The 117642-nt window shown below is 45.3% G+C and overlaps 1 protein-coding gene across 1 annotated transcript; it reads left to right on the top strand.

The window, feature by feature from the left end:
• Nucleotides 1–38847: 38847 nt before the first annotated feature.
• LOC120935749 (sulfotransferase 6B1-like) lies at nt 38848–77768 on the top strand (the record flags this gene model as incomplete). Its single annotated transcript, XM_040347808.1, has 7 exons — nt 38848–38887; nt 48872–48981; nt 55042–55131; nt 62968–63094; nt 66909–67003; nt 76140–76296; nt 77069–77768. Coding segments are annotated over 7 exons (750 nt in total), but the record flags the coding sequence as incomplete, so codon positions are not given.
• Between the last annotated feature and the right edge of the window lie 39874 nt (nt 77769–117642).

Consider the following 117642-nt stretch of genomic DNA (forward strand, 5'->3'; position numbering starts at 1 on the left):
GATTCCCGAACATACGCGAGGTCGACGCAGCGAATTAACGTCGTTTGCGTAGCGTACCCGACGCGTAAGGTTGCCCCTGCTAATTAGCAGGCGCAACCAATGTTAACTATGGCCGTCGTTCCCGCGTCGAATTGAATAAAAATTACGTCGTTTGCGTAAGACGTCCGTGAATGGCGCTGGACGCCATTTACGTATACATCTAGGCAAATGACGTCGGGGTGACGTCATTTAGCGCAATGCACGTCGGGTAATTTACCCGACGGAGCATGCGCAGTACGCTCGGCGCGGGAGCGCGCCTAATTTAAATGGTGCCCGCCCCATTTGAATGGGGCGGGCTTGCGCCGAGCAATCTAACGCTACACCGCCGCAAGTTTATAGGTAAGTGTTCTGAGAATCAGGATTTAAACCTGTAGACCTGCGGCGGTGAAACGTAGAGCTCATACATTACGCTGCCCAGGAGCAACGCTAATGTATGAGAATCTGGGCCTTAGTGTCTACTTTGACACATTTTTTTATCTATATATACTACACTATAGAATAAGAATTCAAATCATCACAGAGTGAAGCTGTGGATATGAAAAAAAAAAAAAAAAACAGTGCCATTTTCCGATAGATCAGATTGAAAAGAAAAAAACATATAGCAGATGATGGACTTTTTATAGGCGTATTATAGTAAAAAATATAAATTTATTGAAAAAGAGACATATAGCTAGATTCAGGATGGCGAGCGCATAGTTGCAGCGGCGTATTGTATGGCATTTACACTACGCCGCCGTAAGTTAGCGAGGCAAGTACATGATTCACAAAGTACTTGCCTGCTAACTTACGGTGGCGTAGTCTAAAGCGGGCGGGCGTAAGGGCGCCTAATTCAAAATAGGCTGAGGGGGCGTGTTTTATGTTAATTTGGGGTGACCTTACGTGATTGACGTTTTTTTGGAACGGCGCATGCGCCATCCGCCTACATATCCCAGTGTGCATTGCAGGAAAGTACGCCGCACGGGCCTATTGGTTTCGACGTGGACGTAAATGACGTAAATCCCCATTCACGGACGACTTACGCAAACGACGTAAAATTTTCGAATTTCGACGCGGGAACGGCGGCCATACTTAACATTACTATTCCAGCTATTTGATGGAATAACTTTAGGCCTGATAATGCGTTAAGTAAACGGCGTATCTGTACTGCGTCGGCCGGGCGAACGTTCGTGAATAGGCGTATCTAGTGATTTACATATTCTACGCCGACTGCAATGGAAGCGCCACCTAGTGGTCAGCCTAAAAATTACACTTTAGGATACGAGGGTGTAAGACACTTCGTATCTGAGTCTAATTTAGGCGTATCTGGTTACCAGAATACGCTTAAATTAGCGCCAATGCAAATTCTGACTAAGTCTCTCTGAATCTAGCTAATAGAAATTAAGAGGGCCTGAGAACACAGAAATTCATAATACAGCTACAACCTAAGGGTACAGTGAATTGGGGAGGAGGACTGCAATTTCTATGTCTCTTTTTCAATAAATTTATATTTTTTACTATATAATACGCCTATAAAGTCCATCATCTGCTATATATTTATTTATTTTCAATGTATATTACACTGACTGCACTATATACTCTGCAATATATTATATATACTACACTGACTGCACTATATATTCTTCACTGTATTATATTTACTACACAGATTGCACTAAATACTCTAAACTGTATTATATATACACTGACTGACTGCACACTACACTACACTACCTTCCAAATCTCCATTAATTCACTATATACGGCCACCGTGTAAGCAACCTTATATAGTGTGGGACGTGGACTTAGCCCCTGAGCCATGACTGGCTCTCACAGCACATCGCGCTGTGATTGGCCAAAGCACGCAGGTCAGTGCATTATGGGGCATTCCTTGGCGGACGAACTTGCCGCGAGTGTCCCATATATTCGTTAGTTCTTCGGACTGTTCTACTCGACTTGAACTCGAACATTAAGCCCATCCCTGCTTCTTAATGTGTACTTCTTAAGAACCTTCTATCCAGAGGCCTTTTGAACTCTTTGTCATAAGGGATCGATCTCGAGTGAAAAGCTATTGTGTATATGAGTCAGGTAGATCCTCTCTCTCCATGTTTAAAACTTATTGAAAGAAGATATCTACATATTTACCCTGCCAAATGTTCTCATTAACACCAAATGATAAATGAAAACCCAAAAGAGAAATGACAAGATAATGCTTCTCTGTAACATTCTGCCACCCCTGATAACAGGTGGTGCAGGAGCAGCACATAAGCAGGAAGGGGTTAAATAGTTAAATAGTTACATAATAGGTACGGTTGAATAAAGACAACAGTCCATCCAGTTCAACCTGTGTAGGTGTGTGTGTGTGTGTGTGTGTGTAAAAAAAAAAATCCCATATCACTGTATATTGTTATCGCTACGATACATGTCCAAGAGTCTTTTAAAATGATCCATAATTCCTGTCGACACCACCGATTGTGGAAGAGAGTGCAAAACCCCTACGCAGCTTAAGGTTAAACTGCTTCTCTTCTAGTCTCATTGTATGGCCCGTGTCCTCTTAAACTCCCTGGGTTAACTCTGGCTGAACCTGTGAAGTCATAACTAGCTGACAAGATGGATCTAGAGCAATGGTTCTCAACCTTCCTAGTGCTATGACCCCTTGATAACATTTGCCAAGTTTTGGGGACCCCTAACAGTAAAATTATTTTCGTAGCGTGGGTTGTCAGCACCCAATGCAAGACAAGCAATTTGCGCCCCTAACCCACGGACATTTAGCGCTACCTGAGTCCCTTTGACTGGTACAGTAGTAAAACCCCTTTTTGTACATTTTAGGACATACCACTCTCTTTGTATTCCTTATTTCCCTTTTATTTCTCTCTATCCTAATTTCTTTTCTTTTTTTTTTTCCCCCACCCCTCTTTCTAGCCATGTTTATTGTTCTTTCTCTTATGCTTTCTCTCCCTTTTCTTTGTTGCTTTTCCTCTTCCTTCCATGTATTCTCTATTTTTATTCCTTCTGCTACTCTTTGGTTGGGGTGGGGGGGAGGGGGGGTGAGTGGCATTGCTGGGGGTAGTTCTGATCAGCCAACTTAGGTGCTCTTGATCAAGGTTATCTGCTGATCTGAGAATTGTAGTGAGGACTTTTAATGGCAAATATACCGTATTTATCGGCGTATATCGCGCACTATTTTCCCCTTAAAATAAGGGGGAAATCGTGGGTGCACGATATACGCTGATAGCCGCCTCCCGCGCTCAGTTTGAAATCCTGCGCCGACATATACCGAGTGCAGTACACTCGGGTACATTCGGCTAGGCTCGGCTTCGCTCATGCTCACGCATAAACGTCACAGAGCGTGAGCGCGAGCGAAGCCGAGCCTTGCCGAATGTACCCGAGTGTACTGCACTCGGTATATGTCGGCGGAGGCGTTCGAACTGAGCGCGGGAAGCGGGGACTCGACTTGAGGCGCGCGCTGGAGAAGCCGGGAGGACACCATCGAGGCCGCAGACGGACCCCGGACCGGACGATGGACGCTGGGAAGACACCAAAACTGTAAGTAATAAAATCATATAACATTTTTTTTTACAGGAATTTCGGGGGCAACTTTAGGGGTGCGCGGTATACGCGGGAGCGCATTATACCGCGATAAATACGGTAATCACAGGCAGTGTTACTCACTGTGTCTCTGGCTTTGTGATGTCTCGCAGAAGTGACCCCTATGCTGAAATCAGGAGATAGGGTCTCCTCCAGCCCCTCCCACTTCACATTCCTCACCAGTCAGCTGACCTTTAGTGTCTGCCCCCAGCCCATGCTGTCAACCAAATGCGAAGAGGTTCAGAGCTCTAGGGACAGCCCTGCTGGGCTGCTGCGAAAAAGGCTGAGAGAGTGGTGCGGGATTCAGGAACAGCCCAGGATTCCGTGACCCCTGGCAAATTGTCATTCGACCCCTGAGGGGGTCCCGACCCCAGGTTGAGAACCACTGATCTAGAGAAACATCAATGACTGGCATAGCATAAGAGCTAGCATAAACAGGAGAGACACTAATGCATGGCTCAAGTCCTGTGGGAATGCGTGGGAACGGAGTACCTGCACTTTTTTCACAGCAGGAACTCAGTTCCCTTTGCAGGACTAGAGCAGCTGAGCCAATCCTTCACTAAGCGGCGATGCCCAGGTTGAGTCACTGTCAGGGGCAGAGTAATCCTTTATGTTACTGGCCGCTTCCTGTCTATGGATTCATCGGGTAGTGTGCGGGTATTCCGTCACTTCCTCGATGCCGCAATGTCTCCTGGGAGCTTTTGTCATTGTTCCCAGGAGACATTGCGGAAGTCTGCCGCGAGTTATTGCGGGATTTAGAAAGAACTTGCGGGTAACTTGCGAATACCCGCACACTACCCGATGAATCCATGTACAGTAACATAAAGGATTACTAAGGTACAGTGGAACGAAAAAAAAAAAACACGCGGTTTAGTAATTATGGTGGAGGGGATCTTGGGTGAGAGTTCCCACACTTTTTTCCCCAGGACTTGACCCCTGCACTAATGTTACCATGATCAGATTGTATAGCTACCCAAACAGCAGCAGAGGAGGGAGGTGTGGGTAAGGACGGAGGAGAATCCACAGAACTAAGTTGTTGGGACAGTGAAAAGATAAATATCACAAAGTTGACTTCCCAACCCCCCTGTATTGCACTTACCAAGCCCAGAAGAAGGTAGCGATTCTTGTAAAAGAAGGGAGGAGGCACAGGACCTGAAAAATAAACAGAGAAAGCTTCTGTACTTTTTATCATACTAAATACATAAAGCAATCAACCATAAAGACAACACAAGAAAGAAAAATGAGAGGTTGGTTGTAGGGGGTGACATGCTGGCTGGTGTTAATGTCTCTTAATTGTTGCCCTTTCTGTAGTAATGTAATGGGTGGAAATAGGCCCAGCTGTAGGTGGGTCTCAGTGCATTTGAAGTAAGAGAGTAGGTCATCCCTGACCAGCAAGGATGTAGTGCTGGAGCTGTGACACTGTGCCCTCTGCAGGGCTGAAGTGCCACGGTGATGATAGAGGACAATTCGGAAGCCCCTATTGGCCTGAGAGTCTTAGGACACACTTCCTGTTTCTGTTTGGCTGGAAGGAGAATGTCTATCTGTGTGCTCGCCGGAGTGGCCCCTGGCCCTTCCTTCTTCCTGTCTCCCTGCCTCAATGGCTCCATAAGGTAAGGCAGCCAGTACTCCTCTCGGGTGACCCTCGCTGCCCATCTCCCATGGAGGTAATCGCCGCCCATCTCCCCCGCGAGGGGGTGGAGGGGTTCTGGTTGACCGCCACCATTCTTCTCCCACTTGGGGGTTTTGGTATTCGTTTGCGCCACCCCCCCCCCCAAAAAAATAGTGAGCACCAGCAGCCAGTGGCGGGGTGCATATGCGCGCCACCTGAAAACCAAGAAGAAGGCAGCAACATCTCTTTGCCTACAGTGAACACTCACTTGTTAATTAATATTGTCAGTACCCCCTCCATCTATAAGCACCATTATAACTGCTAAGCACTGGAAACCTCCTTTGATTAAACCACAACTCCACTTAATTTTTTTGTTGTAACCTCAACGTTTCTCCATCACATTTAGTTTATACTTCCCACAATATACAACTTGTGCTGGATCAGGGAGTGATACGTCTGTGGAGAGAAGGTGAATACTGTTGCTAGAACAGTATTTTCAGCTCTGGATTCAGAATATTTCCATTGCCCATTCATATCACACCTTGTACACCTCTGCTAAGAAAACTTACCTGCTACCAATGAAGTGTAAGAACTAAAGAGACAGATGTTTCTCACACAGGCACCTGCCGGGCTGCATGCTCAGGTAAGGGTCTGGTATGGATTTTGGGGGGGCTCTACACCATTTTTTTGACATGGGGTTCCCCTTAAAATCCATACCAGACAGAAGGGTCTTGGAGTGGGAACCCTAAGTGAGTGGAGTTCCCCTTCAAGATCCTCAGAGCACAAGTCACATGCCAAAGTCAGATCAGTTAAGACGATGATCCGACTTCAATGACATTCAATGGGTTGAAGTAGAATCAAAGTCGAACTAAAGAAGTGCAGGAACCTTTTTGAATGTCGGACTGACTTGTGTCGGTCCAGTTAAAGGGGTTGTAAAGGTAAATGTTTTTTCACCTGAATGCATCCTACGCATTCAGGTGAAAAAACATCCGACAGCACCGTCCCCCCTCCCCCACGAGCCCCCGTTTTACTTACCTCACCCCTCGAAAGTCCCGCGCTTGTCCCCGTCATCCTGTTCAGTTCCCAGCCTGGCCGTTGATTGGCTATGTTTGACGGATTGATAGCAGCGCAGCCATTGGCTGGCGCTGCTGTCAATCACATCCAATGATGCGGCGCGCCGGGGGGCAAGACACTTCCTAGTGAATAACTGCTGGCCCTCACTGGACTTGCTAAGGGAAGAGGGGGGTGCCTTTCAACTGACGTTTTGGACAGCGATCCAACTGAGACACTTCTTTGAGTCATTGCCCAACCCACAGGAGTTTACCAGACCACTCACCCCCTTTGAGATCTTCTTTTTGGGGGAGGGTGTGCTGCCGAGGACACTGTCCACATGTATGCTCTTCTGATTTCCCAGACGGAACCTGCACGACCGGCCTATCTAATTAGGAAAGGGACCTAAATTGTACATTCACCCCCCCCCCCCCAGATTCAGTGTATTGTAATGTTTGCCCTGTTATCTTCCATATGTACGAGAGTACAGGAAACTAACTGCAAGCTTCTGACGAGGTGGTACCTAACTCCACATGCCCTACACACCTTTTACCCAGACTCCTCGGCATTGTGTTGGAGGTGCCAGGGAGACAGGGGTACGCTGCTACATATATTTTGGTCGTGCCCGCAGCTGTCCCATTTTTGGTCAACAGTGAGGCTTACAACTCAGAAATTTACCGAATACAATATACCGGATGACCCGGCGTCCTTTCTCTTACATGTTAACACTATGTCAATTAAGCGATACAAAAAGTCTCTAGTATGCCATTTACTGAATGCTGCAAAGGCTTGCATCCCACTCCAATAGAAAAGTCCAACACCACCTACAGTGGCTACCTGGATCCGCCGGGTGGAGGATATTAAGGCAATGGAAGACCTGGTGCTGTCTGCAAGACAACAGCAGGAAAAATGTAAAGATACGTGGGAGCTGTGGAACCATTTTATCTTCTCCTCAGACGGTATTGCCCTTAGGGCTACCTGAGGAAGCAAAGGCCCCATATATTGATCAATCCGGGTGTCGTCCTGACTCAACCAGAGCTTTCCTATGACTTCCCTGTGCCCGGCTCTCCCCACCCCAGCCTGCCCCGCCCTTCCTTCCCCCCTCCTTTTCCTCGTTTCTCCCCTTTCAGTCTCTATTTTCTTCCTTTTGCTTTTTTCTCTGTTTAGAGCCCCCCTCTCCTTTTGCCCCCGTCTCCGCCCTTGGGGCGGGCCCGGTTCGGGTGGGGGGGTAGAGGGGGAGTGGGGCCTAGGGGTCTTTATCCAGATTGTTTGGAGGCTTCAATGTTGGAGGAGGCCTACGGCCCTGGAGATGTTACTTAAGGGGGTCTAGCAGATGGATATATTACAAGCTTGTTGTTTTAGCAGCTGGGCTGGACCCCAACCCCGCCTCTACCTTCTGATGATAAGTTTGATGATGTCCCCCCCCCCCCCCTTTCTTCTGTTTTTTCTTCTTTCTCACCCATTTTCAAGATATGTTGTTGTTATTCCTTGAATGTCCTCCTGTATTTGTTTGTAACCTTTGGCCCAAGTTGGGCATTAATAAAAATAAAATTATATATTTGAAAAAAAAGCAAAAAAAACACAGTGCTGTGTTCCCACCAGTAATGAAATAACAAAAAAAGTGTTGCGCAAACCAGAAAAAATAAACCAATACTGTACAACAAATAACCTCAAATGATCTGTGATGGAAAATATATCAAATCATCAAATTAAATCAATCCGTATCAAATGATTAATAAGGTGTCTAGTTTTCTTCCTTCACTGCAGGCAGCTTCAGTGTGAACACATATTAACAAGTGGTGTACTTCCACCCAATTGTGACACCTCAGATCTCCCAGTATTCTCACCTTAATAAATAATCAAACACACATTTGATTACATACAGAAATCCCCCTCCATCAATGTTCACCCACTTGTAGTCCTTTTCGGTTGATTTAGAAATCCTCTGGTGTTGGTCCCTTTAAAACTCCCTCACATGCGCTCATCCATATGTATTACGTCATGCCCACGTGATTTCATCAGGGGAGTCACCTGATGAAGTCATGTGGGCGTGACACACTCCTAAACCTTGTGGACGGCCTTCCCAGAAGAGTTAAAGCTGTTATAGCGGTGGGTCAACTCAATATTGAACCCTACGGACTAAGACTGGGATGTCATTCACCACTTCAGCCCCGGAAGAATTTACCCCCTTCCTGACCAAAGCACTTTTTGCGATTCAGCACTGCGTCGATTTAACTGACAATTGCGCCACGGCTCCCAAAAAAAATTGGCGTCCTTTTTTCCCCACAAATAGAGCTTTCTTTTGGTGGTATTTGATCACCTCTGCGGTTTTTATTTTTTGTGCTATAAACAAAAATAGAGCGACAATAAAAAAAAATTCTATATTTTTTACTTTTTGCCATAATAAATATCCCCCAAAAAATATATAAAAAAACAAATTTTTTCCTCAGTTTTGGTTGATACGTATTCTTCTACATATTGTTGGTAAAAAAAACATGCAATAAGCGTCTATTGATTGGTTTGCGTGTCTACAAAATAGGGGATAGTTTTATGGCATTTTTATTATTATTTTTTTTATCAGTAATGGCGGCGATCATTGATTTTTATCGTGACTGCGACATAATGGCGGACACATCGGACACTTTTGATGCTATTTTGGGACCATTGTCATTTTTACAGCATTCAGTGCTATAAAAATGCTCTGATTACTGTGTAACACGCTCGCATGGCCGAATTTTCAAAGCATCGTACAGGTACATTGCTTTGCCCAGCCGTGCCATTCTGCCAACGTAAATGTTCGTTAGGCGATCGGCAAGCAGTTAAAGTTCATGTGCGTGTAAAGGCAGGCGTCCCAATACTTTTGGTAATATAGTGGTATATTTATATTGCATATATGTCAAATATTGGGGATGTGATCTCCATATATTGCAATGGTTTTTTTACTTCAAAATTTCCATCTTCATACAAAGTTAAAAACAAATAAGTGACTGCACAGTTTCAAGCATAGCAGTGCTCTTATCAAGCTGCAAGTAAGACACATGCTATGCTTGAAACTGTGCAGTCTTTTATTTGTCTGTAGCGCACAGACCAGATTGGTCTGGCAATTCGATCCCAGGTTCTGATCCCTTAATGGAGAAAGCAGCAAGTCATAGGATATTTTCAGCCAGATACATCCAACCTCACTCCATCTTCAGACAGTAATCAGGCAGATAGCGTAGTTTTTTTTGTTGTTGTTGTTGCTTTTTAGTTGTTTTGTAGAACTTGGGTAGGGATTGGGAAAATCTTTGGGAAGCCCAGAACTAAACAACTTGACTGAGGACACTATCATGAAGCAATTAATCGAAGTAACACAGAATTTTCTGTACAAAAATGTAGCACACAGCGTTTAGCACAGGGATCTTCTCTAGGGCACAACCCCGACCACAAGTCCAGAACAATCTTTCTATCAAGAAAGGGGTGTACAGGCAACAGTCTCTCCTGATAATTCTCTAAAGCCTACTCACTGTGATCCAGGCAATCTGATGGCCTCCTCTCATCTTCAGATTGACTTGGGCATGACGTTTCCCAGGAAGATCCCCTCTGGGTGTTGCCTTGGGTGTTCCTCTGACTTTAGGGGTGATCCTTGGTGAGCGAGAATTATCCATAACTTCTTAAGGCTTTTCCAAAGCCTTGGAAAGTTTGACAGTATTTCCAGGCTAGGTCACTCTACTGCTAACAAAGAACCCTGCTACTCTCTACTCTCAGCCTTACATACACCTCTCAGCCCCCTGCTGGCCACTCTTCTCAACCAAGGATTGACTGAGGCTGTATCCAGGGCCAGCCTGCAGCTGCAGAACGCAGAGTAGGCAAAACACAATTAAAGTGATACTAAAGGTTCGCAGTTTATTTTTTTAAATAACAAACATGTCATACCTACCTCCACTGTGCAGCTTGTTTTGCACAGAGTGGCCCCGAACAATGTTTTCTGGGGTCCCACTGTGGCTCTCTTGGCTCCTCCCCACCTCAGATAACCCCCTCTGAGAAGCTCTCTCCCAAGGGAGTTGCCTTGCCGGCGCGCTCCCGAGTCCTGTATTCGCTGTCCATAGCTGCCGAGTCCTGCAGGACTCGGCCCCGCCCCCGGCGCATCATTGGATTTGATTGACAGCAGTGCGAGGATGCATTAAGGTGAAAAAACATGAACCTTTACAACCCTTTTAAGTCCCTGCTTTTAACAGCAGAACCAAAAACAAAATTTGCCTCACCTATAGCACATAAAATAGGAGGGAGCTACATATCTTTAACTTTATATTAAGATGAAGATTATGAAGTAGACATGGGCCAAACAACACCCCCTGGTTCAGTTTGTGGCAGAACTTTTAAACATCACAAACATTTGGAACCCCATTGTAGTCTATAGGACCTGAACTGGAAACTCAAAAGTGCACATATTGAAGGCTTTTATGCAGGTAATTGGGCATACAATGGTTATGGGGGGTCTTAGTACTGCCCTGGGGAAATGTATTAAGGAAAAAAGTTTGTAAAATGTTTTATTCTATAATGAGCAGTGATTTATTGATGCTTAAAGTGAAATAATAAAAATAAAATATTCCTTAACCAGTTCCAGACCCCCGCATGTACATATACGTCCACAATATGGCACGTACAGGCACATGGGCGTACAGGTACGTCCCCGCCTTACCTGGGTTCGGGGGTCCGATCGGGACCCCCTCCGGTACATGCGAGGGCCGGGAACGGTGTACGGGAGGTCCGGGAGGAGGGGGCGGCTATTGGTTTCCAGCCGTCCCCTCTCGATCTCCGTCAGCGAATGAGCTTCCAGCTGAGCCCTCCCTGCCTGTGTAACTGTAAACACAGGCAGGGAGGAAGTGACGTTTTCTCCCCTCTGGCGGTCTTTTCGTCCAGTTCCAGAGGAGAGAAGACGTCAGTACTGTGAGTTGCACCAACAGCACACTGACACAGCACACATAGGTACATAACCCCCCCCGATCACCCCCCCAGCACCCCCAGATCACCCCCTGTCACAGTGTCACTGATTGCAGTGATCATTTATTTTCTGATCACTGCTTTTAGTGTCAGTGTGACAGAAAAAAGTGTCAGGGCAGTTAGGTTTAGGCCCCTTTAGGTCCAGGGTAGCCCCCTACCCCCCCCCCCAATAAAGGTTTAACCCCTGATTGCCCCTAGAGTTAACCCTTTCACCCCTATTGCCAGTGTCACTAAGCGATCGGTTTCTGATCGCTGTATTAGTGTCACTGTTGCCGCTAGGCAGTTAGTTTTTTTTAGGTTCGCCGCCAGGTTTATATAGCGTTAGGTACCCCCATAAATAAAGGTTTTAACCCCTGATTGCCCCTAGAGTTAACCCTTTCACCCCTATTGCCAGTGTCACTAAGCGATCGGTTTCTGATCGCTGTATTAGTGTCACTGTTGCCGCTAGGCAGTAAGTTTTTTTTGAGGTTCGCCGCCAGGTTTATATAGCGTTAGGTACCCCCATAAATAAAGGTTTTAACCCCTGATTGCCCCTAGAGTTAACCCTTTCACCCCTATTGCCAGTGTCACTAAGCGATCGGTTTCTGATCGCTGTATTAGTGTCACTGTTGCCGCTAGGCAGTTAGTTTTTTTTGAGGTTCGCCGCCAGGTTTATATAGCGTTAGGTACCCCCATAAATAAAGGTTTTAACCCCTGATTGCCCCTAGAGTTAACCCTTTCACCACTGATCACTGTATAAGTGTCACTGGTGACGTGGTTAGCCAGTTAGTTATTTAGTTATTTTAGGTTCGCCACCAGGTTTTTAGAAAGCGTCAGGTACCCCCATATATTACCGAATAAAGGTTTTAACCCCCTGATTGCCCCCTAGTTAACCCTTTCACCAGTGATCACCGTATAAGTGTTACGGTTGACGCTGGTTGGTTAGTTTGCTGTTTATAGCATCAGAGCACCCGCCGTATATAACCCAATAGGTTTAACCCCCTGATCACCCGGCGGGTGATATAAATTTAATTTTAGCGCCAGTCAGGGTCTGCGTCGCCCCAGGCAGCGTTAGGTTAGAGCCAGTACCGCTTACACCCACTCGCTAAGCATACACCCCCCTTAGTGGTATAGGATCTGAACGGATCGATACCTGATCTGATCAGATCTATACTAGCGTACCCAGCAGTTTAGGGTACCCAAAAACGCATTGTTAGCGGAATCAGCCCAGATACCCGCTAGCACCTGCGTTTTCCCCCTCTGCCCAGCCCAACCCACCCAAGTGCAGTATCGATCGATCACTGTCACTTACAAAACACAAGACACATAACTGCAGCGTTCGCAGAGACAGGCCTGATCCCTGCGATCGCTTACAGTTTTTTTTGAAGCGTTTTCTACGTTTGCTTTTCTACAGATCAGGTGCTTTTTTTACCTGTGAATCCTTACCATTGTACCACTAAATTTAGAGTCCAAAATGGCAAACCGAAGGTACAATGATAAGCAGGCCTTGGAGTTCATGTGCATGTCAGATAGTGAAGAGGAGGAGGTCACGCATCTGACAGATTCTGGCTCAGAATACGAACCCGTTTACGACAGCGGCTCCATGTCAGATAGTTCGGACGACGGAGTAGTGGTCCCTGCTAAGGCCAGGCGTACCCGATCCCATTCTGATGTTGTTGAGCAGCAAGAACCGCAGGACCCTTGTATGGAGCAGAGATCCAGTACTAGCGCCGCTATTCCTTCTGGTGGATTGGCAAGCACCAGCGGCCTAGTACACCCTGGTCGTTTATCCAGCACTGCAGTAACACTTGGTGACGTGGCGAGTCCCATAAGTGCAGTTCAAGCTGGCGATGTGGCAAGCACAAGTAGTGTCCCGCTGCCACCAAGAAGAAGACAGAGACAGGCCCGTCGTGCCCATAGTGCCCTTCCTGTAGAATTTGCCTATCCTGATTGGGTCCCCACCACTTCTACAGCACCTGTACTTCCCCCATTCACTGGCCAACCCGGTATTCAGGTGGATACAGCGAACTTTACGTCACTTGATTTTTATTCGCTGTATTTCACGGAAGATCTCTATAGATCTATTGTGGACCAGACTAATTTATATGCTGGTACCTACATCGCCGCTAACCCCCAGTCTCGCCTTGCCAAACAATGGAAACCTCTCGAGGTTTCCGAATTTAAGACCTTTCTGGGCCTTACCCTCAACATGGGCATACACAAATTTCCGACATTGCGGATGTATTGGTCCACACATCCCATCGACCATATGCCCGTTTTCTCTGCTCACATGGCCAGGAAACGATACGAGGCGATCCTGCGGTTCCTGCATTTCAGTGACAATGCACTTTGTCGTCCACGTGGAGACCCTGAATTTGACCGGCTCTACAAAATTCGGCCCCTCGTAAACCATTTCAACGAACGTTTTGCAGCCTTGTTTAATCCCCAGCAGGTTGTATGCGTTGATGAGTCCCTGATTAAATTTGCTGGCCGCTTGTCTTTCAAACAGTACCTTCCCAGCAAGCGTGCCAGATACGGGGTCAAGCTCTATAAGCTCTGTGACAGGGCCACAGGCTACACATGGAGCTTTAGGGTTTACGAGGGAAAAGATAGTGAGGTAGAGCCGGAAGGATGCCCAGATTACATGGGGAGCGCTGGCAAGATTGTTTGGGACTTGGTGTCACCCTTATTCGGAAAGGGGTACCATTTGTATGTGGACAATTTTTACAGCAGCGTGCCACTTTTTAGCCACTTATTTGATCAACAGATTGGAGCATGTGGCACCGTGCGACCTAATAGCCGGGGCTTCCCCCAGCGGCTTGTAGATGCCCGTATTAGGCCGGGGGCGAGAGCCTGCTGCAGATGTAAAAATTTGCTCGCTGTGAAGTGGCGGGACAATAGGAATGTTTTCGTTCTTACCACCCTTCACGCAGACACGACAGTCCAAATTCATACGGCGACTGGTGTTGTGGAGAAACCCCTCTGTGTCCACGAATATAACCTTAATATGGGAGGGGTGGACCTCAACGACCAGTTAATGGCGCCGTATCATATTGCCCGTAAGACGAGACGCTGGTACAAAAAAGTGTCTCTACATTTATTTCAATTGGCTCTACTGAATGCTCATGTCGTATACAGAGCTTCAGGACGGAATGAATCCTTCCTTCAATTCCAGAGGGATATCATCACAGAACTCCTGTATCCAGGCGGTACTGTACCTCACCAGCCCCTACCAAATGCAGTAAGCCGACTGCATGAGAGGCATTTTTCTTATGTCCTCGAGAGTACCCCTACCCAACGAGCCCCCCAAAGAAAATGTCGTGTCTGTACCAAGCGCGGATTTAGGCGTGACACCCGTTATTTTTGTCCCAAATGTCCTGCCAATCCTGGTCTTTGTGTTGGTGAATGTTTTGAACGCTTCCACACACACGTTAATTATTAGTGTAGGGTGAAACATTTCACAGGCTAGGCTCACTTACACAGGGTCTCCCAAGATGCCATCGCATTTTGAAAGACCCAAACCTGGAACCGAAAAGTTGAAGTTACAGTTCACAGTTACAAAAAAAAGTGTTAAAAAAAAAAAAAAAAAAGTAAAAAATAAAAACACACAAAAAAATATAAAATAAAAAAAACAAAAATAGTTGTCGTTTTATTGTTCTCTCCCTCTCTATTCTCTCTCTATTGTTCTGCTCTTTTTTACTGTATTCTATTCTGCAAAGTTTTATTGTTGTTATGTTTTTTCATGCTTGCTTTTCAGGTATGTAATTTATTTTACTGTTTTCAGGTACGCCATTCAGCTGTTGCGCGGACTTATTTATCTTGACAGCAACAGCGTTTGCTCCCATGATATATAAAGCCGCGACTCCAGTGCTGTAGGAGGTGATTTCACCACCACAGTTAAAAAAAAGAGCATATATGCCGAAGCATGGGGGCAGCAGGGGCGGAGGAGCGATTTTGCTCCTAATGCCGCGTACATACGGTTGACATTCCTACGGAGGCTTTCCCGTGGAAAAGTCTGACCATGTGTACACGGCATAGAAAAGTCCGACCGTGTGTACGCGGCATAGAAAAGTCCGACCGTACGCGGCATAACTTTTTTGCGGGAGGATGCCCCCATGCTTCGGCATATATATATTTTAGGCACAGGTTGCGTTAAAAAATGTTTTATTTTTTACAGGTATTTGCTTTGCAGGTATGGTATGATCTTACTGTTATACTGGAATGTTACTTTGTTTTAATGTTAACCATCATTTGCTTAGCAGGTACGCCATTCAGTTGCAGTGCAGATTTATTTAGCGTGACAGCAACAGCGTTTGCTCCCACGATATATAAAGCCGCGACTCCAATGCTGTAGGAGGTGATTTCACCACTACAGTTCAAAAAAGAGCATATATGCCGGAGCATGGGGGCATTAGGGGCGGAGGAGCGATTTTGCTCCTAATGCCGCGTACATACGGTTGACATTCCTACGGAGGCTTTCCTGTGGAAAAGTCTGACCATGTGTACACGGCATAGAAAAGTCCGACCGTGTGTACGCGGCATAGAAAAGTCCGACCGTACGCGGCATAACTTTTTTGCGGGAGGATGCCCCCATGCTTCGGCATATATAAATGGTGCATGTATGCCCATCATTAGAAGTGGGTGGATGAAGGGAGGTATTCTAATGGTGGGCATACCCACCGATCAATCTTTTTTTTGTTCAGCCAACAGGCTGCATGAAAAAAAAAAAATTACAATACTTGTCCAACAAGAACCATCAACGTACTGGTATGTTGCTGGACTTTGAATGGTTATACCAGAATGATGCCTGCGGGTTTAGGCATCATCTTGGTATCATTCTTTTCAGCCAGCGGTCGGCTTTCATGTAAAAGCAGTCCTAGCGGCTAATTAGCCTCTAGACTGCTTTTACATTCAGTGGGAGGGAATGTCCCCCCCCACAGATATAAACGGCGCCATTGAGAATATGGGAAAGCATTTTATCACACCGATCTTGGTGTGGTCAGATGCTTTGAGGGCAGAGGAAAGATCTAGGGTCTAATAGACCCCATTTAAAAAAAAAAAAGAGTACCTGTCACTAACTATTGCTATCACAAGGGATATTTACATTCCCTGAGATAACAATAAAAATGGTAAAAAAATAAATAAATGGAAGGAACAGTTAACAAATAAAATAAAAAAAGCAAAATAAATATATAAAAAAATAAAAAAATAAAAAAAAGCATCCCTGTCCCCCCCTGCTCTTGCGCAAAGGCGAACGCAAGCGTCGGTCTGGAGTCATATGTAAACAGCAATTGCACCATGCATGTGAGGTATCACCGCGAAGGGCAGATCGAGGGCAGTCATTTTAGCAGTAGACCTACTCTGTAAATCTAATGTGGTAACCTGTAAAGGCTTTTAAAGGCTTTTAAAAATGTATGTAGTTTGTCGCCACTGCGCGTTTGTGCGCAATTTTAAAGTATGTCGTGTTTGGTATCCATGTACTCAGCCTAAGATCATAATTTTTATTTCATCAATAATTTGGGCAATATAGTGTGTTTTAGTGCTTTAAAATAAAAAAAAGTGTATTTTTTCCCCAAAAAATGCGTTTGAAAAAACGCTGCGCAAATACTGTGTGGAAATTTTTTTTGCAACACCCACCATTTTAATCTGTAGGGCCTTTGCTTTAAAAAAATATATAATGTTTGGGGGTTCAACTTTACTTTCTTGCAAAAAAATAATATGTTTTTATGTAAACAAACAGTGTCAGAAAGGGCTTTTTCTTCAAGTGGTTAGAAGAGTGGGTGATGTGTGACATAAGCTTCTAATTGTTGTGCATAAAATGCCAGGACAATTGAAAACCCCCCCAAATGACCCCATTTTGGAAAGTAGACACCCCAAGCTATTTGCTGAGAGGCATCTTAAGTCCATGGAATATTTTAGATTTTGACCCAAGTTGCGGGAAATATAAATATATATATATATATATTTTTTTTTTTGCGCAAAGTTGTCACTAAATGATATATTGCTCAAACATGCCATGGGCATATGTGGAATTACACCCCAAAATGCATTCTGCTGCTTCTCCTGAGTACGGGGATACCACATGTGTGAGACTTTTTGGGAGCCTAGCCGCGTACGGGACCCCAAAAACCAATCACCGCCTTCAGGCTTTCTAAGGGTGTAAATTTTTGATTTCACTCCTCACTACCTATCACAGTTTCGAAGGCCATAAAATGCCAAAATAGCACAAAAAAACCCCAAATGACCCCATTTTGGAAAGAAGACACCCCAAGGAAACTGCTGAGAGGCATGTTGAGTCCATTGATTTTTTTTTTTTGTCCAAAGTGATTGAATAATGAGAAAAAAAAAAATTGTCACTAAATGATATATTGCTCACACATGCCATGGTTATATGTGGAGTTGCACCCTAAAATACATTCTGCTGCTTCTCCTGAGTACGGGGATACCACATGTTTGGGACTTTTTGGGAGCCTAGCCGCGTACGGGACCCCGAAAACCAAGCACCGCCTTCAGCATTTCTAAGGGCGCAAATTTTTGATTTCACTCCTCACTACCTATCACAGTTTCGAAGGCCATAAAATGCCAAAATAGCACAAAAACCCCCCAAATGACCCCATTTTGGAAAGTAGACACCCCAAGCTATTTGCTGAGAGGCATGTTGAGTCCATGGAATATTTAATTTTTTTGCCCCAAGTGATTGAATCATGACCAAAAAAAATTTAAATAAAAAAATGTACAAAACATTATCACTAAATGATATATTTCTCACACATGCCATGGTTATATGTGGAATTGCACCCCAAAATACATTCTGCTGCTTCTCCTGAGTACGGGGATACCACATGTGTGGGACTTTTTGGGAGCCTAGCCGCGTATGAGACCCCGAAAACCAAGCACCGCCTTCAAGATTTCTAAGGACATAAATTTTTGATTTCACTCACACAAATCTTGAAGGCAGTGCTTGGTTTTCGGGGCCCCGTACGCGGCTAGGCTCCCAAAAAGTCCCACACATGTGGTATCCCCGTACTCAGGAGAAGCAGCAGAATGTATTTTGGGGTGCAATTCCACATATAACCGTGGCATGTGTGAGAAATATATCATTTAGTGACAACGTTTTGTAATTTTTTTTTTTTGGTCATTATTCAGTGACTTGGGGCAAAAAAATTAAATATTCCATGGACTCAACATCCCTCTCAGCAAATAGCTTGGGGTGTCTACTTTCCAAAATGGGGTCATTTGGGGGGTTTTTGTGCTGTTTTGGCATTTTATTGCCTTCGAAACTGTGATAGGTAGTGAGGAGTGAAATCAAAAATTTATGCCCTTAGAAATCCTGAAGGCGGTGATTGGTTTTCGGGGTCCCGTACGCGGCTAGGCTCCCAAAAAGTCCCACACATGTGGTATCCCCGTACTCAGGAGAAGCAGCAGAATGTATTTTGGGGTGCAATTCCACATATAACCGTGGCATGTGTGAGAAATATATCATTTAGTGACAACGTTTTGTAATTTTTTTTTTTTGGTCATTATTCAGTGACTTGGGGCAAAAAAATTAAATATTCCATGGACTCAACATCCCTCTCAGCAAATAGCTTGGGGTGTCTACTTTCCAAAATGGGGTCATTTGGGGGGGTTTTGTGCTGTTTTGGCATTTTATTGCCTTCGAAACTTTGATAGGTAGTGAGGAGTGAAATCAAAAATTTATGCCCTTAGAAATCCTGAAGGCGGTGATTGGTTTTCGGGGTCCCGTACGCGGCTAGGCTCCCAAAAAGTCCCACACATGTGGTATCCCCATACTCAGGAGAAGCAGCAGAATGTATTTTTGGGTGCAATTCCACATATGCCCATGGCATATGTCAGAAATATATCATTTAGTGACAATGTTTTGTACAATTTTTTTTTTTGGTCATTATTCAATCACTTGGGGCCATAAAATTAAATATTCCATGGACTCAACATGCCTCTCAGCAAATAGCTTGGGGTGTCTTCTTTCCAAAATGGGGTCATTTGGGGGGGTTGTGTGACATCTTGGCATTTTATGGCCTTCAAAACTGTGATAGGTAGTGATAGGTAGTGAGGAGTGAAATCAAAAATGTATGCCCTTAGAAATCTTGAAGGCGGTGCTTTGTTTTCGGGGCCCCGTATGCGGCTAGGCTCACAAAAAGTCCCACATATGTGGTATCCCCGTACTCGGGAGAAGCAGCAGAATGCCACATATAACTATGGCATGTGTGAGCAATATATCATTTAGTGACAACTTTGTGCAAAAAAAAATCAGTTTGTCATATTCCCGCAACTTGTGTCAAAATATAAAATATTCCATGGACTCGACATGCCTCTCAGCAAATAGCTTAGGGTGTCTACTTTCCAAAATGGGGTCATTTGGTTTTTTTTTTTGCTATTTTGGCATTTTATGGCCTTCGAAACCTTGATAGGTAGTGAGGAGTGAAATCAAAAATTTGTGCCCTTAGAAATGCTGAAGGCGGTGCTTGGGTTTTGGGGCCCCGTATGCGGCTAGGCTCCCAAAAAGTCCCACACATGTGGTATCCCCGTACTCAGGAGAAGCAGCAGAATGTATTTTGGGGTGCAATTCCACATATAACCATGGCATGTGTGAGAAATATATCATTTAGTGACAACTTTTTGTAAACATTTTTTTTTTTTTTTTTTTTCGTCATTATTCAATCACTTGGGACAAAAAAATTAAATATTCAATGGACTCAACATGCCTCTCAGCAGTTTCCTTGGGGTGTCTACTTTCCAAAATGGGGTCATTTGGGGGGGTTTTGTACTGCCCTGCCATTTTAGCACCTCAAGAAATGAGATAGGCAGTCATAAAATAAAAGCTGTGTAAATTCCAGAAAATGTACCCTAGTTTGTAGACGCTATAACTTTTGCGAAAACCAATAAATATACGCTTATTGCGTTTTTTTTTACTAAAGACATGTGGCTGAATACATTTTGGCCTAAATGTTTGACTAAAATTTAGTTTATTCGATTTTTTTTACTTTTTGTTATAAGAAAAATCATTTTTTTTCAAAATTTACGGTCTTTTTGCGTTTATATCGCAAAAAATAAAAATCGCAGAGGCGATCAAATACCATCAAAATAAAGCTCTATTTGTGGGAAGAAAAGGACGCAAGTTTCGTTTCGGTACAACATTGCATGACCGCGCAATTACCAGTTAAAGCAGCGCATTGCCAAATTGTAAAAACACCTTGGGTCTTTAGACAGCGTATTGGTCCGGTCCTTAAGTGGTTAAATACCTTTGTCTGCCTGTAAAGTGGTGCATCTGTACTGTGTATAGAAGCTGCTGCAGCAATAATGACATTAAGTCCCCATTCACATCTAGGCGTTTTGTCACCTGTAGTGCGACGCCGCTGCCGCCAGAGGGATGAAAAGACATTGCCCTCTATGGAGATGGTTCACATCTCCACGCCGAACGCCTGCCGCCTGCCGCCTGTCGCCTGCTTTCAGCGTTCGGGAACCATTTCCATAGAGGGGCACATCTAGGGGCACATCTAGGCGGACAATCGCGGCGTTTTGTCGCCGCAAATCGCGGTACAAAACGCCGCTATTTGCCGCCGCAATTTGCGGGACAAAATGCCACGAATTTGTCTGCCTAGATGTGAATGGAGCCTAATAAAGCCAAAAAAATTACATTTTCCCTGCCAGCTCTCTTTTTTTTGTAAGCAACGGGCTGGGGAGCCAGTCTGTATAATGAGGACACAATGTAGTGCACTGGAGACAAGATTAGAGATTTTTTGGATCAATTCTGGTGTCCCTTTCGCAGACTTTGGATAGAAGTAAGGTGTGCGGAGAAATGGGTCTTTGGGTGTCGGTGGCGCCCTCACATCGTAACCCTATAGAGGTACTCTTTATAAAAACGCAAGAATTGGCCTTGCTGTCAAAAATTTTAATGATGTGCACTTGTCAATCAGGTGCGGAAAAATTGCACCGCAATATACTGTGGTAAAGAGAAAGAGAGAGAAAACAAAAAAGGGGGAAAGGGGGTGGGAGTGCCAAGAGAGGCTGGTGTTCCAATAGGGGTCTGACCATCCATCGGGGACCAGGGGAACTGGACACTGAGAGGCTGGATGTTGGTCGCCTGTCAGTCGGTTCCCTAATTTAAAATTACCTAAAGGAGATCCAGGTGTTGAGTCTAGTCAAGAGGACTCTGGACTACTATTTTCTGCAACCATTGGGAGGGTCTGTGGCAGAGACTTAACCCCAAGTTTGTGAGAGAGGCCTGTCCAGGTTCGCTATACTCATTCCGGCTGGAGTGGCGAAGTGAAAGTTTGTCGTTGGAAGCAGGACTGCTTCCCTATACATACACCTGAGGACGCACATTGGTGGGAAATGCGTAGGGTGGAGCTGTCAAAGTGACATCATGCCGCGATTTGACGTGACAAAACTTGTCGTTTTTTCAGCCTACAATACGCCGGAGGGGTGATTAACCTTGTCGGCTATGACAAGCCCGCGCAAGCTTGTGAATCAGTGGTAGTATGCAATTTGCATACTACACGTTGATACACAATGGGAGATCCCCCTAGCGGCCCCCGCAAGAATGCAGCCTAAAATCTGCGAGGCATAAGAGCCTTATGCCGCGCAGATTTTAGCCTGCAGTCGGTGTAACGAGGTTCCTGAATCAGGAGCACACGTTACACCGGAGCAAGTAAGCACTTGCGCTGCGTAACCTATGGTTTGCGCGGGTGCAAGTGCTTCTTGAATCTGGGCCAGTGTCTCTATCTCAGTGCTGGTGTCAGTGTCTATCTCTGTGCTGGTGTCAGTACCTTGGTGCTGGTGTCAGTCACTCTATCTCTGTGCTGGTGTCAGTTTCTCTATCTCTTTGCTGGTGTCAGTTTCTCTATCTCTGTGCTGGTGTCAGTGTCCCTATCTAGTGCTGGTGTCAGTGTCCCTATCTAGTGCTGGTGTCAGTGTCCCTATCTAGTGCTGGTGCCAGTGTCCCTATCTAGTGCTGGTGTCAGTGTCCCTATCTAGTGCTGGTGTCAGTGTCCCTATCTAGTGCTGGTGTCAGTGTCCCTATCTAGTGCTGGTGTCAGTGTCCCTATCTAGTGCTGGTGTCAGTGTCCCTATCTAGTGCTGGTGTCAGTGTCTCGAACTCAGTGCTGGTGTCAGTGTCTCGAACTCAGTGCTGGTGTCAGTGTCTCTATCTCGATGCTGGTGTCAGTGCTCTCTATCTCAGTGCTGGTGTCAGTCCCTCTATCTTGGTACTGGTGTCTGAGCTCTCTATCTTGGTACTGGTGTCTGAGCTCTCTATCTTGGTGCTGGTGTCAGTGTCTCTAACTCAGTGCTGGTGTCAGTGTCTCTATCTAGGTGCTGGTGTCAGTGTCTCTATCTCGGTGCTGGTGTCAGCGCTCTCTATCTCGATGGTGGTGTCAGTGTCTCGAACTCAGTGCTGGTGTCAGTATCTCTATCTCGATGCTGGTGTCAGAGCTCTCTATCTTGGTACTGGTGTCAGAGCTCTCTATCTTGGTGCTGGTGTCAGTGTCTCTATCTAGGTGCTGGTGTCAGTGTCTCTATCTAGGTGTTGGTGTCAGTGTCTCTATCTAGGTGCTGGTGTCAGTGTCTCTATCTAGGTGCTGGTGTCAGTGTCTCTATCTCGGTGCTGGTGTCAGCGCTCTCTATCTCGATGGTGGTGTCAGTGTCTCGAACTCAGTGCTGGTGTCAGTATCTCTATCTCGGTGCTGGTGTCAGAGCTCTCTATCTTGGTACTGGTGTCAGAGCTCTCTATCTTGGTGCTGGTGTCAGTGTCTCTATCTAGGTGCTGGTGTCAGTGTCTCTATCTAGGTGTTGGTGTCAGTGTCTCTATCTAGGTGCTGGTGTCAGTGTCTCTGTCTAGGTGCTGGTGTCAGCGCTCTCTATCTCGATGCTGGTGTCAGTGTCTCTAAGGCCCCATACACACGGGAGGATTTATCCGCGGATACGGTCCAGCGGACCGTTTCCGTGGATAAATCCTCTCGAGGATTTCGGCGGATTTTCATGCGATGGAGTGTACACACCATCGCATTGAAATCCGCGCCGAAATCCTCTGGCGATGACGTGTCGCGCCGTCGCCGCGATTATGACGCGGCGACGTGTGCGAAGGCTGTCATATAAGGAATTCCACGCATGCGTCAAATCATTACGACGCATGCGGGGGATCCCTTTGGACGGATGGATCCGGTGAGTCTGTACAGACCAGCGGATCCATCCGTTGGGATGGACTCCAGCAGATGGATATGTTCTGCATGTCAGCAAATATTCGATCTGCTGGAATCCATCCCAGGGGAGATATATCCGCGGAAAAAGATCCGCTGGCGTGTACACACCATAGGATCTATCCGCTGAAACCCATTTGCTGGGATTTATCTGCGGATGGATTCTATGGTGTGTACGGGGCCTAACTCAGTGCTGCAGTGCTGGTGTCAGGGGGCCAGATCCTCAAAAGAGATACGCAGGCGGATCTGCTGTTCCGCCTGCGTATCCCTGTTTCTATCTTTGGAACTGATCCACAGAATCAGTTTCCAAGAGATGGACAGAAGATCCGACATGTGTAAGGGACTTACACTGCCGGATCTTAGGATGCAGTACCGCATCCGCCGCTGGGGGCATTTCGAGTCGAAATGCCGCCTCGGGTATGCAAATTAGCACTTACAGAGATCCACGAAGCTTTTCAGCTTCGTTTTTTCTCCGTAAGTATTAGTTTGCAGTCGTAAAATTAGGGCTGCTTTTACAAAGTGTAAAGTTAGTACACCTTGTAAAAGCAGACCCTTCTTTCCAGCGACACTGTCTTTTTTTTTTTTTTTTTCGCCGCAACTCGTTTTTTTTCCAGACGCAACTTTTTTTGACCCGCCGCGATTCACAAAGCTTGGCGTAACGTAATTTCGCGCTATGCACGTTGGGAAAATGACGTCACGAGCATGCGCAGTACGTCCGGCGCGGGAGCGCGCCTAATTTAAATGGGACTCGCCCCATTTGAATTGGGAACGCCTTACGCCGGCCGGATTTAAGTTACACAGCCGAAAATTTCTAGGTAAGTGCTTTGTGGATCGGGCACTTAGGTAGAAATTTTTAGCCAGTGTAACTTAAATGGGAATATTTAAGTTACGGCGGCTGGCTGTGGATCTGGCCCTATGTCTCTAAGCCGATGTTTGAGTCGAACGTAAGCCTGTTCGTCGAATATCGAACAATTTGGGGTGTTCGCGGCAAATTCGCAATATCCTTTAAAATCTATAGGAGAAATCAAAAGTGCTAATTTTAAAGGTTAATATGCAAGTTATTGTAATAAAAAGTGTTTGGGGACCTGGGTCCTGCCCCAGGGGACATGTATCAATGCACATTTTTTAAAACGCAGTTTTTTTGGGAGCAGCGATTTTAATAATGCTTAAAGTGAAACAATAAAAGTTAAATATTCCTTAAAATTTCGTACCTGGGGGGTGTCTATAGTATGCCTGTAAACAGTCCCTGCACAAAATGTCATTTCTAAAGGAAAAAAGTCATTTAAAACTACTGACGGCTATAATGAATTGTCAGGTCCTGGCAATACAGATAAAAGTCATTGAAAAAAATGGCGTGGGGTTCCCCCCAAAAATCCATACCAGACCCTTATCCGAGCACGCAACCTGGCAGGCTGCAGGAAAAGAGGGGGGACGATAGAGCCCCCGCCCTCCTGAACCATACCAGGCCACATGCCCTCAACATGGGGAGGATGTCCCCATGTCGGTGGGGACAAGGGCCTCATCCCTACAACCCTTGTCCGGTGGTTGTGGGGGTCTGCGGGCGGGGGGCTTATCGGAATCAACGGGGACCCCCAGATCGCGGCCCCCCTATGTGAATTGGTAGCGGGGTACATTGTACCCCTACTATTTCACCCAAAGAAGTGACAAAAATGGTAAAAAAACACACACACACACACACACACAGCTTAGGAGTCCTTTATCAAAAAATAATAAAAAATCCAGCGATGTAATCCTTCCACGACCTGACATACACTCCGCCACGATCGATTCCGCCTTCATGGGAGACGCCCGCCGAATGACGCGAGACCCGCCGTGACAGCTCCTAAACAGCCAAAGGCGGGGCCGCCCATGACATTCACGGGTGACCTCGCCTGTTAATTGACATCTGCGTATAAATAAAAAAAAGTGTCATTATGTGCACGAAGATCATTATAGAGGACCCAAAATTTACCCCTATCTTCACGATTGGCAATGATGGGATGTACCCAATATCGACGTCTTCTCTGCCTCCGCTTCTCCTCCTCTTCTTCCTCATGCACTGCTACTGCTGCAGCAGCAATGACCACTGCGGTGGCAATATATTGAGTAGCAAACATTTTCTGTCACAACACACCACACAACAACAAGGAAGCAAACAGGAACTGGAAACAACTAGGGCAATAAAAGAAATTGCCTCACACCATGTATGTTTTCATTGGTTAATGCCAAAGTTGTGGCAAAGTCGAAGTTGTACTGATCCCAAATCGTGGTAAAATCGCAGCCACAAAATCACTGCAAAATCGCTGTAAAGTCGGATGGTAAGGACAAGGGGCCAAATCCACAGCCAGCGGCGCAAATTAAGTTACTCAAAACTTATGTCCTTTAAGTTACGGCGCCCTAAGTTGGTGTCGTAAGTGCCGTATCCACAGCGCATTTGCGCACAAAATTGCGCCAGCGTAACTTAAATTCCGAGGCGTAAGGCGGGGTTATTGCAAGTGGGAAGGAAGTGGGCGTGCTTCATTGTAATGAGCCATGACCCCATGCAAATGAAGGGCCGGCCGTACTGCGCATGCGCGCACGAATCTGCTGCTCACTGCGCATGTGCAGAACTTTGCTCGGCGCAATCAGTGAGATAGGTAAAAGGCCAAGCGTACTTAGTTTGAGGATCGCCCTGTGTATAAAAAGCCCCAGTCAAACACACTTCCCTTGCAAAAGTATATCCCAGTGTTTCCCTTCCATGAGCAATTTGCTTCTGCTCTTAACGTTTGTTGGTGTGTTGTTAAGTTGTGTTTGTGAGAAAAGTGTTTGAGGAGTTGGAGAGTCTAGTTGGTGTTTGTTTTTGATAAGTGTATTTTTTTAATTTGTTTGTTATTGTTTTTGCTGATTTTTTTTTGTGCTTGTATTTTGTTTGTTTTTTGTTTGTGTTTTATTTAGAATTTATAGTAGCTGTCTGCTTGTGTGTTTAGATTTTTGTCTGTTTTTTGGGTGTATATTTATGTCTGTTTGTTGGGTGTATATTTTTGTCTGTTTGTTGGGTGTATATTTTTGTCTGTTTTTTGGGTGTATATTTTTGTCTGTTTTTTGGGTGTGTATTGGTGATTGTTTTTTGGGTGAGTTTCTTGGTGCTGAGTGGTGTCTGTGATGGCCCCCAAGCGCAGGAAGCTTAATTTCACCCTGGGAGAGAAGCGAATTCTTGCTCGGGGCATCGTGCGATATGGGCGATATCTGCATGGCCCTGAGAGCCAGAACACCACCCCGGCCAGGAGGAAGGAGCTCCTTAAACGGATAACGGATCAGGTCAATGCGGCGGGGGGGGGGGGGGAGACCAGGACCCCCGCTGGCATACAGAAAAAGATTAAAGACCTTAGGAGCGTCGTCCGCAATAAGATGGCAAAGATGGACGCCCATACCAGGGGGACTGGAGGAGGGGGACCCTGCCCAGTCAGGCTGACGGAGGAGGAATGGGCAGTGGCCCAGTGTTTCCACCCACAGCAGGTGGTGGGCCTGCCTGGCTATCAGTCAGATGTTCCTGTGAGGACAGGTAAGTTTTTGTTTTTTCTCTCTGGTGATTAGCATGTGTGGGTGGGGGAAGGGAAGATGTGCCAAGTGTGTGGATCCTCAAACCTGTGATTGTTTTGTGTCCTCCACAGATGGCCAGGAGGTTGCAGGCCCATCAGGCCAGGAGGTTGTTGGCCCATCAGGCCAGGCTGCTGCACCACCCCCAAGATAGGCTGCTGATGACTCCCAAGAAGGGCAGGATTCCCCAGGGGAGGGGAGTGGCCAAACCTCCCCTCATGAGGAGGTTGAGGGGGAGGAGGAAGAAAATATTCAGATTGGCCGGGAAGTCCTGTTGGCCTCTGAATTGATGACCTTTGAGTCTTCCCCTGAGGCTACCCCAGAGGCTGGCACCAGTCAGGCCACCATCAGGGGTAGCCCCTCCCACTTCTCCCCCAACAGGCCTCCACCCACAAGGGTCACTCTATCCCCTCCTCCCAGGCCACAAGCCTCAGGGGCAGGCAGGATGGCGACCCAGGACACCATGGAGGTGGCCGAGCGTCTGCCGGTCAGTCTGCTGAGGGACAATGCCCGGCAGACCCGCACTCTGGCTAAAATGCTCCAAAAAATGACCCAGATGGAGCACAGCCTGGGTGTAATGATGGAGGCAGTCTGTGATGTGGCCACCAACTCAGTGGCGGTCATTACATGCATGAACGACCTACAGACCGCCACAACAGGCGTGGCCCGGGAGGTGACTGCCCTGACCCAGGCTGTGCAGGACAATACTAGGTCTGGCCAGGCCAATGCGGCTGCCCTCACTGCCTGTCTCAGTAAAATTGCAGTGGCCTTGGAGGGCAGGCCAGCAGGGGAGGCTCCTCCTTCCCCTGCTCACCCCTCCAGGAGGCTCCTCCTTCCCCTCCCCCCCAGGAGGCTCCTCCTTCCCCAGCTCACACCCCCCCAATGGACATCCTCCGCGAGGGCGTGGCCGTGCCCGTGCCCGTGCCCGTGCCCGTGGCCGTGCCCATGGCCAGCCAAGGCGTAGCAATCGCCGCCGATAATTAATTAGCAGGGATACTTTTTTTTTTTTTATGTTATTTTTTTTTTATTATTATTTCATTTGGTATTCTGTACTTATGATTTGATTTATGTGTGTGAATGATGTGTGAATGTGGGGGGTGGCATTCCTGATAAAATAAGGGTGTCACCCTCAGTTTTGGTGGAGTAGGGATCCCCAGGACCAGGGAGAAGTGATCCCAGGTTCCTGAATGGTGTATGAATGCACAGTGACATAATTGGAGCTGTGGCGTGGCGTTGCTGCTCCCAAGTACCAAAGGGGGGGGGACTTGGATCTAATCCAATTCGATGTGCATGTGATGTGTCTGTGCTAGGGACCACAGTGGTGTGCATTCATGCATTCTCATTGTGACATCATTAATGTGCGTTTACTCTGCAAATTTGCATTCTGCGAGGCGTCTCCTGACTGCTGTTCCCTCAGAAGAGGGGGTACCCTGGGTTACTAAAGTCACTATTATAGATAGGGGCATGGATGCCCCTGGCATGGTGGCATACAGATTGTAGTCCAGCAAGTGTGTGTGGTCAGCTCTTCCTTCATGGTATTGCTTTAGCTGACCTTTACATGGCATGTGTAAAATTAGGGCTGCTTTTATAAAGTGTAAAATTGCTCCGGGAAACTAACAGAAGCGCACAGGTCGTAATCTACGCCGCACACACTTAATTTTGTGGATCGCCCTATCTCCCTCATTTGCATCTTTGCCTATCAAATACAGCGGCGTGTCTAGCGTAATTTGCGCACAAAGAAGCGCCGGTGTAATTATTTTAGGTAGGACGGAAATACCGGAATTTCATGCGTATCTCGTTTTGAGGATCAGGCGCAAAGATACGCGCCGTGTAAAATTAGAAATCTCGAGTTAAGTCGGCGCATCTGCTTTGTGGATTTGGCCCAAGGATCCTACTTTAGTCCAAATTCAATGATATTCAATGGGCTGAAGTAGGATCAAAGTCGGACCAAAGTAATACAGGGAGCATTTTCAAAGTCGAACCGACTTGTGTCGGACCAGTTAAGACGGCTCTCATAGGGAAACATTGATTTTCACACGTCATGCTAAGCTCCCAATGTCGGAGCATTTGTCGGACCAGTGTGAACCCAGCCTAATCTGACTTTCATCCTACTTTGCTCTGTGACATTAGTCCTACATCTGTCCTACATCGGTCCTACATCCATCCGACTTTCATGAACAGGATACTACTTTGATCTGACTTTGTGATAGTCTGACTTGTTCTTTGACCAATCAAAATAATCCCAGTGTGAGATAAATTCATTTTACTGCTTCTGTAATCACATGTCGGATGTCAAAAGTCAGATGGTTAGGACAAGGCTCCTACTTTGGTCCAACTTCAATGATATTCAATGGGCTGAAGTAGGATCAAAGTCGGACCAAAGTAGTACAGGGAGCATTTTCAAAGTCGGTCCGACTTTTGTGTCGGACCAGTTAAGACGGCTCCCATAGGGAAACATTGATTTTAACACGTCATGCGACATGAGCTCCCAATGTCGGAGCGTTTGTCGGACCAGTGTGAACCCGGCCTCAAGGAGTGCTGAAAATAATTATTCCACTAAACAATCATTCTTTATGTAAAAATTGTTTCTTGAATAGCTACAAACTACATTAATTGTTTGCAACATTTGTTCTGCTAGGTATATGTGTGTACTTTGTTCATTACTTTGTATATTTAACAGATATTGTGTGTTCTTGTGAATCGGTTGTTGGAACGGAACAAACAGTACTCAAGTTCATCAACTGGTTGTTGATGATGGGTTCTCTGCTCTGCCACAAAGTTGCTTTGTCCCCACTGACACACCTGGTTATAAAGAGAAAGCCCCTCACACCTGTGTAACTTAAAGTGGTTGTAAAGGCAGAATTTTTTTTATCTTAATAAATTCTATGCATTAAGATAAAACGCCTTCTGTATGCAGCAGCCCCCTTCAGTCCTCCAGTACTTACCTGAGCCCCATCTCGATCCAGCGATGTTGAATGAGAGACTCGGCTGTCTGGGTCTCCCCTCTTTATTGGCTGAGACAGCAGCAGGGCCAAGGCTCCATGTCATAATGGACACAGGGAGCTGTGGCTCGGCTCAGGTGCCCCCATAGTAAGCTGCTTGCTGTGGGGACACTGAACAGGAGGGAGGGGTCGGGAGCACTGAAGAGGGACCCAAGAAGAGGATCTGGGTTGCTTTGTGCAAAACCATTACACAGGGCAGGAAAGTATATCATGTTTGTTATTTTTTAAGAATAAAAAAAAAAATTGAGATTTTAGTATCACTTTAAGTGTTAGTATGCTACCAGTACCACTGTATAATACTGCGCTGGAAATAGGCCAAACAGTTGATGGTGAGTTAAATGTGGATGTATTAAAGCAATGCAGTAAACAATGCATAAATTATTGAACAGGCAATTAAAAACAGATTTCAAAAAGCTGTACTACATAAATGGGCACTGATCCATAAGCTGGCAGTCCAATTGAACAGTAAATGAAAATGTAAACCCGCATTTTTTTATTTATTTTTTGCTGTCACAATGTAGAATATAAGATTTCCTATCATCTGTGCCCAGTCTTGTCACAAAGAGTTAATCCAGCTCTGAGCAATCCTCTTTTCTTTTTTCAGTGAGATAAACGGACAAACAGGAGAAAACGTTTGTCCATTCTTCCCCCTTGCTGTGAATGACAAGTTCTTTACATATCTCATGCACTAGCTTGAGATAGGCATTCTTTTTTTAAATTCCCACCCTCATTCGTTTTCTGAAGTCATGTGGTTGCTTTTCTAGATTTTGACTGGATGTTAGTGATGGTGGGTGGGGAGTCTACTGACATCACAACTCCACACACCGAGCTCCAGACAACAGATCCACCCACAGAATCTGCAGTTTTTCAGTTCTTATAACAGACAGAGGGGAGACATTTGACAGGTAAGGATACATGCAGAAGGCATGTATATCCTTATAGATCAGCACTATGGCAGTAGTTTAGAAAGGATGAGAGTGGGTTTACATCCACTTTAAACCAAACTATAACTGGTGCAAAACAAGTTAAAATATAGGCATGAACTAACCTCAGTAAAGTAAAGGTACTCCTGTGCACTTGCAGCCCCAAAGGCAGATGGACGTTTGCGTTCCTGCTAAAGGGGTACCATTGGATGTGGTTGCAAAGTATCTGGCACTTAATCATCAGTGTTGATTGGCTTTCGATGGGGCATTTCTGTGGGTGAAGCACAAGTAGCTGTCCCTTTATAATTGTACAGATAGCCAGTGGACTGCTAAACGAGGGAGCAGTCTCTATTGGGTAAACTGTGTTATTTGTTGAGATAAGCACAGATGGTTTAGTTCAAACCCTCCTGGTACACAGGGATCTGGCCCAGATCACTTGGTAGTCTGCTGTCCTCTGAAGTCAGGTCCTGACAGCTCAGTCTCTTAGCAGATCCGGTCCTCAATGACTTGCCTTTGGTCACTCAGTACACAGGACTTGGGTCCCTCTGGCCCCTGTGCGGATGGGTTACACTTGCTCAGTCCTCAGGCCATGTCTCCCTGGTGCAGCTGTGGCAGGTTCAGCACAGGTCTGCTCACCTTCCCTTCTTATCGCAAAAGACCCCACTGTACTTCGATTTGCCCTGGAAAACTTTTTCCTCTACTCCTCTGAAGTGCAGAGGATCCTGTGTAGAGAAGTCCACAGTCAATTAGCTTCCCTTGACTTGTATTGTGTGGTGCTTCTTTAAGCTCAACAGTTCCTATGATCCCTGGTGTCTGCAAGGAAATTCCTCCTTCCCCTAATTGGCTCTCCAAAGCTGCAAGATGGGGGGGGGGGGGGTGTTGAAGAAGCGAGCGGGTTAATTTCACACAGAGCCCACTTTAGCATCAGCTATCAGGGAAGCAAGGGGTGAGAGGAAAAGCCTGCATCTTGTAGACACACATCCTCTCTCATCCTTTGCCAGTGGTATGTGTTAGTGCTCTTGTAGTAGTTGCCCCTCCTTTGGTGATGAAGTTGGTGGGGTCAATGCCCCTTTAAATGCCAGTTGTGGGTGGGGTACAGTGGAGTTGGGGTACAGGAGCAGCATACCCCTGACCAGTAAAGATGTAGTGCTTAACTACCAGGGTGAACACATTGGGGAAACCTTGCCACCCCTGACCTTCATCTAACAGGTCCTGTGGCTAGATTTGGAATGGCCTCTGGGCCCAGGTGAGGATTACCCCATGTGTGTGTGGAGGGAACACCCAACTGTGAACTATCTGCAAAAGGGAATACAAAATCTGGGAACGTGGCTGAATTGGTACACTATGATAGTATTAAGTGTTGTAGCACTACCCCGTAGGAGCTGCTGGATACAGTATCTTGATTCCCCTTATTCCTGCACAGCCAGGCAATATGAATTTCCAACTTACTCCTGGACACAAGTAATCAGTCCATTTGCTTGTTTTTGTTGTTTTATTGGGGAAAACAACTTGGATAGGGATTATGGGATGCCTAATTTGACGAACAGCAGATGAGAACAAAGGGGGTAATCCACAAAGATCCGGCGTAGCGTAAATTTTACCATTTAAGTTACACTGCCTTAAAATTTCTACCTAAGTGCCCGATCCACAAAGCACTTACCTAGAAATTTTTGGCTGTGTAACTTAAATTCCGCCGGCGCAAGGCGTTCCTCTTTTCATGGGGGCGATTCCCATTTAAATTAGGCGCGCTCCCACGCCCGCCGTACTGCGCATGCTCGTGACGTCATTTTCCCGACGTGCATAGCGCGAAATTACGTTACGCCGAGCTTTGTGGATTGCGACGGGTCAATAAAGTTGCGTCGGGGAAAAAAAAAGATACGGCGAAAAAAAAAAATTCAAAACAAAAAAAAAAAACGCGTCGCTGGACAGAAAGGTCTGTTTTTACAAGGTGTAAACAGTTTACACTTTGTAAAAGCAGCCCTAATTTTGCGTTTGCACACTAAAACTTACGGAGAAAAAACGAAGCGTAAAAGCTTTGTGGATCTCCGTAAGTGATAATTTGCATACCCGAGGCGGCATTTCGACACGAAATGCCCCCAGCGGCGGATGCGGTACTGCATCCTAAGATCCGGCAGTGTAAGTCCCTTACACATGTCGGATCTTCTGCCTAACTATGGAAAACTGATTCTGTGGATCAGTTCCATAGTTAGAAACAGGGATACGACGGCGTAACAGCAGTTTCGCCGGCGTATCCCTTTTGAGGATCTGGCCCAAACTTCCTTCTCTATGTCCAAAAATGAAGAGCTCTCAATGTACAAAAATTAAGATCCTGGACTGTACTCCCTCTGGTATAAATGCAGTCTGTATGGATCAGTGACAAGATCCTTTACGGACCAGGCTCTCTCAGTCCCCTTTGGTAAAATAGCACAAAGTTGCAAACTGTATGTAGAGGTATCCTGTCTCCTCTGTAGAACTTCACCCACTCTGAGGCTTGCAGATACTACCAGCCCACCTGGCTGCTCAGAAGAAATCCCAGGGACAAGGGATCAGGATTTAACACAATGCTTTCCTTGGAAAGTATGCTACATCTGGCAGTCTTTACCCTTGGTGTGCTGAGATACTCACACTGTCCTTTGCTCCCCGCTGCACTGGGCAAGACTCCTGTTCAGGCCTCTAACTGATCAGATCTTTTAATGCCAGCCCAGATGTTTAAAAGGTAATGGAGACTCCTTTCACACTGGGTTGCTTTGCAGGCACTATAATGCTAAAAATAGCGCCTGCAAACCGACCTGAAACAGCCGCTGCTGTCTCTCCGGCATGAAAGCCCTGAGGGCTTTCACACTGGAGTGGTGTGCTAGCAGGGCGGTAAACAAGTCCTGCTAGCACCATCTTTGGAGCGGCGAAGGAGTGGTGTGTATACACACCGCTCCTCCACCGCTCCTGCCTATTGAAATCAATGGGGCACCGCGGCTATACCGCCTCTGCAGAGGAGCTTTGCGGTAGTTTTTAACCCTTTCTCGGCAGCTAGCTGAGGGTAAAGGTGATGGACTGGCCAAGCATGACTCCAGACCTAAACCCTATTGAGCATCTGTTGGGCATCCTTAAACGGAAGGTGAAAGAGTGCAAGGTCTCTAACATCCATCAGCTCTGTGATATCATCATGGAGGAGTGGAAGAGGACTCCAGTGGCAACCTGTGAAGCTCTGGTGAACTCCGTGCCCCAGAGTTTTAAGACAGTGCTTGAAAATAATGGTGGCCAAACACATCTTTTACAATTTAGGCCCAATTTGGACATTTTCACCTAGGGGTGTACTCACTTTTGTTGCCAGTTGTTTAGACATTAATGGCTGTGTGTTGAGTTTTTTTGAGGGGACAGAAAATTTACACTGTTATACAAGCTGTACACTCAGTACTTTTGTAGCAAAGTGTCATTTCATCAGTGTGACAAACTTTTACCCTTAATCTCCATAGGCACCGTTTAAAAAATTATACAGGTTGCATGATTTGACTTGCAGAGGATGTCTAGGGCTAGAATTATTGCTCTCGCTCTAACGATCGGTGAAACCTCACATGTGTGGTTTGACAACGTTTGTCATATGCAGGCGCTACTCACGTATGCGTTCGCTTCTGCACGCAAGCTTGTTGGGACGGGGCGCATTAACATTTAAAAAAAATATATTATTTATTTTACTTTTTTATTTTAAATTTGTACACGGTTCTTTTAAAAAAAAGGTGTCACTTTTATTCCTATTGCAAGGAATGTAAACATCCCTTGTAATAGAAAAAAAAAGCATGACAAGACCTCTTAAATATGAGATCTTGGGTCAAAAAGACCTCAGATCTCATATTTACACTAAAATGCAATATAAAAAAAAATATTGTTTGAAATAATAAAAAAAATACATTGAATACAAACTAAAACTCGCACTTAGTGGAATAAATGTGAACTAAAATAAACAAACAAATAGAAGACCGCAGCAGCTGTTGGAAAGGTGTAAAAACCTTAATGAATGAAATATATAAATGATAACAACGCTAGCGGAAAAGGATGCTAACATATAACAGAATAAACACAATGTGAGAAAAAATATTCATAAAGTGCTAGGTGCTTCCAACAGTAGGAGATATTGGTGAATATAGGTTTCCAGTTTTATGGTCTCCCCACTCATGACCCCACCCACCAGAGTTAATGGACCCTCAGTTTTGCAGTCCAGGGGTCAAACAGGCTTAGGATTTTGGGAGGTCTAGTATGAATATCCAAATTTCCAAAGATAATTTCACAAATCTCAGAAGAATCGAGGGAGGTAGAACATACCAAGGCAAAGACAAAGGAAGGTACAAATGTGAAGTACTGTCTGTTTTAAAAACACTGCGCTGCTAACATATGTCACTCACGAGACAGCTTAGGCAAGACAGGAATCAGCGTGTTCCGGGTTCGCATCAACGGCGTGCGTTCCACGGACAACGGAAGTAGCGACACTGGTTCACAAAACCGGAAGTACATTGACGCGTTTCGCCCCTCCTCCAGGGCGTCATCAAGGACATCACTTCTGGTTTCGTAAGAAAGAATTTATATACATAGGGGCCGTCACCTGCCAGCTAAATAGCCAATGGTGTAAACGAGAACCTTCTGGTGTAATTAAACACCTACTTCTCTTCAAATACATCCCTTCCTGTTTTTGCCAAAAAAAATATAACAATTTAAAACATTAAAATTACATAGAATTAAAAATATGTTAAAAAACAAGAATTCATTGATCAGAATTATTCATAAGACTAAACAAAATCATTTCATGGAAAATGGCAGTCTCAAAATAAGAATAAAACAAAACAAAAATAAAAGAAATAAAATAAAATTAAAATTAAATTAAATTGAAATGAAATAAAATGTAAATAAAAATAAAAGTAAAATTAAAATAAAATTAAAATGAATAAAAATAAAAAATGACTACCAATTTGACAAAAACAATTTAGGTCAAGTTTAATGTTAAGGCCATGTGGACTTAAAGGGCCAGATCCTCAAAAGAGATACTCCGACTTAAGTGCTGTTCAGTCTGTGTGTAACTTTGGAAACGATCCTCAAAAGGCTTTTTCCAAAGTTACACAGAAGATCCGGCATGTGTAATTGAATTACACTGCCTAATTTTAGGATGCAGTACCGCATCCGCCGCTGGGGGCATTTCGAGTCGAAATGCCGTTGCTAGTATGCAAATTAGCACTTAAGGCGATCCACAAAGCTTTCTAGCTTCCTTTTTGCGCCGTAAGTGTTATTTTGCAAGTGTAAAATTAGGGCTCGTTCTACAAAGTGTAAACTAGTTACACCTTGTAAAAGCCCATTCCAGCGACGGCATTTGGTATGCTTTCCCGAGGGAGAACTCCATGCCAATTTGTAAAAAACAAAACCGGCATGGGTTCCCCCCCAGGAGCATACCAGGCCCTTAGGTCTGGCATGGGTTGTAAGGAGACCCCCCCACGCCGAAAAATTTACGTAGGGGGTCCCCCTACAATCCATACCAGACCCGTATCCAAAGCACGCTACCCGGCCGGCCAGGAAGGGAGTGGGGACGAGCGAGCGCCCCCCCCCCTCCTGAGCCGTGCCAGGCCGCGTGCCCTCAACATGGGGGGGTTGGGTGCTCTGGGGCAGGGGGGCGCACTGCGGGCCCCCCCACCCCAGAGCACCCTGTCCCCATGTTGATGAGGACAGGACCTCTTCCCGACAACCCTTGCCATTGGTTGTCGGGGTCTGCGGGCGGAGGCTTATCGGAATCTGGGAGTCCCCTTTAATAAGGGGGCCCCCAGATACCGGCCCCCCACCCTAAGTGAATGGATATGGGGTACATCATACCCCTATCCATTCACCTGGAGGCAAAAAGTAAAAGTTAATAAACACACAACACAAGGCTTTTTAAAATATTTTATTATTCTGCTCCGGAGGCCCCCCCTGTCTTCGTTATTAGCTCAATTAGCAGGGGGGGCTTCTTCTTCCGCTCTCCGGGGGTCTTCCACTCTCCGGGGGTCTTCCGCTCTCCAGGGGGGCTTCTCCGGACTCCGGGGGGGCTTCTCCGGACTCCGGGGGGCTTCTTCCATCTTCTCCCCTCTTCCGCTCTTGACTCGGCGAACCCCGGTTCTTCTGCAGCTCTCCGGTGCCTTCTTCTTCAGCGCTGGCTGCCTGCTATGTTTGTGTGTTAGCTCGATTTCAAACAGGCAGCCGGCGCGGTCTTCTGTGACGTCAGGGTCTTCTGGTCTTCTGTTCTTCCGGTGTTGCCTCGTCGCCTGTTGTCGCTGTAATGATGGAAGCGCGCCTTGCATCCCATTTATATAGGCATCACCGTCCCATCATGCTCCGGCAGGTACCCACGTGGTGGGTGCCTACCCACGTGCACCCACCACGTGGGTACCTACCGGAGCATGATGGGACGGTGATGCCTATATAAATGGGATGCAAGGCGCGCTTCCATCATTACAGCGACAACAGGCGACGAGGCAACATCGGAAGAAGGGAAGAGAAGAACAGAAGACCCTGACGCCACAGAAGACCGCGCTGGCTGCCTGTTACTAATCGAGCTAACACACAAACATAGCAGGCAGCCAGCGCTGAAGAAGAAGGCACCGGAGAGCTGCAGAAGAACCGGGGTTCGCCGAGTCAAGAGCGGAAGAGGGGAGAAGATGGAAGAAGCCCCCCGGAGTCCGGAGAAGCCCCCCCGGAGTCCGGAGAAGCCCCCCCGGAGAGCGGAAGACCCCCGGAGAGTGGAAGACCCCCGGAGAGTGGAAGAAGAAGCCCCCCCTGGTAAAAGAGCTAATAACGAAGACAGGGGGGGGCGTCCGGAGCAGAATAATAAAATATTTTAAAAAGCCTTGTGTTGTGTGTTTATTAACTTTTACTTTTTGCCTCCAGGTGAATGGATAGGGGTACGATGTACCCCATATCCATTCACTTAGGGTGGGGGGCTGGTATCTGGGGGCCCCCTTATTAAAGGGGACTCCCAGATTCCGATAAGCCTCCGCCCGCAGACCCCGACAACCAATGGCAAGGGTTGTCGGGAAGAGGTCCTGTCCTCATCAACATGGGGACAGGGTGCTCTGGGGTGGGGGGGCCCGCAGTGCGCCCCCCTGCCCCAGAGCACCCAACCCCCCCATGTTGAGGGCACGCGGCCTGGCACGGCTCAGGAGGGGGGGGGGGCGCTCGCTCGTCCCCACTCCCTTCCTGGCCGGCCGGGTAGCGTGCTTTGGATACGGGTCTAGTATGGATTGTAGGGGGACCCCCTACGTCAATTTTTCGGCGTGGGGGGGTCTCCTTACAACCCATGCCAGACCTAAGGGCCTGGTATGCTCCTGGGGGGGGAACCCATGCCGGTTTTTTCTTTGAAAATTGGCATGGAGTTCTCCCTCAGGAATGCATGCCGCTGTCATTTTTTTTTTCCCCGACGCAACTTTAAGCCGTCGCAATCCTCAAAACTCGGCGTAACGTAACTTCGCGCATGCGCAGTACGGCCGGCGTGGGAGCACGCCTCATTTAAATGGGACTCGCCCCATTTGAATAGGAACGCCTTGCGCCGGCGGAATTTTAGTTACACAGCCTGAAATTTCTAGATAAGTGCTTTGTGGATCAGGCACTTAGGTAGAAACTTTAAGGCAGTGTAACTTAAATTGGATTTTTTAAGTTACGTCAGGTTTTTGTGGATCTGGCCCAAAGTACCCACCCTATGTATCCACTGGGTTTCATTCTGTAAAATAGCTTTCTTAAGGTTGGAGCTCCTCCAGTGTGCCTCAACCCTATCGATTCCACAAAACTTTAAACCCCTTGGGTCACTATTATGGAATTATTTGAAATGATTGGACAAACTGTGGTGTTTAAAACCTTTTTTATCCTGTTCACATGTTCTCTTAACCTATTGTCTAATTTTCTAGTGATTCTACCCACGTATTGAAGCCCTTAAGGGCAGGACAGAAGGTAAGTCACATGGTATCACAAGTAATACATTTTTTTAATCTCATAGGTTCTGCCCTGATAAAAAGAAGTGAAATGTGTGGTCTTTCTGATCCTATGTCTAGAGGTTCGACAAACCACACATTTACCACAACTAAAACGTGTCTGGTCCAAAAAGTGCAAGATTTCTTGGGGGGGTTAACAACATAGTGTGTCAATTTTTTGTAAATAAACTCCGGCTGGTAAAACACTACTGAATTCTCTATCTTTAAGCAACAATGGCCAATGTTCTTTGATTATTTTCTCAAATTGTTTATTCTGTCTGGTGAACCCTGTTAAAAAAAACACCATAATCTTTTTTCTTATGAGATTTCATTTTAAAAAGAGATTCCCTGTCAGTATTTCTTATATTTTCTTTTCTTAAGATCCCTGGTATCGTACCCTTTTTCTTGGAACCTATCTAGTATAGTTTGGGACTGCATGTCATAATCTTCAATTTTATTGCAGTTTTTTCTCACCCTAAGCATCTGGCTTTTGGGTATGCCAAATAACCATCTTGGGTGATGGCAACTGCCAAGTGGTATATAGCCATTCCGATCTACTTCCTTAAAGAATGTGCGAGTAAACAACTTCCCGCTCTCTTTAAATATGACCAAATTTGGAAAATCTACTGAATTATGATTAAACGCCTCTGAAAAGGAAATACCATATGGATTGCTGCTAATTTCATTAAAAAACTCAAAAATGGAACCCCTTGATCCCCAAATAATAAAAATATCATCGATATACCGTTTATAAAAACGCAATTGTGGTATATTTTTTCCATAGATTGCTTGAGATTCCCGCCAATTTCTTTGGAAATTTGGATATTCATACTAGACCTCCCTAAATCGTATGCCTGTTTGACCCTTGGACTGCAAAGCTGAGGGTGAGTGGGGTCATGATAGGGGAGACCATATAACTGGAAACCTATATTCACCAATATCTACTACTGTTGGAAGCACCTAGCACTTTATGAATATTTTTTCTCACATTGTGTTTATTGTGATATGTTAGCACCTTATGTTAGCACCTTATTCCGCTAACGCTGTTATCATTCATATATTTCAATAAAAAAAATATTCCTTTAAGAGCTCCATAGTTACATAGTTAGTCAGGCTGAAAAAAGACACAAGTCTATCTAGTTCAACCATAAAGAATGCTAAGTGATGTTTTAAGCCATCTTCCCCTCACTCAGCTCCATGCCAAGCAAGAAAATGGCTCTCTCCAGCCACATATAAAAGTGATTTTGTGGCGAATCCGCCGATTAGACCACTTTTATCTGAAAACGGACTGCCCGCTGAAGTGGATACCGGGGTCATGGCAGCTAGCTGCTGCCATAACAATAAACAACTTCAAAGAGATAAAATGATGGCGGGCGGTCCATAAGTGGTTAAAGTGTGACATGTTCGGTATCTATTTACTCTGCGTAGCATCATATTTCACATTATACAAAAGATTTGGGCTATTGTTAGTGTTTTTTTTAATCATGAAACTGTTTTTTTCCCCCCCAAAAAAGGCATTTAAAAAATTGCTGCGCAAATACAGTGTGACATAAAAAGTTGCAACGACCACCATTTTATTATATAGGGTGTCTGCTAAAACAATATATATAATTTTTGGGGTTCTGAGTAATTTTCTAGCAAAAAACTTTTACATGTAGGAGAGAAGTGTCAGAATTGGCCTGGATGGCAAGGGGTTAATTACCATAAGTAATATACAAATATTTATTATATATTGTTTTTAAGGTAATTTACTATATTTTCAAAATCTGTACTCAAGCAGGTGGCTTAACGGACAAATTACTTTGGTTTGAAGTTATAACTTCCAGCCAGTTATTCCACAGTAAATAGATAAATAATAAATTATTATGTTATAACATATAGCATAATAATATATGATTTAGCTTGAATATAACAGTAGCTTTTCAGCAGGCAGCAGATTCTCATTCTCCCTCTTAACTGTGTGAGAAAAACATGGGATTGTGGGTAAATCTTAGACACATAAACACATGTTTTTTCCTTGTAGTTAAGAGGGCTGGAAGGGAGCATTTGTCTTTTAGACACACGCCCCTTCTATGACACTACAGTGAGAGGCGTGCCTCCACTGCAGCAATTTTACTGGACAGCTGGGACCAATGGTACTTTACCATTGGTCCAAGACTCCAAGCTGTTTATTGAGCTCAGTGCCTCTGACAAGTAGTGAGAGGCACTGTGAGCTCAACCTCTCAGTGTTCAGCTTGTTTTTAAAGTGGCCGCTCTGTATTTAGTTTCTGTCAGGCTACACAAGGAGCCCCATATTTATGGAGCCATAGGTTGTGTGAGCCCTAGTGGTGGGGTAGCACTTAGACTACATACCCCTCAAATTTGGGGTCTCTACGACCCCAGGTCGCGAGCTATGCCTGTTGGAAGGCAACATAAGTTAATATGATATTTCTGAAGTTTCTACACATCTGTTTTTACAACAAGTTGACACTTGCAGTCCTATGGTTTTAAAAAGGTACAGAGGAATTTGGCACCAGGCAGAATCTGCATAGCAGGGGGCCTGGCTCATGTGCGTGTAAGGCCCCGTACACACGACAGAGGAACTCGACGTGCTTGGCACGTCGAGTTCCTCATCGAGTTTTGGGATGAAGCCGCCGAGGAGCTCGGCGGGCCGCCTTCTCCCATAGAACAACGAGAAAATAGAGAACATGTTCTCTATTTTCTCGTCGAGTTCCTCGGCGGCTCCATCGAGCCAAAACTGTACAGACGACAGAGTTTCTCGGCAGAATCCGGGTTTTGACCGAGTTTCTCGGTGAATTCTGCCGAGAAACTCTGTCGTGTGTACGAGGCCTAAGACAATACTCTGGAAGCAAGCTTACGATACTGCCCCTTGTGACCAATACAAGGGCTATCTCTTGGCAATACCTTATTGGATAAGATGCAAGGGGGGAGTGGTTATGAGTTGGAGTGTGTGTTCAAGTAAAAAGCTCAGAAAGATTGAATCCAATCTCTCTCTTTGCTGAAAAGCCTGCCATGAGGCTGTGTCTCTGCCATCCTCATGGAATCTTGGATTGGGCCTAGCCATGTGGCCCAGACCTTTCTGTTAACATCTGAGTTCAGCCAGTAAGGGTTTACCCAGAGGAGGCGATAAGTATCTTTGATGTTCTTTGTTATAGACTTTATAGATATCTGTTGTTAGTATATGACATTCCTGTTTTTAAAGTAAATAAATGTAACTTGTAAATTTGTTTACTAAGCAAATGCGTCTGTCTTCATAGCTAACATTTTATCATTAGGCCTAGCATACTCTGGTAGATTAGATTAGTTAATAAAGGGACAAACAAATTAATACATATATGCAATAGCTATGTACTGTAAGTTCAGCAGAGTGTAAAGTATTGCTGGATTTTACCTCATTTGGCACCCCAGATGGGACACAAACTCACAATCCCTATTGCATATATGTATTAATGTGTATGTCCCTTTATTGCTAGAATAATCTACCAGAGTATGCTAGGCCTAATGATATAATGTTAGCTATGAAGACAGATGCATTTGCTTAGTAAACAAATGATATTTATTTCCTTTAAAACCAGGAATGTCAGCCCTGGGCTGGGGAGTGCAGAGGAGGCCCTGAACTGGGGGGGGGGGGGGGGTACAGAAGAGGCCCTGGACTAGGGGGGTGCAGAGGAGGCCCTGGACTGGGAGGTGCAGAGGAGGCCCTGGACTGGGTGGGGGGGTACAGAAGAGGCCCTGGACATGCAGGGGGGTTAGAGAATTCCCTGGACTGGAGGGTAGGGTTGCCACCTCATCCCTTTAAAACAGAACACATATTAATTACACAGGTTCTCTGGCTGATTAAGGTGCTGCTAATTAAACTCACTTGGTGCCTTATCGACATTATCGACATTAAATTGGCCCCAGAACCTGTGTAATTACTATGTGTTCTGTTTTAAAGGGATGAGGTGGCAACTCTACTGGAGGGTGCAATGGAGGCCCTGGGCAGATGGGGGGTGTGGAGGATGCTTTGGGATGGGGGGGTGCGGAGGATGCCCTGGGCTGGGGGGTGCAGAGGAGGCCCTGGACTGGGGAGGTGCAGAGGAGACCCTGCACTGGGAGGGGTGCACACAAGAGACCCTGGACTGGGGGATGCAGAGGAAGCCATGGACTAGGCGGGGTGCAAAAGAAAGCCCTGGACTAGGAGGGGAGTACATCGGAGGCCCTGGACTGGGGGGTGTAGAGGAGGTGCTGGACTTGAAAAGTAGGATTGATAAAGGACCTGCATTCGGAGAGCAGGGTGCAGAGGAGGCTCTGCACTTGGGATGGGCTGTAAAGGAAGCCTTGGACAGGGAGAGTAGTGCAGAGGAGGCCCTGGACTAGGGGATGGGTGCAGAGGAGGCCATTGACTAGGAACTGGTCTAAGTGAGGGGGTGCCTTGAAGTCCCAGATTGGGAGAGGGGTGTCTGGAGGTCCTGAACTAGGCCAGCAGGTGTCTGGTCCCTGGAGAGTGAATTCACAACATAAATGGGGACATTTTTTAATTGTTGCAAGTAATGCCAAACACGAGCAGAGAGACAGGTCATGTGATAGATTTATTAAAAGGAGAAGTACAGCCAAAGCCTGTTTGGTTGTGCTTCTCTTGTTGATCACATCAGTGAAGATTGTTTTTTACTCCTGTGACCCATTTTTAGATTACAGCAGGCTTAAGCCCGCTCTCGGTTGATGTGACAGAGTCAGTCCAGGCTGGGGAAAGATCGCAACCATATGGTTGGGATCCGCTCACATACCTGGACAGGCACCCAGCTCAGCCTCTGCTGAGAGCCTGAACCGGCCACTTCACAGCCCAGTGATTCCGGTAAGCACCTGGGGGGGGGGTCAGAGCAGAGCCAGAGGCTCACAGCCATAAGCTCTCTGCTCAGGGAGCTCTGAGAACCAAGCTATCGGTGCCGTTTGATTACTCGGTTCTCAACCATAGAGCCGGTGGGAGACAGATGCAGCATCTACCTAGGTAAGTATGAATAATAAATATAATTCCCATACTTCTCTTTTAATTACCCAACATCTCCTCTTTCCTGCTATCTGGCCCACATGACAATTAGGCCTCATTTACATGGAGCATATGCATCCATGCCCAGTGTGATGGCCATGTACCGCGTGGGGATGCATGGTATTGTGTGCATCCAGTCCAGTCAAAGTCAATTGGAATGCAACAGCTGCATGGACATAGTCAAATGTCAAAATTTTACATGCAGACAGGAAGGGATGCATGTATCCAAACACACATTGTCTGCATTCGGATCTGTGCATCCACTTCTATAGGTGAAGCTCTCTGGTGGATGCAAATGCAGCAAGAAGTCAGAGCATAAAGGACCTGCCTCAGCGCCTGTCTGAATGAGCCCTTAGGGAAATGTATTAAAACTAGGGCAGACAGAATTTAGAGCTGCTATGCATAGCAGCCAATCAGCTCATAGCTTTCATTTTTAAAGCTAAACAAGCTGAAGATAGAAGCTGATTGGTTGCCATGCGCAGCTGTTCCAGATTCCCTACTGCACCAGGTTTGATAAATTCCCCTCACTGTGTTTTACATTTCTTACTCCTGACTATTGCATTCTAAGTACAGCACATTCTTTGTTAAAGTGGTTGTAAAGGCACAAGATTTTTAATCTTGATGCACTCTATGCATGAAGGTAAAAGATCTTCTGTGTGTAGCAGCCCCCCAGCTTCACCTAATACTTACCTGAGCTCTTCTCTTGATCCAGCGATATCCCCAAGAGCCTTAGCTGTCTGGGGACTCACACTACTGATTGGCTTTTGGCAGCAGCAGGAGCCATGCATGTTGTTCATCCCTTGTGATAGCAATAAATATGATAAAAAATGTAAAGAGACAGTGTAATTTTTTTTTTTAATAAAATTATTATTATTAATAATAATAATAATAATAATAATAATAATAATAATAATAAAAAAAAAATAGTAAAGCATTCCCATACCCCATGCTCACGTGCAAATGGAAACACATACCGTATTTGCCAGCGTATAAGACGACTGGGCGTATAAGACGACCCCCTAATTTTCCAGGAAAAATGTTGGTTTTGGGATATACTCGCCATATAAGACTACCCCCTTCTAGTCTTTCTGGAAGCTGAGGGGTAGCCGGAACAACCCCTGACAGGAACAACCGCTGACAGAAACAGGCTTTTTTAAAATCTCACTGTGCCATTACATGCCTCACTGTGCCATTACATGCCTCACTGTGCCATTACATTAATTGACATGCCTCCACTGTGCCATCACTCGCCCCCACTGTGCCATCACTCGCCCCCACTGTGCCATCACTTGCCCCAACTGTGCTGGCCAAGACGATCTCCCTACCTTATTTTTTTTGTAGATTCTGTCTTCCAGGCTGCGGGCATCCATGATTCAAAAGCCGCGCCTTCTCCTCAGACTGTTCCGTGATAGGCGGAACACAAATTTTCCCAGCAGGGCCTCTGTTCAGTGTTCCACGCATCACGGATGTCCTCTCGTCCGAGGATGAGAAGGCATCCGTGATAGGCGGAACACTAAACAGAGGCCCCGCTGGGAAAATTTGTGTTCCGCCTATCACGGCACAGTCTGAGGAGGAGGCGCGGCTTTCAAAGCATGGATGCCCGCAGCCTGACGGAGTCACGAAGACTGTCTTCGGCGTATAAGACGACCCCCGACTTTGGATGCATTTTTTTGAATCCAAAAAGTTGTCTTATACGCCGGAAAATACGGTATGTAGGTCACACACACATATGTAAACCGTGATCTCAGCACACATGTGAGGTATTGCAGTGAGTGTCAGAGCGAGACTAGCACCAGACCTTCTGTTTAACTCTAAACTTGTAACCTGTAAAAACTTTTTAAGCATCACCTATGGAAATTTTTAGGTACTGTAGCTAGTCGCCATTCAATGCATGTGAGCAATTTTAAAGCGTGACATGTTTAGTTTCTATTTACTTTGTGTAACATTATCTTTTATATTTTACTAAACACTTGGGTATTGTGTTGTGTTTTTGTGCACTGAAATTCATCAAAGTATATTTTTTGATAAACTGCTGCCCAAATATTGTGCAATATAAAAAAATTGCAAAAACCATAATTTTTTTTTCTCCAGGGCCATTTCAGAAAATATATCATGTTTGGGGTTCCAGATAATTATCTACTTAAAAAATACAAAATTCTATGGCCCAGATTCACAAAGTAGATACGACGGCGTATCTCCAGATACGCCGTCGTATCTCTGAGTTGTGCCGTCGTATCTATGCGCCTGATTCTTAAAATCAGTTACGCATAGATTTCTATTAGATCCGACCGGCGTAAGTCTCTTACGCCGTCGGATCGTAACTGCATATTTACGCTGGCCACTAGGGGCGTGCACGCTGATTTACACCTAGAAATATGTAAATCAGCTAGATGCGCAAATTCACGAACGTACGCCTGGCCGACGCAGTACAGATACGCCGTTTACGTTAGGCTTTTCCCGGCGTAAAGTTACCCCTGCTATATGGTGGTGTACATGCGGCGTACCGATGTTAAGTATGGACGTCGTTCCCCCGTCAAATTTTGAATATTTTACGTCGTTTGCGTAAGTCGTCCGTGAATGGGGCTGGACATAATTTACGTTCACGTCAAAACCAATACGTCCTTGCGGCGTATTTGGAGCAATGCACACTGGGATATGTCCACGGACGGCGCATGCGCCGTTCGTGAAAAACGTCAATCACGTTGGGTCATGGTTATTTTACATAACACACGCCCCCCTGTTCCAAATTTGAATTAGGTGGGCTTACGCCGGCCTATTTACGCTACGCCGCTGCAACTTACGGAGCAAGTGCTTTGAGAATACAGCACTTGCCCGTCTAAGTTGCGGAGGCGTAACGTAAATCGGATACGTTACGCCCACGCAAAGATACGCGGATCTATGAGAATCTGGCCCTTAGTGTGGTCAGCAAGAGTCTGAACATTCAACTGAGGAAAAAAACACAGAAAATACATTTTGGTATTTGTACAATTCTACATAACATTTTAGAGAGCTTCGAAGGGGATGAAAATGTGATATGCCTGTGAACAGTTCAGTGTTAGAAGATGATCTTGATAATTATAGATGTCAAAAACAGGATTAAGTTTCTGCTTGGTAATGGAATAAGGTACAGGTGCGCTTGTAAAGCATGTAACGGTTATGCAATATTATTCCTTTTGTTATGTATTTTTTATTCAATTTAGAGAGTACTGTCTCTAGTCAAAACATATGTTTTTAGCTTTGGTTAGATTTTAGAAAAGGTTGTACGTTTTTACCACCCTTTGTATCCTTCTTCTTGGGAACATTTCACATCCATTTTCCAGTCCTGCTCATCAAAAAGAAAAAACTCCAATATAGCTGCGCCCACTAATATCGCAAAGTAGATAATTAGGGGGATATGTGTCCAAAAATCTGAATGTCCATAAACCCTAAAGCTAACACACTTATCAAATGGGCTGTTCACTCATATTTACTACAACCTACTATCCCCATAGTAGGAATAAAAGTTAGGCATACACTGGTTAGGACTATTAATTATCATTAAAATTGCCCTGATATTGTCCAATGTTACACTACTATATCCTCTACAGCATCTTAATTCTTGGAGTAAACAACCTGCATGTACTCCTTGGCCCGGATTCACAAAGCACTTGCGCCGACGTATCTTGAGATACGCCGCGTAAGTGCAAATATGCGCCGTCGTATCTGTGCGCCGTGCCCACAAAACTAAGATACGCCAGAAAATAGGCTTCATCCGACCGACGTAACTTGCCTACGCCGGCGTAGAGTGGGCGCATATTTACGCTGGACGTATTTGGCGCTCCCATTGATTTTCTATTCACATATGCAAATGAGGGAGATACGCCGATTCACGAACGTACGTCTGTCTGACGCAGTGCGCGTAAAGTCATACGACCAGTGTAAAGTTATGCCCCATAAAGGAGGTGTAACTCAGCAGCATCCATGCAAAGGGCTGCACCAGGGAACTCAAGCCGACGTATTTTACGTAGTTTACGTAGGACGTGAATATGACTAGGCGTAGGTTACGTTCACGCCATAGGCAGTGAACCGACGTATCTTAGGCAGTTGTTCGGACGTGATTGTGAGCATGCGCACTGAGATGCGCCCACGGGACGGTGCATGCGCAGTTGTCGATACGTATCTGTCTGGCGCTCGGCCCATCATTTGCATGGGGTCACGCCTCATTAGCATGGCTCAAGCCCACTTCCACTTACGCCGACTTACGCCTTGAATTCAGTGCTTGCCTCTCTGCGATGCGTCGGCGTAGCGTAAAAGAGATGCGCTACGGCGGCATTAAATATGCGCCAGTGTCTGTGATACGGGCTTTTGTTTCTAGTATATTCCAACAGATACTCCTTAATTAAAAATACTGTGATACAGGTGGGCCACTATTAGACTGCTGTATCATCTGCAATCTTGGAATTCTTATAGAGAGTTTGTTAGAAATTGGCCAGAAGCAAGAACAGAGAAAACCTTAGCAAACTACTGGCCCAATGTCTATCTGCTGGTAAAAGCAGATCTATTACCATTTGATGACAAGGTATGTGTTTTTTTTTCATTTTTTTTGCATTGGTACATGTTCCCCATAGCAGTGCTCAGTTCCTTATGATTGTTTTTTTTTTACAATAGTTTGCCTGTCTGCCTTAAAAATGTCCAGAACTTACAAACAAGATTCACCTCTAGTAGACTTCGTTGGGATTCACTGCTAGACCAGATGACTACAGAGGAAATAAGGAAAATCTTACCAACAGAGACACCAACAACAAAAAAAAAAGCTTTTAACTGTTCTCTATTCTACTTAAAACAATTTTTATTTTATTTTTTACTGAGACCACATACTATCTCCCCAATGGTTCCTCCACAAAGGGTAATAAAAATATATAATTTAGTATTTTGATGTTGTTATTCCATTGACTTTAGGAACTAACTGGGCTGTCCAAATATTACATGAAGTTGTGAGCGTGATTAAAAATCAAGAAGTAGCCCTAGACCAACCAATGATTGAATTTGGAAATCCACAGACGATAGAGGTTGGTATAAACTAGTGATACATTTAAGTATTTATGTAGTTAGATAGATGTACTGTAGAAAATAGTTGGATGATGTGTACCTAAAATATATATTTTTCCTATTAATTGTTTCATGCTTTCATTTCTTCAGTTGCTATTTTTGCTTTTTCAGTTTAAGAATTTAAAGGGTATCTATCTTTTTTTCATTTTGGATAGAGTGGGAAAAGTTAAAATCCCTGTCAGGATTGTATTACTGTCTCATTTCCACTGAGGAGATTTACCCTTTTTATTTGTCCTGGTTCCAAAATAAAGAATCAAGGTGAGGGAGAATTTTTTTAATTTTGAATTGTCACTTGACCAGGAATAGAAAACGAAAATCTTCCAATAAGGACACTTATTCTTGTGACACATGTCTAAAAGAGGATTTCCCTTCCTTCAGGGAGATCTTTCGGGGGAGAATGTAAAGAAAATCCTCCCCTGTAGGACACAGACAGAAAAATGTATCACAGGTAACAAGGGTTTTAATTTGAACCTTTACCAAAAAAAAAAAAGTTTTGACATTAGATGTGTTCCTTTCACACTGCTGGACCGTTCAGGTCCGCCTGTTAGTTTTTTCTGCAGACCTAAACGTCCACTCCATGCCTCTCTATGGAGTGTCGGATGTCAGCGGTGACATGTCCGCTGACATCCGATCCGCTAAAATCAGACAGATGGCAATACGTCGCCATCTGTCCATGGCGGATGAGATCGGGTGAGATCTGATGAAAACGGACATGCTGTCTGTTTTAGTCCGATCTCTCCATAGGAGACAGAGGCGCTCGACAAGCCCCTCCCCGCTCAGTGAGCAGAGAGGGACCGGTCATTCGCTGGCTCAGCGAGGATCAGCGGATCCGCCCCGTGTGGAACGGGCCTTACTTTGAGGCATACAGAAACACATTTTTGATGAAGACATAATGAGAAATAATGAACCCTTATTTTATTCTATTATTATCCATACTATAATGCCGCGTACACACCATCACTTTATGTGATGAAAAAAAACGACATTTTCTATGAAGTAAAAAATGACGTTTTTGAAACTTCAATTTTCAAAGACGAAGTTGCCTACACACCATCGTTTTTCTCACAATGTTCTAGCAAAGCGAGGTTACGTTCACCACGTTTTTCCATTGAAGCTCGCTTCATAAGTAGCTTCTGGGCATGCGCGGGTGAAAAAACGTAGTTTTAAACGACGTTTTTTGCTACACATGGTCAATTTCTGTGAAGTAAAAAATGACGTTTTGAAAAACGACACATAAAATTGAAGCATGCTTCAATTTTTTTTTGTCATTTTTTACAAGACATAAAACAACGTTTTCCCCCCACACACGGTCACTTAAAGTGACGTTTTTAAAAAAAAAAATTCATCACATAAAGTGATGGTGTGTACGCGGCATTAGGATGAATAGCTTCTAACTAATTTAATTGTATTAATACTAAAATGATTTTATTTATTTATTTATTTATTAATTATTATTAATAATATAAAAAAGTGTCCACAAAAATCTACAGTAAAGAGTGGGTACTTTGCAATGGGTTAAAAATGCAACAATCCTGCAAGCCACCACCACTCAGCTAAGGTATAGAAATAAAGCTGCTAGCGTGAAACACGTCTCATAAATCATGCCAAAGACTAAATAAAATGAACAAAACGCAGCGCTAATGAAATGATAGTGCACACACCACTATACAAAGTTAGGGGGCTATGTGTCCAGTAAGTGATGTAGATATGTGCAAACAAATAGTACAAGTAAATACTGTATATATAAATAATGAAAAAAAAATATATAAATTTAATCAAAAAAATCGTAAGATTAAATAAATCGCATCACACTAAGGTGCATAAGTGCATAATAAATAATAGTGGTAAACAGTCCAATTCTTAAAAATTACACACAAGTCCATATACAAGTATTCTAAGGTGCTTCAGTGTGGATAAAAAAATAAAAGAAAAATTCCACAGCGCTTTAGTGCATGTAATCAGTAGCAGCAATCCAAGGGTGATGTATAATACAGTTCATACAACAACACACAGCCCAGTGAGTGATCTAAAAGTCATGCCAAGGTGTAGTCACACAGGTGCTTCCCTATGGTAATGGACGCTCACCTTAGAGTGTGCGACCTTGCAACTAAGCTTGGTCTGTGCACTATTATGAACCACATCTGGGTTCTAATGGATAATCCTGGGTTCCTGGGGCCAGATACAGGTAGAAGTGCGGCGGCGTAACGTATCGTAGATACGTTATACCGCCGCAAGTTTTCATCGCAAGTGCCTGATTCACAGAGCACTTGCAATGAAAACCTAAGCCCGCGTAATTCAAAGGGGCGTGTGCCATTTAAATTAGGCGCGCTCCCGCGCCGGACCTACTGCACATGCTCCCTTTTGAATTACCCGCCGTGCTTTGCGCGAAGTGACGTCATTTTTTCAAACGGCGACGCGTAATTCCGTATTCCCGGACGGCTTACGCAAACGACGTCATTTTTTAAATTTCGACGCGGGAACGACAGCCATACTTTATACAGCACATACGTGTGCTGTGTAAAGTTAAGGCATCCAAAACGACGACTAACTTTGCGACGGGAAACTAGACTAGCGGCGTAGCGAACGCGAAAAACCGCCGTGGATCGCCGAAACTCCTAATTTGCATACCCGACGCTGGCTTACGACGAGAACTCCCCCCAGCGGCAGCCGCGGTACTGCATCCTAAGATCCGACAGTGTAAAACAATTACACCTGTCGGATCTTAGGGATATCTATGCGTAACTGGTTCTATGAATCAGTCGCATAGATACTCTGAGAGATACGACGGAGTATCTGAGATACTCCGTTGTATCTGAGATACTCCGTCGTATCTCCTTTGTGAATCTGGGCCTATGTTCCTTGGCAGGCAGCTCCAGATCATAGAATATATAAGAAAAAAACCCGGATGGTGCAAGTAACGTTTTAACAATATTTATTTAAATAAAAAGACAGATCCCTTGCCGGGGTGCTCACATACTGCAGGTGCAACAGTGCACCACTCTATAACAGGCTCGTAGCGAGATGTACAGATCGGGATATGGTAAAAAGTCCTCTCAGCCTCAGACAGACTCTCCTGCCGTCCTGTCCTCTCCCCTACGCGTGATGATACAGGGGGTGTCGTACCTTCTTCAGAGGGTAAATGGGTTGCCATCTCCTAAATTAAATGTAAAGCCCAATCTGGGAAAAGAAAGGCTCCTTTTACACACATACAGTGCTATTTGACCACACAGCGGGTGAAGTGCAGGAGTTTGCATGCAGGAGGTTTTGTGTGCTTTCGGAAAGTAAACCGAAACCATGGGATATAATAGAACTCTATAGGAAAACTTCAGTAAAACATATCTCAAATCTTTGAGTGAGGAGTAGCACACAAGGGGTGGGGGAAGAGATAGGGTAGGAGGGTGAGAATGGGGACCATAGAGGGGGGGAGAAAGCAAAGTAGGATAAGGGATGGGGGAGGGAAGGGGGGGGTAGGGCACCCAGACCACTGGTATTAAGAGTAGGATAATAGTGGGGTTCGGTCTAAGGGAGAGAGAGGGTATGTAGTAGAAAGGAGAAGATTGGACTCCACTCCGCTAAAAATTTGTGAACACCACTTATGCATCAAAGGTAAGACTTCTATCATCTACCCATGTTGACCAGATCTTGTCAAACTTATTTGGGCAGTTGTGCCCCATGTAAGTGAGTCTGTAAAGAGGAAGCACTGCATTAAGCATGAATCCCCACGCTGCCACTGTCAGGATCTACTCATTTTGATTTGGAGAGAATTGTTTTACTGGCATAATAAACCGTCTAGAATATAAACAATTTTTAGTGCACGGAAGCCTGCAGATTATCAGTTATACCCAACAAGAGAATTAAAGGGTCCATTTTAACCGCACCTAGGGTGTTTATGTCAGCGACCACCGCCTTCCAGAAATGTACTGTATGAACAAGACCAAACCAGAATAAAACTTCCCACTTCAGTTTGACATTTGGGACAATGTACTTGTGAGGTATGATAAATAGCTGACAGGCTCTGGGAGGTATAGTAGACAATATGAAGAAATTTTAGCTTCACCAGCCTATCGCGGGCTGAGACTATCAGGGGTACGCACTGTTGGATACCTGTAGCTCAGTCCTATATGATTAGAGTGGGTAAATCGCGATACCACTTCTGAAATAATTGGTCAGTCTTAAAGTCATCATAAACAATACGTTTAAGGCATATAGAGGACAATGGCTTATCAATATTACAAGCTGTTAACAGTTTTTCCACCTAGTGATAATTCAGGGAAATAAAATTTGGAAACTACGCCTGTACTGCATGCCTTAGTTGTAAGAACCTAAAGAGCATCCAGGAGGGTAATTGAAATTAATGCCTTATCTCATCAAAAGTTAAGAGATGAGGCTCAGGCATATTATGACGCAGGGTCCTGATGTCGTGCCTCTGCAGAACTGCAGATCTGGGATTGATCTGAAATGGGGTAGAGTTTGATTACCCCATAGTGGGGTATGAAGAGACATAGTATGGGCCTCGCTCAATGCCTTAGTCACTTGGTGGTCTTCATAGGGGGAGTAATATTAGGGTTAGATCGGGTTCCCCTATAGACAAGATTACTGAGCTCCGAATAGGGACCCAACAAAGCCACCTTCAGGTTAACCACCGGGTTGGATTTGACTTTCTCAAACCACCACCGAACAGTTAATAAAACTGCCACCCAGTAATATCTCTTAAAACAAGGCTGAGCCAAACCTCACTCAGTCAAAGGTAACTGTAAAGTAATTTTGGCTATCCTAGGGACATTACCTGCTTAGAGAAAAGACAGGATGGCTTGGTTCAGTTTCCGGGAAAAAAGCACCAGGCACAGGTATATGTCAAAAGATATATAGGAATTAAGGAAGATAGGACCTTGACCAGATTCATCTTACCCACCAATGTAAAAGGCAAAGGGGCAGATTCACATAGAATTACGCCGGCGTATCAGCAGATACTCCGACGTAACTCCGAATCTAGCGCCGTCGTATCTTAGGGTGCAATATCTACGCTGACCGCTAGGTGGCGCTTCCATTGCGGTCAGCGTAGAATATGCAAATGACTAGTTACGCCGATTCACGAACGTACGATTGCCCGTCGTAGTGAATTTACGTTGTTTCCGTAAGAGATACGCGGCGTAAAGATAAACATGCCTCCTAGGTGGCGTATCCAATGTTAAGTATGGCCGTCGTTCTCGTGTCGCAATTTGAAAATTTTACGTTGTTTGCGTAAGTCGTCCGTGAATGGCGCTGGACGCCATTTACGTTAACGTCAAAACCAATGACGTACTTGCGACGTAATTTCGCGCAATGCACGGCGGGAAATTTCGAGACGGAGCATGCGCAGTACGATCGGTGCGGGAACACGCCTAATTTAAATGATCCACGCCCCCTACCTGGATCATTTGAATTAGGCGGGCTTGCGCCCTTGGACTTTACGCTACGCCGCCGCAACTTTACAGGCAAGTGCTTTGTGAATCAAGCACTTGCCCGTAAAACTTGCGGCGGTGTAACGTAAAGGAGATACGTTACGCTGCCGCAGTTCTACGAGAATCTGGCCCTCAGACTTCTAGATCACGCATTTCTGTATAAATCGATTTAAAATAAGGTATATATTGTCAGAGTTCACAGAGTTTAGCTTTATCGAGGCCATTCATTTATAGGCGATCATGCTCTAAGTAAATAATTATTCGGGCTATACAATCCACAATACAGAATATAATGAATGTGCATGTACAACAGTACAGTCAATAGCAATCAATTGCTACATGCAAACTGTACTAATCCATGGTAACAGATTATTAATTTACTGTAGTCATAGTAGTTAAGAAGAATGTTGATGAGTTACAGAAGTTAAGATGAATACTTATGTACTGTATTTCCATGTAGTATGGCAGTTTGGACAAGGTCGGGGGACTTTGTGCTGCTTTAATGAACAATCCTTTACATTTGTAAACCAGAATATTTCAGATTACACCTAAAATATTAACTTTTTATTATTTTGGTAGAGACTTAAAGAACAATCTTCACCAAGGATCATGACGTCACATTTGGGGTTTCATGTGATACCGAAGTCTTTCATTGAAAAGAAAACTAAAGTACGTGTTATTTTTTGTAATTAGCTGCTTCCTGAATTCATGAAGTGATGCACAGTTCATTAATTTATCTTTAATGAAACTCTACTGGACTGCTTGACTGATACTGCCACCACATCTATATACAGTGCCTTGAAAAAGTATTCATATATCGTTTACATTTTTCACATTTTGTCATGTTGCAACCAAAAACGTAAATGTAATTTATTGGAATTTTATGTGATAGATCAAGACAAAGTGGTACATAATTGTGAAGTGGAAGGAAAATGATAAATGGAAAAAATATTTTTTTACAAATAAATATCTGAAAAGTGTGGCATGCATTTGTATTCAGTCAATACTTTGTAGAACCACCTTTCGCTGCAATTACCGCTGCAAGTCTTTTTGGGTATGTCTCTACCAGCTTTGCACATCTAGAGAGTGACATTTTGGCCCATTCTTCTTTGCAAAATAGTTCAAGCTCTGTTAGATTGGATGGAGAGAGTCTGTGAACAGCAATTTTTAAGTCTTGCCACAGAATATCAATTGGATTTAGGTCTGGACCTCAAATGGGCCATTCTGACAAATGAATAAGCTTTGACCTAAACCATTCTATTGTAGCTCTGACTGTATTTTTAGGGTCGTTGTTCTGATGGGAGGTGAGCCAACGACCCAGTCATAGGTTCGGCTCACATATGAGCATCATGTGTCTCACAGCAGGGGGCTGAATTCGGACCTGAAATGGACCAAAATACGCACAGCATTTTTCTGCAAAACACACCAGACCTGCTGTGGAGATATGTAAACCAGCTCCATAGAGAGCCGATCCAAATCTCCCACATCCAATTCCCAATGGTGTGAACTCAGCCTTAAGTCTTTTGCAGACTCTAAGAGGTTTTCTTCTAAGATTACCCTGTATTTGGCTCTATCCATCTTCCCATCAACTCTGACTATCATCCCTGTCCCTGCTAAAGAAAAGCATTCCCACAACATGATGATGCCACCACCATGTTTCACAGTGGGGATGGTGTGTTCAGGGTGTTGTGCAGTGTTATTTTTCCGCCACACATTGGGCCAGATCCACAAAAGAGATACGCCGACTTAACTCGATTTTTCTAAATTTACACGGCGTGTATCTTTGCGCCCGATCCTCAAAACGAGAAGCGCCTGAAATTCGGGCTTTTCCGTCCTACCTAAAAATATTACGCCGGCGCATTCTCGTGCGCAAATTACGCTAGGCACACCGCTTTATTTGATAGGCAAAGATGCAAATGAGGGAGATAGGGCGATCCACAGAATTAAGTGTGTGCGCCGTAGATTACGCCCTGTGCGCACCTGTTAGTTTTTTGGTGGGATTTTACACATTATAAAAGCAGCCCTAATTTTACACATGCCGTCTGAATGTCTGCTGAAGCAACACCATTCAGGAAGAGCTCAGCACACACACGTTCAGGACTGAAATCTCTCTGCCAAAATGCCAGGACCAGCAATGATACTAGCTGCATTAGTTGATATAGAGACACAAAGAAGGAGGAGGGCACAGAGGAGGAGGATGAGGGCACAGGAGAGGGTCTACCGCCCACGGCAAGATTTGTTTGGCATGCCTGCTTGTGAAGTTTACCGCAACTACAGATTTACCCGTGAGGCCATCCTGGAATTAACAACAATACTTCAGGATGATCTTACCAGCCCAACCCAACGCTCCCATGCCCTGCAGCCACTCACCAAAGTACTGGCCACTTTGCATTTTCTGGCCACTGGCTCATTCCAACGCACAAGTGGAGGCGTGGCTGGGATGGCACAATCCTCCATCAGCAGGTGTGTGCACCAAGTGGTCCCTGCAATCCTGCTGCGCATGGGAAATCAGTTTCAGAAACCCACCCAGGAGGATCAGCGTTTAAAGTCAATGACCGACTTTTACAACATTGCCAGATTTCCACGCACCATCGGGGCCATTGATTGTACCCATGTGGCACTACAACCACCCCATGATACTGAGCACATGTTCCGGAATCGTAAAGGCTGGCATTCCATTAATGTGCAAGTCATCGTCGATGCCCATGGCCTCATCTGGCACGTCTGTGCTAAATTTCCTGGATCCTGCCATGATAGTTACATTTACCGGCAGACACAGATCTCAAGAGATTTTGACCAGAACATGTATGGAGACAGCTGGCTGATTGGTGAGTGACATGTGTGTCAGGTATGTCCCCCCCATGATGCTGACATCACAAGGGGCACATGCATGACTAATATCCTCCTGTCTTTTCCCTTACAGGTGACTCAGGATATGCCTTGGGACCTCATCTAATGACCCCATTCAGGAACCCCCAAACCCCAGGAGAGCAACGCTACAACCAGGCGCACATACGAACCCGGGGAGTGGTTGAACGGACCTTTGGGCTTCTGAAGTCCCGCTTCAGATGCCTGGATAAGTCTGGGGGTACCCTGCTGTATTCCCCTGACTTTGTGTGTCAAATAATTGGGGCATGTTGCATACTCCATAACTTTGCCCTCAGAAGGGGACTGCATATTGACTTATGTAATGACCTGACCCCTGACCCAGGCAATACTATCCCAACCAACTCTACCCGGTCTGCTGAGGGCACAACAGCTAGGAGACGCCTTGCAGAAGGCATTTTTTCCCAGTAAATGTACATGATTAATGTCACAATAAGTATGTATTTTTTCACTGTAAATGCACATCAATAAAGTCACAATGATAATGCATGAATGCACACCACTGTGGTTCCTTGCACAGACACATCACATGCACATCGAATTGGATTAGATCCAAGTCCCCCCCCCCCCCTTGGGACTTGGGAGCAGTAACGCCACGCCACGGCTCCAATTATGTCACTGTGCATTCATACACCATTCAGGAACCTGGGATTGCACTTCTCCCTGGTCCTGGGGATCCCTTCTCCACCAAAACTGAGGGTGACAACCTTAATTTCTTAGGAATGCCACCCCCCCACATTCACACATCATTCACACACATAAACCAAATCATAAGTACAGAAGACCAAATTTAAAAAAAAAAAAAATGCATAAACAAAAAAAAACAAGTATCCCAGCAAATTTATTAGCGGCGGCGATTGCTACGCCTTGGCTGGGCAGGGGCACGGGCAGGGGCACGGGCAGGGGCACGGGCACGGGCAGGGGCACGGCCACGGCCACGGCCACGCCGTCGCGGAGGATGTCCATTGGGGGGGTGTTGAGCTGGGGAAGGAGGAGCCTCCTGGGGGGGTTGAGCTGGGGAAGGAGGAGCCTCCTGGGGGGGTTGAGCTGGGGAAGGAGGAGCCTCCTGGGGGGGTTGAGCTGGGGAAGGAGGAGCCGCCCCTGCTGGCCTGCCCTCCATGGCCCCTGCAATGCGAGTGAGACAGGCAGTGAGGGCAGCCGCATTGGCCTGGCCAGACCTTGTATTGTCCTGCACAGCCTGGGTCAGGGCACTCAGCTCATGGGCCACGCGCGTTGTGGCGGTCTGTATGTCATTCAAACATGTAATGACCGCCGTTGAGTTGGTGGCCACATCACCGAGTGCCTCCATCATTTCACCCTGGCTGTGCTCCATCTGCGTCAGTTTTTCCAGAATTTTTCCAAGAATGCGGGTCTGCCGGGCATTGTCCTTCACCACACTGGCCGACAGACGCTCGCCCACAGCCACGGTCTCCTGGGTTGTCCCCCTGGCTGCCGCTGAGTCTTGCGGGCCTGGAGGAGGGGAGAGAGTGACCCTGGTGACTGGAGGCCTGTTGGGGGAGAAGTGGGAGGGGCTACCCCTGATGGTGGCCTGACTGGTGCCAGCCTCAGGGGTAGTCTCAGGGGAAGACTCAAAGGTCATCATATCAGTGGCCAGGAGGACTTCCCGGCCAATCTGCATATTTTCCTCCTCCTCCCCCTCATCATCCTCCTCCCACTCAACCTCAACCTCCTCCCCCTCAACCTCCTCATGAGTGGAGGTTTGGCCAATCCCCTCCCCTGGGGAATCCTGCCCTTCTTGGGACTCATCATCTGCCTGTCTTGGGGGTGGTGCTGCAGCCTGGCCCGATGGGCCTGCAACCTCCTGGCCTCCAACCTCCTGGCCTCCAACCTCCTGGCGTGGAACCTCCTGGCCTCCAACCTCCTGGCGTGTAACCTCCTGGCCATCTGTGGAGGACACAAAACAATCACATGTTTGAGGAACCACACACTTGGCACATCTTCCCTTCCCCCACCCACACATGCTAATCAACAGAGAATAAACCAAAAAACCTACCTGTCCTCCTAGGAACATCTGACGTATAGCCAGGCAGGCCCACCACCTGCTGTGGGTGGAAACACTGGGCCACTGCCCATTCCTCCTCCGTCAGTCTGACTGGGCAGGGTCCCCCTCCTCCAGTGCCCCTGGTATGGGCGTCGATCCTTGCCATCTTAGTCCGGACGACGCTTCTCAGATCGTTTATTTTTTTCTGTATGCCAGCGGGGGTCCTAGTCTCCCCCCCCCCCCGCCGCATTGATCTGGTCCGTGATCTTTTTAAGAAGCTGCCTCCTCCTGGCCGGGGTGGTGTTCTGGCTCTCAGGGCCATGCAGAAATCGCCCATATTTCACAATGCCCCGAGCAAGAATTTGCTTCTCTCCCAGGGTGAAATTAAGCTTCCTGCGTTTAGGGGGCATCTCATACACCACCCAGCAACAACAAACACACTCGACAAACAATCGACAATACACACCCAAAAACCTGACAAAAATCTATACCACAAAAAAATAAAGAAAATCTAAACACACAAGGACACAGCTAATAGTAATTCAAAAAGAAACACGCACCAACAAACAAACAAAAAACAAACCCCAAAAAACAAACACCAAAAAACAAACACCAAAAAACAAACACCAAAAAACAATCAGCAAAAACAATAACAAACAAATTAAATAAATACACTTCTCAAACACAAACAACAACTAGACTCTCCAACTCCTCAAACACTTTTCTCACAAACACAACTTACCAACACACAAACAAACAGAGCAGAAGCAAATTGCTCATGGAAGGGGAACAATGGGATATACTTTAGCAAGGGAAGTGTGTGTGTGTGGTGCTTTTTAGACACAGGGCGATCCTCAAACTAAGTACACTTGGCCTTTTACCTATCTCACTGATTGCGCCGAGATCAGTTCTGCACATGCCCAGTGAGGTCCCGATTCGTGCGCGCATGCGCAGTACGGCCGGCGCCTCATTTGCATGGGGTCACGGCTCATTACAATGAAGCACGCCCACTTCCTTCCCACTTGCAAAAACCCCGCCTTACGCCTCTGAATTTAAGTTACGCTGGCGCACATTTAGACGCAAATGCGCTGTGGATACGGCACTTACGACACCAACTTAGGGCAACGTAACTTAAATCACATAAGTTAGGACAAACTAAATTTGCACCGCTGGCTGAGGATCTGGCCCATTGTGTTTTGCTTTTAGGCCAAAAAGTTACATTTTGGTCTCATCTGACCAGAGCACCTTCTTCCACATGTTTTCTGTGTCCCCCACATGGCTTCTCACAAACTGCAAACAGGACTATTTATGGCTTTCTTTCAAAAAAGGCTTTCTTCCTGCCACTCTTCCATAAAGGTCAGATTTGTGGAATGCACGACTAATAAATGTCCTGTGGACAGATTCTCCCACCTGAGCTGTGGCTCTCTGCAGCTCCTCCAGAATTACCATGGGCCTCTTGTCTGCTTCTTTGATTTATTACGTTCTATGCCCGGCCCTTTCAGTTTAGGTGGATGGCCATGTCTTGGTAGGTTTCCAGTTGTGCCATGCTCTTTGCAATTTTTCAGATGATGGATTGAACAGAGCTCCATGAGATGTTCAAAGCTTGGGATTTTTTTTATAACCTAACCCTGCTTTAAACTTCTCCACAACTTTATCCCTGACCTGTCTGGTGTTTTCCTTGACCTTCATGATGCTGTTTGTTCACTAAGGTTCTCTAACAAACCTCCTGATGGCTTCACAGAACACCTGTAAATATTCTGAGATAAAATTACACACAGGTGGACTCTATTTACTAATTAGGTGATGTCTGAAGGCAATTGGTTCCACTAGATTTTAGTTAGGGGTATTACAGTAAAGGGGCTGAATACAAATGCACGCCACACTCTTCGGATATTTATTTGTAAAACATTTTGAAACCCATTTATCATATTCTTTCCACTGCACAATTATGTGCTACTTTGTGTTGGTATATCACATAAAATCCCACTAAAATACATTTACAAAATGTGGAAAATGTCAAGGGGTATGAATACTTTTTTCAAGGCACTGTACAGGATACCTAATTTTTAGTAGTACAGAAGTGACATGTATGTACAAAGTACAGTGTTCCATAAAAAAAGATATGTCATTTTACTATATTCATCAAAATTGTTTTGGATTTTCTGCTCTGGGCTATAATTAGATCATTGTTGTCGGTGTGTTTCTTTTGTTCATACTAGCCCCTGTGCTCTTAAAAGTAGAAGGCAAGTCAAAACCCAACTAAACTTAAGGCCAGGTTCACATATCTCCAGCTGTCCCTGTTTCCGGGTTCAGGTGCGATTCAAGTCTGAATTTTTGCCTGAATTCGCACCTGAACTGGAACCAAAAGACATACAATACCCTTCTGCAATCTGGGCTGCGGCCACCGGGACCTGAGTGAACTGGCTCCATTGAGAGCCGGTCACACACACACGTGTCTTGTGAATTGGATGCGGACAAATTCCACATCCAATTCACATATATGTGAACTCAGCCGGAATCTACTCCCACCTCCATTCTAAGCCTAGTCTATCCTGTAAATGGAAAAATGCCTATGCTTACTTATTCTGAAGTCGCTCTGGTCCTATCACATGATCTCTTCAGCACCAGCTTCAGTGAAGAGGACAGATCACTGACAATGACTGCTGAGCCTGGTTGATGACATCACCCAAAAGCTTACTTTGTGGCTGTCTCTCCTCTACACTGAAGCCAGTGCTGGAAGTAAGTATAGACATCTTTCCTTTTACAGGGTTTACAGAATAGGCTTAAAATGTGAGTGGAAGTGGATTTAAGCTTAGTTAGGTTTTTGTCGTGCCTTCCATTTTAAGGCAAGCAAGCCTTAAAGTACTTGGTTGCTGTCAGGTACACACTGTTATGGTTCCTGGGCACATGACACTGAACCTGGCCAAAGTTAATAGAAAAGGGTACCTGTTGTCAGGAGGCAGGTTGGGCCTGGGCATGTGGCAGTACTGGAAAGTCAAAACTCAGGTCTGACTGCGGGCAAGCATATACTAGCACACATTACTAAGGTCAGGGCTGGCAGTGGGTAGGCATAATCCAGAAGATTCTTCCAAGGTCAGGGCAGGTGGCATATAAGCATAGACCAGTATACAGTCCAGGGTCAAGGCAAGTGGCTATCTGAAAGTACAGATAATAATGCAAGCATTACAGTCATCACAGTGTAGGTGCTGTCCTCATTGCCTAGCAATAAGGGAGGGAGTACTGCCAAGAGTGGCCAAGCTATGGTGACCTAAGAACACTCATAATATGGGCTTTATAAGAATTCAGAACCATTGCAAACTATAAGCTGCTAGAAGTCATCATCTATCATCTAAATCCCATTGACACTAATAAATCAAAAGCAGGTGAGTTTAACAATATACCAGTTAAAGTGGATCCATAGTGGGTAAGTTTAATGTGATTTCTGAACAGCAGACAACATATAATACATAATTGACAAATGTTTATTTATTTACTGTTTGGCCTGTAAAAGCTGAATATGTTAAAGTTAAAGATTTTTTGCCCTTACTGACCGAAAAAAGGTTTATGGTAATGATAAAATACAAGTTAATTTACGTTATTTTATATTTTTTCTACAGATATTGATGATTATTCGCAACCCAAAAGATACAGCCATCTCCTTTTTCAACTTTTATAAAAGCATGCCTGTACTTCCCACTTATGAATCTTGGAACTTATTTTTTAAGGATTTCATCCATGGGAATGGTAATGTATTAGTCTTAACATATTTAAAGTTTCCTTTTTAATAATAAAAAAAAAGTAAAGGCTAATCACCTTTTCCTTTTAAAATCAGTGGAAATTTTAACTGAATTTAGTCATCATAAATGTGTAACAACTAACAGGGAGATGCTAGTCATACTCGGGGGGGGGGGGGGGGGGGGGAATGGTGAAAACGTAGGTCCTCTTTTAAGTTTAGTTTTTACAATGGGAACTCTTTTATTTCTCGGTAAGGTAGATATGAGAAATATAATAATGTCTAGCTTCAGTACAATACATTTACTTAAAATGGAACTTTAGTTATAAAATTAAAGTGGTTGTAAACCCCTCCTTACAACGTGCACCTACAGGTAAGCCTAGATTAAGGCTTACCTGTAGGTGCAAGAAATATCTCCTTAAAGCGGGAGTTCCGTGGGAAAAAGTTTTTTTTTAAAGACGTTTTTGTAAAGCTGATGGTACAACGAAAATTGTACTCACCAGTCTCCTAGTCGCAGCCGCTACCAGGACGATTTCCCCCAAAAGTAGATTTTATAAAATCTGATGATGGACATTGCCATCTTAACTGCTGGCACCGTGATTCCCTCCTGTATTATCTTCCGGGATGCAGTGTCTCCTGAGAATCCCAGGAGACGCGCCGTGTTTGAAATCTCGCGATATCTCGCGGGTCACGTGACTAGTCACAGCGGGGAGTGTCCTTTTCAGGACGCTGCCGGCCAATGTCCTAGCAACTATGCAGTGTGATGGCGAGCCGCGCAGTCAACACTGCATAGTTGCTAGGACAACGGTCGGCAGCGTCCTGAAAAGGACACTCCCCGCTGTGACTAGCCAGACTAGTCACGTGACCCGCGGGATTTCAAACACAGCGCGTCTCCTGGGATTCTCAGGACTCGCTCCCAGGAGACATAGCGCTGATCGGGGATTTTTCGAAACCACGCCCACTCCCGCGGGGAAATGTGAGTGACAGCTCACAAAAGGCCCTCATTCCAAGGTAAGGAGGCCTGTTTAAAAAAAAAAAAAAAAACGGATAGATACAGTACAATGGCTGCTGGTTTTAACAAGCAAAACTTTACAATTAGGGTGAACCACCGCTTTAACCTACACGGTTAAGGAGATATTTGCAGTAAGGACTGCACCGATGTCTAATGCCGCATACACACCATCACTTTATGTGATGAAAAAAAACGACATTTTCTGTGAAGTAAAAAATGACGTTTTTGAAACTTCAATTTTCAAAGACGAAGTTGCATACACACCATCGTTTTTCTCACAATGTTCTAGCAAAGCGAGGTTACGTTCACCACGTTTTTCCATTGAAGCTCGCTTCATAAGTAGCTTCTGGGCATGCGCGGGTGAAAAAACGTCGTTTTAAACGACGTTTTTGCTACACACGGTCAATTTCTATGAAGTAAAAGTTGACGTTTTGAAAAACGACACATAAAATTGAAGCATGCTTCAATTTGTTTTGGTCGTTTTTTAGAAGACATAAAACGACGTTTTCCCCCACACACGGTCAATTAAAGTGACGTTTTTAAAAACGTCATTTTTTTTCATCACATAAAGTGATGGTGTGTACGGGGCATTAGGCCCCGTACACACGGTCGGACAAAACCGATCAGAATGGACCGAGGTTCAGTTTCATCGGTCCAAACCGACCGTGTGTTGTATAGGCCATCGGTTTGTTTTCCTTCGGTCCAAAATTTTAAAACATGCTTCAAAACCGAACCGATGGACCGCTGCCCGATCAGTCCAAACTGATGGTTAGTACAGAAAAGCATCGGTTCAAAAACCGACGCATCGGTTCAAAACCCGCGCATGCTCAGACTAAATGAGGGGATGGGAGCGCTCGTTCTTGTAAACCTTGCATTCGTTTTTGAGATGGCACATTCTACATTTTTAAAATTAGTGTTCCGTTTCTTGCTGAGCATTTGTTTCTTCGCTCTATTGATAGAATAAACACGTTGTTTAGCTGATGCTATTTAGCCAGTGTTCTCCCATACAGAATTCTTTTCTTTTTTGCTTGTGATCTCCTTTTTTTTTAATCATTTTTCCCTAGCCAGATTTCCAAAATATTTCTTTGTAATCCACAATTTATTTTAGTTTTTTTTGTCAAGTTATCACACCAATGTTTTATATATTTTATTTTTTGGGTGAGATATTTTTTGGAGTTTTAGCCTTTTTTTTTTTTTTTTTTTTTTTTGGGTGAGATACATTTTTTTTTTTGGACTTTAGGCTTTTTTTTTATTTTTTGTCAAGTTATTACACCAATGTCCCCCCCCCCCCCCCTCAAGGAGGTTGTGTCCTTTGTTAATTACACATTGTATTTTGGAAATGTTTGATGGCTATTCACCAGAAAAACACAATAGACAAGGTTGTAACGTGAAATAAATTTCCATTTATTCTGGAAAAATCAAATAATAAAAGCAACACTCAAACAATTTACAACATACATGCAGACTTTATGGATACCAAAGGCACAGTCCACCATGATCAAGGACAAAATAAACAACATCAGGAGTCACAATGTGCTACACAAATCACAGAACTCAAAAGCACCAGCAAATGCCATAAATGACCCCAAGCTGTGGTACTACCACCAAGCTCAGTTTTTAGAAAAGTCACGCTGCTCCATCATGGCTTCAAACCGGTCGGCTGGTCAGAACGCACTGCACACAGATACGAGCGGACAGGACGGCACTGCAAAGCAGAAACGACCCGAAAGCCAGCACTGAATGACAAATACGAACCCACACACTGAACCCGAGAATACAATCTGAAAAAGCACGGAGACTGAAAAGCGTGAATCGGCTCTCACCAATCTTTCACTAACATGCGGTTACACGGAATTAGCAAAAGCGGACTCAAGGGCGGCGACGAAGGCTTTGGCCTACCCCTTTATAGTGACGTCGTACGTGGTTTACGTGTCCGCGTTCTGACCCGATCGGATTTTGGACTGACGGTGTGTACGCATATCAGGCCGCCAGGCCACTTCTGTGGTGAACCGATGAAAACGGTCCGTCGGACCATTCTCATCGGATGGATCGACCGTGTGTACGGCGCATGCACTCTGAATACAACGGTGCATGTGCACTGAGCGTGCCGTTTTTGTGAATGGGGCAATGGGGGGGTTAATGCCGTAATCACGCGCATGCACAGGGATCTGTCGGTCCCACTCGCATGAGCGGGAGTGTCGTCATCGCCGCTCCGGACAATCGCAGTGCCGGAGCGGCGATACAAGGAAAAAGATCGTTGGAGACATGGCGGCTGAGGAGACCGAGGAGAACTTCGGGGGCTTCGATCTCAGGTAAGTCAATCATAATGAGCTAGTATGCTATGCATATTAGCTCATTATGACTTTCTCTAGCAGGGTTTAAAAAAAAAAAAGTTGAGGGTTTACTTCCTCTTTAAGTCCTGCTAGATCTCTTCAGGCTGGCCCCTTCTGTAGGTATAGCTATGCAAAACATTACAAATAAGTGCCTATACTGTTTAAAATCCAGTAATACGCCATCTTAACCTGCTCTGCACATGCTCAGCTGCCCTCTATTTTCAGGCACTGTGCCGCATTTGTAGAGGACAATCTTCTGATTTACTGCTGTTCAGGGACTCTGGGCTTTAGCAAAATGGCAGCATCTAGCAAGTATAAATAGTAACAATGCTGGGGCACACACTAATTATGGTAGCATAAATATTAAGGTAAAATGTATGTTCCTTGCTAAACAGCATTATTTTTATTAAGTTGTTATGGTTAAAGTTCCACTTTATGATTTTATTTTGTGTGTCTCACAAGTTTTTCTATGCGTTTTAGTGTGTTTTGGATCATATTTTGATTATATAGTTGAATGGAACAAACACGTTGATGACAAAAAAATGATGGCAGTTACATTTGAAGATATGAAAATTGTAAGTTCAATTTTTACACATTTGTTTTTTTTTGTTCTGGAGCAAATTGGATCATTCTTGTTTTTGTTTTTTGGGCTTCTATTGGATTGACTGTGGATATAGGATTGTGCATATGGAGGTTTTTGATTGTGTATTTTATTTCTTAGTTGGTTTATTCAACAAATTCACTTCCTTGTTGTGTAAATGTAATCATTGTTTGGGATGAAGGAATTGAATGTACTAAAGGCATATAGGCCAACCACGAAGGAATTTTCGCTTAGCTTAGTGAAAAAGACAAAGCTCTACTGGTTTTCTTGATGCAATCAAAAATATATTTTCTAACATATATATCATATTTCCTGAACTAACCCAAAAAACAATGGCCCGGATTCACAAAGCACTTACGCCGATGTATCTCGAGATACGCCGCGTAAGTGTAAATATGCGCCGTCGTATCTATGCGCCATGCCCATAAACTGAGATATGCCTGAAAATAGGCTTCATCCGACCGACGTAACTTTCCTACGCCGGCGTATCGTTGGCGCATATTTACACTGGTCGCAAGTGGCGCTCCCATTGTTTTCCTATGCACATATGCAAATGAGTGATATACGCAGATTTACGAACGTAGTTGTGCCCGGCGCATAATATACGCGGTTTGCGTAAGTCGTACGTCCGACGTAAAGTTATTCCCCATATAGAAGGCGCAACTCATGCAAAGGTATGGACCAGGGAACACAGCCGTCGTATTTTACGTCGTTTACGTAGTACGTGAATATGGCTAGGCGCAGGTTACGTTCACGTCGTAGGCAGTGATTCGACGTATCTTAGGCAGTTGTTTCTACGTGATTCTGAGCATGCGCACTGGTATGCGGCCACGGGACGGCGCATGCGCCATTCGTTTTAAGTACTTCTAAGGCGCTTGGCCCATCATTAGCATGGGGTCACGCCTCATTAGCATGACTCACACCCACTTCCACCTACGCTGGCTTACGCCGAGGAAACCCAGCGTAGATTTGAGAGCGAGTGGGAGCAAGTGCATTGTGAATGAATACTGCACTTGCCTCTCTGCGCTGCGTCGGCGTAGCGTAGATTCGATACGCTACGCCGGCATAAATATGCGCCGATGTATGTGAATCCGGGCCAATGTGTGCTTGCATGTTTGCTCAAATAAAAATATTGGCTTGAATCTGTCAAGTGAAAACTGTCCTTTCTAGACCACAATATTGCTTCATGCAGTAGTGAACAACATGTTATAGACACTTCCTAATACAATTATAACTATTCCGGCACCATTACTGCTTTTGCCTAATTTCAAAAATGATCTACCGGTATCTTATCTTTTTATAAGGTTAAAAAGTCCTGTCATATGACCATATGTCTCCTTTTCTTGATAGTGGAGGGTGGGGTACAGGACACTTAGGGGAATTTACTAAAACTGGAGAGTGCAAAATCTGGTGCAGCTCTGCATAGAAACCAATCAGCTTCCATGGTTTATTGTCAAAGCTTAACTGCTTGCCGGCCAGCCACCGCAGTTATACGGCGGCAGGTCGGCTCTGCTGGGCGAGATCACGTAGGTATACATCATCTCGCCGTTCAGCCAATAGGGGCGCGCACGCCCCCCGCTGATGCCAACACGTGTGCTCGGCGGGCGCGATCACCGCCGGGCACCCGTGAGAACTGGGAGCTGGTCCTGTCAGGGGGAGAAATGACTTATGGTCTGTTCATACAATGTATGAACAGCGATCTGTCGTTTCCCCATGTCAGTCCCACCCCCCCTTCAGTTAGAACACACCCAGGGAACATACTTAACCCCTTCCTCGCCCCCTAGTGTTAACCCCTTCCCTGCCAGTGGCATTTTTATAGTAATCAATGCATTTGTATAGCACTCATCGCTATAAAAATGCCAATGGTCCCAAAAATGTGTCAAAAGTGTCCGCCATAATGTCGCAGTACCGATAAAAATCGCTGATCACCGCCATTACTAGTAAAAAAAAAATATTAATAAAAATGCCATAAAACTATCCCCTATTTTGTAAACGCTATAACTTTTGCGCAAACCAATCAATAAACGCTTTTTTTTTTTTTTTTTTTTTTTTTTTACGAAAAATATGTAGAAGAATACGTATCGGCCTAAAATGAGGAAAAAAAATGTTTTTTATATATTTTTGGGCGATATTTATTATAGCAAAAAGTAAAAAATATTCATATTTTTTTTTCAAAATTGTCGCTCTATTTCTGTTTATAGCGCAAAAACTAAAAACCGCAGAGGTGATAAAATACCACCAAAAGAAAGCTCTATTTGTGGGAAAAAAACTGACACCAATTTTGTTTGGGAGCAATGTCGCACGACCGTGCAATTGTCAGTTAAAGCGACGCAGTGGCGAATCCCAAAAAGTGGCCCGGTCATTGACCAGCAATATGGTCCGGGGCTTAAGTGGTTAATTGAAAAATTTGAAGTTAGAAGCTGATCGCCTACAATGCACACCTGCCCCAGATTCGGAGTGCGCCAGTTTTAGAGAATCACCCCTAATGTGCCTGTATTCAATAGACTGTTTAGCCTAAGGCAAGATACAGGCTGTGCTTGAGCAGGGGGCATGTTCAAAAGAAAGGCTGGGATTTGGAGGGAGTGTGTGACAGAGGCAGGCTGTGATTGGTTGAGGGGTGAACAAACCACTCAATGCAGGCATGCTGTGTGTCTGCACATTGTACTGTACCTCTGAATGGCCAGCCAAATTACTAAAACTGACTACGCTAACACAGATCAGCTCCTGCGCATTGTGTGCTCAGCTTAGAACAAGGGAAAAAGGTGACCGGCAGGATTAAACAGGTACTTAAACAGGTACTTCAGGCAGAAGAAGTACATAAAAATAATAGAGACTATTAAATCTAAAATTTGCATATGTGAACAGACAAAAAAAAAAAAATATTTAAGGTTAAAATAATCTCCAATAATCAAACATAAACATTAAAGGGTTAAACTCCACTTTTGTGCAGAAAAAAATAGCAAATAAAGGAAAAATAATATAGCATGTATGTTATACAAGTCATATTGTAATTAAATGTTATTAAAAATTACCTTTCCTTTTTAATCTGCAGCTGCTGTAATTTTCTGAAAATGCAATATGACTGCCTGGAGATGTTCTGGGCACATAATGTGTACTGACAAACCCCCAAAAACATAATTTCCTACTTGGGTAATTGGCTCACCAATTTTTGCAGAAGTCTGCCTAAGGTACAAGTCAGATTTGAGGCATCCCCTGCACCAAAAAAGTTCATTTTTGGTAAGATTCTCCCAGTAGGAGCACATCTAAAGAGATACAGGCCCTGCAGATTTCCTCATTAGTGCCCAGAAGTAGAGTTGAGCGGACAAGTAAATGGGGACCCAAACTTTTCAGTACTAAAATGTCTCTAAAAAACGAATGTGGATAGGGAAATAACTTAAAATAACATAAAATACATAAAAAAAATAAATAAATAATCTTGACCTAGGAGGACGAGGTCTATATGGAGTAGGAGTTTGAGGTGGCGGTGGATGTGGCGGTGTAGGTGGAAGCGGCGGTGGAGGACGAGGTAGCCAACACAGGTTTTTGTTTTTAATTTATTTATTTTTTAAATTAGGGTACACCCCAAAAGAGTGAGAAAGATCAGAAATACAAGAATGGCTGGGTAAGGCCAGTATACATGTTTATTCTGCACAAGGTACGGACAAGTCCTGTGGGGTCCATGCCTGGTTCATTTTAATGAACGTGAGCTTGTCTAAATTGGCTCTGGACAGGCGGCTGCGCTTGTCTGTGATAATGCCCCCTGCCGTGCTAAATACACGTTCAGATAATACACTGGCTGCAGGGCAGGCCAGCACCTCCAAGGCGTAAAGGGCAAGCTCAGGCCATGTGCCCAATTTGGAGACCCAGAAGTTTAAGGGGGCATAGCCGTCATTCAGTACGTGTAGGCGTGTGCACACATACTGCTCCACCATGTTGCTGAAATGCTGCCTCCTGCTAAAACGTTCCATATCAACTGGTGGTGCTGTTTGTTGTGGCGTGCTGACAAAGCTTTTCCACATTTCATGCTAACCCTGCCTTCTGAGGTGCTGGCGGTGCCCCGGCTGCATTGGCGACCTCTTCCTCCTCCTCTGACTTGTGCTTCCACTGTGCCCCCGCTGTCAGGTGGGAATTCCACCAGCAGCGCGTCTACCAGCGTGCGCTTGTACTCGCGCATCTTGCGATCATGCTCCAGTGAGGGAATTAAGGACGATACATTGTCCTTGTAACGGGGGTCCAGCAGCGTGGCCACCCAGTACTCAGCACCTGTTAAAATGTGGGCAACACGGCGGTCGTTGCGGAAACACTGCAGCATGCAATCGCTCATGTGTGCCAGGCTGCCCAGAGGCAACGAAAAGCTGTCCTCTGTGGGAGGTGTATCGTCTGTGTCCTCTGTATCCCCCCCAGCCACGCACCAGTGATGGCCATGAGCTGGTCTGGGTGCCACCCTGCTGTGAACATGGTTCCTCCTCCTCCATCTCCTCATCCTCCACCTCAACATCCTCCAGAACTGTGCCCTTGCTGGACAATTGTGTACCTGGCGTTTGTTGGTGCAGGAACCCACCCTCGGAGCCAGTTGTGAATGACTGCCCTGAAAGCCTTGGAAATGATCCTGATTCCTCCTCCTCCTGTGCCACATCCTCTTCATCATCGCCCAAAGCCTTTTTTCAAGGAGGCATAGAACTGGGATAGTAACGCTGAGAACAACGTCATCGGCACTGGCCATGTTGGTGGAGTACTCAAAACAGCGCAACAAGGCACACAGGTCTCGCATGGAGGCCCAGTTATTGGTGGTGAAGTGGTTCTGTTCCGCAGAGCGACTCACGCGTGCGTGCTGCAGCTGAAACTCCACTTTAGCCTGCTGCTGCTCGCACAATCTGGGCAGCATGTGCAAGGTGGAGTTCCACCTTGTGGGCACGTCACATATGAGGCGGTAAGCGAGAAGGCCGAAGTTACGCTGCAGCGCTGACAGGCGAGCAGCAGCAGGATGAGAACGCCGAAAGTGAGCACAGACGGCCCGCACTTTCTGCAGCAGCTGTGGCATATCGGTGTAAGTTTTCAGGAACCTCTGCACCACCAAATTTAGCACATGCGCCAGGCAAGGGATGTGCGTCAAACCGGCTAGGCCCAGAGCTGCTACGAGATTTCGCCCATTATCGCACACCACTAGGCCCGGCTTGAGGCTCACTGCCGACAACCACTCATCGGTCTGTTGTTCCATGTCCCTCCACAACTCCTGCGCGGTGTTGGGTTTTTCCCCCAAACAGGAAAGTTTTAAAACTGCCTGCTGTCGTGAATTTGGTGGTGAATGTGTTACGCTGACCGGATGAGGAGGCGGTAGAGGATGAGGAAGCGGAGTAGGAGGAGTTAGCAACAGGAGGCAGACTGAAGCGCCCTTCAATCCTCGGTGGTGGAAGGACATGCACCAAACTGCTATCCGCCTCAGGCCCAGCCGCCATTGCATTTACCCAGTGTGCTGTTAGGGAGATATAACGTCCCTGACCATGCTTACTGGTCCACGTATCCGTAGTTAGGTGGACCTTGCCACAGATGGCGTTGCGCAGTGCACACCTGATTTTGTCCCCCACTTGGTTGTGCAGGGAAGGGATGGCTCACCTGGAAAAGTAGTGGCGGCTGGGCACGACGTACTGTGGGACAGCCAATGCCATCAGGCTTTTAAAACTCTGCGTCTCCACCAGACGGAATGACAGCATTTCAGAGGCCAGGAATTTTGAAATGCTGGCATTCAGGGCCAGGGATCGCGGGTGGGTAGGGGGGGTACTTCCTCTTCCGCTCCAGTGTTTGGGAGATAGAGAGCTGAATGCTTCCATGGGACATTGTGGAGATGTTTGAAGCAGAAGAGGAAGCAGGAGGAGCCAGAGACCTTTCTTGGTTTTTGAGGTGTCTACTCCACTGCAGCTCGTGCTTTGCACTTAGATGCCTGGTCATGCAGGTTGTGCTCAGGTTGAGAACGTTTATGCCTCGCTTCAGGCTCTGATTGCACAGCGTGCAAACCACGCGTGTCTTGTCATCAGCACATTGTGTGAAGAACTGCCATGCTAGGGAACTCCTTGGACCTGGCTTTGGTGTGCTCAGTCCCTTGCTGTGTTGGGCAGTAGCAGGCATACTGTCTAGGGGACGGACGCTCCGCTTTTGCACCCTGCTCCCTCTTCTGCTGTGCTGGTGGTTCTGTGCGACCACCGCCTCTTCCTCCGAACAACACAGGTCACCTGCATAACGTTGATTCTAATTTGGGTTCGAGGACCTCATCGTCCTCCACATCATCTTCCACCCAGTCTTCACCACTGCCCTCCTTGTCGGTCTGCACAATTGCGAAAGCAGCAGCAGTTGGCAACTGTGTTTCTTCATAATCCGAGACGTGCTGTGATGGTCCCCCCATGTACTCATCTTGAAACATAAGTGGTTGGGCACCGGTGCACTCAATCTCTTCCACTTCTGGGGCAGGGCTAGGTGGATGGCCCTGGGAAACCATGCTAACAGAGTCATCAAAAAGAAGAAGAGACTGCTGCATGATTTTGGGCTCAGACTGCTTGGCTGATTTGCAAGGGGGTGAGGTGAAAGACTGATGGACATCGGCTGCAGGTGACAACTCTGATCTTTCAGCACAAGACTGGTTAGGAGACAATGTGAAGGAACTGGAGGCACTGTCAGCAACCCAATCTACTATCGCCTGTTCTGCTCCTGGCCTCAACATTCGTAGAGCCGGATTAGGCCCAACCAAATACCGCTGCAGGCTCTGTCGCCTACTCGCACCTGAGGAAGGTGTTTCACTTGTGCGTGTAGCTGGCACAGATCGACCACATCCTCTCCCTGCAACAGGAGCTCCACCAGCAGCACCACGACCGGGGCCACGTCCCTTATTTGACGTTCTCCTCATATTTCTCAAATGTAGGATCTTGCCCTAAATGGGTGTTTTGAATAGCACAATAGAAGAACAGTATCTAAAGTGTGTATCTCACACGTACAGATATGCAGGAAACGCACCAAAAAAAATTATTTGCCCTAAATGGGTGTTTTTTGAATAGCAAAATAGAAGAACAGTAGCTAAAGTGTTTATCTCACACGTACAGATATGGAGGAAACACTGCAAACACTGGAGGAAACACTGCAAAATAGATGGTTTTTGCCCTAAATGGGTGTTTTTTGAATAGCAAAATAGAAGAAAAGTAGCTAAGGTGTTTATCTCGCACGTACAGATATGGAGGAAACACTGCAAACACTGGAGGAAACACTGCAAAATAGATGTTTTTGCCCTAAATGGGTGTTTTTTGAATAGCAAAATAGAACAAAAGAAGCTAAAGGCCTAGATACACGTAGAGCGGCGTATGTTTGAGCCGGCGTAGCGTATCATATTTACGCTACGCCGCCGCAAGTTAGAGAGGCAAGTGCTGTATTCACAAAGCACTTGCGTCCTAAGTTACGGCGCCGTAGCGTAAATGTGCCGGCGTAAGCGCGCCTAATTCAAATTGGGAAGAGGTGGGCGTGTTTTATGTTAATAAAGCATGACCCCACGTAATTGACGTTTTGAACGTACGGCGCATGCGCCGTCCATGGACGTATCCCAGTGCGCATGCGTCGGATAGAATGCCTAAGATACGTCGAACACTGCCTACGACATGAACGTAACTTACGCACAGCCCTATTCGCGTACGACTTACGCAAAGGACGTAAAAAGATACGTTTGTTTCGACGTCCATACTTTGCATGGGCTGCGCCACCTAGAGACATGCTTTATCTTTACGCCGGCGTATGTCTTACGTAAACGGCGTAACTAATTGCGACGGGCGTACGTACGTTCGTGAATCGGCGTATCTTGCTCATTTACATATTCAACGCAGAAAACAACAGAAGCACCACCTAGCGGCCAGCGTAAATATGCACCCTAAGATACGACGGCGTAGGAGACTTACGCCGCTCGTATCTTAGCCTAATTTAAGCGTATCTGGTTTCCAGAATACCTTTAAATATACGACGGCGCAGATTCTGACTTACGACGGCGTATCTACTGATCCGCCAACGTAACTCTTTGTGAATCTGGCACAAAGTGTTTATCTCACACGTACAGATATGGAGGAAACCCTGCAAAATGTGTGTTTTTGCCCTAAATGGGTGTTTTTTGAATAGCAAATTAGAAGAAAGTAGCTAAAGTGTTTATCTCACACGTACAGATATGGAGGAAACACTGCAAATTTTTTTTTTCCCTAAATGGATATTTTTTGAATAGCACAATAGAAGAAAAGTATCCAAAGGGTGTATCTCACACGTACAGATATGGTGGAAACACTGCAATTTTATTTTTTATTTTTCCCTAAATGGATGTTTTTTGAATAGCACAATAGAAGAAACGTATCTAAAGGGTGTATCTCACAGAAACATATGCAGTGCTGGTGTAATTTGATTTCTGAAGCAGGACTGACTCCTATTTCTCTCCCTAAAAGCAAAAGCAGGCAGGAACCTTTCCCTAAAGTAACTATCTAAAGCAGAGTGACTTGCTGTGCTATGTAGATCGCTGAGTAATTTGATTTCTGAAGCAGGACAGTCTGACTCCTATCTAATTCTCTCCCTCAGAGCAGCAGCAGCGCCATCCTTTCCCTACCCTATCTAAAGCAGAGTGACGTGCTGTGCTATGTGCCTCTAGCTTATATAGATGCTGGGTCACATGCTGCACTGGCCAATCGCAGCCATGACATTAGTAGGCATGGCTGTGATGGCTTCTAGGTCACACAAGTAAAACAAATGGTGATTGGCTGCCCTGCAGCGCGCCATTACATTGCCGAACACCGAACCCGAACCCGAACTTACAGTAAACTTTACAGTTCGGGTTTGCTCAACCCTACCCAGAAGTTGCACAGCTGATTGATAATCATAAAACCACTCCCATTAGACCCACAGAGACACAGAGAAATAAACAGGGATTTCTTCAGAATAAAAAAGGTAGGAATCTGCAACAAAAGGTTGTTAAAATCCTTGCAATGTACATAGATCACCCAGAGGGGGATGTTTTTTTTTTTCAACAAAAGTGGAATTACACTTTAAGAATGTTCATCATTCTACCACAAAAAAATATATAATTTGTTTCTTTTCACTTTAAGGATTTTCCAACACAACTGAAAAAAATATCAGAATTTTTTGAACTTCCTTTGACAGAGGAGCAAATTTGCACAGTACAAAGTCGAACTTCTTTTAAGTCTATGAAAGAGAAATCTGAAGACACACATGGGAAGCTTGGTGATGCTTTCTTCAGAAAAGGTAGAAACAATTCTAAAATTTGCAGAGAATAGAATAATACACAGGCTGAGTTCCTAGGTTTCAGTCTTTGCATCAGAGGAGCTTTAACTGAATATAAATGAGATAACTTTTACTGCTATTTTATTGTTATTAAATATACTCATGAAGGTGATAATGTTACAGCTGAACGTCAAGCAGATATAAGCAACACAAATTAAAGCAGTTCTGTAGCATGGCTGGATCTAGGGGGGTGCTCGGGTGGGCTACACCTTCCCCTAGATTTCAGTTGTGCCCTCCCAACAGCGAACTGCACCCCCCTTTCCTGCCTCCACCCCAGCCGCTGTGCCCATCTGCCAAACTCCTCCCAGGGCTAGGACACAACAGGTGTAATGTGGAGGGGATGGGGCATTAGTATCATTGCTAGTAGTGGGCATCCAGGTACTGACTGGCTACAATCTCCGGCTCCTGCCTCATCCCTTCCTACCTACATTACCATATAGTAGAGCTGCACGACTGATCGCTAAAAAATCTTGATCTCGATTCAACCCTCCTCACGATCTCTATGCAGAATTTCCCGATTCATTTAATGTAACAAGTGCAGAGAGTTTCACAACTTTGTCCGTGCTCGTAGATAAACTCAAAAGGTTTTACCTTGCCCCAATATTATTGGTACTATCACTGAAAATGACCTAGGTAACAAAGACAGTCCTGTTCCTACATAGAAATCGCCGGTCTCTTTTTGTGATGTTTCATGATAAGAAATCTAGGAAATCGTTTTTGTTTTTCTGAATAGGACAAATTGGAGACTGGAAGAACCTCTTCACTGAAGAACAGAGTAAAGAAGTGGATACAAAATTCCAACAATATCTTGCAGGGACAAAGTTGGGAGAATTGCTGAACTATGCAAAATACTGCAAAATGTAGATATTCCAGAAAATTAATAAAGTGTAAAGCTGAACTATGGAAATTAATAATAATAATAATAAAAAAAAAACACCAATTAATGTAGTTCTACTTGCTATCAGTCTCTTTTAACCACCTGAACAGCACCACTAAGATTGAAAGGGGGTGGTTGGGACTAGGAGCCAATCAAGCCATTTGAGCTGGCATCCTTACATATTTTTAATCTTGATTGGTCACGTGAGGGGGAGAGAGAACGTTTTTAAGAATAATTAGAGTTAGCCTTATCTTCCACTTCCTCTCCAGTAGAGAAAATCTAGTCCCAAACCTGGCTGTGCTGTCTGGTAGCACTCTCTATATCTTAGGACTAGCTGGGCAAATATACAAATCCTTATGCAGGTAAAAAATATTCATAACACTATTTAATTGTGTATTTATCATTTTGCCTGGAGTTCAATGTGTAACTACAATGATACTTGATTTAGCAGGTTGCATATCTAATTTGAAGTACCGGTATTCATTGATGAGCTATAGTAAATGTATTTTACCATATCTGGATTGTGAACTAAAATAAAACAAATTAGAGCTGTAAAGTTAGTTGTGTTTTGCTTCAGCTTGGAAAATCTATTTTAAAATCTGGTTAACAGTTTTACATAGAAATGTCTTGGCAATGTATTATATCTGTATTCTGCCTGAGGATTGTTATACCCAATAAGTGGTTTACTATAAACCACTGAATATTTTAAAGACCAAGTTCACCTTCTGGGAAAAAATGATAAATGTACATATTTTTGCTGAATAAAAATGTTAATTTATTATATTTTTCCTGAACTATCATGCAAAACATTGCACCAGTGATCAATGGATAGTGGGTGCAATATCAGATTCCTGCAGACAAGCCCTGCAGCTGTCAATGCCCTCCCAGTTCATTAAAAGAGAAGTACAGCAGAGAGCTGGCTGAAGTCTCTGCTGATGTAACAAAAGTCGGTCCAGGCTCCACGTCATCAAAACCACAGAGACGGCTATCTGGTCCTGGCTAACGAGCTGGTTCCTGTAAGGACTGCACAGGCGCAATCCTTGCCGACGGAAATCTCCGAACCTCGGCAGGCATCCAGGGCGACGTGGAATTTGAGGAAAGTGGCCAGTCGGCCTCACGTCCTCGCTTCGCTCGGACGGCTCGCTCCGCTAGCTTGGCCTCCTGGCTCTTTTTTTTACATCCTCCAATCCACGGGGATGTTAAAGAATGAGCCTGGATGCCGGCCGAGGTTCGGAGATTTCCGTCGGCAAGGATTGCGCCTGTGCAGTCCTTACAGGAACCAGCTCGTTAGGGGAACCTTAACAACAAGTCACCAGGAACCGCCATTTTCCTGGACCGACACCCTGATCAGCCTCTCAGCGAGCCGCTGAGAGCCTGAGCCGCCCGCCTCTGCCCTTGTCCCCTTCACAGCTCAGCTCTCCAAAGAGCGAGGAGGGAGCAGAGCAGAGAATTGTGACAGTCTCCAGCTCTCTGGTCGCTTCCACTGTAAGGCCCCATACACACAATAGAATTTATCCGCGAATACGGTCCAGCGGACCGTATCCGCGGATAAATCCTCTCGTGGATTTCGGCGGATTTTCATGCGATGGTGTGTACACACCATCGCATTGAAATCCGCGCCGAAATCCTCTTGCGATGACGTGTCGCGCCGTCGCCGCGATTATGACGCGGCGACGTGCGTGACGCTGTCATATAAGGAATTCCACGCATGCGTCAAATCATTACGACGCATGCGGGGGATCCCTTCGGACGGATGGATTCGGTGAGTCTGTACAGAACAGCGGATCCATCCGTGGGATCCGATTCCAGCGGATAGATATTCTGTGCATGTCGACAAATATTTATCTGCTGGAATTCGGAAATATCCGCGGATAAATATCCGCCGGAGTGTACACACCATAGAATCTATCCGCTGAAACCCATTCGATGGGATTTATCTGCGGATAGATTCTATGGTGTGTGGCAGGGGACGGGTAAAGCATTCGCACCAATGCTGCATCCACCTAGGTAAGTATAATTCAAGAAAATAAAATAGAAAAACACTTATCTTTTAAGAACTACAAGCCACAGTGGAAGATGGGACTTGTCGTTTTTCATTTACATGTTCATGTGAATAGATGACACGGCTGTGATGGTCGAGCTGTTTTCATCCACTGTCACATAACAGAGAGAGGATCCCTTTCAAGGAAAGGAGGGGGGATTGTGTGTGTGTGTGTGTGTGTGTGGGGGGGGGGGGGTGTTAAGGGTGACATGTGTTAGAGAATGTGTCCTTCACTCTAGGAACAAAACATTTTAAGTCAGCAGCTACACACACTGTAGCTGCTGACTTTTATTAAAAAGGCACTTACCTGTTCCACCTGGGCCAGTTCCTCACCAGTCTGGTATCTTAGTGTGGGAGGTGAGCTGTGACCCCTTTGCAGCTTCCCACTGCACGTGTGCAAGCCACTCTTTGTGAAAGGTCCTACAGCCTTCTGAGACCTGTGACATGTCCCAAGAGGCTGCGACCGAGATAAAAATATGTATACTTATCTATTCTGAGGATGCTCCGGTCCAGTCACAAGATCGGCTCCCAGCGCTGGCTTCAGCATAGATTAAGGAGAGCCGACGACAGACGCCCCATAGCCTATGATGGGTATTACCATCCAGGCTCTGTAATTACTGGCAGAGATCTCTCTTCTTCACTGAAGCCGAAGGTGGGACTAGATCATGTGACCAGACCGGAGCACCCTCAACGTAGGTAAGAATACAGGGCCAAATCTTCAAAGGAGATACGCAGGCGGAACTGCTGTTCAGCCTGCGTATCCCTGTGCCTAACTTTGGAAACGATCCTCAAAAGGATTTTTCCAAAGTTAGGCAGAAGATCTGACATCTGTAAGACACTTACACTGTCAGATCTTAAGATGCAGTACCGCATCCGCCGCTGGGGGCATTTCGAGTCGAAATGCCGCCTAGCGTATGCAAATGAATACTTAAGCAGATCCACAAAGCTTTTAAGCTTTGTGTTTTCTGCGTAAGTTACGATTTGCTTGCGCAAAATTAGGGCTGGTTTTACAATGTGTAAAGTTAGTACACCATGTAAAACCATACCTTTTTTTAGATCGCCGCGTTTTTTTTTTAATTTTGATTTTTTTTTTTCGGCGCATATTTTTTTTTAACCCGTCGCAACTTTATTGTCCCGTCGCAATCCACAAAGCCCGGCGTAAATTACGTTTGCGCGCTGCCCGTCGGGAAAAATGACGTCACACGCATGCGCAGTACGTCCGGCGCGGGAGCGCGCCTAATTTAAATGGCAATCGCCCATTTTAATTAGGAACGCCTTAGGATGCACAGAGTTAAGTTGCACTGCCGCAATTTTCCGTGTAAGTGCTTTGAGGATCGCTACCTAAATTCGGAGAATTGCGGCCGTGTAACTTAACTCTGAAAAGTTAAGTTAGGCAGCTTTTCTGTGGATTTGGCCCACAGATCTTACCTTTACAAGGTAGATAGGCTTATAACTGGGGTGGATTTAAATATAGTTAGTGTTTGACTGAACTTCCACTTTACCAAATGAGGATAAAATGAAATCTTTAGCTGATGGCACACAATTGGATTGTCCAAGGTACTCAGTAATTTAACATATTGCAATATGAATCCCTTCATGGCAAATGCAAAAGAAATATTAAAGGGGTTGTAAAGGTACAATTTTTTCCTAAATAGCTTCCTTTACCTTAGTGCAATCCTCCTTCACTTACCTCATCCTTCAATTTTGCTTTTAAATGTCCTTATTTCTTCTGAGAAATCCTCACTTCCTGTTCTTCTGTCTATGACTCCACACAGTAATGTGAGACTTTCTCCCTGGTGTGGAGTGTCATGCTCGCCCCCTCCCTTGGACAACAGGAGAGACAGGACGCCCACTAACACACAGCTCCTTTCTCTATCTGCAACGTAGAGAGCATCCTGACTCTCCTGTTGTCCAAGGGAGGGGGCGAACACGACACTCCACACCAGGGAGAAAGCCCTGCATTACTGTGTGTAGTTACAGACAGAAGAACAGGAAGTGAGGATTTCTCAGAAGAAATAAGGACATTTAAAAGCAAAATTGAAGGATGAGGTAAGTGAAGGAGGACTGCACTAAGGTAAAGGAAGCTATTTAGGGAAAAAAAATGTAACTCCTGAAACCAGTTTTGAAACTTGGACATGGGTCAGTAAAACTATACAGTAGATATCATTGCAACTATGTAATATATCCAGGTGAATTATACCTGTTTTTTTTCCAACGACATACTGAGCTTTCATTTGGGGGTAGATGTTAATATAAATTTAAATGTACAGTGCCTTGAAAAAGTATTCATTCCCCTTAAAATTTTCCAAATGTTGTCATGTTACACACTAAGCACTGTTATGCCGCGTACACACGACCGTTTTTCGAGTTCTAAAAAATGACGTTTTTTTTAATGTCATTAAAACAACCGTGTGTGGGCTTCAAAGCATTTTTCACGATCTAAAAAATGGCCATTAAATTTCCGAACATGCTCTATTTTTTTCACGAAAACTTAAACCAAAAACGTAAATGGATTTTTATGTGATAGACAAACACAAAGTGGCACATAATTGTGAAGTGAAAGGAAAAAGATAAAGTATTAGCCACTTGACCTCCAGAATTTTTCCCCCCACAAATGGAGCTTTCTTTTGGTGGTATTTGATCATGTCTGTGTTTTTTATATTTTGCACTATGAATGAAACAATACAAAACATTTTGAAAACATTTTTTTTACTTCCTGCTATAAAACATATCCAATAAAAAATGAATTTCTTCATAGATTTAGGTCAATATGTATTTTGCTACATATTTTTGGTAAAAGAAATCCCAACAAGCGTATATTGATTAGATTGCATAAAGGTTATAGCGTCTACAAACTATGATGTATAACTACTGGGGTTATATTTATTTATTTTTTAGTACTAGTACTAGCAGTGATCAGCAACATTTAGCAGGACTGTGATAGTAATGCAGCCAGTCTGACACTAACTGACACTACCAGTGACACTAAGGCCCCGTACACACGACCAAACATGTATGCTGAAACTGGTCCGCGGACCAGTTTCAGCATACATGTTCGGTCGTGTGTAGGCGCGAACGGGCTGAATTCCAGCAAACATTTGCCCACCGGGCCTTTTCCCAGCAGACAAATATTCCTGGACGTGTTTTAAAACCGTCCGCTGGAATCCTGCCCGCTCGGACATGTACGGTCGTCAGTACAGACCTACCGTACATGTCCGAGCGCCCGCCGTCCCTCGCATGCGTCGAATGACTTTGACGCATGCGTGGAAGCCTTTAAATGGCAGGCCCGCCCACGTTGCCGCGTCATCGCCGCGGCGACGACGCGGACACGCCCCGCGTATTGTTTACGCGCGGACTTCTGTACGATGGTTAGTACAGCCATCGTACAGAAGCCCTCTGGCAGACATGTACGGTGAAAACGGTCCGACGGACCGGTTTCATCGTACATGTTTGCTCGTTAGTACCCGGCCTTATACAGTGATCAGTGCTAAAAATATGTCACCGTACTAATGACACTGGCCAGGAAGCGGTTAACATCAAAGGGTTAAAAGTGTGCCTAATGCCGCGTACACACAACCGTTTTTCGGGTTCTAAAAAATTAAGTTTTTAAGGGTCTAGAAAAAACAGATCATTAAAACGGCCTTGCCTACACACGATCGTGGAAAAAAAATGCTCTAGCAAAGCGCTGTGACGTACAACACGTACGACGGACTTAAAAAGGGGAAGTTCCATTCGAATGGCACCACCCTTTGGGCTGCTTTAGCTGATTTCGTGTTAGTAAAAGACGATTCACGCTTTTCTGTCTGTTACAGCGTGATGAATGTGCTTACTCCATTACGAACGGTAGTTTTACCAGAACGAGCGCTCCCATCTCATAACTTGCTTCTGAGCATGTGCGTTTTTTTCACGTCGTTAAAGCCCACACACGACCGTTTTTTACAACCTTAAAAACGACAATGTTAAAAACGTTGTGAGAAAATAGAGCATGTTCGAAATTTTTAATGCTCATTTTTTTAGATCATGAAAAATGCTCTGAAGCCCACACACGATCATTTTTAATGACATTAAAAAAAATTCATTTTTTAGAACCCGGAAAACGGTCGTGTGTACGCGGCATAACAGTGCTTAGTGTGTTTACTGTGAGGGAGGTGCTTTTACTAAGGAATGTGTTGGTTTTTATTCTCTGCTTTGCAGGGAAACAAAAACCTGCACACCTCAGCTGACAAGACAGAGCTTTGTATTGTTTATAATGACAGTGCTCTGTCCTGTCTTCCTCCTCGTCGATCAGCCAGTGCCAACAGTCATTCATTGGCTGTCACCCGCTGATCACTTGTGCTGTCTCTAATCACAACACAGAGAGTGCACACCCTACCAGGGCTGGACTGGGACAGAAATTTGGCCCTGGACTTCATCGAGACTGGCCCACTTTGACAGGTCTCTCCCATGGTGGCCAGACAACTCCTGCCCCCCCCGGCCACCCAAGCCCCCTCTCCCCCTTCACTAACCACTAGCCGTTCTACTTTATTAGAGTAGAACGGCTGGTACTGGTACTCTTATAGGCAGTACCAGTGGGGAAGCTAGACATTTCACCCGGGGCATAGAATCAGTTCGGTCCCCCCCTTATGGGACAAGATTAGGCAGAAGTGAGAAACTCCCAGGCCATAGCTGTTGAGTCAGCTGTCTGTCCCCTCCCCCCATGCTCCTCTGTCGTCCCCCATGCTCCTCTGTCGTTCCCCATGCTCCTCTGGTCCTCCCCCTGCTTCTTTGTTCCCCCCAGGTGAGCGCTGCGGGGAGGGAGAGACAGAGGAGTAGAGGGGGGCGGCAGTCCGCTGTCACTGAAGCCAGCCCACTGAGCCATCGGCCCACCGGGAAACTCCCTGTAGTCCCAATGGCCAGTCCACACCCTGCACCCTACCCAGAAGTGTTGGTACAGGAAAGGCACTCTGCCACTGTACTCATATGTGAGGCAGTCCATAAGTCGATTCTAAAGTCTCAACTTTTTTTTCTTCTAAAATAACAAACATTTTATACTTACCTGCTCTGTGTAGTGGTTTTGCACAGAGCAGCCCAGATCCTCCACTTCTTGGTCCTCCCTCTTTTCGAGCGCCTCCACAGCAAGCTGCTTGCAATGGGGGACCAGGGCAGAAACACAAATTCCTGTGTCCATTCAGACGGTTAGGCCCCATCGCTCTCTCTCTTCGTTGGCTAACTTACTTTGGTTGACAGCAGTGGGAGCCAATGGCGCTCTTGCTGTGTCTCAGCCTATCAGGAGGGAGAGTGCCGGGTGGCTGAAGCACTCGTGGACATCACTTGACAGAGATGGGGCTCAGGTAAGTATTAGGGGGCCTGAGGGGGGCTGCTACACACAGAAGTTTTTTTTTTTATCTTAATGCATAGAATGCATAGAAAAACCTTCTGCCTTTACCACCACTTTAACATTTTAGAAAATAACAATGAGGGAAACTCTGCACAGGCCAGTAATATAAAAGTAAAATGTATGCATATTTTTTAGTGATTTATTTTTATGCATTGATTCATGCAGTATTTATCGCTTAGTGAAGAGACTACACTGACACACATTGGTTGTTAAGCCACTATAATCTATTCATCTCATATAATGTGTGTCCCAGTCTCTGATCGATATAAAAAAAATTACAATTTGCACCTTATATCAGGGCATCTCCTGGTACTAACTTGTCTCCTCGGCTGTCTCCTCTCTCAGGCTGACATCTAAAGCGGGATGGGGCAGAGCACTCTGGCTGATGTCAGCCGGGGAGGAAGGGAGGAGAGAGGAGAGAGCTGAGCAGTCATGCGAGTGCCCGAAGACACTCTGATATAAGGTACATATGAGCCTCTTTTTTTATATAGATCAGACACTGAGGTACATATTGTTACATAACAGAGGGGATGGGATGAATATATTATAGTTTTTATAGCAGCAGGATGGGCGGGCAATGTCTTGAGCTTGCAGGCAGGGAGGGAGAGCAGAAAGGAGAGCTGTGGATGACAGAGGCACGTAAACCAACCACGGTGTCAGGGCTCAGCAGCCATGATAAACCATGGTCACTTTAAAACACTAAATTTTAAGAGAGCAAATTTTCCAAGGATGAGGGCTGCTCTCCAGGACTTGGACTGGGAGGGACTATTGGCACAGATGAACACAGAACAGAAATGGGAATTCTTCAAAAAGACTGTGTGGAACCTCACTGCAAAGTATGTTCCCATGGGCAATAAGTTTAAAAGGCTAAAAATAAAACCTATGTGGCTCACGGTCAAAGTTAAAAAAGCTATAAACAATAAGAAAGTAGCTTTTAAAAAATATAAAAATGAAGGAACACTAGTGTTGTTTAAATGTTACAAAGAATATAACAGGATATGCAAAAAGGAAATCAAGGATGCAAAAATTCAAAACGAACGACAGATTGCAAAAGATAGTAGGACAAACCCCAAAAAATTCTTTAAATATATTAATAGTAAAAAGGTGAAGTCTGAGCATGTAGGCCCCTTACAAAATAATCTAGAGTGGGTGACTGGGGACAAAGAGAAGGCAAATTTATTAAATGTTTTCTTCAGCTCTGTGTATACAATGGAGCATGGGGGAGCTCATGTCCAAAATGGGGGTGGGAGTGACACAACCCCAAATCCACAATGGCTCAAAAGTGATATGGTCCAGAAATATTTAGACAGAATAAAGGTGGATAAAGCACCTGGACCTGATGGCATCCATCCACGGATCCTAGGTGAGTTGAGCTCTGTCATTTCAAAGCCACTGTATCTAATATTTAGGGACTCATTAAAGACAGGAATAGTACCACTGGATTGGCGCAGGGCCAATGTGGTGCCCATATTTAAAAAGGGAACAAAGTCTTTACCAAGTAACTATAGACCTGTTAGTTTAACTTCTATAGTTGGGAAGATACTGGAACGTTTAATAAAAGACCACATGGATGAGTTCTTGCTGGAAAAAAACTATTTAAGCAGCAGACAACATGGATTCATGAAAGACAGAAGTTGTCAGACAAACTTCTTTTTATGAAGAGGTAAGTAAAACCCTGGACAGAGGCGTGGCTGTGGACGTGATATATTTGGATTTTGCAAAAGCGTTCGATACAGTTCCGCACACACGGCTCATGTGTAAGGCAAGGTCTACAGGATTGGATATATCAGTTTGTAAATGGATAGAAAACTGGCTGAAAGACAGAATTCAGAGAGTCGTGGTTAATGATTCTTACTCTGAATGGTCCAATGTTATCAGTGGTGTACCCCAAGGTTCAGTGCTGGGACCCTTACTTTTCAATATATTTATAAATGATATTGGGTCTGAGATCAAAAGTAACATTTCTGTCTTTGCAGATGACACCAAGCTATGCAGTGGAATAACGTCCTTACAGGATGTCTCCAATTTACAAGCCGACCTCAATGCTCTGTCTGATTGGGCGACTAAGTGGCAGATGAGGTTTAATGTAGATAAATGTAAAGTTATGCACTTGGGGGCTAAGAATATGCATGCATCATACATACTAGGGGGTGTACAACTGGGGGGATCTGTAGTGGAGAAGGATCTGGGGGTTTTAGTTGATCATAAGCTCAATAATGGCATGCAATGCCAAGCTGCGGTTTCCAAAGCGAGCAAAGTCCTTTCTTGTATTAAGAGAGGTATGGACTCCAGAGACAGAGATTTTTTATTAGATTAGATTATTAGATTAATTTTGCCCCTGTACAAATCATTAGTAAGACCTCATCTGGAATATGCAGTTCAGTTTTGGGCACCAGTTCTCAAAAAGGATATAGGAGAACTGGAGAAAGTGCAGAGAAGAGCAACCAAACTGATAAGAGGCATGGAGGAGCTCAGCTATGAGGAAAGATTAGAGGAACTAAATTTATTCACTCTTGAGAAGAGGAGAATAAGGGGGGATATGATCAACATGTACAAATATATAAGAGGTCCATACAGTGAACTTGGTGTTGAGTTATTCACTTTACGGTCATCACTGAGGACAAGGGGGCACTCTTTACGTCTAGAGGAAAAGAGATTTCACCTCCAAATACGGAAAGGTTTTTTCACAGTAAGAGCTGTGAAAATGTGGAACAGACTCCCTCCAGAGGTGGTTCTGGCCAGCTCAGTAGATTTAAAAAAGGTCTGGATTCTTTCCTAAATGTGCAGAATATAACTGAGTACTAAGATTTGTAGGTATAGTTGATCCAGGGTAAATCCGATTGCCTCTCGGGGGATCAGGAAGGAATTTTTTCCCCTGCTGTAGCAAATTGGATCATGCTCCGCTGGGGTTTTTTGCCTTCCTCTGGATCAACTGTGGGTATGGAGTTGGGTGTATAGGATTTTACTGTGTATTTTGTTTTGTTTTTTTGTGGTTGAACTGGATGGACTTGTGTCTTTTTTCAACCTGACTAACTATGTAACTATGTAACTATGTAACTATGTACAGGGGGAGGACAGAACCAGGCAGGATCATCCACGCATCACCTGGCACAGCCCAAAGAACCCACCCCGGGGGGTTTAGTTCTCTCATGTAACTCAAATTTGGTGCCCAATGAGGAGCATAGAGGAAGAGTCACCTGCTAACCACCACCACCACCCCCTTCCTACAGGCATCTTCAGTTTTATCAAATATGACATGCAGTTGCTGTTTACCTTCCCCCAGTCTGGAGTCATTTAAACTGAAGAATGAAATAAATCTAACATGAGAAAAAATATGTTTGCAAGCTTTTTATAGGGTACATGTTACTAAAAAAAAACATGCATTTATTTTATTAGCGGGAGGAATGGTTGCTGATCAAACATTTCCATGGACTCTGATGATAAGCTTTTGGCCCACTGAGATGTTGCTTTTGAATTTAATGATAGGTAATAAAAATAAAAGCTTACTGTGATCAAATTTATTGCATTTATTTCAGAATCAGTATGATCATAGATATGCCATGCCCAACTCTCTGACCTGATGTTTAAAAGTCACTCTGTCTTGGGTTCACTGGTGGAGGTGCCAACAAGGGCCAAAGTGTTCACAAACACTATAAATCAGAAATGCATTGGGAATCTATGCTAAAGACTTGCTGGGACTATTGCCACGTACACACAATAATTTTTCGAAGTTTTTCGGCTTTTCGAAAAAACATATTTTTTCCCCACACATATTTTTTGCCCACACACGATCGTTTTTAAAAAATGCTCTAGCGAAGCGTGGTGACGTACACCACGTACGACGGCACTATAACGGGTAAGTTCCATGCGGATGACGCCACCCTTGGGGCTGCTTTAGCTGATTTCCTGTAAAAAACGATTCACGCTTTTCTGTCTGATACAGCGTGATGAATGTGCTTACTCCATTACGAACAGTAGTTTTACCAGAACGAGCGCTCCCATCTCATAACTTGCTTCTGAGCATGCACAGGTTTTTAACGTCGTTTTAGCCCACACACGATAATTTTTTACAACACAAAAAACTACATAGTTTAAAACGTCGTTAAAAAATGCAGCATGTCCAAAAAAAAAATTGTTGTTTTTTTAATGCCGAAAAATTATCGTGTGTACGCGGCCTTAGGCCTGCATGGAACGCGAATCGCTGGAAGAACCCTGCAACATGGACTTCTCTACTAGAGCACCACCAAGTTTGGACTTTACCTTTAAAGACTTTCTTCTGTGCAGGTAACCTGGGACAGCCATAGTTAGGTTTAGTTAGGGAAACAACGTTACCACATGTTACACATGTTCTGCCAAAAGTTCAGTAAAGTTGTTTCAACTGCTCAAAGCCTGATCTGAAGTTACTGAAAGGGTGCATGTAGGGTCCTGGTGTCTGTCTAAGGCCACCTTTTTCAACCAGGGTGACTTGAGGTTTCTTCAGAAGTACCTTGGCAAAATGCCTAAATATTGCCCAAAAAATTGTATACAAGCCGGCGTGTGGATGAAGCCTGCCTTTTAGTTACACAAAGCCACAGGTTGACATTGTGCACCATTACAGCCAGGCCCGGATTGGCCATAGGGCAAACCGGGCATTTGCCCGGTGGGCCGCGGCCGCCGGGCCACTGTTCTGACTTGCGGGGCCAAGGCAGGCTGCTCTTTAAGCCCGCGCCGGTCCTCCGACCTTTCTGCGGCCGCCCGGCTGCCAGTTCAGCCTCGGCATCAGCAGCTCCTGAAGGGGGAGGGACTAGAGGAGACACCGCTCCACGGCCGCCAATGAAGTTCAGCCGTTGGTGCTGGGGGGCGTGACCAGGAAGGGAGAGGAGCCTGCTACAGCCTGTGTTCTGCCTATGGGATCTCTCAGCAAAAACATAAGTGCGGCCCCTGTAACCTGAATAGGAGGAGCGGTGGCTGCATATAGAAGAATAATTCTCTCCATCGTCCCCCCGCGGTTTCTGAATGCTTGCTTCTGCTCCTCTCCCTCTTGCAGGCATTCAGGTACTGCGGGAAGAAGATGGAGAGAATGATTCTTCTATATGCAGCCACCCCACCGCTCCACCTATCCTGCTTATCTCTGCTGCCCCCCCAGTGCTCTCTAGTCTCTACCCCCCCCCAGTGCTCTCTAGTCTCTACCCCCACAGTGCTCTCTAGCCCCCCCAGTGCTCTCCACCTCCCTCCTGTGTTCTTCACCTCCCCCTGTGCCCTCTGCCTCTCCTCCTCTCCCTATGCTCTACACTTCCCCCTGTGCTCTTCACCTCCCCCCAATGCTCTCCAACACCTCCAGTGCTCTCTAGCCCCCCCCCCAGTGCTCTTCAGCCTCACATTCTCTCCACCTCCGTCCTGTGTTCTCCACCTCCCCCCATGCTCTATGCTGCCCCCCTGTGCCCTCCATCTCTCTCCCTGTGCCCTTTATCTCTCCCCCTGTGCTCTCCACCTCCCCCATGCCCTACGCTCCCCCCTGTGCCCTCCGTCTCTCCCCATGTGCTCTCCACCTCCCCCCATGCTCTACGCTGCCCCCTGTGCCCTCCGCCTCTCCCCATGTGCTCTCCACCTCCCCCCATGCTCTACGCTGCCCCCTGTGCCCTCCCCCTCTCCCCCTGTGCTCTCCACCTCCCCCTGTGCTCTTTTCAATTCCCCCTAATTCTCTACAGAATCCCCCCTCCTCCATTTTTCTTCCTGTGCTCTCCACCTTCCCAATGCTCTACGCTGCCCCCCCTGTGCCCTCCGCCTCTCGCCCTGTGCTTTTCACTGCCCCCTGTGCTCTCTACCTCCCCCATGCTCTACACTGCCCCCTGTACCCTCTGCCTCTCCCCCTGTGCTCTCCACCTCCCCCTGTGCTCTTTTCAATTCCCCCTAATTCTCTCCAGCCCCCCCAGTGCTCTCCAGCCCCCCAGTGCTCTCTATCCCCCCCAGTGCTCTCCAGCCCCCTTCTTCTCTCCACCTCCCTCCTGTGCTCTCCACCTCCCCCCATGCTCTACGCTGCCCCCTGTGGCCTCCGCCTCTCCCCCTGTGCTCTCCACCTCCCCCTGTGCTCTTTTCAATTCCCCCTAATTCTCTACAGCCCCCCAGTGCTCTCTATCCCCCCCCAGTGCTCTCCAGCCCCCCTCTTCTCTCCACCTACCTCCTGTGCTCTCCACCTCCCCCCATGCTCTAGGCTGCCCCTTATGACCTCCATCTTTCCCCCTGTGCTCTCCACCTTCCCAATGCTCTACGCTGCCCCCCCCCCCTGTGCCCTCTGCCTCTCCCCCAGTGCTTTCTAGCCCCCCAGTGCCCTCTAGCCTCCCCTGTGCTCTCTGCCTCCCCTGTGCTCTCCAGCCCCCCAGTGCTCTTTAACACCCCAGCCCAGTGCTTTCCACCTCCCACATGCTCTACGCTGCCCCCCTGTGCCCTCTGTCTCTCCCCCTGTGCTCTCCACCTTCCCAATGCTCTACGCTGCCCCCCTGTGCCCTCTGCCTCTCCCCCTGTGCTTTTCACTGCCCCCTGTGCTCTCCACCTCCCCCATGCTCTACACTGCCCCCTGTGCCCTCTGCCTCTCCCCCTGTGCTCTCCACCTCCCCCTGTGCTCTTTTCAATTCCCCTAATTCTCTCCAGCCCCCCCCAGTGCTTTCCAGCCCCCCCAGTGCTCTCCACCTCCCCCCATGCTCTACGCTGCCCCCTGTTCCCTCCACCTCTCCCCCTGTGCTCTCCACCTCCCCCCATGCTCTATGCTGCCCCCTGTGCCGTCCACCTCTCCCCCTGTGCTCTCCACCTCCCCCTGTGCTCTTTTCAATTCCCCCTAATTCTCTACAGAATCCCCCCTCCTCCATCTCTCTCCCTGTGCTCTCCACCTTCCCAATGCTCTACGCTGCCCCCCCTGTGCCCTCCGCCTCTCGCCCTGTGCTTTTCACTGCCCCCTGTGCTCTCTACCTCCCCTATGCTCTACACTGCCCCCTGTACCCTCTGCCTCTCCCCCTGTGCTCTCCACCTCCCCTTGTGCTCTTTTTAATTCCCCCTAATTCTCTCCAGCCCCCCCCAGTGCTCTCCAGCCCCCCCAGTGCTCTCTATCCCCACCAGTGCTCTCCAGCCCCCCTCTTCTCTCCACCTCCCTCCTGTGCTCTCCACCTCCCCCCATGCTCTACGCTGCCCCCTGTGCCCTCCGCCTCTCCTCCTGTGCTCTCCACCTCCCCCTGTGCTCTTTTCAATTCCCCCTAATTCTCTACAGCCCCCCCAGTGCTCTCTATCCCCCCCAGTGCTCTCCAGCCCCCCTCTTCTCTCCACCTCCCTCCTGTGCTCTCCACCTCCCCCCATGCTCTAGGCTGCGCCCTATGACCTCCATCTTTCCCCCTGTGCTCTCCACCTTCCCAATGCTCTACGCTGCCCCCCCTGTGCCCTCTGCCTCTCCCCCAGTGCTTTCTAGCCCCCCAGTGCCCTCTAGCCTCCCCTGTGCTCTCTAGCCTCCCCTGTGCTCTCTAGCCTCCCCTGTGCTCTCTAGCCTCCCCTGTGCTCTCCAGCCCCCCAGTGCTCTTTAACACCCCAGCCCAGTGCTTTCCACCTCCCACATGCTCTACGCTGCCCCCCTGTGCCCTCCATCTCTCCCCCTGTGCTCTCCACCTTCCCAATGCTCTACGCTGCCCCCCCCCCTGTGCCCTCCGCCTCTCCCCTTGTGCTTTTCACTGCCCCCTGTGCTCTCCACCTCCCCCATGCTCTACACTGCCCCCTGTGCCCTCTGCCTCTCCCCCTGTGCTCTCCACCTCCCCCTGTGCTCTTTTCAATTCCCCCTAATTCTCTCCAGCCCCCCCCAGTGCTTTCCAGCCCCCCCAGTGCTCTCCACCTCCCCCATGCTCTACGCTGCCCCCTGTGCCCTCTGCCTCTCCCCCAGTGCTTTTTAGCCCCCCCTGTGCTCTCAAGCCCCCCCTGTGCTCTCCACCTCCCCCATGCTCTATGCTGCCCCCTGTACCCTCTGCCTCTCCCCCAGTGCTCTCTAGCCCCCCAGTGCTCTCCACCTCCTCCCATGCTCTACGTTGCCCCCCTGTGCCCTACGCCTCTCCCCCAGTACTCTCCAGCCCCCCATTGATCTTCACCTACCCCCTGTGCTCTCCACCTCCTCCCGTGCTCTCTGCTGCCCCCCACTCCCTGTGCTCTCCAGGCCCCCATGCTCTCCAGCCCCCTTGTGCTCTCCTCTTCCTCCCTGTGTTCTCTGCCTCTCCCCCGTGCTCTCACCCCACCCCATGTTCTCAAGGTTCTTCCCGGTGCTCTCTGCCCCCCCTGCTTTCCCTGTCCCCTTGCCCCCTGCACCTTTGCAGGGTTTCCCCCTCCCCTCTCCCGGGGGATCCCTCAGGATGAAAAGTGGAGAAGGAGCCGGTTAAGATGTCATGGGCTGCTCATTCCAAAATGCCCGGGCCTATTTTTTGTGCCAGCCCAGGCCTGATTACAGCCTTCTAGCTGATGGCATCCTAACGACCAATGGCATCATGAGTTGAGTTGAGTTGAGAGGTATCTTAATATAGCGCGGTCTTACTCCGAAGGGGCCCCATTAGTTGATATGGAGGAACAATAAATATTGTAATGTAATAACTAAGATTTACTGTAGAAAAAGGTTTCAGAAAGTATTTATTGTTTACTGATTGCTCTTTAAAAAGCACTTTGACTTTTCTTTTAACCTTTATATTTACTCTTTACTTGTAGCACCATCTAGTGTGCTAGAATAGGGGTTTGTTAGTGTAGAAAAATTGTTTAGGCTTCTCTGGCAGCCAGGCCTGTGTTTTTTTTCTGGGTCAGGGTGAGTGACTCAGGGAGGGCTGGATGACTCACAGGCAGCACTTCCGAGACCTCTCCAACTTCTGGAACTTGCTGGAAACTTCCAGAAGAATAGGAGTGGAGGTTAAGAGGAGCTGCCTGGAACATTCATGAGGGCCCTGACCAAACAAATGGGTTGGCAGGGGGCAGGTCTCCTCATATACTCTGGATCAACCCAGCTGGGGCAATATAGTTTGGGTGCAAGATGGAGATGGAGTGTTAGGAGGCTGTAGGGGGACCCTTTAGGGTAACCCCCTAGTCTGGGGGGTTAACTTGGGTCTGGGAGCTCGGGTGTAGAAGGACCCTCTTCACGACACACAGAGGTGTCCTGACCAGTGGCACAGGAGCTGCTGAAGAAAAGCATTCCGAACATAAGATGCTGCCACCATCATGTTTCACAGTGGGGATGGTGTGTTCAGGCTGATGTGCAGTGATACTTCTTCGTCACACATAGCATTTTACTGTTAGACCAAAAAGTTTACCAGAGCATGTTTGCTGTGTCTCCCACATGGCTTCTCGTGAACTGAAAATGGAACTTCATATAGCGTTCTTTCAATAATTGTTTTGTTCTTGCCACTTTTCCATAAAGGCCAGATTTGTGGTGCACACGACTAAAAGTTGTCCTGTGGACAGATTCTCCCACCTGAGATGTGGATCTCTGCAGCTCCTCCAGAGTTACCATGGGCCCCTTGGCTGCTTTTCTGATTTAATGCTCTCCTTTAGGTGGACAGCCATATCTTTGTAGGCTTGCAGTACTGCCATACTCTTTCCGTTTTTTGGATGGTGGATTGAACAGTGCTCAATGAGATGTTCAAAACTTGGGATGTTTTTTATAACCTAACCCTGCTTTAAACTTCTCCACAACTTTATCCCTGACCTGTCTGGTGTGTTCCTTGGCCTTCATGATGCTGTTTGTTTTTAAAGGTTCTCTAACAAACCTCTGAGGGCTTCACAGAACAGCTGTAAATATACTGAGCTTAAATTACACACAGGTGGACTCTATTTACTAATTAGTTCTGACTTCTGAAGACAATTGGCTCCACTAGATTTTAGTTAGAGGCATCAGAGTAAAGGGGGCTGAAAACAAATGCACGCCACACTTTTCAGATATTTATTTGTAAAAGATTTTGAAAACCGTTTATCATCTGCTATCTCCATTTTCGCTAAACCTCTATTCTTCACCAAGTTTTATTGTTTTTACCTGGCTGGGTAATAAAGAGCACAGAAAAAGACATTCTGTTACTACAACTTTCACCAAATACCCCTAGACGGCGGAGGAACATGAGGTAACACCCCCCGCTCGTCTCTGATCCTGACGCGCGTGCCCGGCGATCGCCCGCGATCACTCGTTACAGAGCGAGGACCGGGAGCTGTGTGTGTAAACACACAGCTCCCGGTCATGTCAGGGGGAGAAATGCCTTACCGTCTGTTCATACAATGTATGAACAGCGATCAGTCATTTCCCCTAGTGAGTCCACCCCCCCTACAGTTAGAACACACTTAACCCCTTTCCCGCCCCCTGGTGTTAACCCCTTCCCTGCCAGTGGCATTTTTTTAGTAATCCAATGCATTTTTATAGCACTGATTGCTATAAAAATGCCAATGGTCCCAAAAAATTTTTAAAAGTGTCCGAAGTGTCCGCCATAATGTCGCAGTACCGAAAACAAAATCGCTGATCGCCGCCATTACTAGTAAAAAAAATATATTAATAAAAATGCCATAAACTACCCCCTATTTTGCAAACGCTATAACTTTTGCGCAAACGTTTATACGTCAATAAACGTTTATTGCGATTTTATGTAGAAGAATACGTATCGGCCTAAACTGAGGAAAAAAATGTTTTTTTATATATTTTTGGGGGATATTTATTGTAGCAAAAAGTAAATTGTCAGTTAAAGCGACGCAGTGCCGAATCGCAAAAGTGCTCTGGTCTTTGACCAGCAATATGGTCCGGGGGTTAAGTGGTTAATGATTAAAATCTCGGACACTTCCTGCTGAACCAGATGAGATTCAAACCGTGTATGGCTGACCTTAAAGAAATTGAGCTGTACTTCCACCTAGTGTCCTTATTGAGTGGAAGGGATATTGATCTTATCAGCTCCTATTTGTACAGCTTTCCAATCTGTTCAATATTGTACTGAACTGTATGCTCACCCTTTTGACTTTTATACCCTATTGCCATTGTTACTCTGAACCTGTTTGGTAATGTTAAAGTAAAAGCTATCTATCTGATCATTTGGTTGATTCCTTGTATCACGTACAGGTGTATTTAAAAAATAATTTTTTAATTGAATGCATACCTTCAGTAATTGCTCTTGTATGACTTATCAATTTTAGCTTTAAATCATAAATGTTTATCTTTTTATACAATGGGGAAGTGACAAAACCCCTACCTAAGTTTTATTGACTGTGTATCCAATTGAGGAAATGCACCCTCTCTTCTTGTCTTGTTGATCATTGCCACCAGGAGAGTGTGATGTATAAGTGCCACTTAAACAGTAAAGACAGAAAATGTTCCATTCTGGTTACAAATGTCTAAGACAGTGAAAGAATATTAATGTATGTACATCGTGCAGTGAACTACAAAAATAATCAAAAATATCATTAGGCTGACTATAGTAAAAACTGTCCCTTAAAGGGGTTGTAAAGGTTTGTTTTGTATTTTCTAAATAGGTTCCTTTAAGCCAGGGGTGTCCAAACTTTTTTCAAAGAGGGCCAGATTTGATGAAGTGAATATGCATGAGGGCCGACCATTTTGCCTGACATTCTTTGAACCATTAAAATGGACGTGCCTACAAACGATCATTTTTTTTCTATCGGTTAGGTATCCATCGGTTAAATTTAAAAAATAAAATAGAAAAAGTGCAGCGCAAAACTCAAATATATAAATGATACTGGTATACTCAAACACCAATACCATAAGTGTGAATATGAATATGCAGAAAAAAAAAAAAAAATATATAATATATATATATATATATATATATATATATATATATATATATATATATATATATATATATATATATATATATATATATATAAAAAATTAAATACAATTCAAACAAACAGTCCAAAAGTCCATAAGTGTCAGAAGATGAGTGAATTAAACGAAAATAAATCTCCACCACGTGACAATCCACCAAAATTTTGAAGTGATCCCTCCACCGTTGTAGATGGCTACTCTCACCTTCATATATGGACCACTGAGTTAACAGATGGTCAATAAAGCAAATCAAATAGGCAGGTCATGAACAGGAACCAGGCTGATGTATTAGATCCTCATAAGACAACCAAACCGCAAAGGACAGGTGCATGTAAAGAGATAATCACATACTAAGTGCTCACTGTTGCAATGTGTGGATTTATTCTTTAAAAGAAGCAAAAGTCAGGCTACTCACATTTGGCCAGACAAAAAACGGCATGAAGTAACAATCTTTAGGAATGAACAGCAGATGAGCGACGTGATGTTTCAGGCTCCTAAACCACCGGACGCGTTACGTTATATCAACTTCCTCAGCGGGGCGGGGCCTGTTGCGTCGCTTTCCTGTCTTTAAATAGCTGCTCATTGTCATAGGGACAAACATCAGAATGGTGTGTGGGGCCTGACGACGAATCCTGAACAGCTGATTGTTCAGGAAATGATGCAAACAACGTCAGACCATCCAGCATACTGTTCAAATGTGTGCAACTTTATTGTTCACACACACATGGTATAGAACTAGAATATCGCCATCTTGTGGACAATTTAGAAAATTGCATCCGAATGTTAATTTTAAAATAATAATAAAATTAATCAAATCGCTCAAAGCTGTCCATGTACAAACATTGCTGTAAAATCTATATTTTTCTATAGTAACATAATAAATCTTTACATGATACTGCATAATAATCTAAAAACTTTTCAATTAAAAACATATAAACCATTTTATTATTACATTATCAATATAAAATCCCCAGTTAAAATTAATATTAATATTTAAAAACAAAGTTGCTATTTATTTGATATGAAACAATTCAAATCGAAGTCCACATTTAACCCTTCAGGGGTGAGAACCTTTGCCTCAAATATCCAAAAGGATTCTCTCTGGCTGATGTGGCGTGTGTAATTACCTCCCCTCCAGTGTCTATTTACCTTCTCCAGACCCCAAAATTTTAAACATTTGGGATTCTTGTTATGGTATTGCTTAAAATGTCTTGAGACACTGTGATAACGAAAGACATTTTTTATATTGTTCACATGCTCGCCTACTCTCACCGCCAATGACCTTGAGGTGCGGCCTATGTATTGTAGGCCGCAGTCGCATTCTAACATATAAACGACACCCTCAGTGTTGCATGTGATCAAATTTTTTATAGTATAGGACTTCTTAGTGGAAAAAGAAGTAAATTCTTTGCGTTTTTTTATATTGAATTTACATTGTTTGCATGATTGGTTAAATTTAAAACACGATCGGTTTGGTCCGATGAAAACGGTCCATCAGACCGTTCTCATCGGTTTGACCGATCGTGTGTACGCGGCATTAGTGTGTTCCTCCAAACACTAATACACTGCCCAACAAGAATTATCTTGCCTTTGTGGCTGTGTGTGAGTAAAGAGATGAGCTTGGGCGTATTATTTGGATATACCGTATTTATTGGCAAATAACACAGGCCTTCTCTTTAAGAGCGAAGTTTCAGGAATTTAAAAAAAAAATGTATTAAAGAACTGTGAAACAAAATAAGGGTCAGTGCCCATCTGCAGACCCACCATTGCCATGAATGTAGCCCCACCATTGCCAGAAATGCACCCACCATTGCCAGGAATGCACCCACCATTGCCAGGAATGCACTCACCATTGCCAGAAATGCACCCACCATTGCCAGGAATGCACCCACCATTGCCAGGAATTCTCTCACCATTGCTAGAATTGCACTTACCATTGCCAGGAATGCAGCACGATTTGCCAGGAATGCACACGCTATTTGCCAGGAATGCACTTACAAGTGCCAAAAATCTATTTACAGGAGAATCTCCTGTTTACACAGCGGCCTCTTTAATAGAAAGTCCCGCCTCCTTTGATGGACAGAACAGTCGTCCAAAGGCAGGGTGGGACTTCCTATTACAGAGGCCGCCCGTAAACAGGAAATTCTCTTGTGTGTGTACAGCCGCGGCGCTCATCCGCCTCCTCCCTGTCTCGTTCCAAGGCATATACATCTTTTGTGGCGCTGGGAGCTCATCTGGGGCCACAAAAGATATACATGTCTAAATAACCAGACGGGCCGTTCAAAACCGGAACGCGTTTGTTGGGAAACATTACATTTTATTACATTTCTGGTAAATTACAGCTGCTTGTCAACAAAGTGGCTGAGAATTACCTTCATTATTACCTAGATGAGGGTCTTCTATAGATGTTAAGGGGGAACCACACTCACAAAAAAACACCCAAAAATCCCCCAACTTGAGTCTGTATAATCCCATGCAAAAATAAACTAAAAAAAAAACATGGGTTTCCCCAAAGATCTATATCCTTTACCCAAGTATGCAGCCTGGCAGGACAGGACTTGTTAAAATCTAAAAAAAAACATTTTAACCTTTTAAATAAGATCTTCTTCCCCCTATGTAAAATGAATAAGGAGTACATAGTTACCCCTGGTTACTGATTCTAAAAAAAAGACAGTAAATAAACACTTATTATTTACACTGGACAGAGAGAGACTGGACGGAGCTCTGCATATGTAAACAATGCAGACCTCCATACTGACAGTTGGGATGTGATGGATTTTCTTTCCCTGTAAAGCAGGGAAAGAAAATCCATCACATCCCTTAGTGAAAACAGCACACGGTATATCTAAACACTGGTTAGACACAAATATAACCCTTTGATCGCCCTTGATGTTTAACCCCCTCCCAGCCAGCATCATTAGTACCGTGACAATGCATGTTATTACCATATCTTGTGTTTCAGATTGTCCGTCGCAATATCGTAGTCCCGCTATAAGTCGCTGATGGCCGACCATTGCTAGTATATAAAAAAATTCCAGTATATATACCATAGTTTGTAGGCGCTATAACTTTTGCACAAACCAATCCATATACACTTATTGGGATATAAGTAAAAAATATTTTATTTTTCAAAATTGTTGGTCTTTTTTAAAATGTAAATTGCAAAAAATTAAAAACCCAAACAAAAACTCTATTTTTGGGAAGAAATTACATACATTGAATTTGGTGTCAACAAACCGATCGCTAATGAGCTCCCATTTTTTCTATGGTTTGGCGTGTCTTGTCTTTTTATTTATTTTGATTCTGTTCTAGAGCATACACATTCATTGTTTTTAACTATACCCACTAGGCTGACACACGCAGGTGCACTCACATTTTTTTTTTCTCTTACATTTTTTGCATCCATTTCTATCACATGACAGCCAACAATGCTTTTATAAACACCCCCTTATGCTCAGAGCTCCCATGAGTGGAGCAAAATGCATTGGGGGCGTGGCCTGGCTGGAGACTGGGCTGGGGCTGCTTTTCATCTTACTTCATGCACATGGGTCTGCTTCATGATGTACAGCTTATGGAACGTTTCCTTTGACATTGCTGCAACTTGGAGCTAGGATGAGCTCCCTGTACCTGTACCTGCCTGCACTTAAAGCGGTCTAGTTGGACTTTTTCCTCTCTACCTAAGCAACACCTACATTTTGTCTTTTTGGATTACAGTGTTGCATGACCGCGCAATTGTCAGTTAAAGTAATGCAGTGCCATATCGCAAATAATGGCCTGGTCATGAAGGGGTGTAAAGCCTACTACACAATAGTAGTTTTTTCTCATTTAGCCTAGGAGGGCTGAATGAAAAAAACTGACGGCTCAGAAGGAGCAGCTCTACTAACTATCCGACATTAGTAAGGCGATCTCCCCTGCTGTTGTATTGTGTTCTCACAGAGGAACGGCCCCCCTGCCAGAACACTCCGGTCAGTGTGATCAGCCATTGGCTGATAGTGCTGACCCGGATCCGATTGGCAGACCTTTTTGGATCATGTTCCTTTGATAGATGCTGGCTTCTGTCAGACTGACTGCAGTACACACGGGCCGAATGTTTTAAGGGTGGAATATGTAACATGTTCCTAATGCTGCAGCTGCTGCCCAATTTCCCCCACCCTGTGACTGCAGTAGTGGGAGAAGTTCCCCGTACTAGCTGTCAGTGAATTAAAGTTGTTAACCCACTTTGACAACTTAATATCCTCCTTGTTTCCTAATGACAGGTGCTCCTGTCTGTGTTTTATAAAAAAAAATGTATTACCAGAATTCAAAGCGTCTCCTGGCGCTCACGTGACTGGCCGGCTCTCTCCTCTCCCCATCTGACAGCTGCAGCAGGCAGGGATAAGATTCCCCTGCTAACGTCAGTCGGGATGAGAGGAGGAGAGAGAAAGAGTCGGCAGGTCATGTGAGTGCCAGGAGATGCTGTGAAATCAGGTAAAGAAGATTTTTTTTAATAAAACACAGAGACAGGAGCACTTGTCATTAGGACACACGGAGGATTATATAGGGCAATAAAAGTAAATTTAGCAGCAGGAGGGGAGGGGGCGGAAACTGACACAGGAGCAGAAAGGCAGGGAGGGAGGGGAGAGGAAGGAGGAGAGACAGGAGAGCTGCAACTGACAGAGGCATGTAAACTGACCACAGTGTCAGGGCTCAGAAGCCTTGATATACTGTGGTCAGTTTACAGGGGAAGGGCATAGCCAGGCAGGATCAGCCAGGTTTTTTACGTGATACGGTGGGCCAAATGACACAGCACAAACACTGTGCTGTGTAACATACGTTGAGGCTGGGTTCACACCTATGTGAATTGGATGCCCTGCATCCAATTTGCAACGCAGGAGATTGTGACCAGCTCTCTATGGAGCTGGTTCACACATCTCTGCAGCGGCTCCGGTGTGAATTGCACAGGAGCCCTGTGTGTCTTTAGGTCTGTTTCAGGCCTGAATTCAGCCCAAAATTTGGGCTGAAATCGGGCCTGAAATGGTGAATGGAGACGCACCGGACTCCTGCTGTGAGCCACTGAGTTCTTCGATATAAACCCAGCCAAAAGGAACAGGATCCCTTTTTGGGGGGAGGGGGTTAACAAACACTTTTAGTCAGCGCGGCTGTGTGGGTCTCCGCCCTCACGGGCACGTCATTCATTCACAGAATTCTGTGTATGAATTACAAGTAACAACATGCTTTGCGGATGTTGACTATGGAGCGCAGTGGAAGATTCTTCCTGTCAGTGTATCTGCTTGTCTGTACGGGATGTATTGGCACACAGGTACACTGACAGGTCTGCAGGAAACCTGCATGGCACCAGTGATCAGCAGATCAGCTGTGCTTTACAGGCTCCAAAAAAAAAAAATATGAAAAAAAAAATGCACAATTTATGTTTACTTGCAAAAAAAATTTGCCTTTATTTTTATTATTATTATTTATTTATTTTAACGTGAACTTATCCTTTAAGCTCAGTGCCTTTCCCTATATGTAGTGGCTTGCAGCATGTAAAGGGTTTTCAGGAGGATCAAGTTCTTCAGGTTTTTCATGGTGCCTTTCCCCAAAGAGGAGTGGGATTACATGTAGAACACCACAAATTACAAGACTGTTAGCGTACAATTTGCAGAGTCATACCTCTCTGTTCTAAAGTGATATGTTCTTGCCTCATTATGTCCTATCTCATACTGATTTCTTAATGGGAGGGGCCCCTTCACAATCAGCAGCTAATCTGTTTAAGTGTTATACTGAGAAAAACAACAGTGTTTGCCTTGAAGGAAATCATCTAAGCAATTTTTTCTTTTTCTTTTCTTTGCAGGGGTTTAAAATTTATTGTTGTAGCTCAGTGAAGACTTCTGGGAAAAGCAGTTAGCCAGTCAATCAAGCAGGGAATTTAAACCCTCCTATCGTTTTCAGCTGAAGAAGCTGCCATCTTGGCCTCCGTTTAATCTACAACTGCCATGATGCTGCACATGTGATCAGTTATGACACCAGCCATCGAATGGTTTACAGTCTGGTTGAGAGCACAACCAATGGAATTGTTACATTCCCAACAAGTGCCGGAAATGTAACAGTTTTTTGAGACGGTTAAATGGATTTACTGGGTTTACTTCCGCTTTAAGGCTGCATTCACACCTGAACGCGTCGTTTTGTCCCGCGATTTGCCGCGACAAAACGCGTTGTTTTTTAGTCTAAAATACGCCGGAGGGGTGATTGCACATTGTCGGCTATGCCGAACGCCGAAGCCACCTGAAAAAAAGGGTCTGGGACTTGTTTTGAGCTTCAGGCGTATGGCGTTTCGGCGTTCGGCGTGGAGATGTGAACTATCTCCATAGCCGACAATGTTAAATCACCCCTCCAGCGTATTTCAGGCTGCAATAGCGTTGGGCGTCGGGCGTGAAAACGCCTAGGTGTGAATGCAGCCTAAGAGTGTTTGTTTGTATACAATGTACAGAATGGCTCGAGAGTGACACATTGCAAGGAAGCAACATTACATTTTTTGTACATATTTAGTATCACAGCAGTTGCAGATTAAAATGAAAAAGGAATTCAGCTAGGGTTGCCACCTGTTCGGGTTTCACCCAGACAGTCTGGGTTTTAAATCATCTGTCCGGGTTTCAGGCAGACTGAAACCCGGACACATTATTCAGACCAGATTGTAAACAAAATAGTCACACTGCGAGTGGCTGTCTGGGGCCAGGTTCGGCATCACTGGGGGGCAGGGCAATGATGTCAGCAAAAGCAATTTAGCCACACCAACTGTTCGCTATTGCACGCTATGCGCACCACATTATTACTCTACTTGGGGCTAGGGATGAGCCGAACACCCCCCTGGTTCGGTTCGCAGCAGAACATGCGAACAGGCAAAAAATGTGTTCGAACACGGGAACACTATTAAAGTCTATGGGACACAAACATGAAAAATCAAAAGTGCGAATTTTAAAATCTAATATGCAAGTTATTGTTATAAAAAGTGTTTGGGGACCTGGGTCCTGCCCCAGGGGACATGTATCAATGCACTTTTTTTTTTTTTAAACTGATGTTTTTTTGGGAGCAGTGATTTTAATAATGCTTAAAGTGAAACAATAAAAGTGAAATATTCCTTTAAATTTCGTACCTGTGGGGTGTCTATAGTATGCCTGTAAAGTAGCGCATGTTTCCCGTTCTTAGAAAAGTCCCTGCACAAAATGAAATTTCTAAAGGAAAAAAAGTAATTTAAAACTACTCGCGGCTATAATAAATTGTTGGGTCCTGGCAATACAGATAAAAGTAATTGCAAAAAACTACATGGGTCCCCCCCCCCCCTCCAGTCCATTACTAGGGTTTTTGGGTCTGGTATGAATATTTAGGGGAACCCCAAACCAAAAAAAAAAAAAATGCATGGGGGTCCCCCCAAATTCCATTACCAGGCCCTTCAGGTCTGGTATGGATATTAAGGAACCAGATTTAAAAAAAAATGGCCTGGGGTTCCCATTAAAAATACATACCAGACATTTATCCGAGCACGCGACCTGGCAGGCCACAGGAAAAGAGGGGGGACAAGAGAGCTGTGGATGCTGCAGGACCCAGGTCCCCAAACAGTTTTTATGACAATAACTTGCATATTAAAGTGGAGCTCCACCCCTTTTGACTACTTCATCCCCTGTAGTTCTGTCTCCTTAAATAGATTTGGCATATAAAATATTTTTTTGTAAAAAACTCACTGTTAATTTATAATCTATTAGTTGTTCCGGCCTTGGCCGCAGTGGCTCCAGTGGCCTCAGTGCGTCATCTACTGACTGCTATGCCTCCTGGGAGATGTTTGTCATCAATCCCAGGAGGCCGTAGCATCGCGGAGACGCACGGCACCATTTTAAATAGGGGAAAACTGGCATTCTTTGCCAGTGTTTACCTAGCGTCCAACGGAGTAACATCCCTGGGGGGGGGTCAAAAGCAGCAGTGTGATGGGCGCAGTGACAGCGGCAGCGTGATGATGGCAATGTGCGGTGGGACATTTGCTGTGATGAGGGACAATGTGTGGTGGGACATTTTCTGTGATGGGGGACAATGTGCGGTGGGACATTTGCTGTGATGAGGGACAATGTGTGGTGGGACATTTTCTGTGATGGGGGACAATGTGCGGTGGGACATTTGCTGTGATGGGGGACAATGTGCGGTGGGACATTTGCTGTAACGGTGGACAATGTGCGGTGGGACATTTGCTGTAATGGGGGACAATGTGTGGTGGGACATTTGCTGTAATGGGGGGACAATGTGCAGTGGGACATTTGCTGTAACGGTGGACAATGTGAGGTGGGACATTTGCTGTAATGGGGGACAATGTGCGGTGGGACATTTGCTGTGATGGGGGACAATGTGCGGTGGGACATTTGCTGTGATGGGGGACAATGTGCGGTGGGACATTTGCTGTGATGGGGGACAATGTGCGGTGGGACATTTGCTGTGATGGGGGACAATGTGCAGTGGGACATTTGCTGTGATGGGGGACAATGTGCAGTGGGACATTTGATGTAACGGTGGACAATGTGCGGTGGGACATTTGCTGTGATGGAGGACAATGTGCTGTGGGACATTTGCTGTAATGGGGGAAAATGTGCGGTGGGACATTTGCTGTAATGGGGGGCAATGTGCGGTGGGACATTTGCTGTGATGGGGGACAATGTGCGGTGGGACATTTTCTGTAATGGGGGAAAATGTGCGGTGGGACATTTGCTGTAATGGGGGACAATGTGCGGTGGGACATTTGCTGTAATGGGGGACAATGTGCTGTGGGACATTTGCTGTAATGGGGGACAATGTGCGGTGGGACATTTGCTGTGACGGGGGACAATGTGCGGTTTGCTGTGTAGGTGGACAATGTGCGGTGGGACATTTACATAGCTCTGACACTGGAGAGAAAAAAAAACATGAAACTGAAACTTATTACACTGCTTGTGCAGCACTGAGCAGGTGCGAGATTTGAAAGTCTGAAATCCAGGAAAACATACCGTCTGGCTTCATGATGCCCACACTTAAGATGGCCACAGTCTATTTCTAGTTTATAAAACTTTGTAAATGCTGTAACAACCTAACAAAACGGACCTTAGTTTACAGACTAACTTTACTAGAATACATTAAGCTTGTGTATTACACGGGTATTTATATTTAAAAAGTGTAATTGTGGCCGGAGCTCCACTTTAACTGGTTGCCGACCAGCCACCGTGGTTTTACGGCGGAAGGTTGGCTCCCCTGCGCGAGTGACCGTAGCTATATGTCTGCTCTCGCGCAGGCCACTAGGGGCGCGATCACCGCCGGGCACACGCGATCGCTCATTACAGAGCGAGGACCAGGAGCTGTGTGTGTAAACACACAGCTCCCGGTCCTGTCAGGGAGAGAAATGCTGATCTTCTGTTCATACAATGTATGAACAGAAGATCAGTCATTTCCCCATGTCAGTCCACCCCCCCCTAAAGTTAGAACACACCCAGGGAACATACTTAACCCCTTCCCCGCCCCCTAGTGTTAACCCCTTCACTGCAAGTGGCATTTTTATAGTAATCCAATGCATTTTTATAGCACTGATCGCTATAAAAATGCCAATGGTCACAAAAATGTGTCAAAAGTGTCCAAAGTTTCCGCTATAATGTCGCAGTACCGAAAAAAAAATCGATGATCGCCGCCATTACTAGTAAAAAATATTTTTTTATAAAAATGCCATAAAAATAGCCCCTATTTTGTGAACGCTAAAACTTTTGCGCAAACCAATCAATAAACGCTTATTGCGATTTTTTTGCCGAAATATATGTAGAAGAATACGTATCTGCCTAAACTGAGGAAAAAAAATGTTTTAGATATATTTTTTGGGGGTATTTATTATAGCAAAAAGTAAAAAATATTCATTTTTTTCAAAATTGTCGCTCTATTTATGTTTATAGCGCAAAAATTAAAAACCGCAGAGGTGATCAAATACCACCAAAAGAAAGCTCTATTTGTGGGGGAAAAAGGACGCCAATTTTGTTTGGGAGCCACGTCACACGACCGCGCAATTGTCAGTTAAAGCGACACAGTGCCGAGGCGCAAAAAGTGCTCTGGTCTTTGACCAGCAATATGGTCCGGGGGTTAAGTGGTTAACCTTTAAAATTAGCACTTTTCATTTCTCTCATAGACTTTTAAAGGGTGTTCCGCGGCTTTCGAATTTGCCACAAACACCACAAATTGTTCGCTATTCGGCGAACAGGCGAACAGCCAATGTTCGAGTCGAAATTCATGAACGACTCGAACATAAAGCTCATCCCTACTTTTTTTTTTTTGTGTAGCGCTCCCCCTCAGGAGCCGCTGTTTAGATTGGGGCGGCATGATTAAGTTACCTCTGTGATGTGTCTAGGGATGATGATGATGATGAGATGCAATAACGGAATGTCAAAACAGCAGAGTGACGTTTTCTGTGCTTTTATTTCTTGCCCAACATGGCAAACAGTTAACTTGAGATGGATAGAAATAGGTTGGTGAAAGGAGAATTTGCAGATTCGGGCCTATAGATAAACGGAAGCAGTCCTGCCTCCAATGGGACTTTAACTCACGTCGCCACTCCAGCCAGAGTGGGTAAAGTGTACCAAGACAGGCCTCTCACACCGACCTGGCAGCCAGGGTATCACTTAGAACTTCTGAGAAGGATCAAGTCTCTGCCACCGACTTGGCTCTAGTAGAATTAGTAGGATTAGTAGTTAGACCTCTGCCACAGGCCCAGTACTCAGGAACATGAATAGTAGAGCGAATCCTCCTAGTAAATATAATTTGCATGAATCTCCCTCAGGTAGACTTCTTAGTTTGGGGCCACCGACTGATAAGTTACAGCATATAACTTCTCAGTGTCTGGCCACCCAGATCCCTGATGGATCGTCTAAACCCTGTTGGATCACCTGCATCTGGGCTCACCTCAGACCGACTCCCCACCGAACAGCATAACTCGCTTGGGATCTTCTTCATGGAATGTGGGAACCCAGTAAGTCACTGGGGCCCCTTTGCAGGTTTAGTTGCTCCGGGCCATGAGGGCCCAGAGTCAGGAACTCCATGTAGCACGTGCGCCCCGGCCTGGTAGGCCATATCACCGGGGCCTGTGATGTGCGCACATCCTAAAGGTGGGTGCTGCACCTGGAACCAGGAACGGGCGAAGAACCCCAGAAAATGGCGTCTGCCACAGAAATACCCTCCCCCAGCATGCCCCGCGAGGGAAAACGCTCCTCTGATTGGCTGCTGGGGAAAAGCGCCTCCGTCTGGTACCTCTCTGGCGCTACCTGCTATCCAAAGATGGAACAGCATCTTTGGAACACAGAATGGAACCACAGGAAGCCCAGCACGGCAGAAGCCCAATTTAAATGAATCAACATGGATGAGAGCAAAATAATTCTCTCATCCCCCTCTAAATTTCACATAGCACCTGTACTAAAAGTACACATGTGCTACATAAGCAACAAAAGAGATTTTATTTTCTACCTACTGTAAAATCCTTTTCCTGAGAATTTATTTGAGGACACTAGTTGGTTCAACTAGATGGACTTGTGTCTTTTTTCAACCTGACTCAATGAGGGTGAATACTAAAGCTGTATACAAATTTTGGCCTGTTACCGAGGAACCGGACAAAATTCTCTACATGGGTCACCTACTGCCCAACATCCATTTGGATTGGAAAATTGTTGGCTATACAGGGTATGTTGAAATTGGCTCTGGCTGTCAGAATTCAATAGTTAATCAGTTTTTTTTTAACTTAAAGTGGAAGTCCACCCTAAAAAATAAAAATACACCAAAATCCTACAAAAAAAAAAAAGAAAAAAAAAATGTACTTACCAGAAATAGCGGTTTCTATGCGGATCTTCCTAATCTGCCTCTTCCTAGTCCACGGCAAGTCTTCTTCCTCCTCGCATTGTCTTCTGAGGAATGGTGCGCGCTGCCTTCTGGGAACTGTGTGTATCACCATTCACAAAGGGCCGCGAGACTCGCGCATGCGCAGTAGGAAACGGGCAGTGAAGCCACAAGGCTCCACTGCCGGTTTCCCTTAGTGAGGATGGCGGCGCCGGGAGCTGCCAGGTTCGAGGGATCGGCCTCCTGCTTCTGTCAGCCAAACTCCTGTGAGGAGGGAGCAGGGGCATGTCTTTACAGCGACTGTGTCTATAGAGGCACACAGTCTGGCTTGGGAGCACACCTGCATGGGTGCCACCATAGCACAGGGCTTGCTAGGGAGGCACACACAACAGAGAGAAGTGGACAGTTCCAGTGGAGGACTTCCAGAAGAAAAGGTAAGAGACCGATCTGTGAAATATCATTGCGCAAAACAGGTACCGTATATACTTGAGTATAAGTCGACCCGAGTATAAGCCGAGGCACCTAATTTTACCACAAAAAAACTGTGAAAACGTATTGACTCAAGTATAAGCCTAGGGTGAGAATGCAGCAGCTACTGTAAGCGGAAAAGCGGGTCAACAATGCCCAATTGCAGCTTCACTGTGCCCATTTACAGCCTGACCTCACTGTGCCAATTTGCAGCCTGACCTCACTGTGCCCATTTGCAACCTAGCCTCACTGTGCCCATTTGCAACCTAACCTCACTGTGCCCATTTGCAACCTAACCTCACTGTGCCCATTTGCAGACTGACCTCACTGTGCCCATTTGCAGACTGACCTCACTGTACCCATTGCAGCCTGACCTCACTGTGCCCATTGCAGCTCTTCAACTCGACCATGGCAGGATCCAGTTGGTTCCCCCGGCAGGTCCCGTTACCTTTGCAGCCTGACCTTACCGTGCCCATTGCAGAATCTGATCTGTGTACCCGAGTTCGTGACATATTGAGACAGCGGTCGTGCAGTTTTAAAAACTTGCGCTCCTCCTTGTGCTGTTTCGTGATAGGTGGAACACTCGGTTTCCCAGCAAACACTGTGTTCAGTGTTCCGCATATCACGATCGCCCTCTCGTCTATCGCGAACGAGAGGGTGATCGTGATAGTCGGAACACTGAACACGGTGTTTGCTGGGAAACCGAGTGTTCTGCCTATGTTCAGTGTTCTGCCTATCATGATCGCCCTCTCGTTCGTGATAGACGAGAGGACGAGAGGGTGATCGTGATAGGCAGAACACTGAACACAGTATTTGCTGGGAAACTGAGTGTTCCGCCTATCACGGAACAGCACAAGGAGGAACGCGAGTTTTTAAAACTGCACGGCCGCCGTCTGAATATGTCATGGACTCGGGTTAACAGATTGGATTCTGCAATGGGCACGGTGAGGTCAGGCGGCAATGGACTCGAGTATAAGCAGAGGGGGTCATTTTAGGCCCAAAAAAAAGGGCTGAAAAACTCTGTTTATACTCGAGTATATACGGTAAGTTAAGTCTAACCTCTTTTTTATTTTTATTGAAAAAAATATAGGGCCAGATTCACGTAGACTAGCGGCGGCGTAACGTATCGTAGATATGTTACACCGCCGCAAGTTTTCATCGCAAGTGCCTGATTCACAAAGCACTTGCGATGAAAACTACGCTGGCGGCCTCCGGCGTAAGCCCGCGTAATTTAAATGGGCATGTGCCATTTAAATTAGGCGCGCTCCCGCGCCGGACCTACTGCACATGCTCCGTTTCGGAATTCCCGTCGTGCTTTGCATGCAGTGACGTCATTTTTTCGAACGGCGACACGCGTAGCGTAATTCTGTATTCCCGGACGGCTTACGGAAACGACGTTAATTTTAAAATTTCGACGCGGGAACGACGGCCATACTTTATACAGCAATACGATTGCTGTGTAAAGTTAGGGCAGGTCAAACGACGACTAAAATTGCGACGGGAAACTAGAGTAGCGGCGACGTAGCGAACACGAAAAACCGTTGTGGATCGCCGTAACTGCTAATCTGCATACCCGACGCTGGTTTACGACGCGAACTCCCCCCAGCGGCGGCCGCGGTATTGCATCCTAAGATCCGACAGTGTAAAACAATTACACCTGTCGGATCTTATGGATATCTATGCGTAACTGAATCTATGAATCAGTCGCATAGATACTCTGAGAGATACCACGGAGTATCTGAGATACTCCGTCGTATCTCGACTGTGAATCTGGCCCATAGCCTTTAATATCACTTAAAGCAATTTAAAAGTACATGCTCTTTTCTTTGGGCTATTCCTCTCATTGCAGAAAGCAAAAAAGCTGCACAGGAAGAGTAGCTAGCTGTTCAAAGAGAAGTAGAAGCAACAAAACTAATTTTTCACAAAGCACAGTCCGTGGCAATGGCAATTAAAACAATTAAACAGACGAGGGCCAGCAGGGGATCTGTAACCCTTGTTTTTTATTTTTTTCTTGTTTTTTTTATTTTTTATGATTTTACAGTGAATATAAAAAAAAAAAAAATTTGTCTCTGAATGTTCACTAGAGGGCGCACCAAACCTAAGGGAGTATTCAAAAACAGTCCCAAGAAAAGACAGAATTTTGCCAGGCTGGATCACACGACAGACGGTCTGGCAAATTCAACAACTCATGATTAGGAAAAAGGTTATTTTAACTATGAAAATGAGTTGTAAAATCAATGTAAACATTGAAGGCCTGCACCACATTATGGTTATGGAGATCAACTTACCACGGTTGAGGGAGTGAAGGGAAAAAGAAAGGAAAGACAATGTTGTGTTGGAGGGTCAGGATAAGGGAAACACATGTAGACCTTTTTCGTATGAAAAAGTAGGAAAGAGAACTGACAGGAAAGGGCCACCAGGTCAGAAAACCACTTGGCTTAGGTAATAGTATTCTAGAACAGTGTTTCTCAACCTTTTTCCAGTCGGGGCACCCTTAAAAAGTATTTTCAGTCTTGAGGCACCCCAGTCCAAGGCTTGGTTCACATTATGGTGTGTCGCAGAACACGCGCAAAATCGCGCTCATTCCTGACACACAGAATAATGCTCTGCTCGTTAGAGGTACCATTAATTCTTAATGGTACACCCACACATTGGAAAATGTGGGGTGCTTTAGCTGCAGTGCAATAAAAAAAAAAAGAAGAAGGTTGGGGACTTGTTTCCCTGCATTTTTGTGGGTACAGAAGCCCATTGAAATGAATGGTCTGCCCTACATGCAGCTGCACAGATGTGAACCAAGGGCTTGTTAACATGTCAAAGGGGCGGTAAAACCACATGGTTGAGACGTTTTTACCACCCCCAACTTCTCTACCTTTAGCTGCAGAGGCAGCAGCTGGGGTGTTCACATGCTGTGGCTGCAACTGGAGGTATACCGAGGGTGAATGGGGGTGCACTGCAACTACCCCGCAACTGTGTGCATTGCACGGTTGCGGTGTAGTGATGCTGCATTTACGGGCTTAAAACAGGTAGTAAAGAGGCAACATAATGCCTCTTTACGGCCTGTCAAATGCCTCTGAAAAGCGATCTGTGCATGGATTGCTTTTCAGAGAAGCAGCAGTCCTTGCTATCAAACAAGCCCTACAAAATCCATTGTCATGGTACAGGAATGGGGGGGGCAGGATTAAAAGTAACATACATACAGACTACAGACACAGGCTTACACATGCATACACATACATACCAGGGTTGCCAACTTTCAGTAAATTTACGAAGTTTGTAAAATCCGTACTTTTTTCATCTGTCCTTGAATGTCCATTGCGGACATGTAGGCTGAATGTCTGTAACCGACATTCATGGACAAATGCAAAAAGTATGGATTTTACAAACTCTTTGTAAATTTACTGAAAGTTGGCAAACCTGATACACACACGCACACAGACAGACAGTCACATGTGCACACACACACACATACAGACAGACAGTCACATGTGCACACACACACACATACAGACAGACAGTCACATGTGCACACACACACACATACAGACAGACAGTCACATGTGCACACACACACATACACAGTCACATGTGCACACACACACACATACAGACAGACAGTCACATGTGCACGCACACATACATACAGACAGTCACATGTGCACACACACACGCACATACAGACAGTCACATGTGCACACACACACACATACAGACAGTCACATGTGCACACACACACGCACACACACATACAGACAGTCACATGTGCACACACACACGCACACACACATACAGACAGTCACATGTGCACACACACACATACAGACAGACAGTCACATGTGCACGCACACATACATACAGACAGTCACATGTGCACACACACACGCACACACACATACAGACAGTCACATGCACACACACACATACAGACAGACAGTCACATGTGCACGCACACATACATACAGACAGTCACATGTGCACACACACATGCACACACACATACAGACAGTCACATGTGCACACACACACGCACACACACATACAGACAGTCACATGTGCACACACACACGCACACACACATACAGACAGTCACATGTGCACACACACACGCACACACACATACAGACAGTCACATGTGCACACACACACATACAGACAGTCACATGTGCACACACACACACACAGACAGTCACATGTGCACACACATACAGACAGTCACATGTGCACACACACACAGACAAATGTATAAAGCCATTTTAAAAAAAAATAATGTAGCTTCTAGCTCAGTACCTTTTCAGATTTCTCTTTAGCCGGGTACTGCACTCTAGGGGGAAGCAGAGAGCACAGCACACTCCTCTGCACTTCACTTTCATTTTTGAAGCCGACAGAGCTTCTCACAGTTCGGCAGGAGAGCTCATCTGACAGCCTTCTCTCCACTGACCCCCGCGGCACACCTGAGAACCTCTGACGGCACACCAGTGTGCCGCGGCACACTGGTTGAGAAAGGCTGTTCTAGAAGATCACTTTTTGTCAAAGCAAAAAAGGGGAGGGAAGGCAGCTTCCTGGACCCAGCTATTGGGCATCAGTTGGGCAGCAGGGTACTAAGCATTAGAGTTACAGACTGTACTGTGAAGCAAAGTTATCTCCACCCACAAGACAAGTAAAGTTAAGTCCTCAGAGAGAGAGAGAGAGAGAAGGGCATCAAAACGTGTGACTAGGTGGTGACCACCAGTAGGATTAACTTTCAATGACAATGATTACAAATGTGGGGGGAATGGGGGTATTACCTCTGACCTCCAATGCAGGTGATGGGAGGGGGTGGTAACTTTCACTGACCACTAATGCGGTGTGGAATGTCTGATTACCTTTCACTGCCACTGCCAGTGACAACCAATGTGGGGGGGTATGGGGGTTAACTTTCAATTCCACTCACCACCAATTCGGAGAGTGAATGAACTTTAACTTCCACTGACTATCAATTTGAGGTAAAGGGGGGAAATTGCACTGCTACTGACCACTGTTGCAGTGCAATTAATTGCACTGATACCAGTGCTGGGGGCTATTATTGCATCCACTGACACCAATACCAGGGTAAGTATTATATCAACTGACACCAATGTTGGGGGTTAATATTGCATCCATTCAAACCAATGTTGGAGGTCCTCGTTGACCTCTTTCCCCACATTTTTTGAGTACATTAAAATGAATGGGTGGCTGTAGCTATGACACGCGCACTCACAAGTGTAAACATAGCTTTTACGTGCCTTGACTGCTAAAACTCGTCAACCTTTGGTATAATGTGCTATACTGCATTGTAGGAACAAACTGGACTCTACATATACTACACGAAATGCTATTGGAAATGTACAACAAAGAGCCAACAATGGATAAAGGTATGCTGGAATTTGGAAAGCCAGAGAAATATGAGGTTGGTATTAAAACCTATCATGGCTTTAAATACTGCATATGAATAATATAAAACGGATTTGTTAAAGGTAGCAAGATATACAATTATAAGCAGAGGGTAGCACCTGGCATACTTTAACCACTTCAGCCCCGGACCATTTTGCTGGTCAATGACCGGGCCACTTTTTTGCGATTCGGCACTGCGTCGCTTTAACTGACAATTGCGCAGTCGTGCGACGTGGCTCCCAAACAAAATTGGCGTCCTTTTTTCCCCACAAATAGAGCTTTCTTTTGGTGGTATTTGATCACCTCTGCGGTTTTTATTTTTTGCGCTATAAAAAAAAATAGAGCGCCAATTTTGAAAAAAAAAAATATTTTTTACATTTTGCTATAATAAACATCCCCCAAAAATATATAAAAAAACAATTTTTTTCCTCAGTTTAGGCCGATACGTATTCTTCTACATATTTTTCGTTAAAAAAAAATCGCAATAAGCGTTTATTGATTGGCTTGCGCAAAAGTTATAGCGTCTACCATATAGGGGATAGTTTTATGGCATTTTTATTAATAATTTTTTGTTACTAGTAATGGCGGTGATTTTTATCGGTACTGCAACCTTACGGCGGACACTTTGCGCGTGCCCCTAGTGGCCGCAATGAAAAATCACGTAATATTACATGATTTTGCGCAGCCGAGCCGACCTGCCGCCATAAAACTACGGTGGGCGGTCGGCAAGCGGTTAAAGCCCAATTGCAATTTGTATTTTTACTTAGTTAAATACATTCTCTCTACAGTGAGACAAGGGTCTCACTCTACAGCTGCTGGCAGGGGCCAGGCTTTTCTCCTCAGGCTGTGGCAGTTAAGAAACAAAACAAACACTGAACACCGAGGCCCAGATTCTCCAAAAAGCGCCTATCTTTAGCGTATCTCAGATACACTACGCCGCCGTAACTTAGAGCGGCAGGTCCCTTATTCAGAAACATCTTCCGCTCTAAGTTACGGCGGCGTAGTGTATCTGATACGGCGTAAGCCCGCCTAATTCAAACTAGGCTGGTAGGGGGCGTGTTGTATGTAAATGTTTGGTGACCCCACGTGACAAACAGCGCATGCTCAGTATCATGTCGAATTTTCAAATTAAATTGCGCCCGCTCAATGCCTAGTCGACATGAACGTAACTTACGTCCAGCCCCATTCACGGACAAGTTACGCAAACAACGTAAAACACAACGCTGTTCCGACGTTTCCGACGTCCATACCTAACATGACTTACCCCTGCTTTATGAGGGGTAACTTTACGCTGGCGTATGTTTTACGTAAACGACATATCTTGATATGCCGGGCACACGTACGTTCGTGAATCAGCGTATCTAGCTCATTAGCATGTTTAACGCGGAAATCTACGGAAGCGCCACCTAGCGGCCAGCATAAATATGCACCCTAAGATACGACGGTGTAAGAGACTTACGCCGCTCGTATCTTAGCCGAATTTATGCGTAACTGATTCTAAGAATCAGCCGCATAGATACGACGACTCTCATTCGGACTTACGACGGCGTAAATGGCGCTACGCCGTCGTAAGTCCTTTGAGAATCTGGGCCCTTATGTTTTGCTGCACCTGGTATGTATTAAGCTGAGTTTTTATGCACATTGACATTAGACATGTGTACTGCCAAAAAATGTGTTAATTTTCGTTTTCATTCCATTCGATTTCGTTTTTTTCTTTGTTTTTCGGGTCATTCCTTATAATCGCAATTTGTAAATTCGAAAATTCGTAAACTTGAAAAACCAAAAATAAGAATGAAAATCCGAAAATTCTAAAGAATATCTAACTAATAATAACTAACTATTAAACTATAAGTATTGGGATATCTTTTTAAATTTGGCTCTTAGTGAGCGTAAGGAATACACATTTATCCAAAGTTATGAATTATCCAAAATAACGAATGTTGCATCTAAATAGATGGAATGGAACCAATTAATAATAAATTATAATAATAATATAGTAATGAAAATGTTTTTTTATTATTATTTTTGTTATTTATTATTGTTCATTTGACAAACTCCTTTATTAAAGGGTCACTAAAGGAAATATTTTTTTTAGCTAAATAGCTTCCTTTACCTTACTGCAGTCCTGGTTTCATGTCCTCATTGTTCGTTGTTCGCAAAAGCGAAACTAAATGCAAAAACGAAAGTAGATGCAAAAACGAAACTACAGGTACATTATATGATTGATTTTTATCTATTTTTAATCAATTTTAAAAGGAATCAGTTAACTATTATGTCTCTATACCCTGTAAACAGTCATTTCAGCAAAAAAAATATTTTCCTTTACAACTCCTTTAAGCTCCAATGTATCTTCTTCCTCCTGTGATGTCTTCCCTCTCCGGTTCTTCTCCCTTCGAAGATGTCTTCTTCCTCCCTCCAGTCCTTCTCCCTCTGATGATGTCTTCTTCTTCCCTCCGGTTCTTCTCACTCTGCTGATGTCTTCTTCCTCTGGTTCTTCTCCCTCCGCTGTCTTCTTCCTCTAAATTCTTCTGCCGATTCTTCTCACTCCGCTGATGTCTTCTCCCAATGCTAGCTCCCACTGTTGTGTTAGCTCTGGTGTCTGCCATTACTTATATAGCCATGGGGCATGGCCATCCGATGATGTTATTTAGAGACCTGCCCCCTTGTCACTGCCTGGGGTATGATGGGGAGGGACGTGCTTGGATAAGGGTCTGCTATGGATTTTGGGGGTAACCCAATGGCTTTTTTTTTATTTTAGCATGGGGTTCCCCCTCAAGATTCATACTAGACTATAGCTGGGTTCACACTATTGCAAATTGGATGCCACATTCAATTTGCATAGCAGGAGATTGCGACCGGTTTTCTTTGGAACCGGTTCACACATCTCCGGACCAGCACAGGATTGCACAGGAGTCATGTGTGTCTTTTTGTCCATTTCAGGTCTGAATTCAGCCAGAAAGTTGACCTTAAATCAGACCTAAACCGGTAAATGGAGACTCACTGGACCCCCTGCTGTGAGTTGTTCCATGCTCTAGTGTGAACCCAGCCTCAAAGGGTCTGGTATAGTCGGATCAAAGTTGGATCCCGTTCATTGAAATTGCATGAAGGTCGGACATCATGTTGTAGGGCAGTCTGACTTCCATGTCGGAGCAGCGTGAACCCGGCCTTAAACCTAGAAACTGATGCACAGCACAGCTGCACCAGATTCTGTGTGCACCAGTTTTAGTAAATTTCCCTAGCCGTTTTTGATAAAACATGAATGGATGCTTAAAGTAAGCACAACTTCATCTCATTCTCTAAACTGGGGACTTTTGTAAAGTAAACATTAAATTTGCTTATTAAATGAAATTCAGTTGTGCAATCAGCCAATCAAGCGAGCATAAATCAATTTTTTTTTATTTCCCTTGCACATGAGTGGGTATTCTTTACAACGTGATTTTGACTTTGTTTGACCTTACTCACTAGGATAAGTAATAATTCACTTGAAAGCG

The sequence above is a fragment of the Rana temporaria genome, chromosome 4 (assembly GCF_905171775.1).
Source record: "Rana temporaria chromosome 4, aRanTem1.1, whole genome shotgun sequence".
NCBI lineage: Eukaryota > Metazoa > Chordata > Amphibia > Anura > Ranidae > Rana > Rana temporaria.